This window comes from Musca domestica, unplaced genomic scaffold (genome assembly GCF_030504385.1).
Source record: "Musca domestica strain aabys unplaced genomic scaffold, Musca_domestica.polishedcontigs.V.1.1 76, whole genome shotgun sequence".
NCBI lineage: Eukaryota > Metazoa > Arthropoda > Insecta > Diptera > Muscidae > Musca > Musca domestica.
The window spans coordinates 3197893-3342071 of NW_026712396.1; the positions used below are offsets into that span (position 1 = coordinate 3197893).

The window sequence follows — 144179 nt, forward strand, 5'->3', positions numbered from 1 at the left end:
TCCACCATTTGGAAGGAACTTGAAAAATTAAAAAAAAAATCCGCCAGAAAATACCGCTCAAATGAAAACCATTATATATACGAAAACGTGGTGCTGTAGAAGTATTTTTTTGCAATAGGCTGTAGTAACGATTCCAAACTTCAAATACCAAATTCGAAACAATTCCGTTGAATAATGTCGCTAATATTTAGCTCTCTATCATTATTCATTTTGACTCGAGCGTGATTACAACAGACGGACATTGCTAAATCGTCCAAGAATTATACGCTGATCAAGAATATATATACTTTATTGGGTCTCAAACGATGAGTTACAAACGGATTGACCATACTACTACGTATGGTACAAACGACGGAAAACATGGCTTGAAAAGACCACCAATTTTCTAGTTAACAAAACACAGACGAGCTTGAAGTTTCGGTGAATATGTAGGTAGAATGTAAAGCTCTCAATATTCACCCCTACTCTGTAAGTCGTCGCCAAAGGCGTCGTCGTCTCAAAGTCGTTGTCACTCGTTGACGTCGGCATTGTCACATGAATGCAAAATTGGTACTTTGTAAGACGTCGCGGCCAGTGACGCCTGCGTATCGATAATTTACCACCAAAAAGTGTAATCCCTAACGAATAAAGAAAATTTTCTTCAATTTGTTTGGTAAAATGATTTATTTTCTTGATGAAAGTTCAAGTTCTAGTGATGAAGAACAGAAAAAAAGCCTTCGTATACAAAGAAAAATTATAAGGCAAAGGTCACCCAACATACCAAAAATATAATACAGCTTGAGAATAATATTATGAAAATAGTTTATCGTAAGAATTCTTCAACAATGCTAGAGAAAAACTTTTTTGCACAAACTTTTCTCAAATCTGTCCTTTGTTGACAAATTTGTTTTAATTTTTTTTTCTGAAAATTGTCGACAAAAAAATATTTTCTTTGGTTAAAATCAAAATCACGCGAATTTAAGACCCATTTCTGGACGAAATTCTAAGGTAATGATGAATAATAAATCTGGGAATCTATAGTGTATATTATTTCAATCTCATTTTAGAATAGAGGCGTCAAAAAGTTGCAAGAATTCAAGAGAAGTGAAGAATTAGTGGAGGAGATGCGGAAGCTCAAATAAGGGGAAAAAAAGCATCTAGGTATCAATGCAACAGGAGGCAGCGACAGCTAGGATGGCGATCAATGAATGAAATGTGTAAAATAATTAAAAAAATAAAAAATAAATATTTTATACCATTGAAAAAATAAGCTTGATATAATATTACTTTCGTAAGCTTATTCTGCAATTACAAGAATAAGCTTATGAATAAGGGTTCCCTTTCGATTTTTCTATAATTGTTAAACAAGCATTTCTCAATACATTCTCAAGATTTTCTCAAGCTTAAGGCTTATGTGTGAAAGCTTATTAAAATATTATTCTCAAGTCAATTTGGTATGTTGGGCAGATATATTTAACCTACCACATATCAAGTAAGTTTTATAATTTTTATATTTTGGGTCATGATACATGCAATTCATAAAATATATCATTTATCTACAGGTTTCAAAACCATTTTCGCATCAATAAAGCAGCATTTAAATACTTGCTTGATACTATTGAGCCGAAAATGAAGAAAAGTATTCGGTCAACTTCTGTGTCCACCACAATAAAGTTGGCTACAACTTTACGCTTTTTAGCACAGGGGTCATACCAGTTGAGTGTTGGAAATGACATGCATCTCGGTTTGGCTCAACAATCGCAAGGCTTGGGTTTTTCCCAAGTTCTTTTATTAAGCAATCAAATTACGTTCCATTTGTAATTTTCTCCATTTTCTTTTTTTTCACCAACTTATCAATCAATAAAAACACAGTTGTTTGAATCAAGGCGTCACAAGGCGTGCAGAAAAACCGTAACGCCCAAAAGTAAGTCGAGTCGACTCAACATGGTTGTATAAACGCCTTAGCGAGTACCAAGTACTCGTCGTCTGCTGTCGACACGACTTCAGGGGTGCCAAAATTAACACGGCCACACAAGGCGTCGACGTTAGCTGTCGACAACGTCTTACAGAGTAGGGGTGATTGTGTACATTTTGCTGGCTTTCGGTCCACCGCCAAGAATCAGGCGAATTGGTTTGACGCGGATTTGGGTCGAGTTGTTCAATGCTCGGTGAAGCCCCCTCTATGCCACTTCACTCGTCTGATCGCTGCTCCAGGAAGGCCCGAAAAAATGTCTGACTAAGTCGGGGTGCAATATGGTTTCCGGTCAAGGATAAAAAACGAGTACAGCATTTTCAGGCGGAAAACTTTTTTATGAAAAGACCACCAATTTCCTAGTTAGCAGAACAGGCGAGCTTTATGTTCCAGGGAATATCTAATTAGAATGTGAAGCTCTCAGTATTGTGTACATTTTTCTGGCATTCGGTCCACCGCAAAGAACCGAATTTGGGTCAAGTCGTTTAACGCTCGGAAAGGCCACCTCTATGCCACTTCACTCGTCTGATGACTGACCACTGCTCCAGTAAGGCCCCAACAAATGAATGAATGAGCCGGGGTGCAGTAGGGGTGCCGGTCAAAACTTCAGAATTACAAACACCTCTGCCGAAATTGAAAAGTTGACATTCACTTATATTTGGCATGAGCAACGAGTATGCCTTGGATAAATCAAGACTCTTTCGTATTTCCCATCAGATATTTCTTGGCGGTGAATCCTGACTGCTCACCTCACTATGTGATGATTAGACAGACGTTATGTTGCCCAACCAATTACGATTTCTACATTTCTGATCAAGCCTTGGAAAGGCAGTTATGAACAGAACAGTATTTATATTATTAAATATCCTGTGGATAACTTAAAAACTAGTCTAGTTGCGGTGTCTATAAATGAATAGAATGATTTACAATTTTCAAATAATTTATGTCCCTTTACACTTATTGAACGGAATTCTAACTTCCTATGTTTCTTCTCTTCTGCACTTCCTGTTACATCTATTTTTCGTAATGGATGTTACAAAAGGGACAACAGAGGTATTCATTGATGCAGTGAAGAGATAAGCAAGAACTGAAGACAATTAAGAATATCACAACATCAAAAGCTTGGCATAAACGTTAAACTTTGTCTCATGCATTTATTCCATACTCGTACATCAATGTATGAAAAAACTATTCAGTCTTCAAATTACTCTCTAAAAGCAACACTCCTTTGTCAATTCTATAATTAATACCAAAAACACTCGCTACCATAACATAACGATCTATTATTCTCAAAAGTAAGTAATGCAGACGAAAAATAAATATAACCCCTAAAGGTATGCCAAGAAATACAACATTTTTAATTCCTAATCAGAACAAAATGACCTTACACATTCAATCTAGAGAATATTTATTTCATTACTTACATATTACGAAGAAAAAAACGATGGTATCTGAAACAGAATAATCCTATAACTACATACATACTCCAAATATTTTCGCCAACACAAACCTTGTTTCGTTATTCATATATATATATATTTAAAAAAATGACAAGTTCATCTTACTAGTGTTTCTTAATAACTAAAATTGTCCTTACACAAAAATATTACTCTAATCATTGAACATTTGGAGGCAGTCGTTCCAGAGAAGATTAATATTTCTTAATTGTTTTTCGTATCAATGCCAAACGTTGCTTATGAGCTTCCGTAATGGCGGCACGTTTATAGGGTCTAAGTTCATCTGTACCAAAACCAGGAATCCACATGTTCCATTTACGTTCCAAATGTAATTGAACATCGCGCACTTCCACTTTGGAAACTTTACGGTGTTTGGCAAAGGCACATGTGGCCTTGACCGCATCTTCAACAAAATCATCGGCAATCTGTAGCAAAAGTTCTTCAACATCTTCGTCTAATTGGGCTGTGGTATCAACCTCTCTCACCAACTCCATGAGACGTGGTTTGGTTAGAATCTAGAAAAATGAAAAACAGTGTTTAATAACTGATATTTGTAGCTTAGACATTTTTTGTTATACCGGTTGATTTTCTGCACCTGTTGACGCCTTTGCATTTGAAGTTGTGGCATTACTGCCAGACCCTGTTGATGCATTATTGGCCGTTTGTCCAATTACTCCAGCCGAATTCGAATTTGAATTGGTTGCCATTGGACTACTTTGAGATGGTGATGCCATTATGATGTCCTGGGAATCGTCACCACCTGCACCGTTACTATCAAAACTATTAAAAATATCCGACATTTTTGTAATAATTATATTATACTCTTGAAATACCCAAAACCTTTGTTTTCGTTTACTTTGTAAAATAAAGCCCACAAAGTGGTGGGCAAATAATTATATACAGAATATAATATCAAGAAACCAAATCAAGCGGTACATAGGAATTTAGACTAGAGGAAATTAGGATTGTGTCTCTATTGTTTGGCTGTCCGTTTTATACAAATGAATGGATATAAATTGTGGGTATAGGTGGTTGTGGTTGTTGGTTGGTGGTGGTGATAGTAAAAGTTTTGATTCAGGTGATCTTTGGATTTGAGGCATATAGAACTAAGGAAAGGAGACCAGATGAGAACAGAAGATTGGCGTGTTCGTTTGTATGTAATAAAAAGCTGAAATATTATACAGGAATTTTTGGAAAAAATAAAAAAATACAAATTAAAATCATGGCCAATAGGTTGCTTACAACTAATTTCATTTTACCACTATCTATTTAAACCAATTGCATATTTTTTACAAACTTCTTACTCCTGTTGTTGTACCTTTTGTGGGGATGAGTTGAGGATAGTATTTGTTTAATATTAAATGATAATTTTCGTGGTAAAGTTAAAAAGTTTTGGTAAGAATATCAAAGCAATCCTGCAAATCACAAAAATAATAAACTATGCTTCTTCTCATCTTTACTGGTATTCACTGTTCATTGATAACACACACACTACAAGAAATGTTCTACCTAATGCAATGCCGCGTTTAAGAGGGAAATGGTAAATGACGAAGATTAAAAAAGTGTTTTATAGTCAGCGTTTACATGTGAGTTTCGTTATTCGAACTTGTTTAATAAGTTATATTTGATTAGTGATTTTATACAATTTATTTTTCCAAAGAAAATACATCTTCCAATGTATTATCAGGAGCAAGTATGTAAAATGTAAAAAACGCCTTGCGGAAACACTGCGACTTTGTAGTGTAGGTCTATCTTTGTATAGTAAAACTGGTTGAATATATCCGGATTAGGCAATAATGGGTTAAAGCGGATAACATTTTGTATCCAAATGAGCTATAACACTATATACTCTCATACAATCACACAAGGTAGGGTAATTTGATTAAATTTCAATAACACAACTTTGAGACTAGAAATGTAAATCAACTAATGCCATGTTTACGTTAGAACTTTTTGTAGGGTTAACCTACTTTGAGAGGATTTATTTGAAGTAAAAGTATTGGATATGACAATTTAAATCCAAATACAGTGGGTTAACCCTCATATATAAACGTAATGTAATAACAAATGAGACAAATTCTTTTGTTTATAAGACCCATGGTACAATTAAAAGGTAAGGTAGACTCCCAGCTGATTACAATTTTTTCTAAGTGTGCCCGACTTCTGCCAATTTTGTGTATGTATTTAAAGTTTTGAAAAATAAAAACAAAATATTGCGGGGCGCGCATTAATAATAATAATAACGAGATTGGCCATGGAATTGAAGAATTGAACACTTAGGACCGTATTTTTAAGAGAACATCCAGCCATTTCATTCACCTTTCGTTCTATTCGACTCATTTTAGAAATGAACAAAAAATATCAAATAAATTAAAACAACTCGTTGCCTATAATTTTCAATAATTCTGACAGGAAGCGTGCATAGCATCAGGGCTGTATTTTTGTAGTTTTACGAAGCTGTTCTACCTATCTATTGTACCATGGATGCATTTACCTATATTCTTCTACCATGCCCCCTTGATTCTACCATGGGTATGTACTTGAGAAATATGGTTAAAATTTCGAAAATATCAAACATCGATAGCCTTATATGAGCCTATCCCTCTCATATAAGATGAAATTAACTGTGAACTCCAAATAACAAGTTTTAAATCATTCTATTGAAAATTTGGCAGTGACCATCAAAATACTGCATATTGGGAGCTACCGTTACATGGGGGCCTATACGCAATTCTGAGGAAGTTCCAAGATTTTCAACAAAAAAGTAATATATTTACTTTGATCTCTCCATAAAATATTGTTCCACTCACTTGGGAGTTTAACAAATACACATTTTCTTTTGTGAACTTTGAGAAAATCGGTATATTTTAAATTGACTACTTGAGAATTTGAAATGAACATTTTTGTTTTTTTTTTTTCGGTCGAACTCCGAACCAAAAGCGGCGTTGAAGATGAATCAAAAGAACAAATTCCCTATTGAAAATATTTCCTCCGTGGTACCGTGAAACATTTAAAGTATGATCCTAACAAGAAAGAAATAAAAGAAAATTCCAAGTGACGTTGGGCGCGGAATTTGCAGATAATTTTGTTTTTTTTTTATTTTTTGCAATTCCAAAGTTCACAGACAACACACACATAAACAAATGAAGAGGGCAGATAACAACAATAGCAATGATGCAACAAAAATAAATACAGAAAACAGATATAAATAACCATTATTTTGGAACTCATGATAAGCCAAAACAAAAACCTGAAAATATAGGACAACTTTTATCAGACAAACACCTCGTACTGATTTCCCTACTGACGATTAAAGAAAGAAGCTAACCAACTAATTATAAATGAATTTAAAAACATGAGCTGGAGCTAATTTAATGAAGTATGACATGAAAATATTTCCTTTATAATTTTTATCCTTTATTAAAATTTTCAATTCACATTTCCGTAAAATAGGAATTGAACCCTATCGAAAGGAAATTAATATGAAAAACACAAATTAATGCGGTTTTTTTAATTTAATGATCTAAAAATGAAAGAAATTATAGAGATGGTGTTTTTCTTTCGACAACATAACAGGCCCCAAAAGAAAAATGCTGAGCGAGAAGAAAATTGAAGTTTGTATAAGAAAACTAGGATAAGGTTGGGTTATCATGAACAATATTAGGGAATGTGCCGAATAAATATTGGGTTCATTAGCACTGTACAATTTAGGCAGAATAATGAAAAAGATGTACACATTTTGGTCACTATAATATAGATTTATTTAGTCAGAATGTTAGTAAAATCACAAAATAATATGATATTCAATTAGTAAAATATAAAATAATTGTCCTCTAATATATATTGCAATTTTTTATGCAAGTTCTACTACTACATACCTTATATAACTACAAATGTTAGATTTCAACAATATATGGCAATTCAACGTTTTCCCAATTTTATAGCCAAATATATACCAACAAAAAAGACCACAACAATAGCCAATTTTTTAATATTGGCACGATTTACACCCTTAATGGAACGCACCACATCGCTGTTGTACAAAAATACATTCTTACTTTCTTCAATGAAATCGGCTTTCATTTTTTCATCGAATTTCCCATAATTATCATTGAGAACTTTACGCAGTTTACCCTTTAGCACAGCAATTTTCAACGGGAAATATGTTGCAGCACATCCCTCGGGACAAATGGAAACCTGTACTGGCATGGGTCTGGTGGTCAGATCATCTGGATCTGTGGGTTTCTCTGACTGTTCCAGCTGTTCTTCTTCGGCAGCTGTTACACCATTTGAGCCAGGCCATAATTTACGTGCTATCATACGTTTCCTCTGCAGCAACTGACCACCAGACATTAAAGCCATATACATTTGATAAGCATAGGCGAAGAGGAGCAACTTATCCTTTTTATTAACCTCTTCCAAATGATCCAAGTATTTACGTACTGCTGGACGCACTTCATAGGTATCTTTCCAGTCTGCACCATAAAAGTAGGCAAAGTCCTTCTCGAATGCCTCAGTACGACGAAGTTCAGTGGGCAACAATTCATCGGGTAAATTGTTTTCCAAGAATTTATAAATCTCATAGAAACTTAAAAGCCCATCATACCATACAGCATCATCAGATAAGGCTGGGAAAATTAAATTAAAGAAATGCAATTAAAATTGTTGCATAAACTACTTTCTGCCATCTCATACCAAATGCAAACTTCGCATTAACAAGAACATCGCTTAGTTTGTGAACTTCTTTTGTTGCAGCCCTCAGTTCTTTGGTAAAAGTCATATCTTGTTGAGTAACATCATCTTCGCCCGCTGCTGTTGTTGCTGCCATCGTTGCACTTCTTACTGGAAGAGAATTGATCTTATTTGATTCAATAATGCAAATAATATAACATCTTTTATTACTTCCGTCTTTTTTGTTTTCTTTTCTTATCAAAACAATGAAAATCCAGAAGTCGTTAACCCCCCAGCTGATATTGTTTTTATCTTGTTACGTTGTTCTATAATGAACTAGTCCAAAGGAACTGTGGGAACTAGGACCAATATTTTGGGTTCAATTAGCGCACTAGCTCCTTTAGTTCTTTTGGTAGTAATTTGTCACAAATAAAAAAACGTTCCAAATGCTACTGTATTTTTAAAAGTATAGAATATTGGGATTTGATCTTGGTAAAACTAAGAAGGCAAAGTCATGCAATCATATGTTTTTTTTTTTTTTAAATTATTCATTTGACAACATTCCATTGTCAAAGTATATATTTATAAATCCATTGTACATAGAAAATCAGAGATGGGAACCTGTTTTCCATGCAGTTAAATTTGACCAGCTAAATTACAGAAAATACAAAAATGGGTATGCCTATTTCAAATGATGTTACCTTCTTAATTTTACCATGGATTTGATGCTCGAAATAAATTATTTTAGATTGGAAAGTTCATTTCCATGAAAAAAACCAGTATGGAAAAGTCAAAAGTCGGGCGTTGCGGACCATATGATACCCTACACCACTATACGTATTTAGTACAGCTCCCGTAACATTTGAAGTAGATCATACTTATCAACATGTGGCTTTAGAAAAGTTATAATTTGGTTTCAGACGGAACTAATATATATGGGAGGCATATCCAACTCTAAACGTAAGGTCACATTAAGCAAATATTTGACGAAAAATGTCAAATATTTCTTTGTCACAATCCATGGCAGAAGAATACAGGTAGATGCATCAACGCTTGGGAGCATTGATATGTCAAAAAATTTTAAATGTTTTTTCAAATATTAGTAGATTTTTATATGTTTTCTTATACTACGTCATTCGGAGGCTATTATAATTGGCGTTTTTCAACAATTTTTACAAATTTAAATAATTTTTCGTTTAACATTTTCAATTCCAAAATTGGTTTGACAGTTCATTGTCCCAGCAGCTGTGTCGACGCGTCTACCTATATTCTTCTACCATGTCACAATCTGACCACCAAATATTATTTGACGGTAAATACAAAAACAGCTGATTTTGGGAAAACAAATTTATTTGCCAGAAAACAAAAATTTGACCAATGTGTCCATAATGTGAACACCTATGATCAATTATTTTCCTCTTTTTTGGTCAAACATTTATTTGACGGTGCAAATGTTTTGTAAGGTCAAACAAGGAAAAATATCAGTTTAAAACATTGGGCAGCATTTTGCTTTAAGAACAGGAGCATTTGTAACATGATGTTTAATGAATAGAAAAGCAAACAAATACAATAGGTGGTTTTGTTTATTTGATATTTTTGAATTAACTGAATTTGAATGTTTAGTAAAAATTTAATATATGGTCTGTTCCAGAACTGCAAGATGTAAAAGTTTTTACTACGATTACCGATTTTTCCTTTATTATATCGAAGAAAATTGACAAACTAGTAGATTCTTGCAGGTTCAGGAATAGGATATAGGTAGATGCATCAACGCTTGAAACATTGATATGTCAAACATTTTGAAATGTTTTGACAAAAATAAGAAGATTTTTCTATGTTTTCTTTTACGTAATAATATGTATTTTTCAACAATTTTTACAAATTTCAATAATATTTCATTCATTATTGTTTTGTCAGTTCATTGTCCCAGCAGCTATGTCGATGCGACTACCAGTATTCTTCTAAAGTGATACAAACATACAAAAATGCAAAAAAAAAATGTTCTGACAAGGAATTTATTCCACACCAGCTGGTCATTTGCTTCCCTTCTCCAAATAAATTATACCCGAAACTCCATTTTCTTTATGTCTCTCTTTCACTCTCTCTGTCTATTTCTCTCGGCCAAATAAATTTATGTTTCTTCACAGTTTGATCAAACAATTTATTGGGAAAATATATTTTACGAATGTGAACATGTGTCAAACATGTTTCCCCATAGCACTATTTGACGCTATTTGGTGACTGTTTGAACAAACAAAATCTGTCAAATATTTGACTGTAATGTGAACATCGAATCAACTCTGTATGAATTTCACATTTGTTCAGTCAAATATGGGAAAACAAATTTCGATCAAATATTTGCCCAGTGTGACCGTACCTTAAATCGATTTTCACTTAATTTGACGGAGACAATTTAATCTTTTATACCTAATAACATTGCTATAGAATGCATGATATGGCTTCGAGAATGATTATATAACAAAAAAATATATATCCGAGCTGAGTTACACCAAATTCACTCCATTTGTGCTGATATTAGCCATTATTTGCACAGTAAAACCGAAATCGGTTGAAGATTCAGAACCGATCTTTATACAATTTGGCAGAGGTATATCTGGGCTGTATCTGATACCTGATAACAAACATCATTGTTGTGGGGTGCATATTACAAATGTGGGGGACTAAATTATCAAATCGGATGAAACCTATTTATGGAACCTATAGCTGTATCTGAACCGATTTTCTCCGAATTTAATGTACTTGTTTCTAGACTGAATTCGGTGGGATGTACCGAAATTCAGGTCATTTGGACTTATATTGATTATTTGGTGCACAATTAACCCGAAATCGGTTGATGATATTTATGGGAGCTATATCCAAATCTGCACCGATCTTGACAAAATTGAATACACTTATTTCAGAGCTGTATCTGATACCTGGTACCAAAGGTCATTGTTGTGGAATGCCTATTACGCGTGTGAGGTACTTTAAACGCCAAATCGGATGAAACATATATATGAGAGCTCTAGCTACATCTGAACCGATTTTCACCGAACTTGATGTACTTGCTTCTAGACTAAATTCGGTGGGATGTACCAAAATTCAGGTCATTTTGACTTATATTGGCCATTTGGTGCACAATTAACCCGAAATAGATTGAAGATACATGGCAGCTATATCTAAATCTGATCCGATTATCACCAATTTCATTAGAGTTCGTCCTTGGTTCAAGCAAATATTGTTGGAAAAATTTCATCTCAATCGGATAATAAATGCTAACTTCATTTTGTTCACAAGAATACATGAACAGAGACGTTGCAATGGCCTGGAACCCAACACAGCTTAATTGAGGACTTTACTTTTTCCAGAGCATTTCTACAATCCAAAACTGCCTTTGATTTATGGTACATGAATTTAGTACTTTCAGGGCTGCTTACATATAATTAGATTAAATCTATTTATATCTGAAAGATTGTTTTTAAACCAAAGCCGTTTTTTAATCCACTCTGTATGTGCCGTCTAATAGCGTCTTTATGTTGAGTAACAGAATTGTATCCTATTCAAATGTAAACAAATACTCTGTTGAATTTCATGAAAATATAAACAATTGTGGCAATAGGTCTGTCTGTTTACATTACATTCGGGAGTATAAGCTCAGTCAACAAAAAAATTACACATGTAAACGGGTGAATTTCAAACCAAAAATTGAGAAATAATTTTCATTTTTTTGTAATTATTTATAATTAATTTAATTTATTTTAATAAAGCCATTTTTTCTATTTTCAAATTGTGAATATACTTTAAAGTTGTAAAGACTACAAAATTTCATTTAGTATGCCCCATGGTAGAAGAATGCAGGTAGTCGCATAGACACAGATGCTGGGACAATGAACTGTCAAACAAATTTTGAAATTGAAAATGTTGAATGAAAAATTATTCAAATTTGTAAATATTGTTGAGAACTATATCTACTTTTGTAAAAACTCTTCAATTTTTTCCAGTGGTAGGTATTTTTACCCTGATCCCGGAAACTATTTTTTTCTTGGGGGACGGGTCCGGGACCCCAGATTTTTGACCCGAAAGAGGAAAGTCAATATAGATATCGTTGAAAATACCTATCCAACAAGTGGTGACATAATTGGGTAAGTCAAAAAAGGGTCCTAAACAGTCAAAAAAGGGTCCATTATGGCGGGACAACAAAATTGATGCCAAATTATAGCTGACACTCTTACCTTTTCAAAATGCTACAATTTGTGCTAATACCTTTAATGAGTCCAGAGATATGGGCCTTTCCATCTGCATAAACTGATTCTAACCAGTTCATTAAAATTATGTTTTCTATAAAAAAGGGATTATTTTGCGTAGCCGTCGTTGTAATTACAAAAGTTTTCTATATTTGGCACTTTTTGTAAATAGCCGGCCTTTGGCCGGGACTTGACATTTTCTCCTCTGAGTATGTCCGACACCGGCTAACGCGAACAAAAGGTTTCTAAATTTGACACTTTTTGTAAATAGCCGGCCTTCGGCCGGGGCTTGAGATTTTCTCCTCTGGGTATGTCCCGAACACAAAAAAAATCTACTTATTTTTGAAAAAAAAAAAAATTAAAATATTGTACGTATCAGTGTTTCGAAGCGTTAATGTATCTGCCTGTATTCTTCGCCCTTTTTTACTGGGACTTTGAAAAGCCTGACAAACAACCATTAATATTTAATAAAAGTTATTTTTAAAAAATTAAACATACAGACCTATTGTTAAACAAAAATTTATTAATTAAAACAAACGGCTTAATTGCCAATACTAGAAGATTTCCCTTCCACATAGCAAAAATGGAACATGTTGAGGAGGCTTGCCGCGGCTGTTTAAAGAATTGTGTGAATGATTTGGTTAAAATATCAGACATAGCTGTATATTCCAAACCAAGGAAGAGATACATTGATGTACTGAAAGAGTTGGCGAAACTGAAGGTATAAACTGCGTACTTCAAAAAAAAGTTATTTTCATTTATTTCAACGTTTTCTTCCAATTAGACATTTGGTGATCTGGAATGTAACATACCACAAAACTTGTGCTCAGAATGCTGTAGACAAGTATATCAAATGTATTTGTTTGTGAAACAAATACAGCGCACCAATCAAGAACTATCCCATATGTTGGATCTGGTAGATACTGGTGGCGGTCTTGATGTTATGTTCGGGCCCAATAAAGTAAAAATGGATCTTGATCAGGAAATATGCTCTAGCGGTGTAGAAGAACATTTCTTAGAAATAGATGTAAAAGAGACCGCCTCAATAGAAGGGCAACTACCAGTTGAATGTGAGAATGGGATCGAGCAAATTGCGGTGCCTTATGTGGATATATTGAAATCGAACTACGATAATCATGACAACGATGAAAGTGTTATTGAGGAGGAAGAGGAAATATTAAATGAAAACCACTGTGATAATAAATATGAAACTAAGAAAAATACCGATCAACATCTTATTGAACTCCATCAAGATGAACTAATAAGGGAAACAGAGACATACAATTGTAATTCGTGTAATTATTCTGCCAGGACATTGGCGGGTTTGCATTTTCACAAACGTTCTAAGCATGGCAGTGAAACAGATAAATTCAAATGTAAATTTTGTACATATACCAGCATAAAGAAGTTTGATTTATTTTCTCATACAAAAAAATCACATCTTTCGATTATAAAAATTCTTCGAAAACAAAATGATCTGGAAACGAATGCAAAGTACGTATACATAAGTAAGGAGGGCTTTTTTTCTTGTTTATAGCGATTAAATAGTCATCCCTTCTTATAAATTTCAGTGAATCAAATCTTGACTCGGACGTTCCGTCAAACAAATGTATGGAAGACATAATTCAAAGTCTATCCGCAACTCAAAATCAAATCGAAATGAGCACTGAATTCTGCTCCACCGACGATGAACAGTTCATTAGAGACATTCTCTGCATTAAAAGGCGTTCTCGAAAATCACATAAAACTGATAAAACTATGTCAGCTAAAACCCATCCACATTGCCAGGAAATATATCACTCATCTCATGTTGATAATAATGAATTGCTGAACTTTTACGAATCACATACAGCAATCATTTCGATACCTTCGGAAGGAAATATTTCCCAAAACAAAGAGCAAATAAAACAATACACAAATGATGAAAACTCGACAAAACATCAAAGTAATCCCCATATGTTACCCACTAAAACCCAAAAAATGCTACAATGCCAACTCTGTGATTATACCACCAAAACATCTGCTGCATTACATTTTCATAAACGTTCCAAACATGGCACAGATGAGGACAAAATTAACTGTCATTTTTGTCCCTACATAGCCATTAGGAAATATGATTTGTTGCACCACATCATAAAGTGTCATTTGGCCATTGTTAAGTCGATCAAAAGGGAGATCTTGGAGAATACAAGTAGAGCTAAGTAAGTTAATTTAATAGCCTTGAGTATAAGTTTAAGATAAATAGAAGAAAAGAAATTAATTTATTTATAATTTTAGCCATTTGAAGGATACAACCACAGAACCCGACATGATCTCTGAAGATGTTATACAAAATTTAATACACAAACACAAAAATTCTGAGAGTAACGATAAAGCTATTACTGATGAAAGCTTGGAGGCATCTAGCGGCGATGAAACCACTATTCGACAAATCTTAAGAATGAAAAAAAGAGGAACCACTTCTGAGCTTACAAGTTCGCTGCCAAGGCGCTGTGAAGAATGCGGCAATATTTATAAGAATTCAAAGGCTTTACATACACACCGGCGTATGATGCATGTTGAACGTGACTATAGTCAGTGTCCTCATTGTGAGTGTAAATACAAAAGAGCCTACGATTTAAAACTACACATAAAAGCCAAGCATCTGGCAAAGAATTTAAAACCCAAAAACCGCGTTAGAAATGTGGTGCAGGATAAACGTTATATGTGCACCGAATGTTCCTATGTCTGTTCCACATTGACATGTTTAACAATTCACACATATCGTCATCATACCGGCGAAAAACCACATCAATGTGAATTTTGCCCAAAGGCATTTGTCGTAAAAGCTGATCTTAAGACGCATCGTTATATGCACACCGGTGAACGTCCATATAAGTGTCCAATTTGTGCTAAAGGTTTTCGTGATCGAAATCACATGGAAAGACATAGGCGAATACATCTTGATGTCAAGCCATATAGTTGCACTGAATGTGGAAAAGGTTTTACAAAAACATATAACCTAAAGGTACATCAACGAACGCACACAAAAGAACAGAGGCCAAGATGTCAGATTTGTAGTAAATATTTTAAGGATCAAGCGCAATTAAATGTTCATCAAATAAGTGAGGATCATCACGAAGAAGTTATATAACAGATTTAAATTGTACATAAAGTCACAAAGATATTAATAAAAAATGTAATGTGAAAATAAAAACAAAAAGGCGAATAAAGTAAAAATATTAAATAATAGAGTTCAAAATTTTAATTTTGTTAATTAACACTGTAGGTATTAATGGTACCCATCTCATTGTGAATGAGCCAGTAGAAGCCAATAGAAACAGTAAACTTTTTTTGGTTTAAAAAATAAATTCGGGGTTATTTTAATATCTGAAAAAAGCTTAAATTGTCAAATATTAAATTGTTTTCATTAGAAAAACCTCTCCAAAATAACCTACCACAATCCAATAAAGGATTTCGTAAAATAAGGAAATAGGATTTATTGCGCCACATCAAGAAGGGTAATTTGACATCTCCCTTCTAAGGTACTGGAGAAAGGGGAGTAATATGTTGTAAAGTTATATTGTTATCAATTCACTGAGAATTCAGTTTGCAAAATAAACAACTCTAAGACAATAAAGAATTGTTAATCAATGATATATGACTTGTTTTTAATTTTCGTAACTATTTACAGTTGAAGCGTACTTGTACACAATAGTCTGCCTTTTTTCTTTTTTTAATTGATCATTGACTATTACTGAACAAATTTCAAACCTTCAGTTACACAACTGTCAACATTGTTCTTTCAAGTTGCTCTCACTAGAATTTTGGGTAAAGAAACAGATTCCAGTGACAATTTGCAGAAATTATGGGGTAAACGTACAGTCCTAATTATGCTACCGTTAACATTATATTAATATTATATTTGACAACTATAAAGAACTTCGTTTGTATGTTATTAATTCACAGTGAATGTAAAGTTGACTAAATAAATACAAACAAAACAACAAGCCCCAAAAACCATGGAGGAAATTAAACTACGATGTCGTACTTGTTTAAAAAGCAATACTAAATTATGCTCACTATTCAAATTGATTCCCAAATCGAATCCTTCCCAGACATATGACCAGTTTTTAACAGAATATACACAACTCGAGGTAATAACATTAAGTAAGTCTCGCAAAGATGATACAAAATATCTTATTACAGCTCACTATGGAACAAAAAGCTAAAATGCCACAAGGACTTTGCATGATTTGTTGTGGTCAATTTCATCGCATGTACAAGTTTATTAACCAAATTAAAGAGTGCAATCACAAACTCATGGTCATGATAACTGATAATCAATTGGACTGTTTACAAGAAGATGTCATAGATATTCCAAGGGAAGATGCCGTAGAAAATATAGAACAATGTCGAGACACAATAAATACTAACAGAAATCAATGTGATAAAGGTGAAATCGACACAATAGATGAGCCTAACATATCGAAGGACCATGTTCGCACTATCCCAGAAGTAGCAATCTCAAATAATTATAAAACAACAGTTGGCCGGCTACAGTATGAAGAGCACACAGAAATTCTGAATTTAAACCAATATAAACGTAGTACTTATAAAGACAACGTAGAAGCAGATGTCAGTAATTCTCAGGCAGAATTAAATTTCCATGATTTGAACTCCGAGAAAATGTACGTTTTTATTGTAGTGTATTGTTATACAAATAAAATTTTTTCTTTCCTCTTAAAACAGGTGTGCCCGGTTTGACGGCAATTCTTTAAAATGTTTCAATTTGGATAAATCTCTGATAGACATATCTTGTCCACTCTGTGCAAAAGCATTCAAAAGACCCTACCTTCTAAAACATTTGCGCAAGCTACATGGTATAGATCAACCTAGCGCTTTTATGAGACAACACTTGGAAATCGCTACAAAAACCTCAAAGGATAGTTATAAACTTTTTGAGTGCCAGCAATGTGCTTATGTAGCCAAAAGCAAACCGGCCATTAACTACCACAATCGTACAAAACACCCTACCGAAGAGGATAAGTTCAAATGTAAATTTTGTTCCTTCGAATCACTGAAAAAATTGGATTTGGTAGAGCATATTAGGAATGAACATAGAATCGAATTTAAAGCTTTGAAACGGAATGTGAAACAGAGACAAGAAAATGGGTGAGTTTGTTGTGCATTTTTATAAAAACCCAACATTTTAAGAACATTTTTTTATAGTAAATTTTCAGCTTGTTCTGAATCAGAGGATGATGTTGCAAATCTAGAAATAGCACCCAATGAACAAAATTCTCCCTATTCAAGTGAAAATGATGATGAGTTCATAAAAGATATGATAAATATCGAAAGAAAGCATTTAAAGTCAAATGTAATAGATGGTAGACCCATCAGTACGTTGGCAAGAACATGTGATGATTGCGGTAACGTTTATAAAGATTTTCCCTCGCTGTATGCTCACAAACGTTTTGTACACATCAGCGAGGATATGTACAGTGCATGTGTGCATTGTGGCAGAAAATATAAACGTAGCAGAGATTTAAAAAATCATATATTACAAATACATCCCACTGAAACGCACATAGAAGTTATTAAAGATCATACTGCGAGATCAGAAGATACGGCTAAACGTTTTATGTGTTCGCAATGTAACTATGCATCAACAACTACAACACATTTGAAACTTCATATACGACGCCATCATACTGGTGAAAAGCCATATGTTTGTGAAATTTGTGGTAATTCATTTTTAACATCATATGATTTGAAAAAACATAGTTATTTGCATACGGGAGAAAAACCTTACAAGTGTCCAATATGCCCGAAATCGTTTCGTGTTAGTTCGAAGCTAATAAAACATAAACGGGTGCATACCGGCGAGAGACCTTTTAAGTGTAACGAATGCGGAAAAGGATTTACCCAGGAATACAATTTATCAGTACATAAACGTACCCATCTAAAACAGCAGAAGACAAATCAATGTCTTCCAACGTAATATGGAGATTTTAGTGTATTAAATTTAGATATATTTTTCTTGCAAAGAAATAAAAATAATTTTCGACTGGCTTAGATTATGAATCAGGTAAATCGATATGTAGAAGTTATGTAAATAAATGAAATCATGAATATTAAATCTGTATTTTAATAGAAAGTCCTATAATACACCCATGTAAAATATGTGTCGATCGGATCAAAATTAACCAGGATATATAAGTGTATATTAAGTAAAGGATATTTACTCTGTTGTTTAACATTTCGCTGCTAAGTGAAAGATATTAATGCGCTATCAACTTAATGTGAATGCTGGGAATGTATGGCATGGGTAGACAAAACCGATGTCAAACATGTTTTTAAGTCGGCATCAAATTACAGTCCATCACCATAAAGACAAAAGTGATGGATGTTAATAAACTTTACATCGAAATTATACATGTTTATGCATGTATGTTATCCTTACTGTAGAGATTTCTACTAATTAAAGTAGCAAATTATAGACAGATTGATTGATTGGTGGAACTAGTTTTTAAAATAACAAATTACAATTTTAAAGACGAAGTGAAAACAGTTTTTAAAAATTTTAAATTTATCAAGATTTTTTATTTTAATAATTTGATTATAAAGAAAATGTGAATAAGGTTTTAAAAAATTGGTAAGTTTTAAAGTTTTTTATTTAAATTATTTGTTTCTATATAACAGTCAGTACTTCACATATAGTATGTTTACCGGATTTTGCGGGAAAAAACTCTTTTATGGTGATTTATTTGACCTATTTGATTTGACATTTTAAATCCTAAGAGTTTACTAAATTCGGTAAACTGTCTCTGTTTTTTTGATAAATTCAGACATTCACCTCTGATTATAAACCCAGATCATCAGTATTATAATTCAATAGTATCTTAAGGATATTCTCCCTTATCCAATTATTCTGTATATCTTTTAGAAAAACATTAAATGTGATACACAGCCTTCTGTAACTTAACATTCCCCTGTTAATAATTACTCGACTATATGAAAGACATACCCAACAGGTAATTTGCAGTTGGTTATTAGAAATGAAGCTATAATTTGCATTATCATTCTTGTACATATAATCCACAAGTGCAAATTCCCTATTTTTTCTAATTTGCTACAGGTTTTTATTAAAAAACTTAATTCAAAGCGTAACAGTAACATTTGACTCTTTCTACTTAACCTGTAAATTAACATCTCTCTGTTATATGCATAGACTGGCATGCTATCAACGCAATGTGAATGCCCGAGCTAGATGACAATCTGCAATAAATAAAAAATTGTGTATTATCTGAGCTTGATGGAGACGGGAATAAAAATATTGGGCAAAAAATGAGCATAATAAATAGAAATAACAAATGTCGAACATGTTTGAAATCCGGCACCAAATTGCAGTCCATTAGCACAAAGCCGAAAATGATGAAAGTTGATAAAACCTACATGGAATTAATAAATCACATAGCACAAGTTGAGGTGAGTTGTTTGTTTGGCTGGCTGGCTAGCTAGGTAGGTGTATGTGCCAGCCAGCAGCCTGCATAGTTTCTTTGTAATACAAAATTTTATTTTTTTCCAGTTTGATACCGACGATGAACATAAAATGCCGCAAGGAATTTGTTCCATATGCAGCAAGAAGATACGTGACTCGTATACATTTATCAAGCAAGTGCGAAAATGCAATACAATATTCTTAAAGAGCACAATAAATATACCAGATGACAATCCTTTGGATAAATTGGAAGAAAGCTTTGCAACGGAAAATGTATTGCTGGACGAGTGCGATGACAAAAGTATTAAGGAAGAGGTTAATCCCTTTGATGACGAGGAAATGAATGCTCCCAAAAAGGAGGAGGTGGATTCAGATTCAAGTAGCTCCTTTTCGAATGACAATTTTGAGCCTATGCCACCAGATGGCCATGATGATGGTGATGATACCGATACACAGGAGGAATTTATTAAGATTAGCGATACAACTACAAAGGTAAATGTTGTCACGGCTGCCCCTGGACCGCTGCCTTCCTCCACAGTGCCGGATGATGATGTGGCCATCAAGACGGAGGAAAGTGAACAAAAGGATGAGCAAGCCGCAGAATTGTAAGTTGATTGTTTTTGGTTATCCAAGTTTATTTTTGATAAACATTTATTTATTCTAGATTTCCAGAATGTGTATTAAGTGAAAAAGTATTCTCCGATGATGATTCTCTTAGTGATTTGGACTCTGTTAAGGCTGAAGATGATCCAACATATGATCCTTTGGAGAGTAAGACAAGAAAACGAGCCCCTCGAAGCGAAACCCTCGATGAGGATAAAAACTTACCGGTACCATGTGAAGACTGCGATCGAGTTTTCCAAAATGCTAATCTCTTGAAAAGACACAAGAAAGACACACATTTACCGGATGAATTAAAGGTGCAATGTCCTCATTGTCCGGCCAAGTTTAGTAGACGTCACAACATGTACACACACATGAGAACGTTGCATAAAATCGAACCCGTAATAGAACAAAAAGCCAATCCGAAAAAGGAAAGGAACAGCGTTAAATGTGAGCACTGTCAAAAGAGTTATTGCAATAAGTATAAACTTATGGATCATATCAAACGTAAACATGGACCGGATAGTAATCAACCGAAAAAAGAGAAAATAAAACAACCAGCTAAACGTTTCCTATGTGCCCTGTGTGGTTTCACGTGTAACAGTCAGCCCAATTTGGATGTCCACTATCGTAGGCATACCGGTGAGCGGCCATTTAAATGTGATCATTGTGATCGTCGTTTTTATCGCATGTACGATGTGCAAATGCATAATTTGAGTCACACGGGTGAGAGACCCTTTAAATGTACCGTGTGTGAGAAGGCATTCCGGAGATCGGGTAAACTGAAAATTCACATGAGAACCCATACCAACGAAAGACCCTACAAGTGTACAGAATGTGAGAAGGCATTTAAACAATCGAAAGATTTGACGGTGCATAGACGTATTCACACCGGTGAAAGGCCTTATAAATGTAATGTATGTGAGAGTACATTTATCCAGAGTAATTCATTGCGATTACATCAAACAAAGACTAAACATTCAAACGATCCGGTAAATCCAATAAATAATAACAATTCGGCGCCAGCAACGACAAATACTCTAATGAATAATGCCATGAACAACAATAGCGTTAGCAGTAGTTTGTTAAATAACACAAGTTCAACAAATACTGGAAATTTGTCACATAACACAAATAATAATCCTGCACCTCCTCCACCCATGCCCAATACCTCGGCCATTATTCATCCCAATATTCCTACAACAAATAATGCAATAAACAACACCGGCAACATTACCCACAACACCAATAGTAATTCTGGAGACACAAAATATCCCGAAATGCTTATGAATAAAATGTTGTAAAATTTTGTCTAACAAACATACACACACAGACGACATACACATTAACATCGACATTTTATTTTATTTAATAAGATTTTTAATTTTTATTTTTAATGTTTTTAAACTTTTTTATTTAATTTGCTAAAAAATCTTTTGGCATTAGCAATGCAATTTTTATTTAGGCTCATAGTATATGTAAAATGTCATCCCATCATTTTTAATCTAATTTTTAATGACGGCAAATCATTTACTTTTAAATTAAGATCGAACACAAAAACAAAAAATTGTATTATTAGTTCGAAATATGAAAAATGCAACTCATCATAATATACACTCCAATATTTAATAAAAATTCCTTTTTTTAAATGCCACTTTTTACAAGTACTGGATGCTAAGTAAACATTTTGAAAAGTGGAAAAAAAGTATAGATGTAGATTTTTAAGGTAAAATAAAATACAATATAAAGTTTAAACAACAATATTTATTTTTTTCTCCCCGAAACTGCTTACAATTTAAGCAAACACTTGTACAAAACTGGCGATGTATTAGCCATTGATTAAATTTTTATTTAAATATCTATTTGGGTTCGATGTTTACAATTCAAAATAGGACTTTATTTTTTATTATTTATTTCGGAAAACTAAACCGAAGAACTTTCGTGATTTATTTCCTTCTCGATAACTCTTTGACATTATTTCCATAAAAGACCTTTACAGCCAACTCGACTCGACTGCAATTCTATTTTCGTTTTGGATGTTTGTATTTTTAAAAAATTGCCAAAAGAATGTGGGATGCTACCTTATGGAAACAACATAAAGTATTGTGTGCCTTACAAGTTGTTTTTTGTTATGTTTATGTTTTGATATGATCTATTTTTAAACAAGACAAGACAACACGAGGGCAAATCTGTTTTAAGTTTTTTTTTTATTTATTGGGCAGCAAATATTACAAGTTTATAAAAGAACACCCCATATACATCACGGGGGACCACCACCAAACCACTTGAAGAGCAAATAAATGAGTCAGTAAATGCGAATCTTCCCGAGCGGGTGTGTGTGCGTGTGGAAGAAGAGATAATTGTTTGTTTTTTTTCATTCCAAATAAAACATTGGCAGTTTTAAGAGATTCCATGAGGAATATGCCATCACAGTTTGTTAAGGTGTCATTTCTTGTTGTGTGTGCTCTCAATGCTGTGTGGCAGCAAAGTGTTACAATGATCAATGCCAGACCCATTAATATCAAACAAAATCCAACAAATTTAGGTGAAATACAACGTTTAATAATCCAAAAAAAGTTTGAGAATTTATATATTCTGCTGCATTTTTTTCTAGAAACTTCAAACGAAACATTTTCCGCTACTCAAAAACCAGTGACAATAGCCAACGATGATGGTGACGAGCCACCAAGTGAAATACAAAAAGCTGTGTGTACCGTAACGGCTGGCGATGTTAAAGCAAGTGCTGAAGCGGTAACAACAAAAGCCCTTAAAGGAGTTTGTGGGGCAAATGAAATGACAAAATCCTTTAAGGGGTTGGAAGAAAAAATCTTTAAAGAATTGGAATTGTTAGAAGGACGTTTGAAACAAGATTTGGAAAATATTCAAAATTTGCTTATAAGCAAACAAGATGGTTGTAATAGAACAGACGTAACGCCTAGCAAATCGATTGTATTATTGCAACCGATACCTTCGAGTAATACTGAGACGAAAACTGCAACCGCAACAACAACAACAACAGCATCTAAAATCAAAACAAAAAGTTATAGTTCTCCTTTATTCGCATCACAACACCACGCAATGCCAATGTATTCGCCAACATTGCCGCCAGAAAAAAATGGAAAAAGCTTTACCTACCTATGGAGAATTGAAAATTTTACCAAGAAAATTGAAAATAACAGTGATGTTACTATACAAACAAGTCCATCGTTTTCCATTAAGGGTAAATATATTACTAATTAACAAATGAAATATTAAAGGGTTAAATATCTAGGCGGTCCAGTGAGTTACTATGACAAAGTAAAGTAAAGAACAAAGAAAAAAGGAAAAAATAAGAAATAGGATTATAAGACATCTAAGAAGATATAAGCAGGATCTGTGCAGGGAGGTACTCAAAAAATAATTTCTAAACCATTTTCCATTTAAAATATACAAAAAGTGGCCATTTCAAAGAACCTACGTCCCCGGTCCTGTGAATGCCAGATGGAACCGCGGGAACGTGTTCTTGTATGGTTGTAGATCCAAGACAAACAAGTAGAAGAGATTACCAACGATTTTGTTGTTTCCAATTGAATGTTTCTAATAATTGAGTTATAAGAAGAGAGGTCTGGAGGGAATAAAACTCCTTTTTTCCTTATATTTATCCATTTAAGTTTGAAACGTACAAACTATACTAGATTCAAACTTTAATTTTTATTAATAAGTTATTGCATTTCTTAGTATTTCTAATTTAAAATTTAAGAATTCTATATAAATTTAAGGATTCTTTGTTATTTGTTTATAAATTGTATTCCTATTATAATACCCTTTTTTGCAGGCAAAAATCTAAAAGTAAAGGCTTCCTTTCAACATTTGCATCGTGATTTCCTTTATCTACAATTGATTGATGTTTCCGCTTCGCTACACTCGTCATCAGCTGGTAATAGTGTTATTTTGGATACCGGTGGTCTCTTTAAACAAATCACTAATGGCAATTTAAAATATAAAATGTCTATAGTTGCCCAGGTTTGTTACATTTTCCCCATTATTTACAAAAATAAATAAATATTTACTAAAATTTCATTTCAGAATTCGCAAAATGGCAAAGATCTAGTCTCGCAAGAATTTGATAGTCATGAAAGTGGATTTTTAATACCAAACAGTGCATTATTGGATAGTCCATTTATCAAAGATGATTCGTTACTAATAAAAGTTATACTTTATTTATAGAAAATTTTGAGACTTTTGGTGGCTAATTGGATAAAAGGCTGTACACATAACAAATCCATATACGTCAAATGAAAAACACTTATAGGATATTGATACTACAAGTTCACTCGATATAGTGGTGTAAACGTAATCCAAGGAAGAACACTTGAAGACAAATTGGGACAAGACGAAAACAATTATTATAGAATGCTTCTTATGTACTCATTTTTGAGGGTCTGAAATGAGTTTTGTTTTAGATATATCAATTGCTATGACATTCCACAATCAATAAAATGTATAACTCCGAATATGGTGCATATGTCACACACGTTTCACAAAGTACACATTTTTCTCAGTGTAATCAATGTAAAGTGGTTGAGGTTACCATTCACAGTGAATGAATTTATGGAATAAAATTTCAAAGTATGCAGAGGGTTATCCAATCTTTCTAAGGCTGTAAATAGTAGATTCATATTTTCTTTGGATATAAGATGGACATATGCATTTACTTTTATTCTCCATAAGAGAGCAAATATCGTTAGTTTAAAAATGAAATACAAATCGATGTAAAATGTGTGTTAATCAGTTACAGTGAATGTCTTAATGGAATAAAATATACAACTGGATAGCTATTTGTTGCGCAATTTTCAACATTGGGAAATTGGTGATCATTACATGTTCTTCATATGTACATTCTAAACAAATAGCCGACATTCACATTTGTTGAATTTTAATCTTTTTCTATCTAGAACAAGAAATCGAATAATGTAAGTCTGGACATGGTATAACCATCAATTAATCGATAAGCCAAAAGTCGATTTACTTATTCCTATAAGAAAAATAGGAGAGAGAAGAAAAACAATTTCCAACAATAAGAATATATTTAAAAAATATGAGCAAAACTAAAATAAACAACAAATGTCGCACTTGTTTAAAGTCAAATTCTAACTTAAAACTCCTGAGTACCAAACCGAAAACATCACACATCAACAAATCCTATAAGGAGTTAATAAAATTCATAGCCAATGTGGAGGTGGGATGAACATTTGTTTATGTTGTTACCAAGAGGTGCAATCTAATAATATCCTTTCTAGATTGAAGCAGATGAAGATGGCGAAGCAAATGGCAAAAAATCACAAGGCATATGCTGTAGCTGTTGCAAAAGGATACGTGAATCGTATGCCTTTATCCAGCAAGTTCGCAGGTGCAATAAATTGTTTCTCAAGGGTTCCCTAAATGCCACAAGACAAGAGAGAACTTCACAAGCGAAAAAGGAATTGGACGATGAGAAAATAAAAAAGGAAATCGATGAATTTGATGAGGGCACATGGAAAAGCTCAATAGCTGCACCCAAAGCTGAGGTACATCAAGATTCCTGTAGCCCCGTATCGGATTATAATTTTGATCCACCTGATGCAACGGATAGCGATACACAACAGTCCGAACATAAAGATGAATCGTGCAAAGATGCAGCCATCAAATCAGAATTCGAAAATACAAATGTCCCTGATGTGTTGTAAGTTCATTTTGTATTTTTCTTAAATCAAAAAATGCAATCATTCATTAGTTGGAAACACCCTGCCATTTTTTAATCTTTCATTGAATACTGAACTCTCCGAGAATTGATTCTTACTTCATATATTTTTGAATCCTTTCCTTAAGAAATAATAACGAACTACTTTTCCTTTTGCTATTTTTTAAGGCCACCGCTTTGTTTGCTAAATGAACCTGCCCTTGCCGAAGAGAAAATAATCTCCCCCAATGAAGATCCAAGCAACAATCCCGAAACAGACGATTCTGAAGAAGATCTAAGTACATTCGATCCATTGGATGACAATGAAATAAATAAAGATGGGGATGAAGATGAACAAGACAAGCCACCTGACGATGGAGAAGATGACGAGCAACCTATAGATGAAAAATTACTACCCGTACGATGTGATGAATGCGAAAAAATATTCCCCAATTCAATACAATTGAATCGTCATAAGAAAGATACCCATGTACCGGATGAATTGAAGATACAATGTCCCCATTGTCCGGTGAAATTTAGTCGTCGTTATAATATGTATGCCCATATGAGAGCATTTCATGAAGCCGAAACGGTACGAGAACATCAAATACAACCCCGGAAATTAACCAAAACCGATGTCTGTGATCAATGTAATCGAGCCTACAGTGACAAGTATAAACTAATGGCTCACATTAAAAACAAACATGGTCCGGACAGTAAACCGAAAAAAGAGAAAAAGCCTCCCAAGCAGTATTTATGCACGCTGTGTGGTTTAATTTGTAGCAGTCAATCGAATTTGGATATACATTATCGACGACATACAGGCGAAAAACCGTACAAATGTGACTTTTGCAGTCGTGCTTATGCACGACTCTATGACGTGCAGGTGCATCGCCGTGTCCATACGGGAGAGACACCATTCAAATGTACGATATGCGAAAAGGCATTCAAAAGATCGAATAAATTAAAAATACACATGCGTACGCACACCAATGAACGACCCTACAAGTGCACCCAATGCGAGAAGGCATTTAAGCAATCGAAAGATTTAAATATACACAAACGGACACACACCGGAGAAAGACCTTACAAATGTAATGTCTGCAATAGCACATTCACGCAAAGTAATTCTTTAAAACTACATCAGACTAAGACCAAGCATCTGGAAATGCTGAATAATCAAAAGAACCAGTTGACAAGTTATGATTATCCAGTAAATGAAGTTGGAACGACGACATAAGGAGGACAGAGTAAATTGCCCAGCTTGAAGCTGAAAAGAATGGCTAAAAAGCGTAATGATTAGATATGGGTATTTAAAACTACAAATGAAAAGATTCCATATAAAACTTAGCTAAGGAACAAGGAATCACTTATGTAAAAATGTCTCGATCGGCTGAAGATAGCACCCTGGAAATTTTGGAACCAGTTTTAACTATCCCGAGAAATACAAAACCTCCGGAAGAAATATGTTGTCTGGGTTTGATTTTTGTATGGCGTTCCATTCCCAATACAATAATAAAGGTTAATATTTATTAGTCCTTTATATAACCAACAATATTGGCAATAATATAATAATTTATATTTAGAATAAGATTTATTAAGATCTAATAAAATTATGATTGATCTTTTCATACACAAAGGCGTACATTTTAAATAGTGAGTTGTACTAAGTATTTTCGGTATTGCATCAAATTTCAAAAGCAACTCAAAAATACCAAAGTAGGCAATTCTTCAATACCAAAATCCAACATGAACTTTAAAATTCTGAAAAAAATATACATCCTTGGGGTGGTTTTAAACCCCTTGGTCGGCAGGCAGTCAGCAAAGTTAAGAGTGCATAAAGTACTTCGAAGAAGCTATGAGGACAATCCCATAAACTGGGAAAAATCTAAGCTGCTGCCGATGAGTCTATTAAATTTCCCAAATTATACAATAAAAGGTCAGACGAAACCTTGAACTCATTCTTACAAAACTTACTTCAAGAAGGCCAAAGTGGGTTTGAGGTTTGCTTTAGTGAGTCTGCAAAATAAGAAAATCCAAAACCAGAGAATTCATTTTGATTTTATAGACAAATATTGTGCCATAGCCCATCCCGAAAAAACGGATGGTGAAAGGTCGTGAAACAGCGATGTATTTTTTTTTAAAGTAAAGAAAATTAGTCAATTGAACTAACTGCCGACCGATTAGCCTATCTTCCATTCTGCTGAAGTCCTTGGAATGGTTACTAGACTTGGAAATTTATTATCGTTTAATATAATTTTATCAAAGAAAACTCGTTTAAAATTGTTTTTTTGGTGGTGGCTCTTTTATCGATAATATAGATAATCCTACTTACATTTAATTACATAATAAAATTTATATATATCAAATTAAAAAATTGGGGTCTAGAATTCTTGCTCACATATAACAAGAAGGTCTTCGTATTTGTAACGGACCATTTTTTAAATTCCACTATAAAAACATTAGCATTTGTGTTGTTAAATTCCATTAAAAACAAATACATACCAACTTTTCACATTCACTGTATAAAACAGCTGACTTCTGTTAACATATTCTCCCTGTTGTAAATAAACAACCCCACACCCCATTTATTTGCCCCATAAACAAACAGACTCGTTGTTTTTGTATCAAGTGTCAAATGCAAGTATCTGATATCTGACAGTTTGTTATAAAAAAAACGCAAAACAACAAAATACATTTGTTTGTTGTAAACAATATAAATATGCAAAAAATATGAATAAACAAAATAATAAAAACACCGACGACAAGTGTCGCACTTGCCTGAATAAGAATAAAACTTTATATGCATTACAAAAAATGGCCATTGAGGAGGAGTCGCCATCAAGGGAATTAAGCTATGGTGAACTCTTGAAGGAAGTTATAAATATAAGTGTAAGTAAAGGCAATACTTTATAATAGAAAGTTTAAATATTTATTTGTAACTCTAACTTCAATTGTCTTATTTTACAGATGGAGGATATCGAATGCACGGAAATGCCTCAATTTATCTGTGCCTGCTGTTCACGTAAACTCAAGTCATCCCACGCTTTCATAAGACAGGCCAAGGAGAGCCATGAAATTTTAATGTCCACGTTGAAAAAAGATGGCATGGATGAAACATCTACCCTGGATTGTCTACAGGAATCACAAATTGATATAGAAAAGTGTCTGGAAATAAAAATGGAAAGCGCTGACGACAACGAAGATGATGTGGTGAACAAGGAAATGGACAGTGTTCGATGCAACAAGACTGAAATAGACATTTGCCGAAATCCAGTTGATTCAGTCCCACCTAAAGATGAGGAAAATGTAAAAGTCCCCTCTGGCGAAATTGAAGATGAAATGTAAGAAATATCCAAGAATGAATTTTGGAAAAAGTTAGGCAATTGGATTTAGGCTGCCAATGTAGATGGGAAAAGGGCTAGATTCAAAATTCAGTAAGCATAAGTATTTGCAACAACTTATTTTTTTGTCACTTTCAGACCCATACCCAATGATGACATTGACTTTGATTCGGATTCATCGAAAATGAACGGAGCAGACTTTTCCGATAGTGACTGCAATAACGAAGACGACGAAGTAGATCCCAATTGGCTGGCAAAGACTGACACGACTTCCGCTAGTGATAACCTCACGGGGAAAAAGAAAAGAACATCAAAAATAAGAGAATCATTGGAAGAAGCCATTGCAGTGCCATGTACCCAGTGCAAAAAAATATTTACAAATGCCAAAGTATTGGCCAGACATCTAAGGAATACTCATGTACCCGAAGAACAGAAGTGTTCATGTCCCTTGTGTGGTATAAAATTTACACGTTCATGTAATATGTTCAAACATATGCGTACCCAACATGATCCGGATACAGTGAAAAATCTCCTACCGGCCAGTGAAAAAATGCATCAATGTGATAAATGTCCACAGAAATATGCCAAAAAGAAACATCTGAATAATCACATCAAGGCAAAACATAGTAATGACCAGGAGGCGGGCGAAAATTCTGATGAGGCAGATAATAAAAACAACAAAGCGGAAGATCGTTCATTGTGTTCCATATGTGGTTGTTCGTTTTCCAAAAAAGCATATCTTATTGTTCACATGAGAAAACATACGGGAGAACGACCGTTCCAGTGTGATTTATGTGAGCGGGCATTTGCCCACAACTCTGAATTGAAATGTCATCGACGCATCCATACCGGTGAGAAACCATACAAATGTAAGCTGTGCGAGAAGGCCTTTAGGGTGTATAAAAAACTTGCCACCCATATGCGTTCTCATACCGACGAACGACCCTATAAATGTAATCAATGTGAGAGAAGTTTTAAATATTCAAAAGATCTAAATATTCACAATCGAATACATACCGGCGAAAGACCGTATTGTTGTCCAGTGTGTGGCAGTACTTTCACACAAAGTAATTCTCTGAAAGCTCATCGCATGAAATTGGGTCACATGGATGATAATGTAGCAACAACAGCGCCAAGTGCCGGTGCATCGTCATCCGTAACAAGTACATCAGCACCAGCGTCATCATCAGTCCCATCATCAATAAATCATTTACTATCATAGGATATATAAACTTATATGCATGTATTGTGTAGATATGTAGTTTAAGTGTAGTTTTATTACTATTAAGAAGAAAGGTAAATTTCCCGTATTATGCATTTAAAAAATAAAACTTCAAAAAACTGATTTTTTATAAATACAATTTTAGTCATCTTCTTTTATTTTATCTTTTATTTTACCTTTCACTACACTGTGGTATAGATTAAGGATCTAGAATTACCTCTTAAGTCGACATTATGCATGTCCTCATTTCTACCTAAAAATCTTTACCCGTTTTCAAATTTATTTTACACTAAGTGTGTACTATCAGCTCAAAAGACAGAACTCAGTCCAGAAGCAAATCTGACGAATTTGGTGGAATCGTTCAGACTTAGCTGTAGTTCTGATATTCGGTACAGGTATCAGATATAGCCTCGCAATATTTATTTATTATATAATTTATAAATAAATTTACAAAGTATAGTTTCAAGGTGCCGGATAAATAGATCACTTGGATAGCCTGGAAATATATTTGCCAATTGTTGTCGAGATCGGCTCAGATTTAGATATAGCTTCCATATAGATTTTCACCATAATAATTTCAGTCAATAAGTTTGAATTTCACAACATACGATCAAGTTCTTAATGGAACAAAGTTGGTTAGTTTGTACAAAACGATTCTGACATAGTTATAGCTCCCATAAATCCAGGGTGAAATGAAAAACTGCAACCAACTTCAGACTGCTGTCATTTCTAAGCCACTCGTCCGACAACTGTTAAAATTATTCCAGTGACAGCTCATTATACTGTTTATAAGCGTACAAAAGCATTTTGGTAAGAAAAAAAGTTATTCGTGATAGAATTCAAGCGTAATAGTGAGAGAAAATCACAAGTGGCTATCGTTAGAGCACTCCAGCATTTAAATGTGAATAAATCTTTTGTGTCTCGTACCATTGCTCGTAACGTAGCCCGACGTCAAGGAAGTGGACGGAAGAAAACAGCAACATCAGTAGAAATGGTTCGAAAAGTAAAGAAGCGACTTTATCGAAACCCGTGTCGCAGTGGCCGAAAAATGGCTCTTGAGCTGAACAAATCGCAATATTCCATTCGGCAAATATTAAAAAATGAGCTCGGGGTAAAGCCATTGAAATTCCAAAAAGTGCAAGAACTGACACCGCAACAGAAAGAAAATAGACTCGGACTCAAAAGAGCTAAAGAGTTGCTTCGCTTGGCCGAAAGTGTTGAACTGCCGAATTGGTTTTCTCCGATGAGGAAACATTCATTGTCCAGCAGTCCAGTCCAGTCCAGCAAACAAAATGATCGTGTTTACTTGCCAAAGAGGTCAGCTGAAAATGTACAACTTCGGTTGGCCACCAGAACTCAAGCGCCGGCCGTGGTGATTGTGTGAGCCGCCATAACACCCGATGGTCGCTCTCAGCTCGTATTAATCGACAGTGGCATCAGAATAAAGGCCGAATATTAGCGCGAAAATATTCTGGAAGGTGTATTAAAGCCTTGGGCACGCAAACATTTTGGTCGCAGACCTTGAATATTCTAACAGAACTCAGCACCATCGCACTCAACACGCGCCACCTAAGAATGGTTACAAAATTCTTCGCTTCATTTCCAGCGCAGAATGGCCACCAAAATCTCCGGATACCAATCCGATGGACTATTGTGTGTGGAGTATTTTGGAAAGCAAGGTTGGCACTAAAAAATACCAGTGTCGATCACCTCAAGCAAGCGCTTCGCCGTGAATAGCCAAAATACCGCAGAGCAACATTCAGACAGGGTGGGACGGCCATTATTCGTGCCAAATGCGACCAATTCGAACAAATCTAAACTTATTCTAAAATTTTATGCTATTTCCGACAAAATTATTTGCATTTATTCAATAAAATTAAAAAAAGAAAAAAATTATGGCGTTGTTGCAGTTTTTTATCTCACCCTGTATTTTTATACAAGACAAGTCAGACATGTAGGAAAATATTAATTGGTCGTATATAGGCCAGTAAGACCCACTAAAAACATCTTAGTTTATTTATTTTCTTATTGGAATCCAATTGTTCTACTGATAAAGGACAAGTAGTCCTCCTTATCAAAAAACACTGTGTATTTTTATAAAAGGCCAATAGATCGTGGCGTAGGATGTTAATACGTCCCTTTCCACAATACCATCTTACATCCTTAAGAATTTCAACTTCAAGACCTATCCTACCCTTTGTTTAAGTCTCCCCCTTTTAACAGGTTTTGTTATGGATGAGAAGTAGACAACAACAAAACATATGTTATTGCTAAATGTAAAGAAGAAGCATTTCAAAAGAAAACAAGATTATACCAACAAAAAGCAAGTTTCGCTGCCAAAAGGAAATAACGTTTAAATAGTTTACTTCTAATTTAAATAATTTAATAAGGTATTGGATATTGAAATGAATAGAAATAAATGTCGAACATGCCTTTGCCTGGCAGATGATTTAGAATCCCTTGAAGAAATTGTTGTTATTGACCAATCCCTGTCGCTATCATATGCCCAACTATTGAAGGATGTAACAAGTATTAATGTAAGCATGATTGATGTCCATAAACTACAGCTTTAAATGAATATTGTGTCTCCTTAGGTGTTGGCCGATGCAGATTCAGCCATAATGCCAAAATCTATTTGCCAATCTTGCTCGGAGAAACTCAAACAATCCCATGGATTTATAAAACAAGCCTGGTCGGCCAATGAACAATTACAGAGCTTACTAAAGAGCTCTGAAACATTAGATTGCTTACAAGAGTCTGAAATTGATATAAATAGCTGTTTGGAAATAAAACTAGAAAATAATGAAGACCTGGTGAACGACAAGAAGGTAACGCCCGGAAAAGATGATAAAGGGTGCAATTTGGCAGATAATTTAAATACCATTGAGGACAGCAATAGAGATGAGTAAGTGGCACATAAAATCTTCTTATATTAAGTTTTTAATAACAATAATAATTTGGTTTCCAGCTCAATCTTCAGCCCAGAGATGGAGGATAGTTTAGCAAAAACCGAATCTGATATTTCGGAAAATACGAATGCTAATGAGGAGCTGTTAACATCTGATGCCATTAAGGAAAAATCGAAACCAAAATCAAATACAAAAAATAAAAAACCCTCCACCAAGAGATTAGAAAGCAAAGATATCAAGGATGAAGACATTGCAGTGCCATGTTTACAGTGCAATAAGATTTTTAATAATTCCAAAGAATTGACAAGACATCTGCGCAACACCCACCTGCCGGAGGATCAAAAATGTGCTTGTCCCTTGTGTGGCATAAAGTTTACACGTTCCTGTAACATGTACAAACACATGCGTAAGCTACACGATCCAGAATCGGTCAAGTCTTTGTTGCCCACTAAAGAGAAACCCTTTGAATGTGATAAATGTCATCGTCGATATACACAACAGCGTCAATTGAACTTCCACATTAAAGAGAAACATTCAAATGACCCAGATAATACCCAGGACTCCAACTCGAGCAATTGCAATGATAAGAAGAAAAAGCCGGATGTACGACCCCTGTGTTTTGTATGTGGCAGCTCATTTTCTAATAAAGCCCATCTAATTGTCCACATGGCAAGACACACGGGTGAAAAACCCTTCAAATGTGATCTTTGTGATAGAGCCTTTCCTCGTACATCCGATTTGACGTCACATCGTCGCATACATACGGGTGAAAAACCATTTAAGTGCAAATTGTGTGAAAAGGCTTTTCGTGTCTCAACAAAATTAGCAACACACATGCGTTCCCATACCAATGAACGACCCTTTAAATGTAAACAATGCGAAAGAAGTTTTAAATATTCCAAAGATTTGAATATACACAAACGGGTGCATACCGGAGAACGACCTTATTGTTGTACTGTCTGCGGCAGTACATTTACACAGAGTAATTCGTTAAAAGCCCATCGTATGAAATTGGGTCACATGGGGGTGCAGGAGGAGCCAACGTCACAAATAATGCATTTTATTAGTTGAATAAAATAGATTTTAAAATCAAACGAAACAGTGCATTTTATGACTTTGAAAAAGCTTAAATATAAAATCATATCAAAAATATACTTGGGGGCATAGCTATATCTGAATCGAAATGGTCCAAATTTCCCAGACTTTACTATAGTCAAAACTTGATCGTATATTAGATAATTATATGTAAATGATTCACCAACAAATGTGAATCATTTACATATAATTAAATAACTTGTATAAGAAGACCCGGTGCTGGTCTTCAGTAAGAGACTTTCTGGTCTTTTATATGAAGACCTTCTAGGCTTCTATATGAAGAACTTCTGGTCTATATAAATAAGATCATTCTTGTCTATCTGAAGATTTCCTGGTCTTCAATAAGAAAATATTAGGGTCTTCTATAAGAACAACTTTGGGGTTTCTATTACAAGAAATAATGATCTTCTATAAGAAGACCCTCTCGTTTTCTATATGAAGATTTTCTGGACTTCTATAAGACCTTCTGGTCTTCTATAGGAAGTCCTTCAAATTGACCAGTATCATATAACAAACATGAAAGAACTTCTCGTCGTGAAAAACATATTCCGCTAAAATTAAGAACCATTGATGAGTTAGATGTAGTGGAAATATCTTTGCTTGTGGCATGTAATTTGAATGGAGTTTTGGCAATTCGGAATGGCTGAATGAGACTGAATGCAGGGTCTGAAAGACAGGGGTTCTATTGATATCGCAGACGACTTTCAGTTAAAATGATTCTACAAAACACCATGCGACAGCTCTTACAGCTTCTTTGCAAAGTAAAGATCCTACACTCAGTTATGCAAATGATCGTTGACTGTTGGTCGGTTGTCTTGTAGCGTAGGAGATCGTTGGCTCAGTAAACGCCTTCCTGTTTATACATTTTCCTTAGAGCTATAGATTAAAGGATCGTAATCGACCATGCTCCAGACGTTTCGTTATTTTCTTATAACAACCGAAAATACTTTTTGGATCAATCCTATTTATAAGGTCGGCCGGGGGAAGTGATGTGTTCCGACGTCAAGAAATATCTTAACTATGGGTGATTCTTCTCGACTCTACGTATTTCCCTTAAGACCATCGGTTTCATTATCTTATCCGCTATGTTTGAGGATACCACATCGGTTAATTTGATGATTTCATATTCATATAATATTGCTGAACACTTTCCCTTCAAGATTAGTATTGGTAATGGCACCGGTTGTCTGCACTAGACTATGAATGAAAAACTATTCAAATTAGTTAAAATTATTTAAAAATACTTCTTTTTTATTTGATTTTTTTTCCAGAGGTATTTATTTTTACCCTGATTCCGGGAAACTATTTTTTTGTTTTTTTTTTTTTTATTTTTGGGACGGAGCCGGGACTTCAGATTTTTGCCCCGAACGTCCGAGTTCAAGACTCCGGCTAGACAGGCATCGATTTACCTATCCAACAGGTGGTCACATAATGGTTATTAAAAGCGGTTCGTAAGTTATAGTCAAATTATCAATTTTTTATACCCGTATTTTTTTTTACAACCCCCAAAAGATCGAAAAATTGGCCCATGATGTGGGTCGACTAAATTGATGCCAAATTATAGACGACACTCTTTCCATAATGCTGCAATTCACGGGTCCAGAGATATTACTAGTATAACTAAAACTTGTTTTTTATTAAAAATCCCCACCCCAAAAAGTTTCAAAAAAAAAAAAAAAACGAAGAGTTTTTACTAAAATTGAGTTGTTTCAAAACACATATTATAACCACATCGCGTTGTGTAAGAAAACAGTTAAAAAATAAACATATTATGCACAAATTTTATAATTTTCGTTTTTGACACATCAGTGCTCTCAAGCGCTCATACATCCACCCATGGTACAATGATATCAAGGTAGGGCAGAACTACCATATGATTTTAATTTGTTTATTTTCTTGGCTTAATATGTCATCTTTATTAGTTTATGTATGTGTTTTCTTTTCAATAACAAAAAATTGTTCAGAAAACATTCAAATTCGGTTGTTTTCAAAATGTTTATTTCAACGTATGCATCGACAAAATCTAGAGTTTTTGTAGGGAAATAATCCTTTAGAGATATATAGTACATGAATTTGAAAAGAAGTGTTGACCTTTCATACAATTATCGCGGTTTTCAATGATTTATTCAAAATAAATGCAACAAGTTGTTTGATTTTTTATTGTTTTGATACTAATTCTGACATTACAAGCCAAACAGGTAGACCTCTATACTTGCAATTTTTTCAAAGTTGACCTACCTTCTCTTCATTGTACCATGCATCCACCTGTATTCGGCTTAAGTTGACTTTAGGGGCTATGCTCGGGTTGACTTAAAATTTTTACCACGTGTAGATCTTTTTAAACTGATTACAGCAAATTATTATTATATATTATTTGAAAGCTTATGGAAATACCTTTCTAACAAGTGGTCATATGACAGGTTGGTTTTAATCGGTTCTTGAGTAATATAAAAAAAATGGAATTTTTGTATCGGAACTTTTTGAAAACCACATAAAAAGTCGAAAATGGGCCCATTATGGGATATTATATCAGGTTAAAAATACCCACCTGCGTTAAAAATTTGAAACTTGATCCGAGCAGGACCCCGAAACTCAACATGCTCCCTTTTTCGATTTGTAGATCCCTATTTAACGAAATTTCCTTCAATTGTTTTGCTAAACAAAATAATTTGCTCCTTTCGACCTCTTTCCGGAATACACAGTTTTCTTAAAATCGAAACTATATAATAAATATAATATAGGATGGCAGTGGCAATATCGGAAGAGAATTTGTATCAAAGATGTCGAGCTTGTTTCAATCAAACAGAAGGTTTACAGCCACTATGCAAAAAGATTCATTATGTTTATGGTGGAGAGAAAATTCACACGACATACTGTGACCTATTGCAGGAACTATTAAATATAGATGTAAGGATCAACAAATTGTAAATAATCCTAATTATTGCACAAATCTCTGAATTTTTAGATAAAATCTGATAATGAAACTACTATAAGCCAATTTATTTGTTCCCAATGCATACGAAAGTTGATGTCTTCACATTCCTTTATAAAACAAGTACAAGCAATTAATGGGAAATATTTACAATTCATAAAGGATATCATGTACAAGCAGTCTGAGGACAAAACTGAAGGTGAAATAAAAATGGAAAATGAGGAAGATGATGTAGAAGGTGAACTGTATGATTATAGCAATTTGGAATCCATTATGGAAGTATCGTTAAAAATAGAACCAATTGAAAATCCATTGAGTGTTGTATCAAAGGAATGTGATAGTGAGTCCGAGTATCAGGATTATGAGGCCAACATAATGTAAATTTAATTTCAAAAGTTTAAAACAATTTCTCACCATACTTCTATTTTACAGCCCTTCTATTATAAGTACTGAAGATGGAGAAAAGTCCAAGAACTATCCATATGATTGTGCTGATGTCGCAGTAGCATGTCCACAATGCAAAAAAGTTTTTAAAAACACTAAAGATTTAAACTTCCACCTGGGAAATGCACATGTCCCGGAAGATAAAAAATCAGTCTGTCCCATTTGTGGTAGTAAATTTTCACGTTCTTATAGTATGTACTATCATATGCGTACCCAACATAGTTCAGAGACAGTGAGCGGATTTTTACCATCTAGAGACAGACGTTTTCAATGTCAACGATGTCCCCGCAAATATTCCAAGCAGAAATATTTAAATTGGCACATTGCAGCAAAGCATAGGGGCAGTGAAAATGAATCCCTCAAACAGAAAATAAGCCAAGAAACGCAAGCTACCAAAGATGAGAGCACAAATACTGCCACCACATCAACAACTCGCCTCCTTTGCTGCATTTGTGCCAGTTCATTTGTAAACAAAACCCAACTGACCATACACATGCGGAGACACACCGGTGATATGCCGTTTAAATGTAATATGTGCGACAAAGCATTCCCACGCAGAGCTGAATTGACATATCATCAACGTTTGCACACGGGCGAAAAGCCATATAAATGTAAACTATGCGAAAAAACTTTTCGGGTATCGACTAAATTGAAGGATCATATGCGATCGCATACCAATGAACGACCGTATAAGTGTAAAGAATGTGAAAAAAGTTTTAAATATTCAAAGGATTTGAATATTCACAGACGCAGACATACTGGGGAACGACCATATTGTTGTAACGTTTGTGGTAGCACTTTTACACAAAGTAATTCACTGAAAACTCATCGTGTGAAATTTGGTCATGTGGCGGAGGCAATGCCGCAAACATGAAAGTCATCTCAAATATCCTGTCCCGGAGGAGAAATAAATGAAGAGGATAAATAATGTTGGTATATTTAAAAGGAAAACAGCAAGAGACACATGGCCACAATTATTTTTACAGGTGTTTCCAATAGGATCTTTAAACGAATAATGGATCTGTAGTTAGTGTACTTCAAGTACATATTCGTACTTGAACCAATTACAACTATATGAGATTGATGGGCCAGAAAATTTTTCTATGTCAAAGCGTAAGCTATTTCTTGTGGTCTATGTCAGATCTTTTTCATGTCTCTTGCATCAATCCATTGAAGCGAGTAGAGAGGCAGGCTGACTCTCCTTGAAATGTTTTCGGTGCATTACATTTAGGCATAAAAAATGTACATTCGGAATCTGAAATATACTTATAATAAATACAGAAATAAAAATTCCAATTGGATTACTCAATGCCTTTATTCGAAAATGAATGCAGCAAAAGTTTTAGAATTATTTTCGTCCCTGAGAAAGGACTACCAGCTTGCTGTCCAAAAAATAACACCTTTGCAAAAATTGCAACTACAATAAGGAAAGTCATTAATTGGTAGATACTGCCAGAACGAATACTTTTTACATCTCATGATCTGCAATCCGTTGCAATTATAATATAATTTGCTGGGTGTATCTACATCTAAATCGATTTCAATTGAAGTTAGATGACTTTGTTGTTGAGGTAGAGACTTGGAAGAATAACATGGCAGAGCGATAAAAGTGTTATCTTGATTGAAAAGAATGGTCGTGTATGGGGCAAACTTTTATGAGCTACATCTGAGCCAATTTGCACAAAAATCTAGCAACAATTCGCAGATTTTTAATTTTTTTTTTATTTGGAGTACTTTATTTTTCTAGGGTAAGATAGTTCTTTTTTAAATAGTAATGATTTACAAATGGGTCTTACGCCTAAAATTACATGTAAAATAAAATACTGAAAAGTAACGGCAGTGGGTTCACAAAATATTACCTAGTTTAATGCTGACACTCTAACGTTTCCAAAAAGATTATGCGTGTATTATCTTTCTTGAACTCAGTGACAAGAGTCTATCAGTCTTAGAACCCGAACAAATTAAAACCAGTTAAGAAAGGTCAAAAGTCGGGACCCGACTATATATAATACCTTACACCACTATGCATATTAAGTAGAACTTACAAATAAACATTTATATTGGGAATTTATGTGAAGAATTATTGCTTTACATGCAAACATGGGCTGATATTTAATATTTGGTGGACAATAACCGTGAAATCGGATTGAGATAAATATCCAATTCTGTACAGATCTCCATAGAATTTGGCAGAGGCATTTCTAAGCTGTGTCTTTTATTTAGTGTCAAATGTCAGATTTCGTGAGGGATTTTAATCGGATGCAACATATATGTGGAGTTATACCCATATATTAACCGATTTTCTGAATTCGGTAGTATATGCCAAAATCCACTCGATTCGCGCTGATATTAACCATTTGGAGCACAATAAACCTGAAATCGGAAAAAGATATATAATGGAGCTATATCCAATTCTTAACCGGTATTAATGAAATTTGAGAGATGTAGTTATATTCGAACCGATTTCCGAAATACTTTGGCCAAACAAATGAAAATACATGAGCTGATGGACGGACATGAATAAAACAACTCAGAATGTGATTCTATGAAGATCATGAACATGAACTATGGGTCTATTTCGTTTCCTTTTGCATGTTACGAAGGCTTAGCTCTAGTTTAGTAAAAACTCGCGTATATTTTTGAGTTTTTTTCCTGAGGTAGGTATTTTCACCCTTTTCCCGGAAAGTATTTCTTGGGGGACGTACCCGGATACTCGTATATTTGACCCAAAAGTCCTGGACCAAGGCCCGGATTTCCTGATTCAAGAAAGATAACAACACCTAGTGTAGCATTTTGTAAAGGTTAAATATTATGCAACTTCGAAACGGTTTAAATATCCCCCTCTTATTTGAAAGGTATTTTCATTAGCTTTAGAATGATACATGTATTGTCAATATCGATTTACCAGGTCTTGGTCTAACCCGGGTCTTTGTGCCGGACTTTTGGGTCAAATATCCGGGTCCGTTCTCAAAGAAAAAATGCTTTCCTGAAATCAGGGTAAAAATATCTACCTGTGGAAAAATTTAAAAGAACCGGAAGGTTTTTAATAGTTCCCACTACAAATCCACCAAAGTATAAAAACGAAATATGGTCCGCATAATCATTTTTGGACATAAATATTGAGGGGGAAAATCACAAGACATTTAAAAAAGTTTGTAAAATTAATAAACATTACAAAAACTTACCAACATTTACCAGAAGAAAAAAAGAGAATCAAACCGATTGACTTGGTTGAGCATTATTTCACAGAAGTTATAGCAATTTCCAACACATTGGATTGATTCGTCAGGATACAATCTTTCTCAGCTGTGGATAAATACATTATAACTCTTTCAATTTTTTTTTATTAAATAATAATAAAATTGCCTTTAGTCAATTTTTGAACGGTATTTCAAAGCTGTTAGTAGAGATGCCAGCTTTCAACTGATAATCACAATGTTGCCAGATTCATTGTTTAACCTATATTATAATTAGGTCTGTTCGTTTACTTTTCCATGCAGAAAATAAAGATTGGATATGTTTATACCGACCTACACAATCGCAATTATTTCATTCATTCATTTCATTTATTTCATACAATTCAATATAAATAAGACAACATGGCCAAAATCTTATATTAACATACAACAGCATAAAAACAGCCTATAACTAAATTAATCTAAAAAAAAACTAAATAAATAACAAAAATTATCAACGAATAGTAAAATATATACAAAAATAATAATAATAATAATTTAAATTTAGTAGCAATTTAGTAATTAGACCCTCAGACACAACTCCTCTACCAAGCTGAACAACAGTTTAGCAAGGTAGAGAAGAAAAAGGCAAGAGGCATCAATACACTTAAGCGCTAATCATCACTTGTTTCCAACCGAGCGAATGTAGCTACTACATTGATATTATTATTGATATTATTGATATATTGACGCTTATTTTTATACATTTTACGTAAAGTAAATCGTGATAAATAACGTTTCTGTTATAATGGCCAAACTTGTAAGCTGGGGTCAACAAAAGACAAATTGATTGAATTTATTCCATTGTAAAATTAAGAAGGTAAAGTCATTTCAAATAAGCATGACCATCTCCGCATTTGCCGGTAAATTAATGAAGAAAATAAAGCAGTCGCTAAGACCTTCCTATAAAAGTAATTTTATTTTTACATTTAAAGTTTGCAGTTCGAGCTGCCAATTTTGTAGTAGCATCGACACAGCTGCTGAGACAATGAACTGTCAAACCAAATATTGAATGAAAAATTATTTAAATTTGTAAACATTGTTGAAAACGCCAATTATAACAACCCCCGAATGACGTCGTATAAGAAAACATATAAAAATCTAAAAAACAAAGCAAATACATAGAAGCCTAAAGATAGGACAAGACAGAGCCAAAATATGGCAAACCTGTCAAAATATTTCTTTTGTTACATGGTACAATAAGGAGATAGAACAGCTTCGTTAAACTACAGAAATACAACACTGAGGCTATGCCCGATTCCTGTCAGACTTATTCAAAATTATATGCAACAAATTGTTTTTATTTATTTTCATACTTTTCCTCATTTTTAAAATGAGTTATATAGCGCGACAAACGAATGAAATGGCTGGACCCGCGCTCAAAAATATGATCCAAACTGTTCAATCTTTCAATTTTCTGACTAATCTGGTTAATAGCTTTAATGAACGAGCCGCAATCTACGTGTCTTTTAATCATTGGCTTTGAAAATATTTGGTTTTCATTTTTCAAAACAATAAATAAATACACAAAATTGGCAGAAGTCGGGCACACTTAGAAAAAAAATGTAATCAGCTGGTAACTCTACCTTACCTGACCTCTTTGGCAAGTAAACACGATCATTTTGTTTGCTTACAAACTGCTGGACAACGAATGTTTTTTCATCGGAGAATGTATTTTCGAAACAAAACACACATCTAAATTGTCCTTTTTTAATGCACATAAACATTGATATTTATTTAAATTATATTAAAAATATTTATGTCGTGTATTTTTAAATATTTTGTTTTTGTTTGCGTGTTTACATATAAGTAAGTATTATATATAACATCTAATTTAGTTTACAAATAAATCTATAAATTTTGTTTATTTTAATATTAGGCATATATTTTATATAAATTAATTTAAAGAAAAACAAAACAACTACACCTTACACATTAATAGTTCTCGGTTGAGGGATAATAGCTCAACATAGATTTGGTATGTTTAAATTGTATATTTTCTGTGGCTGCCAGAACTTCGTCAATAAAACTTTTCGAATTGTGTATATATGTACCGCCGAGTATGACCCGGTAACCGGCATTGTTGAGTTGGTGTACAGCTAAAGCTTCTTCATATGTGGTACCACCAATCATAAAGACTACAACTTCCTGGGGTGGTCTACGGAATGGTACCAATTCGGAGTTGATTGTTGGATACATTGGATCCAAATCGCGGCCCTTGAAAACATCTTCCAATGTTTCCTTTAGCAATGGAGTGTGCTGGGTAAAAACGTTTTCAACTCCCTTCAAACCTTTTATAAGATTTCTGGTTAGTTTCACAGCATCGGTTATGCGTACCAAATTAAAGAGTTCACCCTGACGCATATGGGTGCCGGCATATTCTATGAGACTGGGTATAACATGGGTCTGGCCTCCGCGTGTTTTGATCATTTTCAATAGCCCCGAAGTATCGCAATTGGCATGGCGTTCATAACGCAATGCATACAAAGCCACCAATTTGACAACATCATCCAGGGAAGTACGTTCATCGGAAATGATTTTCTTAATACGTTGCAGTTGTTGGGAATGTTCGGCCTTGCAGGCAATTTCCTGCTCCAATTCGGATACCTCAAAGAGATTACGTTTCGTTGTTAGCGATGACAGCTCACCCATTATGCACAAATGCTTTTGGACCGTACCGGACATTTTCTTAAATTGTGGATACGTTTCTATGAAATTTTTCATATCTGCAATACTTTCCACTTTCTTCTGATCCTTGGCCTTGCGTTGAAATTCTTCCATAAGATTTTTAATCGTTGAACCAATTTCGCCGAAGTTTGCATACATATTTCTGCCATAGAAATCATCTTGATCACCGGATAGAACAAGCTCCTTATAGTCCTTGGGAATGCCCTGCACACCAGAAAGATCAACACGATTGTTGCGTATATTCAAGAGTTCGTGGACCATGGCCTGATAGGTCCATTGATGAAGCAATGGTGTGACGGGATCATCACGTCGATCCAAAATTAAAAGCAATGGTGGTGCTGCACCATTTTCTGGATTACGAAAATCAAATAATGATGACTCTTTGGTAATTTGTTCATAAATTTGTTTGGCTAAAGCCTGGGCCATGACGGAACCGCCACGATAACGTATAACTGGGTTCAGTTTCAGGGAAAGCAAAACGGATATGACGCCTTGAACGGAACGACTTAGTGCATCAGGTAACCAATTCAAGCGATGCATGCACTTGGGTATGTTTAGGGAAAATAAATTTGGATTGACTGCCAGGAAATCGGCATACAGTTCCTTGACTTCTCTAACCGATTCGCTTTCATCACATTCTGCCAGATATTTGATGTCCGTTCGTGGTATAATGTTGCTGAAATCTGAAATTTAGATAAGTGTTGTTAGTTGAATGTTATAAATATAAAATAAAAGTGGGTCACATTTAAAAATAATAGTTAGAACTGTTCTGATTATAGATTTTCTGAACATAGATTTGAGATTAAATGTATGAATCAATAAAAAAAAATAAACGCGAAATGCCCTTCGGAGGTGGAAGTTCTATTTGAGGTTTTTCATCTATGCATGGTCTTTTAGGCCTTCTATCTATAAAAAAAATATATATTGAAGTCTTTTATTTATGGAAGGCAAGAATTTCTATCTTTAACGGATTTCTTTTCTATCTAAGGAAGACCTATGAACCCTTCCTGTATTGGTAAACCTCAAAAAGTTATTTAATTTATCGTGGTCTATTTATGAGAAACCTGTTAAAGGTCACTTATCCATAGACCTATCAAACGTTTCTATCCATAGAAGGCCTAATAGGCCCGAAAAGTTGTTTGGCCAGTATAAATAATATAAACGCATATTGTTCTATAGAAGACCCGTAAAAGATATTCATAGAACTCTTTTAAAAGGGTTTTCCGGTATAATGTTTATCTTTCATAGAAGGGTCGAAAACAAAAAAAAAACAAAACCGTCAATCTCTAGATTCCTGTTCCCTTCATTTCGTCACAACATATACGGATATCCTAATATGATAACATATGGTAGACCGACAGTTTACCCAGTCCATTATTCAAATCGCTGCAATACAAAATACTCTATCAACAGTATGGGCTAACAACAACGATATAAAATTCAAAGTATCTACCAATAATTTGACCTCTTACATCAAAACTTACACAGAAAATACGATCCATATTTGGGGCTTCTTAGTTCTTGGGCCAGCAATTGTATATTCTGTTTTGTCGGACGTATAAATACAATGCACTTCAGATATTTCATACGTTCATTTGAACGTCCCGAATCGATACGTTCAAAAAGGAAGACCTCTCGTTGCAACATATCGGACTGGGCAAATGCCATCGAAATAATACTTGTCTGCAAGGGAAAAGAAAACATAAAATAAAAGCATCAATTGTGTATGTTAACATATTTTTGTTTTTATTAATTGCATTAATCACCACCAACACCTCCCCCCGAGAAACAACAAATTCCGATTGTAATTCCACCCACCGTTTCCTTGTCCAGTAGCATAGTTTTCATCCCCGGTCCAGATTCTGTACACATTTTTTCAATGTATAATTTAATGCTAGTAATTACATTCATTTTGTTTCGTTTTTATCGCAAAATTTAACAATCGTCTAGAATTTATTTTTTTTTTCGTGACGGACAGACATAAATTCTGTTTCTTCTTCTTCTTTTTTGAATAGTTTAATGGGAAGTGATAGCATTATATAGGGATGTGTAAGTCGACTTTCGATTAATACTGTGTTTACAAAACAAAAAACAAGGCAACTGTGTTAACTACTTTTAACAGCAATGGGAAACCTATTTTTTAAAGAGCACATACAGGGTTGCCCATATTCGACGGACCTTTGGGCCCATTCCAATCGACGAGGCTTGTCCGCAGGCAACATTCTTTGCGTCAATTGAATTTTGTACGGTAACAAATGCAAATCAATGCGAATTATCCGTTGTAAAGTGGACCGAGCCATGCCCAACTGCTGAGAACGGCGTTTTTGGGATGTTCTTGGGGACCTCTCAACACTGGCTCGTACGGCAGCGATATTCTTGGCCGATCGCCTTTGTCGACTTTTATATGGCCTCTTCGGATTAGAAAGAGCCTTACCAGTCAAACATTTTTCGTATAAACGCTTAATGGTGTTCTTAGAAGGCGCACTTCTCACATTTTTTAAAAGCACGTTGAGATTTCACAATTGACTTCTTCTGTTGAATGTAAATTTCAACTATTTCAGAGCGCTCGCGTGGCATGTATTGGTTCATGGTAAAAATCTGCTTTGACTGACGCTTCAAACGCGGTATGTCATTAAGCGATGTGACATCTCTGTCAAAAGTTATGGCGTTGTCAGATGGGTCCGTCGAATATGGGCAATTCTGTACAATTCAGAAAAATATATAAAAGTGAGAATACATAAAACGCTTTTTTGACTGGCTTAAGTCATTGGAACAAAGCAAATACATAGAAGCATAAAGATAAGACAAGACAAAGCCAAATATGGCAAACCTGTCAAAATATCTCTTTTGTTACATGGTACAATAAGGAGATAGAACAGCTTCGTTAAAATACAGAAATACAGCCATGAGGCTATGCCCGCTTCCTGTCAGACTCATTCAAAATTATATGCAACAAATTGTTTTCATTTATTTTCATACTTTTCCTCATTTTTAAAACGAGTTGAATAGCACGAAAAACGAATGAAATGGCTGGACTCACGCTCAAAAATATGATCCAAACTGTTTAATTTTTCAATTTTCTGACTAAACTGGGTAATAGCTTTAATGAACAAGCCGCAATCTACGTGTCTTCCAATCATTCATTGGCTTTGAAAATATTTGGTTTTCATTTTTCAAAACAATAAATACATATACAAAATTAGCAGAAGTCGGGCACACTTAGAAAAAAATTGTAGTAAGCTGGTAGCTCTACCTTACCTGACCTCTTTGGCAAGTAAACACGATCATTTTGTTTGTTTACAAACTGCTGGACAACGAATGTTTTCTCATCGGAGAAAACCAAATTCGCCAGTTCACCACTTTCGGCCAAGCGAACCAACAATTTCGCTCTTTTGAGTTTGAGTTTATTTTCTTTCAGTTGCGGTGTAGGTTCTTGCACTTTTTGGAATTTCAATGGTTTTACACCGAGCTCATTTTTCAGTATTTGCCGAATGGAATATTCCGATATGTTCAGCTCGCGAGCCATTTTTCGGCCACTGCGACGCGGGTTTCAATCAAGTCGCTTTTCTTACTTTTCGAACCATTTCTGCTGATGTTGCTGTTTTCTTCCGTCCATTGTCTTGACGTCGGGCTACGCTACCAGTATCACGGTAACGAGCGATGGTACGAGACACAAAAGATAAAAATTAAATGCTGGAGTGCTCTAACGATAGCCACTTGTGGTTTTCCAGCCAAATATAAAGAAATCACACAATCACGCTTGAATTCCATCACGAACAACTTTTTTCTGGAAAATTCTCACCAAAATGCTTTTGTATGCTTGTAAACAATATAATGAGCTGTCACTGGAATAATTTTAACAGACATCGGACGAGTGGCTTAGAAATGACAGCAGTCTGAATTTGGTTGCAATTTTTTCATCTCACCCTGTAGATTCCGCACCGGATTTAAAAATAAAATTAAATAGCATTTACACGGTTTTGTATTTGTAGATTTTATTTGTTAAAAAATGTATAACTCTCTAAAGTTTTAGGAAATTTTTTATATCATTGAATTGATGATGCATTTTAAAATTAGTAACAAAACTTGACTAAATAAATATATACAGAAATATATATAAAATCGTATAATGTTGTTTTTTAATAAAATACAAACATAAACTTAAAAAAAGAAATAATAATAAACAAACATAATATGGATGCATACGATCAGTATATGTGTATCTATGCATGTGTGTCTTAGGATTAATCTGAGTTATTAGCACCCCAATTTGAGGGTTTTGTTGGTAAAACCTTTGGTTTTGGTGGTAAAGGTGGGGGTCCTTTACAAGCTGCACTACTAGTTTCATTAGCATCGGAATGATTTGAAGATCCCTCCCCATCGTCGGCGGCATTGCTCAGCAGGGAGTTACGTTTTAACGGCATACTCTTTTTTGCTGTCAAATGGGATGGTTTTTCCACCGGCAGTGGGGGAGGGGAAGTGGGTAGTTCGATTGTTTGAGATATAATTGGATTGATGGTCTTATTCACAGGACTTAAATTGGAACGTATTTGGCGTAATGTTAAAGCTGTTTCGTTTTGATTCTCCTTATTGTTGCGCGTATGATCCAAAGGCAACAGATTAGTGATCTGAGCAGTGCTCATCATGGGTTGACTATCAAAACGGGATTTAAGGCTTATCAGTAATTCATCTGTAATGGTGGTGAATATTGGAATTAGTTTTTTTTGTTTTAATTTAAGTTTATGTCACCTGTTTACCTTGCTTCTCGGCCACTCTTTCAGTCACTTGCAGTTTTGCACCCGCTTTTAGTTTGGCTATAATTGGTTTATTCAATTCACTTGCAGTACTTTGTACTTCACTGGAATGTTGCCGCATGAGTATGGGAATTTTTCCTCTAGATCTGAAATTGAACGATCCAGCCTTTTTGCCATTCAAAGTGTCAAAAAATAGAGATGTTTCGGAACCGCTTTCGTTGGACTAAAAAAACAAAAGAAAAAAATTATTAAAAAATTGTTTGCTATCGCTACATTTGTTATAGGCAAATTATCTACAGGTTGTGATTTCGAAGAATTTTGCATGGACACAATTTGTCGAAAATATTTCCACTGACGATTTCAACGAATTTCATCACAAAAAAATGTTAACGATACATTTCTCACAAAATAGTTTAAAAAATGTTCGACTCATTGTCCATATTAAATTCGATTTATCGACCCATTTTCTATAGAAAATTCGAGTTATCGACAAAATTGCTATAGAAAATTCGAGTTATCGGCAACAATTTTCTATAAAAAATCTGTCGATAACAACGATTTTCTATAGAAAATTGTTATCGACAAATTTTCTGTAGGAAAATTCGAGTTATCGACAAATTTCCTATAGGAAAATTCGAGTTATCGACAAATTTTCTATAGGAAAATTCGAGTTATCGACAAATTTTCTATGGGAAAATTCGAGTTATCGACAAATTTTCTATAGGAAAATTCGAGTTATCGACAAATTTTCTATAGGAAAATTCGAGTTATCGACAAATTTTCTATAGGAAAATTCGAGTTATCGACAAATTTGCTATAGGAAAATTCGAGTTATCGACAAATTTGCTTTAGGAAAATTCGAGTTATCGACAAATTTGCTATAGGAAAATTCGAGTTATCGACAAATTTGCTATATGAAAATTCGAGTTATCGACAAATTTTCTATAGGAAAATTCGAGTTATCGGAGATTTTTCTATAGAACATTCGAGTTATCGACAAAATTGCTATAGAAAATTTTAGTTATCGACAGATTTTTTATAGAAAATTGTTATCGACAGATTTTCTATAGAAAATTGTTGTTATCGACAGATTTTCTATAGAAAATTGTTGTTATCGACAGATTTTCTATAGAAAATTGTTGTTATCGACAGATTTTCTATAGAAAATTGTTGTTATCGACATATTTTCTATAAAAAATTGTTGTTATCGACAGATTTTCTACATAAAATTGTTGTTATCGACAGATTTTCTATAGAAATTTATTGTTATCGACAGATTTTCTATAAAAATTATTGTTATTGACAGATTTTCTAGAAAAAATATTGTTATCGACAAATTTTCTAGATAAAATTAGTGTTATCGACAAATTTTCTAGAGAAAATTTATCTTATCGCCAAATTTCTATAGAGAATTTACGAAAACGACAAATTTTCTATAAATTTGTTATTGACAATTTTTCGAAAGATGTTTATCGATAACAATTCCAAAACAGAGAGTTGTTATCGATATATTTTTAATATGAAAACATAAACTTCAAACACCAAGGATTCTAATTAATAAACTCACCTTCAATTCGCCCAACTCTCTCGGATGATTCGATGACATCTTCTCCTTGGAACTTAAAACATTCAGATTATTCTCGGAACTACTAATACAGTTGCTTTTAGCACTGCGTGCTATAAATTCGTTAGCCAGTTCTTTTGATTTCAAATAGTTTAAGGATATATTATCATTTTGATAATCAGCACCGTTTTTGGGAGACGGCGAGCTGATGGAATTCGTCTCCTTTAGGACGACATGCAGACGTTGACCATCAACTTTCGTTACCGATTGCATAAGATCCAGACTCTCCATTGTGTCACGCAGTAAAATATCCACTGCTGCCATGTCGTAGTGGTATTTTTGTAAAATTGACGAGATTATTTCGTGCAGTTGTTTCTTTGGTTTACTCTTGACCGATATGACTTTGGGATCGGGCAGATAGAGCTTGAAGGTTATCGTTTGTTCGACTTCCACATCTTCGCCGGCCATTACTTGTGAGCTGGCCTGCAGATCAATGGCGGTGTTTTGGGATTTGAGTTGGACCTCGTAGAGGCGATAGTGTAGACCACGTTTTTCCAGCAAACGTTCGATCAGCTGGCCCACTGTCTCGTGGGGTTTTATTTGCACAATTGTGGTGGCCTCGTCGGAGAATTTGACGCGGCACAGCAAACACGTGGCTGTATTAAGGGATTTCAGTGAGGTGGGCAAAGAGGAACGCAAGGTTTCAGCCGATTTCGATTGGGTCATTTTGGCGCCCGATGGCATGGTGAGAGTATTTAAAGCTTTGTTATCTGATCCAGCTACCTGCGAGTTGTTGTCTGTGGCATGCGATTCCGTGTCGGCATCCATGCGATCACGTGATTTACTGCGAGTCTTCCGATGCCATGGTAGCAGTATTTTACGACGACGATCTTCCGCGTTGCTGTCCGATTTTTTTAACTAGATTCGTGAAAAAAGACGAAGAGGATATCTTTGAGCATTAAGTTAGCAAACTGTAAAACTAGCCGGCATTTTTACTTACTTTTGGCGAGGCATTTTGTGAAAAATTTATCTTCAGCAGGACATCTAGGTTCTCCACACCATAGGGCAGGGGTTGATTTTTGTCCTCGGCATTTTGACAGTTCTTGTATAGATCGGAACGTATGAATCTTTGGTAGCTATCGAATTTCATCAGATGGAAAATTTGTTTTTGGGCCTTTGAGAAGAGTTCCCGGTCCGCTAACTCCAAAGCTTCGGGACTTATATTGCGGGTTTGAGAATCCAGATTTACCGGTTCGCCGCAAGTGCTGGCCAAATGTTTGTTGAAGATTTGTTTGGCCTGGGTTTGTCGCTCCGCCAGGTTCTCATTGTTGCGGTAACGTTCACAGGCTGTCCAAAAGTAAATATTCTCTGCAGAGAATTCGAGCTTAAGGAATTCAGCAAAGGTGGCCAGTCCGGCGGGATCTTCTAGCAATTGCTCAAATGAATTGGCCCATAATCCAACACGAGTTGTTTTTGTCGGCTGTGAGTTATTGGTGGTGGGGGTCATCTTTTCGGAAAATGTTCGAGCCATTGTCTGTAATTGGTGGCGTTTGACATCTTTGACAGGAACAGTACCGGCCAGAAAGACATCATCGTCGGCCGTAATCATGGAGGTGGAGGAACGAAGCTCTGGATTACAACTTTTGCTTGGACTTAGCGTATATCGATCCGAGCGTGGTGAACGCAGCGATGAATGTTCCCATACACGGCGAAAGGGTGATATACTACCGCTGCTGGGGAAAAGACGACTCTGAAAGATACAAAGGCGAGAGAGACAGAGAAAAACATTAGCGTTTTTTTCCAAACACACAAAACAAATTCATAACAATAACCTTTATACGATACACGACCACCGCTGAGGTCTTCAAACAAGACAAAACAAAAAATGTTTGCCACTGCCGGCAAATGGAAGAAGTCAATTTGAAATCACGTTTATTTTACTTTCTAACCTGTTGACAGCAAACGATCGTCTGTCTGTCTGTCCGTCCGTCCGTCTGTTTCTAAGCTATAGTATTATAAGTGACCGCATTTTCGCTGTTATTCATTAAATGTGGAACATTTGAGGCACATTTGAACTACTGCTTCAATGTTTTGCATTTTCCATTATGGCTAGTTGCCACACACACACGCACATACACACAACCATGAGCGCGAAAAAATGCATACAGGAAACAGTAATTTTCTTTCTTTTTAACTGTACATAATTTCAAACAATCTGTGAATATAATGCGTATATATGTTATTTGTTTTCCCGCAAATCACGGTGAAAATGTAAAGACTTCGGAAATGGGATTAATGGAGGAGATGTGAAACGGTTTTCAAATTCCAACCATGTTAGATTATGTCTGACTCAATTGCGTGTATTGGACAGGAGGAAGAGATATTCAGTGAGCATTTACTGTTGGGCGCCAGATTGCTAGGACTAATTTGCAGAGCCAAATTAACCATCCTTCTACACAACAACTCTCGGTCTGTTCCACAACTGCAAAAATGTAAAAAAAATTTACTTTGATAACCGATTTTCCCTTTTGAAATCGAAGAAATTGGCAAAAATAGTAGATTCTTGCTGGTTTCCAGAACGATCTCTTTGAAAATCTATTATAAGCCCTGTTTCTTTACAAAAAGCAGCAGTACAACACAAAGAAGAGCCTTGTTTACACAGTACAACTTCTACCAGTTTAAAAATTAAAGAAACAAAGCCATTTTTTATAAAGGTGAGAATACATAAAACGCTTTTTGAGCGGCTTAAGTCGTCGGCTGGCTTCTTCGGAAATGAACAAAGGAGCGTAGGGTCAAATTCGAACTAAGTCAACCTGAAATTCCTTAGTTCCTCTACGAAGAAACCAGCCAATGACTTAAGCCACTCAAAAAAACGTTTTATCTATTCTCACCTTAAGGGGTTTCACTGGACATTTCTATTTGGGCGCCAATTTGTACGTTAGAAAATAAGAGTTATCGAAAAATTTTCTGGAGAAATTTCGTGTTATCAAAAAAATTTCTGGAGAAAATTTGTGTTATCGACAAATTTTCTATAGAAGATTCGAGTTATCGACAAATTTTCTATAGAAGATTTGAGTTATCGACAAATTTTCTATAGAAGATTTGAGTTATCGACAAATTTTCTATAGAAAATTTGAGTTATTGACAAATTTTCTATAGAAGATTTGAGTTATCGACAAATTTTCTATAGAAGATTTGAGTTATCGACAAATTTTCTATAGAAGATTTGAGTTACCGACAAATTTTCTATAGAAGATTTGAGTTATCGACAAATTTTCTATAGAAGATTTGAGTTATCGACAAATTTTCTATAGAAGATTTGAGTTATCGACAAATTTTCTATAGAAGATTTGAGTTATCGCCAAATTTTCTATAGAAAATTCGAGTTATCGACAAACTGTCTATAGAAAATAGGTTTTATCGACAAATTTTCTGTAGAAATTAGATAAATTTTGTGTAGAAAATTAGAGTTATCGATTAATTTTCTAGATTTTCTAGTGTTATCCACAACTTTTCTAGACAAAATTAGCGTTATCGACAAATTTTCTATGGGAAAATTCGAGTTATCAACAAATTTTCTATAGGAAAATTCGAGTTATCGACAAATTTTCTATAGGAAAATTTGAGTTATGACAAATTTTCTATAGGAAAATTCGAGTTATCGACAAATTTTCTATAGAAAATTCGAGTTATCGACAAATATTCTATAGAAAATTCGAGTTATCGACAAGTTTTCTATAGAAAATTCGAGTTATCGACAAGTTTTCTATAGAAAATTCGAGTTATCGACAAATTTTCTAGAGAAATTTCGTGTTATCAAAAAAATTTCTATAGAAAATTTGTGTTATCGACAAATTTTACAGAGAAAATTTGAGTTTTCGACAAATTTTCTATAGAAAATTCTAGTTATCGATTAATTTTCTAGAGAAAATTATTTTTATCGATTAATTTTCTAGAGAAAATTATTTTTATCGATTAATTTTCTAGAGAAAATTAGTTTTATCGATTAATTTTCTAGAGAAAATTAGTTTTATCGACAAATTCTCTTGAGAAAATTGGTTTTATCGACAAATTTTCTATGGGAAAATTCGAGTTATCGACAAATTTTCTATAGGAAAATTCGAGTTATCAACAAATTTCTATACGAAAATTCGATTTATCGACAAATTTTTTTACTCCACAGAGAGAAAAAGGATAACCCGATTTTGCTCCAACTTACAAATCCTAGTCAAGTACCTCCGCCCCAAAAGATCAAAATTTTGAATAATTATAACTCTTATAGAATGTGATATAAGTGTCCGATTATCTAATTACACATCACAATATTCTTATTAACCCAAGGTCTGGTGTGACGATGATGGATATCGCTCCACTTCTTCTGGTACTTCCCCCATAAAGGGTCAAAAATTTAAATATTTATGAAGCCCATAAAACGCGATTCCATTTAGACTTGGTACGTTTCAATATTTCTATTAAAACTAGGTCTGTTATAAATGTGGTACAGATCGGACCATTCCTTCTGGTCCTCCCCCACAGGTGTTCACGATTTTGAAAAACAAAACTCTTGAAGAAATCGAAATAAGCATCCAATCCTCTTCAAAGTTCACACATACAAACATTTTTGCTAACACAAGATCTGCTGTGAAGATGGGATATATAGGTCCACTCCTTCTGGTACCTCTACCACATAGGGTTAAAGATTTTGAAAAACAAATCGCCTACATAGTCGCAACATTTATATCACATTTATTTAGGTCCAATACGAAATGGACAATATTGGCCCATTCTTTCGGAACCTACTACATAGAGGGTCCATAATTTGAATAATCATAACAGAATTCAATATATATTTAAATAATCTTATATTGGCTGAGGGTATACATGTGTCGGCAAAATCGACTGATACTTTTTAACTTGTTTTACCATTAAATAATAATGAATTCAATGAGCTCCCCCCGCTTGCACTCTCTTTCGTTGTTCCATATTTTTATAACAACTCTTTAATGGGCAACATTCTTCTTTCCCATTTTCCACTGTATCTTTTATATATATCTATGATTGCACATCCTTCAGCCCCACCAACACCTTTGTATTAAGCCATTAAATATATTTACACAATCAACAAATTTGTTCAATTCAATTAAAGGTAGACACAATTTGATGTGTTGCCAAGTGGCTTTACATCATTCAAATGCAAACATCCTGTGGGAACATTGCATAATCTCTCCTTTGGGTGAGAGTTTGTAGAGAGAGAGAGTACGTTTAACATAATTTCCGTTTCCTTTGTTTGTTTTTCTCTTTCTCAGTAAAACCGGTGTAAATTGGAGTGCCAATTTAAAAACAAACCTTAAATTCCCTTAGCATTTCCGTTTCCTTGTCTGTTGCGTTGCGTTTTGTTGGGCAGGGTTGACAAGCCTTGATAAGATAGCATTTGTATGAAACTAATTCCCAGGAATATTTTTAATTGATTAATAACAGATCACTTGGTGGCATACCAAAGGTATTACGCACCCTCAAACACACACGGACAGTGAGAGGGATATGAATTGCAAGCCACGAAAAATGAAACTAATTATCGCAACTACTAATTGCCAATGTTTGAAAGAAACTAATGCCTATTTTTTTTGGACACAGACTATCGTTGTGTCCAGTATTGCAAAAAAAAGTGAAAAGTCAAAACGTGATCAATTGATCGATATTATTTTGACAGTCACAATACTAAAAATTTCTTCTATTAGAAATTAAAATGTATTAATCAAGTCATAGATAATAATGATGGTTGATGACGACGACGGTGGTGGTCTTACATTTTTATTGTTATTATTACTTGCTGTTGTTGTCGCCTTTGTTGTTATATTCCAAGAGTTGTTACTGTGTTGTGAATGAAGGTGAACTTTGATTATGATTTGTAATAGTCTTTTTTTTGAATAATTTCTTCAATTGATTTTTTTATTTATGATTTTTTGCCACTTTTCACATTTTTTTATTTTTGACATTTGGGCATTGAGACAATTTTTGTGTCGTCTGTTGTTGTTGTTTTTTTTTGGTTGTCATTGCCTGACTTATTTGTTTGATTGCGAAATTTCTTTTTTAATTCGTTAGCGCACCGACGACTGCCACAATAGTATCTTCACTTGCCGACGCCATATTAGTAATATCACCAAACTTCAACGCTCACAATACAACTGAAAATGTTTTTTTTTTCGCAAAAGTCAAGAAAGAAAAATAGATTTTTTTGTTGTTCGTTTGTCAGTCGAACGGTCGGTCGGTAGGCCGGTCGGTTGGTTGTCGTTTCATATACGCCACATCTTTCATTCATACGCCCTGCCCTGAGATACCCCCCCCATCTGTATCGGTCGGTCGGACGGTCACTACGTATTGCCGGGCGGTGGGGCATGCATATGCGTCCATTATACTTACGCTGGTATTTGTTTGGTATTTACGACAGACAAACAACAACTACGACGGCGACAACGTCCGCAGCAATGATGAACAACAACAACAACGAACAGCAGTAACAACAATTCATTGTGTATTCTCCACAAGCCATCATCTACTTACTATCCATCCATCGATTCACCAGGGCACCACGACACCACCATTACTACCACCACTACCAACAATCGCCGACCGCCACAGCAGGCAGTTGTTATTCTGATGAGTTGTAGTGACGGTGGAAAGTGAAGTGTGTGTACTTTAATTGACCGACCCACCAGCCGAACAAACACACAGCGAGCGGTTAGAGAAAGAGAAGAAAATGCTAGGTTTTCACATTAATTTGATGGGATCGAGGAGTTGCCATCCGAGGCATCTTTTCGGGATTGTGGGAGGGACATGCTGATGGACAAAATATCCTCAAGAAACAACATTTATATGTTGCAAGCATTTCCAACCACTGAGAAAATAGTTTACCCAAAATAGGGAGAACAAGTTAAGTTCGGCCCGGCCGAACTTTGAATACCCTCCACAATTTGCAACGAATTTGGAAATTTTCAAAAAATAAAATGCGTTAAAAATGCTGTTAAAATCTTAAAAATACCGAATATAGCCGTCATATTGGGGTCTCTACGATGTGAACCTACATAGGCTTTGTTTGTCATAAGCCATTACCATATTCAAATTCGAAACTTGAAATAAACGTTGAATAATGTAGCTGAAATCATCAAAATACCATATATAGGGAGGTATCGTTATATCGGACCTATACGAAGACCTAGACCTGCATAGACAATTTTCTGGTAATTTGAAACTACCCCGGTGAATAATGACGCTAAAATCATCAAAACACCGAACATTGAGAGGTACGGTTATATGGGGGCTGTATGAAGACGTGGACCTGCACAGACAATTTTCTGTCACAGGATGTAGTATCCATTACGAACTTCAAAAACTAAATTTGAAACAATTCCGGTGAATAATGAAGCTAAAATCATTAAAATACCGAATATTGGGAGATACTGTTATATGGAGGCTATACGAAGACGTGGACCTGTACAGACAATTTTCTGTCGTAGGCGGTAGTATCTATTTTGAACTTCAAATACCAAATTTGAAACACTTCCGGTGAATAATGTCACCAAAATCATCAAAATACCGAATATCCGGAGGTACCGTTATATGGGGGCTATACGAAGACGTTTACCTGTACAGACAATTTTCTGTCACAGGCTGTAGCTCCCATTATGAACTCTAAATACGTAATTTGAAACTACGCCGGTGAATAATAACGCTAAAACCATCAAAACACCGAATATCGGGAGGTACGGTTATATGGGGGCTATATGAAGACGTGGACCTGCATAGACAATTTTCTGTCACAGGCTGTAGTATCCATTTAAAACTTCAAATACCAAATTTAAAACAATTCCGGCGAATAATGTCGCTAAAATAATCAAAACACCGAATATTGAGAGGTACGGTTATATGGGGGCTATATGAAGACGTGGGCCTGCACAGACAATTTTCTGTCACAGCCTGTAGTATCCATTACGAACTTCAAAAACCAAATTTGAAACAATTCCGGTGAATAATGAAGCTAAAATCATTAAAATACCGAATATTGGGAGATACTGTTATATGGAGGCTATACGAAGACGTGGACCTGTACAGACAATTTTCTGTCGTAGGCGGTAGTATCTATTTTGAACTTCAAATACCAAATATGGGGGCTATATGAAAACATGCACCGAACTTAACCTCCCTTCTGGAAAAACACACGTGTGTGCAAAATTTTAGCCTATATCTCAATTCGATCGAAAGACAGCGTGATTACAACTGACAGCCATACAGACTGACAGACATGGCTAAGTCGACTTAGAATTTTACGCTGATCCAGAAGATGTATACTTTGTTACAAACGAAATGACAAAGTTAAGTTGAGAGTACAAAAAACTCTTTTTTGAATGGCTAGCTTCTTCGGAAAAGAATAGGGGAACGAAGGGCCTAAATCGAATTAAGTCAACCTAAAACTCTTTTGTTTCTCTACGAAGAAGCCAGTCGATGACATAAACCAGTCAGAAAAGCTTTTATGTACTCTCACCTTTGATATGTTCTCCATAGAATGGTGGAGGGTATAAAAACACCCATATTCTGAATCAGGACTTATTATAATATCTTATACGCCAAAGAGTGTTCAGCGCCATGAATCGGGTTTAAAAACTCTTTATTAGTCCCAATTGTGCCATTGCGCTTTTAATCACTTAAAAAAGTCCCTATTTGAAGGAGAATTTTCTCCAAACTTAGATATCTAGTTGGGCCTTTAAAATATTCCACCTAAAAGCTTGGATATTAACTCTTTCTAAACTTATTTTCATACAGCGAAGAGGTAACTTATTCATTAAAAAAATAATAAATCCATTAAAAGAAACTCCCACAAGATCAACCCAATCCAAAAGCAATATGGCAACCCACCATTAATCAATGAGAGTAATTACAACTGAATGGGAGAAACACAAGAAGAGTAAGAATGTCTGTCGGCCTGTGGGAAAGAGTACACAAATTAACTATGATGTATGCATGCATAGTAAATGATGACAATGGCATTCTAGTTGGATTCGTTCGTGTATGTTTGTCAGGCAGGCAGACAAGCAAGCTGGCTCACAGACCGACAGACAGCCAGTAAATATGTAAGTTATGCGGCATGTTGGTATGTCGGTATGAATACATATATATTTTGTGCGAGCCCCATTTAAGTCTCAGATCATCATCGTGAAGATCTCTATTTGGGGTTTACAGATTATTTCTATGTACATATGTGTGTGTGTGTCTGTTTGTGTGCGCAACATGAGTGTTTGATTGACATATTATTAGTAGTAAATATGTAAGTAAGTATTCTCAGTATATACATATATACCCGTATTGCACATAACTTCATTCATTTGTATAGACACAGATGAACGTTGAAGTGACAGTGGAACAAAGAGAAAACAAAACCGTATAGAATTTCATTTTGTTTTTCATTGCTTGTTGTTGTTGCTGATAAGATAAAGCTTTAAAAATATACCCGTGCGAATGTATGTATAGTATAAGATATGAATGTTTGTTTTTATTTTCAGATGCAATGAAGGCGATTTAATTGGTTTTGTTATTATTGCTGCTGCTGTTGTTGTTGTTGTGTTTTCTCCCAGGCAGATATTGTTTTAGGAGGAAGAAAAGATAACACAGGGCGATAGAAATCTTGTTTTTCAGATTGAGGAGAGAGTAATTAAAAGATATCAAAATAAAAGTTTGTGAAGGAAAAAATATGAAGAAATCCGGAAAGATGTTAAAATTGAATTATGACCGGTACCGGGTGTTTTCATACTGAAGATGATGCAAGTCCATTGGGGGTATGAAGTTGTCTGTTATGTTTTGGAAACTTGTTATCAGAAATAAGGTAAAACATTGTTGGCAAATACAAGTTGAAATTGGTGAGGAGCTATGAATGGCGTTGCCCCTATCTCGCGAAGCTTGCCGCATACTTCCACGCGAGGAATATGAAAATATCCGCCACGAAATCAACGGCCACACTCTATACCACATGGTCTGCCGAAGAACGCAGATGAATGTGCAGTTTGAGGGAAATATAATACAGACAAGGAACCATCCCAAGATCCTACGGATCACATTCGATAGCATGTTCGAGTCGACCGTGCAAGCAACAGAAGAGCTTCAGAAGGTCTTCTCTTCATAGAAGAGCTTCAGAAGGTCTTTTCTACATAGAAGAGCTTCAGAAAGTCTTCTCTACATAGAAGAGCTTCAGAAGGTCTTCTCTACATAGAAGAGCTTCAGAAGGTCTTCTCTACATAGAAGAGCTACAGAAGGTCTTCTCTACATAGAAGAGCTTCAGACGGTCTTCTCTTCATAGAAGAGCTTCAGACGGTCTTCTCTTCATAGAAGAGCTTCAGACGGTCTTCTCTTCATAGAAGAGCTTCAGACGGTCTTCTCTTCATAGAAGAGCTTCAGACGGTCTTCTCTTCATAGAAGAGCTTCAGACGGTCTTCTCTTCATAGAAGAGCTTCAGACGGTCTTCTCTTCATAGAAGAGCTTCAGACGGTCTTCTCTTCATAGAAGAGCTTCAGACGGTCTTCTCTTCATAGAAGAGCTTCAGACGGTCTTCTCTTCATAGAAGAGCTTCAGACGGTCTTCTCTTCATAGAAGAGCTTCAGACGGTCTTCTCTTCATAGAAGAGCTTCAGACGGTCTTCTCTTCATAGAAGAGCTTCAGACGGTCTTCTCTTCATAGAAGAGCTTCAGACGGTCTTCTCTTCATAGAAGAGCTTCAGACGGTCTTCTCTTCATAGAAGAGCTTCAGACGGTCTTCTCTTCATAGAAGAGCTTCAGACGGTCTTCTCTTCATAGAAGAGCTTCAGACGGTCTTCTCTTCATAGAAGAGCTTCAGACGGTCTTCTCTTCATAGAAGAGCTTCAGACGGTCTTCTCTTCATAGAAGAGCTTCAGACGGTCTTCTCTTCATAGAAGAGCTTCAGACGGTCTTCTCTTCATAGAAGAGCTTCTGACGGTCTTCTCTTCATAGAAGAGCTTCAGACGGTCTTCTCTTCATAGAAGAGCTTCAGACGGTCTTCTCTTCATAGAAGAGCTTCAGACGGTCTTCTCTTCATAGAAGAGCTTCAGACGGTCTTCTCTTCATAGAAGAGCTTCAGACGGTCTTCTCTTCATAGAAGAGCTTCAGACGGTCTTCTCTTCATAGAAGAGCTTCAGACGGTCTTCGCATCATAGAAGAGCTTCAGACGGTCTTCGCATCATAGAAGAGCTTCAGACGGTCTTCTCTTCATAGAAGAGCTTCAGACGGTCTTCTCTTCATAGAAGAGCTTCAGACGGTCTTCTCTTTATAGAAGAGCTTCAGACGGTCTTCTCTTCATAGAAGAGCTTCAGAAGGTTTGCTCTTCATAGAAGAGCTTCAGCACTTGGGGTGCGGACAAGGAACCCTTGTTGACCTCTTATGACACAATATGTGGGTCTGTGGTCAGCTATGTGGCTCCTGTCTGGTCTGCGAATACTAGTGCTACGCTGTGGAAGCATAATTGCACCGCCACACCTACCCAACTCACTCCAGAAGATCTATGGTTACAGCCCATTAAGGTAGCCGAATGTTTAAACCTGGAGCTCGAACCAGATTAGCAGAACCCAAACATCTGCATGTATTGTACGTCTTATTCGGACAAATTTGCATTTTTTCAGTATTTCAATTGGGCGCCATATTTTTTTTTAATTTTTTTTGTTGACAGCTATCATGGCAAAAATAGTAGATTTCAAAAAGAAATTAATAAAAAAATACGAAAAAAGCCTGAACCACGTTTCCTTTCTTTCTAGAAAATCTATGAAATGTCTTTACATTGTGCTTCCACTGCCTTTAAAGATCTCTCATTAAAGGCAGGTTGTACGTTCGAATGGACTTTTAGGCCGTGGGTCTTAAGTTGGTCGCCAGGATGATGTTCGACATCCTGGAAATAATAGAAAGTTTTTTTCTTATTTTTGCTAAGAAAGATAACTGTAACCATTCTAGATTTTATGTTGGGCGCCACCATCTTTTATTTTTAATTATCTATCATTTTGACCATGACGACGAGGTGGACAATTTCAAAATGAAAAACAAATATTTAAACCCAAATCTTGATTTTTTTTTAAATTATATTTTTAAACTAAATAAATTAAAAAAAAAATAAAAAACTCTACTTACCGACAGTGAGCTCCTTTCATTTTTATTTGTTGTATCCTCCAGGATCTTCTTTTTCGCCTTGACATTTGTACGCGGATCAGCCAAACAGGAATCGGCACTGACACTTATGGAACGCTGCAATGGTGTGATTTTGGCACGTTTCACACGAAATGAACACCGCAAAAATCTGGCCAAATCATTGCCTGCATTGTTGTTGTCTGATTTTGTTGGAGTTATTTTAAAGCTAGGCACCAAAGGCGGTTGTAACTCCATGGATGATGTGGTGGAATCACATGAAGTGTTAAGGTGTGCCGTCATCAGCTCAATACCCTCTTCGCTGGGTTCTTCGTGAGGGCATTCACAAGAGGTTAACGATTTACAACCCATATTTGTAAATAATGGAGAATTTGGGCGACTGGAATTTTCACTGCAATTGTGTGGAAAATACGGGAAATCACACTCCTCCTCTGAGGGCCATAGATTTTTAATGTGATTTCTTAAAATGGGTGTCGGCGGTGAGCCTATTTGGCTTTTTGAACCCGAAATATTACCGGAAATGATGAGGTCGTCTGTCACAAAACTTATGTTGTTATATTCTGGAAAATGTGTTGACTTTTTCGGCGTTGATTTATTACTCCTGTCATAGATTTGTAGAGCTTCAAATTCTTCCACAAATCTTATCAAAGCTTCACGTTCACTCGCAGTAATAACCTGTTGATTCCTTAAGTCTCCACTGGCAGTCACTGTTGTCGGTATATATTTCACCTCAAAACTCGATTCAAAATTACTGGAATCATTGAGATGGGCAATAGATGGATGAAACGGATTTAGCAACATTTTTCTTGTTGTTTATTTGTTACGACTTGATGGGTTTTTATATAAATGCGGTATGAATTTTTATAATGATATGATGTGATTGATATCTATGGGTTTGTGGTAGTGAACTAGAAAACAAAAGAATGATAATAATGATATTATTAGTTATGTATGAGTAATTATGACAATGAGACATTTTAGTAAAATGTTGTTGAATTCCAAAAAAAAAAAATAATAATAATACTAATAATTAAATAAATATTTCAAAATGTGTTTTTAGTCAAAAAATGCACCATTGAAATTATTGTATTTGGGCGCCAGAACGCCTACTATGCTAAAAAAGCCAGTAGGTTATCATTCGTTTTAAAAGAAGTTTTAAAATGTAGATAAAGACAATACAATACTTGGCGAGACATAAAATGCACCTGGGAAAGTGGTAACTCATTTTGCCAAATTCGATTTATAAACCCCTATATGAATGAAATGGTAAAGACTGGACAAAATGCATAATGGAAAAGTAGTTAATGTGAAAAATATATAGAGGCGCTGCTCACAACAGTGACATGTTAGCATAAAAATTTTATTTACAGATCAATTTTAAGAATAAAATTTTCTGTAAACCAAAAATTTTGAACTAAAAATTGCATTTCACTGACGTTTGAATATTGCATTTGCTGTTAAAACAACTTAACATTGGTGATTATGTTGTTATGATATCGTAACAACAGAGGTATTTACACCTGGTGACAATATTTTGACTCTGTCTTGTCCCATCTTTATACTTCTATGTCTTTGTGAAATTGGCCGCACAACGAAGTTATTCCTCACAACATAAGATCTGTTGGCTAAAATAGAAAAGACAATACAATACTTGTCAATTACTTTATTTTTATTTATCGACATTTTTCCGATTTCCCATAGGTCCGAATTTCGAGACTAAAGTTAAATTAATGATAATATCAGTTAGAGCACGTTTAGACTACTAAATTCAGTCGATTTCAAATGTTAATTCCATAGCGTATACGTCACGGAAATTGTATTCATAAATCTTGTGAATATTATTTGACGTATACTCCATTGAATTGTCATTTGAGATCAGGGGGATTTTTTAAATCTAAACGTACTTTTGAATAGAGAGGAATTCCAAATAAGATATAAAATGTGCCATATGAAAATGGTAACTCATTTTTCCAAATTCGATTTATAAATCCCTATATGGATGAAGTTGGCTGCACAATGTTCACATTATTCCTCACAACATAAGATCTGTTGGATAAAACAGAAAAGACAATACAATTCCCATAGGTCCGAATTTCGAGGCTAAAGTTAAATTAAAGATAATATCAGTTAGAGCACGTTTAGACTACTGAATCCAGACGATTTCAAATGCCAAATTCATTGCGTATGACGTATAAATCCAGTGGATATTATTTGATATATACTTTATGGAATTGACATTTTTTAAATCTAAACGTAATTTTGACAGGAGAGATAGTCCAAACATGAAATTAAATGTGCCATAGAAAAATGGTAAATCATTATGTCAAATTCGATTTATGAATCCCTATATGAATGAAGTTGGCGGCACAATGTTCTCATTGTTCTTCACAACTTAAGATCTGTTTGGGTACTTTTTCTGCAGACATTATCCAGCAACTTCTTTATAAAAGAGAGTAATGGGTGAGATAAAAAAACTGCAACAAAGTCAAACGCTATAATTTTTTTTTTAAATTTTATTGAATGAAAGCAAAAAATGTCGGAAATAGCATAAAATTTTCGAAATCTAAAGATTTATTTGAATTGGTCACCTTTGGCATGAATTATGGCCTTGAGAAGGCCAATGAAACCGTCACACGCTGCCCGAATGTTGCTCTACGGTATTTTGGGCCCAATTCCCGGCGAAGCGCTTGCTTGAGGTGATCGACACTTTGGTATTTTTTAGTGCCAACCTTGCTTTCAAAAATACTCCAGACACAATAGTCCAACGGATTGGTATGTGCAGATTTTGGTGGATATTGTGCGCTGGAAATGAAGCGAGGAACCTCATTTTGTAACCATTCATAGCTGAGTGCCATGGTGCTGAGCCCTGTTGGAATGTCCAAGGTCTGCGCCCAAAGCTCATTTTACAATATTTGCCGAATGGAATATTGCGATATGTTCAGCTCACGAGCCATTTTTCGGCCACTGCAGACACGATCAAGTCGTTTGTTTACTTTTCGAACCATTTCTGCTGATATTGCTGTTTTCTTCAAGACACAAAAGATTTATTCACATTTATATGCTGGAGTGCTCTAACGATAGCCACTTGTGGTTTTCCAGCCAAATATAAAGAAATCACACTATCACGCTTGAATTCCATAACGAATAACATTTTTTCTGGAAAATTCTCACCAAAATGCTTTTGTACCCTTGTAAACAATATAATGAGCAGTCACTGGAATAATTTTAACAGCTAACGGACGAGTGGCTTAGAAATGACAGCAGTCTGAAGTTGGTTGCAGTTTTTTCATCTCTCCCTGTAGTTCTTAATAATGAAATTTGTTTGTTGTAGAAATTTCCACACCACAAATGCCATTAAAAATAATCTCAGTTCACATTGTGTTGTTTTGTTGATGACGCAAAGAAAAATGTTTGCTGTGTTTGGTACTTAAATATAAAATACATCATTTAAGTAAATCGATCTATAAATCCCTATATGAATGAAGTTAGTCGCACAATAGGTATTTCCTTTTATGGTTATTTCTAAAGGCACATGGAAAAGCCACAAAGTTTTTTTTACATTTTTAATTAACGTTTTTATTCATAGTGACGATGCTGATGCATGATGAAATTTATTGACAAGGGTTACGTGACCAATGTATCGCAAGACATTATTAATTAATAATATAAAAGGGTTTTCCCAATGTGCCGGCACATCGGAATTTTTCTATTGAATTCCATTCTAATTTTTTTTTATGATTTTCTGCTGTAACAGATGATTGTTGACCACAGATCTGTAATTGTCGCTGACGTAAAATAGGTTTGAAAATTTCCATTTTCGATTTGTTGCAGCTTATAGTGTGTGTTAGCTGTATTTTTTATTGATTTGTTGGTGCTACTCAAAACGAATCGATGAGCTTTTTTTTAATAAATAGAAACCCCATTAGGGGAGTATCCAGTTTTGGAATACATATTTAAATAACTACATAGTCTTCTCATACAAATATAACAATTTTTCAGGGTCAAAATTTGGAATATTCTTGGAGCTTATAAAACGCTAAATTAAAATCCGATTCCATTCAGACTTGGCACACATCAATATTACAATGAACACAAGATATGTTATAAAGATGGTAGAGATCGGAACATTCCTTCCGGTACCTCTCCCACAAAGGGTCAACGTTTTGAATAACAAAAACGATCATAAAATCCGTAATAAGTATTCGGTTCTCTTCAAATTATATACATCACCATATTTTTATTAACCCACGGTCTGTTGTGAAATTGGGATATATCGGTCCACTCTTTCTGGTACCTCCCCCACAAAGGGTTAAAATTTTGAGTACCCATGAAGCTCATAACAAGCTAAATTAATATTCGATTCAATATTTCTATCAACAAAATATCTGTTATAGAGATGGCATAGATCCGATCATTTCTTCTGGTACCTCCCCCACATAAGGTTCAAGATTTTTGAAAAAGAAAACGCTCAAAGAAAGCGAAAAAAGCATCCAGTTCTCTTCAAATTTCACACATACAAATATTTTTGCTAAGATGATAGATATCTGTCAAACCCTTTTGGTATTTCACCCACAAAGTGTCACAATCTGTCATAATTTGCGAAACAAGTCGACGATTCTTTACAACTTGCTTTATCTTAATTTTTCTCTTAAACAGAAATCTGATATGAATATGTAATTTATCGAAATTTATGATTTCGCATAAAATTGGATATAAATGTTCGATTTCCTTCAAACCGGCTGATACTATTTTACTTGTTATAATACAGACCATGACTAAAAGTATAGAACATCTCTTATCAATTAATCCACATTTTTGCTATTTTGTATTAAAATGCAAAAATTCCAACGATTTTCCCAAAAAATTACCAAAAAATCCCAAAATAAACAAATCAATATCCTTCCGTTATCATTACGTTACAAATACGTTATTACGTATTACCCCCAATCACCTGCCCAATTGATTTTGACATTTTCTCTAGAGTCTAGCACAGGACTCTCTGTGTGAGAGAGCACCATAGAGATGGATTGATAATAATTTTTTGGCTACAATAATAAAACATTTCTCACCAATTTATCAATATTTTTGCTTCTTTTTCATTAAAATGCAAAAATTCCAACCATTTTCTATTACTTTTCACTTGCTTCCCCACCAAGAAATCCCAAAATAAACAAATCAACCCCCTTCCGTTATCTTTACGTTACAAATACGTTACATTACCCCTAACTCCCAAATTTATATGGACATTTTCTCTTGAGTCTAGCAGACTCTGCATGTGAGAGAGAACCATAGAGAGGTAAGGGTAATTTTTTTTGGCTACAATAATGAAACATGTCTTACCAATTTATTAATGTTTTTGCCTTTTTTTCATTAAAATGCTAAAATTCCAACCATTTTCCATTAATTTTCATTTGTTTCCCACCAAAAAAACCATAAAATAAACAAAGCAACATCCTTCCGTTATCTTTACGTTACAAATACGTTACATTACTCCCTAACTCCCTAACTTGATATTGACATTTTCTCTTGAGTGTAGCGGTGAGAGAGAGCACCATAGAGAAGCATTGAACACACGATATTCTGTTGCGGTGATTTTTTTTGTACAAACATTTGATGTATTCGTTTGTTTATTTCAAAGTTTAACAATAAAAAAAAAAAGAATTAATGAATATTTAACATAAGTAATTTGGAATTCACATTAAATGAGTCATGATATATGAATGAACGAATGAATGGATGGACAGACAGAGACGTGTGAATAACAAATAAAACCAATGGACGATGACAATTCAATGGAATCTCACCTGAAACATTGGCATTTAGCTGTCGGCTAGCTGAATAGAATTGAAGACAGCAAATATGGCTTTCGTTGAATTGAAGTGCGTTTTTATGGCTGTTGAACTATGTTGTTGTCGTTGTAGATTTGAAATTGATTACAGTTACAATTATTTTATTCGGTAGGTAAGTATTTATTTACGTTGTTTCTTATGAACACACACGCACTTGTTGACACTATTGTTTTGAAATACGATTTACAGATAAGGTTGGATTTTGCCGGAGGCCAAGGGATGGGGTGGGGTGTTGTTCGATGTTCACTGGCCAAACTGATTACTGTATCAATAGCAATGTTATTCTTCGATAAGATAGTATTATGCTAACAAGACGAGGCGTTGTTGTGACCACGACAAGACGGTATAAAATAATCGCGTTTATATCTGTCAGCTCAGGGCTAATATGCGGATGTCGTATTAAATATCGAAAGGATGACCTTATCTCTTAGAATGCATACGTCAATGAAAACCACACCACAAGCAACAACAATAAATGATCTTTGGTTTTTGTAAGCTATTTTTAATTTGCAACACTTAAACACTGTCAGTAAAAAAAACAACAAAAAAAAAAAAACAATAACAACAACTAATCACTTGTGGCTTTATCGCAATGTAAGAATGGGAATAATAATAGCAAACACACACAATGTACAATAATACTTCTTTAAATATTTTATTTATCACAATGCGTTTTTTTTTTGCAGAAGAAGACGATCTCAGCAACTTTTCAAAAAAAAAAAAAGTACCCGGCGAGCGTTGCAAACACTTTAACCGTTGGAAGTTTGTTTCAAGACTGACTCAATGAAATGAATTCAGTTTTAAATGAAAAAATTCAAAACGAAAAAAAACCCCAAGCGAACATCAGAGTAAAAAAGAGCAACACGTACCCCTTACAAGCAACCACCAATTTGCACTGGCTGACTGACTAACTGGCTGGCGGGTTGGCTGGATCGTCTAATAGACATCGCAGCTGATCAATACCAAATGGCATAGACTGTTGAGCGGTGGTTGGTTCGCCTTAACTGAGTCATTCATGTGTTCACAAAACTATTAGAACACAGAGCATACCGGGCATATTCGACCCGGACGACACACAACCACACACACACGCTCATATCACATTCATACAGCAATGAATTTTTCGTTTTTGGGAATGTCAGGTGTTTTCGGTAACAACAATTGAAAACAATATGCTCATAACACGAGTCGAGTTATAATACAACAACTACTAAGGCAAGCAGCCAAGATAGCCAGCCAGGGCAGCCACAATAAATGTAAGCCACACATCTTTCTTTAGAGCAGTCGGGGGGAAAGGGGAAGAAGACAGTTGCTGTTTTGACGTTACATCGAGTGCTACATAAATTCTTCGGTTTATGAAGAAACTGAAAATAAAATGTGTGCGCGCGCATGCTCATCAACCGGAACAGGTGTACCGATCAGTTATTAACAATTAAAAATAATGGTTTCGGATGCTGATTGTAAGTCAACTGTTACGTATGAAATGTTTATTTTTTCTTTTTTCTCCTCCTGCGCAGCCATCAACTGCACAAAGGTGTTTTGGTCTAATCAGTGATATGGAAATGCATTTGCTTTTTAATGAGACACCTATGACGGAGACAGATGTCGTCATGTAATGGACCAAATGGCTGAAAGTGATAGTTATTATCATTTTACATCGTTTCGTAAGAACGTGTCATTTTAAAGAAGATGTTTTCTTAAAAAAAAACAAGTTAAAAAGTATCAGCCGGTTTGCCGAGAGATGTATATCCTCAGCCAAAGTTCGATTATTTAAATATATTCCGACTTCTGCTATGATTATTTAAATTGTTGACCCTCTATGGAGTAGCTTCCAAAGTAATGAGCCAATATTGTCCATTTCGTATCGGTCCTAAGTAAATATGATATAAATATTGCGACGTGCCTGGTTTGGACTATACCGCCTACTTCCTTCACTTTATATGAGACATTTGATAATTGAAATTGTGCGTGAGTTACCACATATAGGCGTTCGAAGTATTTCATTTGCATACTTCATCTAATACAGGTAAAAATATTGGTATGAGAAAAATTACAGCAAAATCGGACATTTATATCCAATTTCATGCGGAATTATAGATCCCAGATTTCTGGTTGAGAGAAATATTTAGTTGTAAAGAATCGCTTACTTATTTTGCAAGTTATGACATATTAAAGTATTGCAAATTGTGACCCATTGTGGGTGAGGTACCAGAAGGGGTTCGCAGATATATATATCATTTTCACAACCGATCTTGTGTTAGCAAAAATGTTTGTATATGTGAACTTTGAAGAGAGTTGAATGCTTATTTCGCTTTCTTTGAGCATTTTGTTTTTTAAAATCTTGAACCCTATGTGGGGGAGGTACCGAAAAATGGTCCGATCTCTAGTATCTTTATAGGAAAATTGTGATGATGGGAAAATTGAGATGTACCAACTTTGAATGGAATCGGATGTTAATTTCGCATTTTATAAGCTTCATGGATATTCAAAATGTTGACTCTTTGTGGGGGGATGTACCAGAAGGAATTGTCCGATCTCTACCATCTTTCTAACAGATCTTGTGTTGATGGAAATATTTAGATGTACCAAGTCTGAGTGGAATCGGATGTTAATTTCGTATTTTATGAGCTTAATTGATATTCAAATTTTTGACCCTTTGTGGGTATTAATAAAAATATTGTGACGTGTGTAATTTGAAAATAATCGGATGCTTATTTTAGATTTTATGATCGTTTTGGTTTTTCACAACTTTGACCCTTTGTGGGGGAGGTACCAGAAGAAATGGTCCGATCTCTACCATCTTTATAACAGACTTTGTCTTGATGGAAATATTGAGATGTGTCAAGTTTGAATAGAATCGAGTGTAAATTTCGCGTTTTATGAGCTTCGTGGGTATTCAAAATTTTGATCTTTGTGGGGGAGGTACCAAAAGGAATGGACCGATATATCCCATATTCACAGCAGACCTTGTGTTAGTAAAAATAATGTGATGTGTGAAATATGAAGAGAACCGTATGCTTATTTTGGATTTTATGATCGTTTTGGTTATTCAAAACTGTGACCCTTTGTGGGGGAGGTACCAGAAGGAATGGTCCGATCTCTATCATTTTTATAACAGATATGGTGTTGATACAAATATTAAGATGTGCCAAGTCTGAATGGAATCGGATATTAATTTGGCGTTTTATGGGCCTCATTAATATTCAAAAAATTTGACCCTTTGTGGCGGGAGTTACCAAAAGAAGTCGACCGATATATTCCATTGTCACACCATACCTTGGGTTAATAAAAATATTGTGATGTGTGTTATATGAAGACAATCAGACTCTTACATCACATTTTATAAGAGTTATAATTATTCAAAATGTTGACCCTCCCCCACAAGGAGGTACTTGATGGAGTGGACCGATACTGTCCATTTTCACACCTGATCTAGCACTGATGCAAATATTATAATTTGCAAAGTTGGAGCAAAACCGGATCATGCTTTCTCTTTCTGTGCAGTGATTTTTTTTTTGTGGGGAAGCTACCAGATGGAGAGGACCAATATTTCCCATCTCCGAACTCGATCTAAGTTTGATAATAATATTACGATGTACTAAGTTTGAATCAAATTGGATACTCCTTTCGAGAGTTATCGTGCACACCAGCCAGACAGTCAGACATACGGGCCGATATTAACCATTATTTGCACTATGAACCTGAAATCGCTATATCCAAATCTTAGCCGTTCTGATACAAAATATCATTGTTGTCGAATTCATATTACGAATGTGAAGGATTTAAACACCAAATCAGATGAAACATATACATGGGATCTATAGCTGTATCTGGACCGATTTTCTCCAAATTTGATGTACCTGCTTCAGGACTTTTTGACAGATATTAGCCATTTGGGGCACAATTAACCCGAAATCGGTTGAAGATATATATGGGACCAATATGCAAACCTGATCCGATCTCGATAAAATTTAATAGAGGTATTTCTGGGCTGTATCTGATATCTGGTATCAAAGATCATTGTTGTAGGGTGCATATTACGAATGTGAGGGACTTAAAACACCAAATCGGTTGAAACATATATGTGGGAGCTATAGCTATATCTGAACTGATTTTCACCAAATTTGATGTATTTACTTCTAGACGAATGTGCCAAAATTCAGGTAATTACTTATATTGGCCATTTGGTGTACAATTAACCCGAAATCGGTTGAAGATATATATGGGAGCTATATCTAAATTTGAACAGATTCTCACTAATTTCAATGGCGTTCGTCCTTGGGCCAAACAAATATTGTTTGGAAAATTTCATCTTAATCGGATAATGAATTCGACCTGCATTTTGTTCACAAAAATACATGAACAGATGGACGGACGGACTGACATGCATAAATCGACTCAGAAAGTGATTCTATAAAGCTTCTCAAAAGTAACTTCCTTCTTTATGTTACAAACAAATGCACAAAGACATAATAACCTTACCACTATGTGGGGTAGAGTATAAAAAGTACTCCATTAACAATGTATATAATGTTTATCCTTTCTTGTCAGACTACTAAATATAGCATTTAAAGGCCATAAGCAAATGTCCTTGAAAAAGGTCCCTTTTTAGTGTTAACGAACTTGTATTTTTTTTGTAGTAGTTGTACACTTACCCCCACTACGGAATCAATTTTCTTGCACACGATTTTCGTCATAACAGCGGTATTTGGTCAGACATTAATAAAAGTCGCTGCTATGCTCCGTCGCAAAACATGAACAACGCCTTTCTGTGAAAATGTCAATGGTGTTGCCATATCCCCGAAGATGTTACACAACATAAATATTCATTATCATTCTCACAGGTCAAATTAGTTATTTTCCCATGCGATGGACTTATTAGGAGGGGGATAAATGCTAAACACATACGTACGTACGGCCATGTAGTAGCTATGCAAAAGCCCTATTAAGCAGCAACAAGTTAAATATTTCAAATTTTGTAACTCACCCCTGAGTGGTGCACCTGTTCTGGAGTTTTGTTTGCGCCATTTTTTAAGTCTTTCCTTAGAGTCAGCCAAACCACTTGTTGTGACGATGAATATATAATTCTTGACTACGTTTTTGTGGTGGTTTGTTGGAATTATTTCCAACCCCAGAAAAATCGTTACTTTGTTGTGAACAAATACATTGGGTCTGTCTGGGCGCACAAAAATTGGTAAGAAATTGTTACTGGAAGTGGGCTCTTAATACAAAAAGTCTGGCAAAGAGAACAAACGAGTAAGAAAATCTAAGGGTTTTGCAAATTTTTGCATAAACGTTTCCAAAAATATGAGACAGAGAGGGGGAGAGTTCATGGGAGAGCAGTGTCGCCTTGTTAAACAAAGGCTGATAAAAGCAAAGGGCAATAATGTTTGGTTTGTTATTATTTGGCTACGTTCATAGGTGAATATGGAAGTTCTTGAGAGAGAGAAATTTCATGGGAGAGCAATGTCCCCTTGTTAAACAAAGGCTGATAAAAACAAAGGGCAAAAAAGTTTGGTTTGTTATTATTTGGCTACGTTCATAGATGAATATGGAAGTTCTTGAGAGGGAGAGAGAGAGAAAAAAAGTTCATGGGAGAGAAATGTCCCCTTGTTAAACAAAGGCTGACAAAAACAAAGGGCAAGAAAGTTTGGTTTATTATTATTTGGCTACGTTCATGCATGAATATGAAAGTTCTTGCCGAACCAATTCTAAAAGTTCTTGCAATAAAAATAAGCAGACATACCTAATTTTGTGTGCAGAACTGTCCATGATGTGGCGGAGGGAGAAAACCACATATTAATGACTTTAGGATGATGTGTAAATCTTATGAGTAGTGCATACATACATACAGGGTGAGATGAAAAAACTGCAACCAACTTCAGACTGCTGTCACTTTTAAGCCACTCGACCGACAGCCGTTAAAATTATTCCAGTGACAGCTCATTATATTGTTTACAAGCGTACAAAAGCATTTTGGTGAGAATTTTCCAGAAAAAAAGTTATTCGTGATGGAATTCAAGCGTGATTGTGTGATATCTTCATATTTGGCTGGAAAATCACAAGTGGCTGTCGTTAGAGCACTCCAGAATTTAAATGTGTATAAATTTTTTGTGTCTCGTACTATCGCGTGCTACCGTGATACTGGTAGCGTAGCGCGACGTCAAGGCGACGGACGTAAGAAAACAGCAACATCAGCAGAAATGGTTCGAAAAGTAAAGAAGCGACTTGATCGCAGTGGACTAAAAATAGCTCGTGAGCTGAAAATATCGCAAATATTGAAAAATGAGCTCGGGGTAAAGCCATTGAAATTCCAAAATGTTCAAGAACTTACACCGCAACAGAAAGAAAATAGACCCAGACTCAAAAGAGCTTAAGAGTTGCTTCGCTTGGCCGAAAGTGGTGAACTGCCGAATTAGGTTTTCACCGATGAGAAAACATTAGTTGTCCAGCAGTTTGTAAACAAACACAATTATTATATTTACATGCCAAAGAGGTCAGCTGAAAGCTTAATATGTGCACCTCTGATTGGCCACGAGAACTCAAGCGACGGCCATGGTGATGGTGCAGGCCGCCATAACAGTCGATGGTTGCTCTCCTCTCGTATTAATGGACCGTGGCATCAGAATAAATGCCGAATATTATCGCGAAAATATTCTCGAGGGTATATTAAAGGCTTGGGCACGCAAGCATTGTGACCGCAGACCTTGGACATTCCAACTGGACTCAGCACGCGCCACCCATGAATGGTTACAATGAGGTTCCTCGCTTCATTTCCAGCGCACAATGGCCACCAAAATCTCCGGATACTAATCCGTTGGACTATTGTGTCTGGAGTATTTTGGAGAGCAAGGTTGCCACTAAAAAATACCAAAGTGTCGATCACCTCAAGTAAGGGCTTTGTCGGGAATGGGCCAAAATACCGCATAGCAAAATTTGGGCAGCGTGTGATGGTTTCATTGACCGTTTGAAGGCCATAATTCGTGACAAAGGTGACGAATTCGAACAAGTCTAAACTTATTCTAAAACTTGATGATTTCCGACATTTTTACTTTCATTCAATAAAATTAAAAAAAAATGTAAAAATTATGGCGTTTGACTTGGTGCAGATTTTTATCTCACCCTGTATATATTGATAGAATGGAATCACCAAATAAACAATTGTATTTAGGATGTTGCTCTATTCCACCTATTGTTATTGTACTATGTGTAAATCTATTGAAACATTTTCAGATTTTTAAGCAATAAATCACTTTTCCCTCGAGGATTAAAAAATAATAACTCAAGTGTTTTTCATAATCCCTACTTCATCTAAAGCGATTATTAAGTGCTCAAAGTATGTATAGCCATTAGGAAATAAACAATTTCAATTCAATAAATCTTTTTAGATTGGCTTAAGTGGATATCCCGTGCCTGCGTAAAGAGAAAAGCTCACTTCCATTCAATTTACTTTTTATACCCTACCCTACCACATAGTGGTAAGGGTCTTTGTGTATTTCTTTATAGCATGGAGATGGAAGCGAGATAGACCCATAGTCGATTTATGCATGTCAGTCCGTCCGTCTGTCCATGTATTTTTGTGAACAAAATGCAGATCGCATCTTCAAGCGATTTGAGGTTAATTGTGCACCAAATGGCCAATAATAGTTCAAATAACCTGCACATCCAACCGAATTCAGTCCAGAAGCAAATACATAAAATTTGGTGAAAATCGGTTCAGATATAGCTATAGCTTCCATATATACGTGTTTCACCCGACTTAGTGTTGATGTTCCTCACAAGCGTAATATGCACTCCACAACAATGGTCATTGGTACCAGATATCAAAAACAGCTCAGTAATAAGTGCTTAAAATTTTGTCAAGATCGGTACCGACTTGGATATAGCTCCCATATATATCTTTGGCACATCCGACGGAACTCAGCCCAGAAGCAAATGCTTTAAATTTTGGTGAAAATCGGTTTATATATTGCTATAGCTCCCATGTATATGTTTAATCCGATTTGGGGTTTTAAGTTCTTCACATGCGTAATATACAATCTACAACAAGGATATTTGATACCGGACATCAGATACAGATAGTTCCCAAATTAAAGCCATGATACGCATTGAAATAAGGTTCATAGTTGGTATGATCTACTTCACATATATTCCCAAAATAAACTATTTTTGTTACGGGAGCTTTACTAAATAGGCATAGTGGTGTAGGGTATCATATAGTCGGCCTCGCCTGACTTTTGACCTTTCCTTACTGGTTTAGTATATCCCTAGAGTCAGTCAAACTACTTGTTTTGACAATGAATTTATAATTTTAAACTGCATATTTATGGTGGCTTGTTGGAATTTTTTCTAACCCCTGAATAATCGTTACTTTGTTGTGAATGTTTACATTCGGTCTGTTTGTTTCTTCAAAAATTTTTGTAAAAATTGTGGCAAATTTTTGCTCAATGCCATGGTAGAAGAATATAGGTAGACGCATCGACACAGCTGCTGGGACAATGAACTATCAAACTAGTTTTGGAATTGAAAATATTGAATGAAAAATGATTTATATTTGTAAAAATAGTTGAAAATGCATATTATAATAACCTCCGAATGACGTCATATAAGAAAACATATAAAAATCTACTTATATTTGAAAAAACATTTAAAAAGTTTTGACATGTCAATGTACCCAAGCGTTCATGCATCTACCTGTATTTTTCTACCATGCTCAATGCCTATTTTTTTTTTTTTTTTTTTTTTTTTTTTGAGAAAAATTTGCCGAATGTAAGTTCTTCTGTTATTGGTTCAATAGCTTTGTTATTTCTAAAGAAATACAAAATCCTGGCTAGCTTTGCCGCTTTTAATTGATTTGTTTTGACAAATCAGCTGATTGCTTAAAGGGATGCTGTCCGTTCCATGAAAAGTAAGTAGATAGACCTAATATGACGTTATATATTTATTTATTTCTAGCAGGCCTTCTGTATTAAATTATGGGCCGAATTTGAAAGATGTCAATCTACATGACTTTGTTCTTTTACTTTAAAATCCGTAAACAAAAACATTGTTATGTATTTAGTTCTTTGAAACTATTTCTAGTTGTTTAATTTTAATACAGTTTGAGAGTCTTCTCATTTCATTGCTAACAGTTTGAAAATCCTACAATTTGAGCTAACGGACATTTGAAAAAGAATTGCTTCTTTTTAGTTCCCACAGTTGTTTATTTCTGCACTTATCTTGTCTTGTTGTGGTGTGTGGCTTAGCTATGTTATCATTGCCATGGTCACTGTTGCTATGGTGCAAATAAGAAGAAGCAGCATTTCATAGTCACCTGTCATCCAAAAGAGTAAACACAAACAAAATTGAATTTTTTAACTTCGTTTGAAAAATATTTTTTGCCAATTGAACGCTGTTTACAATTGAAAATAAAAACCCAAAAAATTGTTTTATAACTTTTCGCGAGTGTGTGTATGTGATTAACATGTCTGTGATTTTATTCAAGTGATTCCTGATTCTTTGTTTGAAAACATTTCACAAAAAAGGATAAGAAGTTTCAAATTCAGAGACAAGGTAAGAATTAAATTCTTAAAATGTATTTTATTTTTTATTATTAAAAAACAATTCAATTTGTTGTTAAGGATATTGTGTGTATTGTATTATAATTTATTATTATATAGCGTGTAACTGTGTGTGTTGTGTGAACGTGTGGTGTTTCTTGTGGTGGAGTGGGGAGGACATTTAAAAACCTAAATCGGCTAAAACAGCATCCAGTTCGCTTTGTAAATTGGATGCCTTGGAACGGACTTGATGGATTTCATCTTGTAGATTATCAACGTTGGCCTGCAACAGAACATTACATTTCTTCATGGCATTCAAACGGCTTTCGTGTTTCTTGAGACGCGGTTCCAAATTGTCCTTCTTGGCCTGGTTGGTGGCATCCTATTACATTGGGGAAAGTAGAAAGATTGGATTATTCAAATGATTTTGTAATTAAAATTTGTGTTTTTGTTCTACCTCTGCTTCTGATTCACTTTCTGTTTCATTTTCACTTTCCTCCGACTCGGATTCCTCAGATTCTTCCTCGGTCTCGTCTTCGGATTCTTCTTCGCTTTCTTCATTCTCTTCGGCCTCATCCTTTTCTTCGTCATCGTCAAGATCCATGTCTTCTTTCATGGATGAAGCCATTTTGTGTACTTCCTTTTCCAGTTTCTTGAACTTTTTCTTTTCTTCTCTGGAAAGAAATCGCAGCGCAAACGATTTTTAAAAAGGAACAAATTTAAATTGGTTTCCTTGATCTTACTTGAGTACGACATGATTCTTCTTCATGATCTCCTTCAATGCCGCTTTTTCTTTGCGTGCCGCTTCCTGTTTCGCCTTGACCTTGGTGAGTTTACTACGCAAAGCCTTAACCTCCTTATTGAGACGTCGTTCACGTCTGGCAATCTTCTTCTCTTCGGGCTCGTCAGGATCACTTTCGCTTTCTGGCTCAAATTCAGGTGGACTATCCATGCCATTGAGGGCATCGCTAGGCCGTCTAGAGTCATAGCCTCCCTGTTGCAGACGAAGAGCAAAATTTGTTTCAAAATTTTAAGTTGAAAATATGAAATTATTTTGGGAACAAACGGATATGAACCGAGGTAAGTGTTATTGAATATGAGCAATGAAAATTAATAGTAATATATTATTATTTTTTAGTTGTTTTTAAGCACACAATCAGTCGTACTCTAAGAAAATAATATATATTCAAGCAAGATGGAGTCGTGTTAAGTTGGGTGATATCCTTGGCCGTATTGAACTGACTGCAGTGTAGTGAATTGATTTAATTTAATAGTCTGTCTGAGGAATGAAATGGATATTATTTGTGGTTGAAACTTATGGACATATTTGCGTAAATTGCACTGGGCAACATATAAAATAATTACGGAAAAAATCCAGCAAATTATGTAAGTAGAGCTAAACCAGAAAGAAAAGGTCAAAAGTCAGGCGGGGTCGACTATATGATATCCTACACCTTCATGCGTGTGTAGTAGAACTCTCGTAAAAAAGTTTATATAGAAAATTTATGTGAAGTATCAATTATCCAAATCTGCATCAAAAAATTTCTGCACCTTCTGCAGCAGTAAAGCTTGTGATATATGCTGCTGATGACTGCATCATCATGACAACAGCCGTGGACATCACCGTCCTGGAGGGAAAACTGAAAGGGTATCTCCACTTTCTGAGTCGCTGCAGTATAGACATTTAACTGTATATCTGACCAAATCATATGCGACGCTAAAACCGTTTCCAGACAACACTATAGTCGAAGATTGGATAATTCCAATAATCCAAAATCCGAGAATTTTCGAAGTCATATTCGATACCTTACTCACTTACAAGCAACAAACAGCAATTCAGATTAGAGGAGAAGCAAATACTGAAAGCTATCTTCTGTACTTTTTGGGTTAAGGACAAATAAGTTCTGCTGACTTCTAATAAAGCAGTCAGTGGCACAGTAATCAATTATTATCATTCAGATGAGCTACAAACGGAATGAAGAACTTAATATACCCTCCATACTATGTATGAGGGATGGTATAAAAAAGAACTAGTAATGTTAGCGTTTGCCTAGCAGTGATATGATTTTAATAATCATCATAAAATTGCTACAAAGTACAAAATCTTTATCAGCGTAAAATTCTAAGACGATTTAGCCCTGTCCGTCCGCCTATTGTAATCACGCTAGAGTCAAACCGAATTAAAATAGGAAGCTATTTGAAGCTCGTATTGGGTACTTCAACCTATGACGAAAATTTTCTATACGGGTCCACGTCTTCGCATAGCCCCCATATAACGATAACTCCCGATATTCGGTATTTTGATGATTATATCGACAGTATTCATCGGAATTGTTTTGAGTTTCGTATTTTGGGTACTATTAATGGGTACTACAACCGGTATGATGATTACCTATGCAGGCCCACATCTTTCATTGAGCGGTATTCTTCGACGATTTTTTTTTCGAAATTTTTGAAGTTTAATCCAAATGGTATCTTCCAATGGGTTCGGCCCGTCCAAATCTTAGCTGCTTTTTTACTTGTTCTATATCTTTCCTATCACCACTAATACTCTCCCTGAGATGAACTCGATAGACCAATGTAGCTGCGCATCCTGTAACCTAATCTATATGTACTCTGCTCCAACCTTGATTTTATTCTTAAGCGATACTCAGTGGAGAGCCCTGAAGACTACACTAAACAATGCTAGCGAAAGTTTCAAGATCACGGCATGTCATCAGACACTGAAAATCAATTTAAATCCTGAAAGACAGCCGGAAATAAAACCCCGGCGTCCAGGATGTCATGCCAACGGAAATTGACGACTTTCTCTGGCTGCATCGCTGATTTATGCTCGAGCAATTGAGAAAGCCATAGAAGATTATGAACCTAATCCTTAAAAAAGGCTTTCCAATTGGCAAAAAACCACATGGGCCCAACTAAGGTTTGGCCGGTCAATCAAGCCATAATTATTGTCTTTCAGAAAGCCATAGAACCTAAGTATGTCCTACAACAAATCCTTACCAGTGACAAAAAAAAAAAACAACATTGGTCTCAACAAAGGTCTGGTCGGCCTATCATCCTTAACACAAAGCAAGCCATAATACACCCTCTATACGGAAGAGATCTCACGGTAACATACGTATAACAGACCTTCTCCAGCCTGGACATTTTTCTTAAGGGATACTCGGTTGATAGTCCTGCAGACAAGATGTCGGCATGTAATCTGAAACTACAAGCCAATGGTTCAAAATCCATTCCCAAGGCACATCCGGAAGGAAATCCAGCGATACTGCCTTGATATACCGCATGTTATATCTACGGGCTGACCGACTTTCAAAGTCTCCATCGTGCTCGAGAAGTTCAGAAAACCAAAGAAGATTTTGAGCCTAATTATGTCCTATAACAACATCCATCAGAGGTATTGCTAAGAAACCCTTACCAAACCTCACAAAAACAGTTAAGAGCTGGTTGCTCCATAATTATTCATGAGATAATATTGGACTTAGAAAACATGGCCTTCATATTCATTCTCAACCAGATGGACCTATGAATAATGGTCTGCATATTCGTTCTTAAGTCTGTTGAAATTTTTGAAGGGCAATGGAACATATTGCCGGCTTTGGATCGACGTTCTATAAGAGGAGTCAACATCTTAACATTATGACATATATAAACTTCCACAAAAGTGTATAACATTTTATTTCAATATTTTAAATATTCTAATGTATTTAAGAGGCTCTTGTAAGAATCCCTTGGTAAAAATCAGTTTCCTTTCTGTGTTCAATACTGTTTTCATCATCATTATATGTATGCCATGCAGATTACACAGTGTGTCCATCAATCTAAAATGGAGGAGGGAGGAAGGTGTAGATGCATAAGTGTACTTAGTGTTTCAATGCATGTGAGATGACATGATAATCCAAAGCTAGGGGTTTGATTCAAATCAAGAGTTTTCAATTGTTTTACCACATGTTTTATATTGGGATTTAGAGTGTAGAGGTCCACCAAGGAGTAATGTGTTCAAGCTTTCGACAAGCTCGAAAAGACCACGAATTTTAAAACGATTATTTATGAATGTCTCAATTTTAGAAGGATATTTTTGTAATTGCAATCGCGAAGCCAATTTATCCCACATTACTTCTTTATTTTCCCATTATCCACGATTTTGTTGAATAGTTTTTTTTTTGTATGAAAAGTACCTTATGTATACCATTATGATTGTAATATGAATGCGTTTCATAATCATTTTCATCATAAGCATAATAGTAATCATTTTGGGCTGTAATATTATAATGGCAGCGGGGGCATGTACCCTATGGCGTAAGGCAAAAGCATTTTCGGGGGGTTATTTGCAGTAAGCGGCAGCAGGAAAAAAGCAAAAAGAAGTAAGAGTTTTATTTTATAGCAAATTTTCAAATTTTGCAAATGTATTGCATAACCAATACACCCTCTTACCTGCAATGCTTGAGCCAACTTTCTTTCGAGCGCCTGTATCTGGCGTTTCTGTTCTTCTATCTCGCTCTTGGCCTGGTCCAACATTTCACTCGTCTCCAAATACTTACTTTCCAAATCTTTTGAGGTTTTCTTTGATTCTTCGGCCTCCTTTTTCAGTGAATTAACATAGGCCTCTTCGGAGGCCGGTGTGGTTTCCATTGTGGCCACAATAATTCTTGAGCCATATTCCAAAGTTTTCTCTCTTGACTTTTCACGTTCCAATTCAGCCTCAAGGGTGGCAATTTTGGCTAACAACTTCTTGTTTTCTCTCTCTTGAGCCTCACGATTACGTAGCTCAAGGGCCAACATTTGCTTCGTACTCTGCAGATCATCACGAATCTTGTCAATGTCATCCAATTCATCGCCGCTGGAACCATCCAATAGGGCAGAGACAATACTACCGGCTCGTGACAGACTGCTGGCAGTAACTGAGGCCGCACCATCGGTGGCCTTTACAAACCAAATACAAAAAATAAAAATGTTAAATTTGTTACCAATCCAATTGGCTTTTTTTCGCAAACTTACATCCCCAGCCAATGCCGCACCACTGGCAGCATTTGCCAACATATTTATTTTAGACTGGGACTTTTGCAACTGTTCCTCAATTGTCATTTGACGCCGGAATTTGCGCAGACCCTCAATGAATGGCTTACTACGATCATTGGTCTGGGTTGGCTTTAACCGTACACCCGACTGGATTTGTTGCAACAACTTGTTGTGGGAATTTTCCTTTTCTGTTTCATAGATGAACTTGTTGTCCACCTTGGTCATGGATTTGCATGTAAGTATGGGTTGAGATCTACAAATTTGGTGTTTTATTTTAAAATCAATTTGTGTGTTTAATTTCAGATTTGCCATACCTATCATTGCATTCCACATGACGCAGTTTTTTGCCGCTTTCTACTTCCTTCATCATTTCGGACCAATCGGGGCGATGTCGCGGCCGTTTTCTGTTGGCGAAAAAATTAAAAGTAAACAAGAGAACAATAAAGAAAACTTTGTATGGGATTTTGAAATTTTCTATGGTAGTTAGAAAACAGAGACCCTTTTCCGAGTCTTTTGAATAACATGGATGCATAAGCCGAGGCATTTGCGGCGTGATTTCTAAGTCACTTTGATAGCGAAGAGATATCCACGTTATTTGGATAACATAGATTCGGCCATTTGGATAACCATATATGTATTATTCGAGTCAATTGGACAACATGAAAGCATAATCCGAGACACTTGCAAAGAATTAACCCATTATCCGAGTCATTTGAATAACATTCCTGTATTATCCGAGTCTTTTTGTTAATTCAGATACATTATCCACTTTATTTGGATATGTTATTCGCGCCATTAGATAACATATACATATTCTCCATGTTGTTTGGATAACGTAGTAAAGTATAAAGTAGATAAATTATCCACGCCTTTGGGACAACGAAAATACATTTATAATGGGATAACGGAAATATATTATCCACCACTTTCGGATAATTTGGATACTATATCTTCGCCTTTCCGATAAAGTAGATACATTATCTACGCCCTTCAAATAATGTAGATACATTATCTACGCCTTTCAAATAACGTAGATATATTATCCATGCATTTTAGACAACGTAGATACCTTATCCACGCCTGTGGAATAACAGAAATACCCTATCCACCCCTTTCGGATAAAATAGATACATTATCCACACCTTTCGAATTATGTAGATACATTATCCAATCATTTCGGATAACGTAGATACATTCTCCGCGCCTTTCGCATAACGTAGATACATTATCCATGCTTTTAGGATGAGGTAGATACATTGTATACAGCTTTCGGATTATGTAGATACATCATCCACCCCTTTAGGATAAAGAAGATAGATGTATATACATTATCCATGCCTTTTGGATAACGTAGATACATTATCCGGGCATTTCGGATAAAGTAGATACATTTTCCACGCTCTTCGGATTCTGCAGATACATTGTCCACACCTTTCGGATAACGTTGATACATTGTCCACACCTTTCGGATTATGTAGATACATTGTTCATGCATTTAGGATAACGTAGATACATTATCCATGCCTTTAGGATAACGTAGATACATTATATACAGCTTTCGGATTATGTAGATACATTATCCACGCCTTTAGAATAAAGTAAATAGATGTATATACATTATCGATGCCTTTAGGATAAAGTACATACATTATCCATGCATTTTGGATAACGTAGATACATTATTCACGCTCTTCGGATAAAGTAGATACATTATCCACGTTTTTCGGATTGTCTAGATATGTTGTCCATCCCTTTGGGATATCGTAGAAACATTATCCGCGCATTTCGGATAACGTAAATACATTATTCACGCCTTTCGGATTATGTAGATACATTATCCATGCATTTCTATTAACGTAGATACTTTTTCTACGCCTTTCGGATATCGTAGATACATTATTCGCGCCTCATAGTTGTGTAAATGCATTATCCATGCTTTTCGGATTATGTTGATGTATTAACCACGCCTTTTGGATAATGTAGATACATTATGTCCGACTCGTAAAATCTTCATCCGGCTCGTTTATAAAGACTACCTCCGTCTTATCTAAAAATACTCCCTCCGACTGGTTTAAAAGACTCTTCTCTTACTCGTATATAAAAGCTCTCTCTCTCTCTCTCTCTCTCTGGCTCGTCTACAAAGACTCCCTTCAGATCGTCTACAAAGACTCCCTTCAGATCGTCTACAAAGACTCCCTTCAGATCGTCTACAAAGACTCCCTTTCGATCGTCTATAAAGAATAGTATATAAAGACTATCTTTCGATCGTTCAGACTCCCTCCCTACTCAACCATAAAAACTCTCTTCCCGCTCGTATATAAAGCTGGTCTATAAGGACTCTCTCCTCTTTTATAAAAATTCCCTCCAGCTCGTATATAAAGGCTCTCTCCGGATCGTATACAAAGACACCCTTTCGATCGCCTATAAAGACTCTCTTCCTACTCGTCCATAAAAACTCTCTTTCCGGTCGTATATAGAGCTGGTCTATAAAGACTCCCTCAAGCTCGTATGTAAAGGCTCTCTCCAGCTCGTATATAAAGGCTCTCTCTGGTTCGTCTACAAAGACTCCCTTTCGATTGCCTATAAAGACTCTCTTCCTACTCGTCCATAAAAACTCTCTTCCCGCTCGTATATAAAGACTCTCTACAGCTCGTATATAAAGGCTCTCTCCGGATCGTCTACAAAGACTCCCTTTCGATCGCCTATAAAGACACCCTTTCGATCGTCTATAAAGACTCCCTACGGTTCGTTTATAAAGACTTCCTTTCGATCGTTTCCTCAACTCATCTGTAAGGACTCTCCTTAGCACGTCAGTAAAGACCCCCTCCAGATCGTCCATAAATACTTCCCTCTGCTCTTCTATTAAGCTGCTAGCTTGCACATAGACTTCCCCCAGCTCGTCTATGATGACTCCCTCCAGCCCGTTTATTAAGACTCATCTCAGCTCTTCTATTAAATCTCCCTCCCTGACGCCCCTCTGTAGTGGTAAGGTTTATGCAATTTTATACTTACTTCAGTTTCTCCAATGCCTGTTTCTGGGCTTCCGTTAACTTCTTATCCCCAGCGGCTCCCAATGGTGGCGGTGGTGGTGGTGGAGCCTTGGGCACCAGCGAGGGCAATGGTGGAGGTGCAGGAACTGTTTTTTTAAATCAAAAAAATATAAAAAAAAATTAATTTTTGAAAATCAATCAATCGACGACGACGATGATGATGGCGGTGGGTGGTGGTAGGATATCAATCAATGCGTTTCGATTATGATGTCGATAAAAATATACAAGTCGGTGAGCCGTTTGTCTATTCGAACACCATTGAAATGGATGAAATTGTTGTGATTGACAAAATTTGAAGACGTTCACTCGCTTATTATATACATTTATAGGAATTGTTTATATATTATATGTATATCGAAAATATATATAGCCATTATATTTTTGCTGCTTATATACATACATACATTCATTCAGCGTTAATTGGAGGTAGAATAAATATTTTCATAATCAGCGAAGAAAGAAAAAAAAAAGGAAAAAATAAAAACAGTATACCAAAAATGCCAAAATAACCAAAACAAGAAACGGAAAAATGTTCTTCTTTTTGTATTTGTCATCATCGGCGGCAAACGGCAGCAGCAGCAACAGCATCATCATCGCCGAATTTCTTATTTTGCATCGATATTTGCTGCGTAGTTGCATTAACAAAATATTGCAATATTTTACAAAGCTTTTAAAATGGTAGAATTTTATTTATTTTATTATGGATTAATGGAAATGTTATTGTTTTTTTTTTGTTAATTTATTTCGTAAGGAAGTGTTTTGAGAGAAATGTTAATGTTAATGGCGAAAAAAAGGTGTTAGGTTATGTTGCCAAGTCGAATTCGAAAATACAAAACAAAGTCATAATTCAGACAAATTTTTTTGTGTCCAGACTGTTCAATACGGCTATAACAGGTTACAAAATTAGAAAAAAATGTTTGTTTTTTTTTAATCCATTGAATCAGTATATACAGGGTGAGATGAAAAAACTGGAACCAACTTCAGACTGCTGTCAATTCTAAGCCACTCGTCCGAAAGCTGTTAAAATTATTCCAGAGACTGCAACAAACCTCAGACTGCTGTCATTTCTAAGCCACTCGTCCGATAGCTGTTACAATTATTCCAGTGACAGCTTATTATAAGCGTACAAAAGCATTTTGGTGAGAATTTTCCAGAAAAAAATTAATTCGTAATGGAATTCAAGCGTGACAGTGTGATTTCTTTATATTTGGCTGGAAAACCAAAAGTGGCCATCGTTAGAGCACTCCAGCATTTAAATGTGAATAAATCGTTTGTGTTTCGTACCATCGCTCGTTACCGTGATACTGGTAACGTAGCCCGACGTCAAGGAAGTGGACGAAAGAAAATAGCAACATCAGCGGAAATGGTTCGAAAAGTAAAGAAGCGTCTTGATCGAAGCCCGCATCGCAGTGGCCGAAAAATGGCTCGTGAGCTGAACGTATCGCAATATTCCATTCGGAAAATATTGAGAAATGAGCTAGGGATAAAGCCATTGGCAAATTCCAAATAGACTCAAAAGAGTTAAAGAGTTGCTTCGCTTGGCCGAAAGTGGTAAAGTGCCGAATTTGGTTTTCTCCGATGAGAAAACATTTGTTGTCCAGCATTTTGTAAACAAACATAATGATCGTGTTTACTTGCCAAAGAGGTCAGCGGAAAATGTGCACCTTCGGTTGGCCACCAGAACTCAAGCAACGGCCATGGTGATGGTGTGGACCGCCATGACAGCCGACGGTCGCTCTCCGCTCGTATTAATCTACCATGGCATCAGAATTAATGTCGAATATTATAGCGAAAATATTCTGCAGGGTGTATTAAAGCCTTTGGCACGCAAACATTTTGGCCGCAGGCCTTCGACATGCTAGCAGGACTCAGCACGCACCACCCAAGAATGGTTACAAAATGACGTTCCTCGCTTAATTTCCAACGCATAATGGCCACCAAAATCTCCGGATACCAATCCGTTGGACTATTGTGTCTGGAGTATTTTTCGGAAAGCAAGGTTGGCACTAAAAAATACCAAAGTGTCGATCACTCAGCAAGCGCTTCGTAGGGAATGAGCCAAAATACCGTAGAGCAACATTCGGGTAGTGTGTGACGGTTTCATTGGCCCTTTGAAGGCCATAATTCATGCCAAATGTGACCAATTCGAACAAATCTAAACTTTTTCTAAAATTTGATGCTATTTCCGAGATTTTTTGCTTTCATTCAATAAAATTAAAAAAAAATGTAAACATTATGGAGTTTGACTTTATTGCAGTTTTTTATCTCACCCGGGATTTAGATATCCAGAAGTATTAATATTTAAAACAAAAACCCTTGGAAATTGAGAAACACAGAATTAGCCCTACTAGATGGATAGATGGAGCCCTACTTAAACAAGGAGCTACTCTCATTGTGGATTCCTTTTATTTTGAAGGTAACTGACTTTAAGAGTGTCTTTTTTTTGAATCGCCAATGACTCATTTGTTTTTATTTTCAGATAACAAAACAGGGAATCTAATTCAGATACGCTATCTGCATTTTCATTACGAATTATATTGGTCTGGTTAGATGCCAAAAGAAACTCCCACCGAGCTGTTTTGTCATTCGACGACGCATTATTTCCCAAGCAGAATGTATTCCGATCACTCTGTTAATAGACATCTGGGAGGAAAAAAAAAAACAAGTAAAAATGACGCTAAGGTCGACTGAGCAAAACTTTTTTTTAAATGAAATAAGGAGGTACACTTATATTTTGAATTCCACACACACCCATTAGGAATAATATCAGTCGCTGTGGAAAATTTATATTATATAAAATAGGACGAGCTCAATTTCAACAGTGGAACGGTCAGATTTCCAGACATGGACACAGAATTTTACGCCAATCAATAATCGCAACAAGTTCGAAATAAATACTACTTTCCTTGTAAGCCATCATCCACACAAAATATGCCTGATGAGCCGCTTAACCAACGGCGAAACGTGTCGCATAGTGGTGTATGTGTATGATAGTGTCTATCTGGCTTTCCTTTTCACTGCAAAAATTTCAGATCATTAAGCTCGACTCGTAAGAGAAATAAACACATAAATCATTTATATATTTAGTTTATGGGTTCTACGTTTAATTGTAGAAGCTAAAGTATATATCTCTCCCTTCAAAGACATATTGAAGGAATAAGTTCCGTAGAGTAGGAGAAGTTTATGTAGGTTCTTCTCTAAAGGTGTAGTAATTTATGGTACTTAGATTCAGAATTAACTACCACAGAGAGCAGTGTTTTATCGTTACCGCTTCTCATAATGCTCCCCAGAATCAGGCTCACTGTATCTGTATATGATTGTAAACTCCATATGGAAAGAGATTAAATTCTTATATCCATTAAATCTCCCTGATTATACCCTACACCACATAGTGGTAAGGGTATTATGTCTTTGTGCATTTGTTTGTAACATGGAGAAGGAAGCGAGATAGACCCATAGTTACTTTTAAGGATTTCCATAGAATCACTTTCTGAGTTGATTTATGCATGTCAGTCCGTCCGTCCGTCTGTCCATGTATTCCTGCGATTGAGATGAAATTTTCCAAACAACATTTGATTGGCCCAAGGACGAACCCTATTGAAATTGGAGATAATCGGTAAAAATTTAGATATAGCTCCCATATATATCTTCGTCCGATTTGCCTTTTATTGTGCACCAAACGTGTAATATCAGCCCGAATAGTGTGGAATTTTGTACATACAACCAAATTAGGCCTTAAAATAAGTATGCCAAATTTGAGCGAAATCGGTTCAGATATAGCTATAGCTCCCATATATATATTGTTCATCCGATTTGTTATTTATTTGTCCTCCGCAGCCGTAGCAGCACTCCGTAAAAACAATATTTGGGGAAATATATCAAATGCAGCTCAGAAATACCTTTGATAAATTTTTTCGATATCGGTTCAGATTTGGATATAGCTCCCATATATAACTTCGTCCGATTTACCTTTTATTGTGCACAAAACGCCCAAATGGGATGGAATTTGGCACATACGATGGAATTGAGTCTAGAAGCTAGTATGCCAAATTTGGTGAAGATCGGTTCTGATATAGCTATAGCTCCCATATATATTGTTCATCCGATTTGTTGTATTTGTTAGCCACAGCCGTAATATGCACTCCGTAACAACGATATTCAGGGAAAATATATCAAATACAGCTCAGAAATATCTTTGCCAAATTTTATCGAGATCGGTTCAGATTTGGATATAGCTCCCATATACATCTTTTACTGATTTCAAATTAATTTTGCACCAAATGGGCAATACAAGTCCGAATGTAAAAGATACACATGCTTCGGCATATTTAGTCCTTTGAAATTTAAATTATAATTATAATCGTAGCATGTATGATTGAATTCTCCCATAAAAACTTCTAATTGTTATGCGGAGCTCTACTAAATTAGCAAAGTGGTGTAGGGTATCATAAAGTCGGCCCCGCCCGACTTAAGGACTTTCTTTACTGGTTTTATAATAACAACTGGGATTCAAAAATTTTCAGTTCTTGATACCGAAATATCGGAAGAATTTTTTACTAGGACGAATACAAAGCAGCGTGGCCCCAAGTGAAGAGAGCCACGGTGAAGTTTCAATGAAATTAAGTTTGGTTTTGGACTTTATATCTAGTCCAAAATAACAAAGGATTGACAGCGTAATACGGCGATGAACCCGTACATTGTTACAATCATATTATACTGTTAAATTTGTTAATTATTTGACTTTGTTTTGTATTTAGTATATTAATTAGTAGTAGTTCATAGATTTTGGTTGTAATCAATTTAAATTTAATAATTTATCGATTTTCTGTTGGCTGTTGAAAATATGGTTAACAAAAAATATGGTTACCTTTGAAAATTTTTGTTATCTGCTGCGACTATGTTTTCTTTTAACATAAAACACCTACATTATAAAAATCCAATAGCCAGAAACGTACTTAGGGTGCAAGACCTGAGGTCTGATATTTTTTTGTCACTGTCCAAATCATAATTTTCGATGGCGAAAGTATTGAATTTACATTTATTTTTATCATTGTAATCGCGGAGATTTTTTTTTTTAGCTACGAAAAAACCAGAGCATATCTTAAAAAAAATGCGAACATTGAGTCAAAACCTTACATAGTGGATTTTTCAAAACGATTTACTAAAAAAACTTTATCATTGCGGATTTTTTACAAAATATTTTTGAGAATAACCTGTGCTACAGTGCCAAAAAATCCAGCCAGAGTTATATTTTTGAGAATTACCTTTACAACGTGATCATAAAATCCGGCTAGAGTTATAATTAAATTTGGTCCCTCCAAGGTGGAATTGCTTTGGGCCCACTGTGGGGAAAAATGGTCAAGGATACAACTTTGTGCTGTCCATTTTTAGAAAGAGCATTGCAAATGCTTCTAGTTCACTTATTTTAACACATCAAATCCATCTAGAAATCCCGCAGTTTGCCAGACTTTAACTTCAGTTGGCCATTCCAAGGAGGAATTCACTTGGTCGCACTGTTGAAAAATGGTCAGGTTAGGTTAGGTTAAAGGACGCGCAGTTATCATATGGTAACCGCTCCACTTGGGGACCTATATGTCCATTGTGTTCATCGTAGAAGAATAGTAAGAAAAAAGGAAGGAGTGGTTGATAGAAGGGGTTGAAGATAGGAGATAGAGTTATAGAGTGTGATCTACGGCTGGGGAATTTGCCGTGTCTTCTTTAGCCACTTGAATCTTCTGGCTAATTGAAAGATTACTAAAGGGTCAGTGTTAGAAAAAGAAGACAGATCATGTGACCCTAGTTCCTCCACCAGCCTGTATCTCACATTAATGAGTGCTGGGCAGTGTTCGACTGTCTCGATTTCTTCTTCATCTTGACAGATCCTACAGTAGTCAATGTCGTCGCTGTCCCATTTCGAGGTCATTGCTCTCACCTTACAGTGACCTGTGATGATACCCACCACAAGCTGTAGATCAGGTTTCGACAACGACAGTAGCGACTTTGTTCTCTTCTCTGAGAGTGTGGGCCAGAATCTTTTGGAGATGGTGCAACCCATTACGTCTAACCATTTTTTTGGATTCTCTCAGAGTAATGTCTGTGAATGACCTGTAGGAAGTAGCACAGTGGTGGTTTAACCGAGTTATCTACTTCAATTGTAGTTGGATCCTAGCCTGGCCAATTGATCTGCAGTCTCGTTATCAGGGATGTTATAATGACAGCAGAGCTTGATGGACAACCCAGTGTTTTCCAAGGCTTTCCTGCAGTTCAAAAAATGGTCCAGTATACAACTTTGTGGTGTACATGCGTGAAATGAGCATCGGATGTTTCGAATAATTTTTGGAAACCCTATCTAGACTTAAATACCTTGATATACCCTACACCACATAGTGTTAGGGGTGTTATGTCTTTGTGCCTTTGTTTGTAACATGGAGAGGAAGCGTGATAGACACATAGATACTTTTGCGGATCTTTAGAGAATCACTTTCTGAGTCGATGTATGCATGTCGGTCCGTCCGTCCAGGTATTTTTGTGAATAGAATGCAGGTCGCATTTATTTGTATTTGTTTGACCCAAAAGCGAAACCTATTGAAATGGATGAGAATCGGTTCAAATTTAGATATAGCTCCCACATAAATCTTCAACCGATTTTCCGGTTAATTGTGCACCAAATGGCCAACGTCAGTCCAAATGACCTGAATTTTGGCAGGTAGAATTCCTCCTAGAAACAAGTACTTTAAATTTGGTGATATAGCTCCCATATATCTTTATCTGTTTGAATGGTCAATGGCCAAAATCAGTCCAAATTTCCTGAATTTTGGCACTTCCGACTGAATTCATCCTAGAAACAAGTACTTACATTTTTTGAAAATCGGTCCAGATATATCTAAAGCTCCCATATATATGTTTTATCCGATTTGGGGTTTTAATTCTCTCACATGCGTAATACGCACTCAAAAAAATGATTTTTGGTACCGGACATGAGATACAGTTTGAAAATACCTATGCCGAATTTTATCGAGATAGGTTCTGATTTATATATATACACCATCAGCCGATTTTACGGTTATTGTCCACCATATATGTAATATCAACTCAAATTGGATAGATTTTTTCATATTCAACCGAATTTTTCCATTTGGTGGAACTCAGTCCCGTATATCTATTGCTTCAATAAATATTTTTATACCCTCCACCATACTATGGAGGGTACATTAATTTTGTTATTCCGTTTGTAACTCCTTGAAATACTCATGTCATCTCTGTCTGTGTGTCTGTCTGTCTGTACGTCCGTCTGTCTGTCGTAATAACGCTATATTTCGAACGAATTGAGAGAGAAGGCTAACATTTTACAGTAGGCAGGTTAAGTTCGTAAATGGGGTCCACCTTTTCTTATAGCCCCCATATAACGGTACCTCCCGATATTCGGTATTTTGATGATTTTAGCGACATTATTCATCGGAATTGTTTCAAATTTAATATTTGAAATTCGAAATGGATACTACAGCCTAAGACAGAAAATTGTCTGTGCAGGTCCACGTCTTTGTATAGCCCCCATATAACGGTACCTCCCGATATTCGGTATTTTGATGATTTTAGCGACATTATTTACCGGAATTGTTTCAAATTTGGTATTTGATATTCTTAATGGATACTACAGTCTAAGACAGAACATTGTCTATGCAGGTCCACGTCTTCGTATAGCCCCCATATAACAGTACCTCCCAATATTCGGTATTTTGACGATTATAGGTACAATACTCGCCGAAATTGTTTGAGATGTCGTATTTGAAGTTCGTAATGTATGCTACAGCCTGCGACAGAAAATTGTCTATGTTCAGGTTTTCGTATAGCTCTGATATAACGGTACCTCCCTATATACGGTATTTTGATGAATTTAGCTACATTGTTTACCGTTGATTTCTAGTTTTGAATTTTAATATGGTAACGGCTTGTGACAAACAATGCGTATGTAGGTTCACGTCGTATAGACCCCAATATAACGGCTACATTCGCAATTTTTACGATTTTAACAGAATTTTTTACGGATTTTATTTTTTGAAAATTTCTAAATTCGTTCCAAATGGTGGAGAGAATTCAAAGTTTGGCCACCGAACTTACTGCTTTTTAACTTGTTTATTATAATCCCTATCGAAGTCCTAACATGCACTATACAGCAATGTTGTTTTGGTACAAGAGGTACAAAAGCCTCCGCCAATTTTGTCGAAAATCGTCTCAGAGTTGGATATAGTTTCCAAATTGTGACTATTCTAAATCCATAAGGTTGGAATGATCTACTTCACATACATTCCCAATATAAACTTTTTTTTTTGTTACGGGAGCTCTACTAAATACGCATGGTGGTGTAGGGTATCATATAGTCGTCCCCACCCAACTTTTGACCTTTCCTTACTGGTTTAATTATTATTTTAACTTATTTAACTTTGAATACAGGGGTCATTGAGCCCAATTCGTTGATTTTAAAAATGGCCTTTGAATTCCACCAAAAAAAAAAAAAAAAAAAACAAACAAACAATGTAAATATTTAAAATAAAATTTAATTCCTTTTTGGTGGTTTTTGTTTAGCATTTTTAACCACCCGGCCGCTATAAAACTCCAAAAACTATGAATACCCGGAGAATGGATGTGAGAATATTTCTATCCATTTTTTGTTGTTGTTGTGCGTTTTATATTTGTTTTTTGTTCGTTGTTGCAAAGAATTTAAATGAAGTGTGAATTTAAATGGGGCAATATTGAATGTGAGAAAGGATGAATTTGTTCTGTTGCTGATCTCTGTTTTTTCAGGAATTTTCTATGCATGAAAAAAAGGTGAGGGGGAAAATTGTAATAGTATATGTAGATATAACACTTTATATGCAGCTACAAAAAAATACAAAAACAAAACAAAAAAACGGCAACAAGAGATTTGCATGACCCAATTATGTACGGCATATAGTTGGTATTCTGCCTTTTTTTTGCTGTTGTACGTTTGAACCATTTTGTTTGGCTGGTGGCAGATCAATAATTGATAACATCTGTTGGTGTTTTTTTTTACACGGAGGTCACAAAAAACTATGCGATTTCTTTGGAAAATAGAGAGAGAGGGGGGGGGGTGTGCATCCCCTACCTCCCCCTTTTTCCAGGCGAAGCTGTAGGAGGTAGGCGTAGACTAACTAAAAACCGTATATAAGGTAACAATCAACAAATCGTAGATGTTTCATATTTCTTTTAATATTTCTTACAGATGAGGTCAAAACATTGCGGAGTTTAATTTGTAATTTTACATTTTAGAGGAAAAAGTTCAATGGCTCTGGAAAATTTAAAACAAAAATTTTGAAAGATTATGTGAATTTTTTGATGGCGCGCAGATTTTTAAAAATATTTGCTTAAATATTTATTTAGACGAGGATTTTAAAATATGTGATTTTATCTAAAATTTTTTTTTCTTGTCAACTTTTTAAAAGTAGATATTTGATGTATTTTTATACCCTCCACTATCCTATGGAGGGTATATTAATTTTGTCATTCCGTTTGTAACTTCTCGAAATACTCATGTCAGACTCAACAAAGTATATATATTCTTGATCAGCGTAAAATTATAAAACTATGTAGCCATGTCCGTCTGTCTATCTGTTTGTCTGTCTGTATGTCTGTCCGTCCGTCTGTCTGTTGTAATCACGCTATCATTCGAACAGATTGAGATAGAAGGCTAAAATTTTGCACACATGTTTATTTTTCCAGTAGGCTGGTTAAGTTCGTAAATGGGCCATGTAGGTCCACGTTTTCATATAGCCCCCATATAACGGTACCTCCCGATATTTGGTATTTTGATGATTTTAGCGACATTATTCACCGGAATTGTTTCAAATTTGGTATTTGAAGTCCGTAATGGATACTACACCTTAAGACAGTAAATTATCTGTGCAGGTCCACGTCTTCATATAGCCGCCATATAACGGTACCTCCCGATATTCGGTATTTTGATGATTTTAGCGTCATTACTCGCCGGAATTGTTTCAAATTTGGTATTTGAAGTTCGAAATGGATACTACAGCCTGAGACAGAAAATTGTCTGTACAGGTCCACGTCTTCGTATAGCCCCCATATAACGGTACCTCCCGATATTCGGTAATTTGATGATTTTATCGTCATTATTTACCGGAATTGTTTTAAATTACGTATTTAGAGTTCGTTATGGATACTACAGCCTGAGACAGAAAATTGTCTGTACAGGTCCACGTCTTCGTATAGCCCCCATATAACGGTACCTCCCGATATTCGGTATTTCGATAATTTTAGCGACATTATTCACCGGAATTGTTTCAAATTTGGTATTTGAAGTCCGTAATGGATACTACACCTTAAGACAGTAAATTATCTGTGCAGGTCCACGTCTTCATATAGCCGCCATATAACGGTACCTCCCGATATTCGGTATTTTGATGATTTTAGCGTCATTACTCGCCGGAATTGTTTCAAATTTGGTATTGGAAGTTCGTAATGGATACTAAAGCCGGTGACAGAAAATTATCTGTGCAGGTCCCCGTCTTCGTATAGCCCCCATATAACGCTGCCCAATATATTCGATATTTTTATGATTTTAGCGTCATTATTTACCGGAATTGTTTGAAATTACGTATTTAGAGTTCGTTATGGGAACAACAGGCTGTGACAGAAAATTGTCTGTGCGGATCCACGTCATCGTATAGCTCCCATATTACGGTACCCCCGATATTCGGTATTTTGATGATTTTAGCGACATTATTCACCGGAATTGTTTCAAATTTGGCATTTGAAGTTCGAAATGGATACTACAGCCTAAGACAGAAAATTATCTATGCAGGTTCACGTCTTCGTATAGCCCCCATATAACGCTGCCTCAATATATTTTAGCGACATTATTGTTTCAAATTTGGTATTTGAAGTTCGTAATGGATACTACAGCCTAAGACAGAAAATTATCTGTGCAGGTCCACGTCTTCATATAGCCCCCATATAACGGTACCTCCCGATATTCGGTATTTTGATGATTTTAGCGACATTATTCACCGAAATTGTTTCAAATTTGGCATTTGAAGTTCGAAATGGATACTACAGCCTAAGACAAAATTATCAATGCAGGTCCACGTCTTCGTATAGCCCCCATATAACGCTGCCTTAATATATTCTATATTTTGATGATTTTAGCGTCATTATTTACCGGAATTGTTTCAAATTACGTATTTAGAGTTCGTTATGGGAACTACAGGCTGTGACAGAAAATTGTCTATGCTGGTCCAGGCCTTCATATAGCCCCATGTAACGGAACCTATTATATATATTCCGTATTTTGATGATTTTAGCGACATTATTCACCAGAATTGTTTCAAATTTAGTATTTAGAGTTCGTTATGGATACTACAGCCTATGACAGAAAATTGTCTGTGCAGGTCCCCGTCTTCATATAGTCCCCATATAACGGTACCTCCCGATATTCGGTATTTTGATGATTTTAGCGACATTATTCCCGGGAATTGTTTCAAATTTGGTATTTGAAGTTCGTAATGAATACTACAGCCTGTGACAGAAAATTATCTGTGCAAGTCCCCGTCTTCGTATAGCTCCCATATAACGCTGCCTCAATATATTCTATATTTTGATGATTTTAGCGTCATTATTTACCGGAATTGTTTCAAATTACGTATTTAGAGTTCGTTATGGGAACTACAGGCTGTGACAGAAAATTGTCTATGCTGTTCCAGGCCTTCATATAGCCCCCATGTAACGGCACTTCCCGATATTCCGTATTTTGATGATTTTAGCGACATTATTCACCGGAATTGTTTCAAATTTGGTATTTGAAGTTCGTAATGAGGTTTCTACAACCTGTGACAGAAATTGTCTATGCTGGTCCAGGTCTACGCACAGCTCCGATATGACGGTACCTCCCTATATACGGTAATTTGACGATTTTAGCTACATTATTCACAGTTTATTTCAAGTTTCGAATTTGAATATAGTAATGGCTTATGACAAACAAAGCCTATGTACGTCCATGTCGTATAGATGGGATTTGAGGTGCATATTTTTAAATATTTTTGTACTTCTCCGAAATGTTTTGACCATCACTGTATAATTGTTATTTTTTCGGTTGTTTCTTTTAGCTGAGGATTTAAAGCCTTTTAAAATACAAAAAAAAAAACTCGAATGTTGGAACGTAGATTAAAGCCAAAAATTAGATTAACCAGTTTTAGAAAGCATTTCCAAAAGAAAAAAAGGGGTAAAGAACGTAACGTAACAAAACCAAAGAGAAGAAAAAATGTTATTGTTGTTGGAATCGCTTGTTTTTAAAAAGAGAGCCATTTGCTGAGTAAGAGCTTAGAGAGGTGGGTAGTAGTAGTAGTAGTTAGGCCTTTCGGAACCTATGCGCACTTACCATTCTTGATGCTGGGCTCACGTTTTATGGAGGGCGTTTTACGCAATGTTTTCGTTTTGAATTCGGGTTTGGGCTCTTCTTTCGGTTCCTTGAGTATTTCATCGACCTTGGGCACTTTCTTGAGCACCGGTCGTATTTTGAGAACATTCTCACTGCTCTTACTGGGCAAGGGTTTCTCTTCGCGCTTGACATGCCTAAGTTTGGGTTTCTCTAATTTGAAACGTAATCTACGTTCGCGATCCTCTTCGGTTTCACCTTCGACGGCTTCGTCGTCGTCATCGATTTTTTTCATCGACTTATCACGTTTGATGACAACGGGGCGAAGTTTGGGTTTTTCAATGGAAAAGCGGCGTTTTAACTCACTTTCTTCTTCGTTGTCCTTTTTGGTGGTGGGGGCGGGAGTTTTGCTGGCAGGGGTGGCGGGTTTCTTGACGGCCGTTGAGGGAGTGGAGTTGGGTTTGTTGTTGTTTGTTGTGGGTGTGGGTTTTTTGTTTTTGGAGGTGTCCTCTTCTTCGGATTCTTCTTCCTCGGATTCCTCTTCCTCGGATTCCTCTTCTTCGGACTCTTCTTCTTCCTCGGATCCCTCTTCTTCGGTTTCCTCTTCCTCAGTTTCTTCCTCCTCCTCCTCTTCTTCTTCTTCCTCCTCGGAAGAAGATGAGGGAGGTGTGGGTTCCTTTTTTCTGTTCAATGTGGAAACTTTGGAATTTGTGCTTGTGGCTGAGGGTTTCTTGAGCGCGGAAACGGGTTCTTTCTTGATGGCATTGACACCAAGTTTCTTGGCCGGCTCGCTGACCTTATTATTGGTTTCCAAGGGCTTTTTGGGTTCAGCATTGTTTGTGGAGGTCTTCAAATTTGTGGGTGTTTTCTTCAAAATACTGTTGCTAGTCGTCGTTGTGGTTTTGTCGTTGTTGGTGTCCTTGGCCGAGGAGGCCGCTGCCAGTTCGCTGGGCTTTTTGGCCCAGGGCACTGAGGTCTTGTTAACTGGCTTCAGCACAGAGCCACCATCCTCCTTGACCCATGGTGGTCGAAATGAGCTTCTGGTGGAGGATGGTGTCGTCGTTGTTGTCTTGGGGGCAACAAAGGGCATAATGTTGTCTTGTCGTAGTAGTAACTTGTCGATTCGGTGGCGGTCTTTGGTTTCTGGTTCGTCTCTCTATTTTACTCGTTTAGACTTCGTTTTCTGGGCAAAAAAATTGTTTTTCTTTGGTTTTTTGAACTCACTTATGAAACATATTTTCACTTCACTTATTTTTCGAGATTCGTTGCAGAATTTTTTTTTTCGTTATCTATTTTTTGGTTCAAAATTTTATTTTTCATTCACTATTTCGAGAGACTACAAAAAATTTTATTTATAAAAATATATTTATTTTTTATTTATTTTTTTATTGCTAATTTATGTTCGTTTCGTTGGCGTAAAAAAATTGTGATTTGTCGTGGATGGAAAAGAAAAAAAGAAGAAAATGAAAATCTGTGGCTAGGAATTTTTCTTCAACACTAATTTCATGAATTGCTGTGAATAGCCTCATAAGTGAAATTTTCCCTGTATTTCCTTTGGCTAAGACTTGATGTTGGTGTTGTTGCTGTTGTTTTTGTCATTTCATTCCATTGTGGTATTTTTAGACGGGTGAATATGAACAAAATATTAGCATCAAATATTTAGCCCACAAACACATTTCTTGGCAGCCATTCGAAAGACAGACGGACACGTCCAACAGACAACGACGAATTTGTTTACGAATAGCCCCAAAAATGATCACCAGAAACAAAAACAGAATTACACATATGTACGTACATATGTATATATTTTAAATATATATTTATTATATATATAGAATTTATCTTATTTATGTACATATATATATGGCTAAGTGTTTCCTTTTTGTTTTATTATTGATCGCAGAGGCTTCGCCGTCATGACGTTGGCACATATCTAAATATATATTTTTATATTTTTCAATATAGAGGTAAGGAACAATTTCAATACGACGACATACATGCACATCATCTATACATTGTACAAATACTAGAAATGCAAACAATTGCTCATCATTTTATATTTATACATGTTATTTTTTTTTGGGGGGATATACGAAGATATTTTATTTGCAAGGAAAGGGGCTTTCTCACAATTTTTTTCCGTTATCAAAATTTTGATTCAATAGATCCAAATTTAAAATTTGATTATGCCAATGGACTTATGTCGTTTGGACAATTGGGAAAAGTTCATCGACTTGTCTAGGTGAGGAAAATACAAACGTTTTATTTCAAAAACAATTTGATCGGAGATTGAAAAAAAATTGGAAAAAATTAAAAAAAATATATATATTTTTTTCTAGGATTACAAAAATACATTTTTCAAGGACTATTTGAACATGAATTTAAACATTGTGACTAGCTTTTCAGTTGAGGGCTTATAAGTCTCTTTCTATTTTGTTAAGGGATTTTCAGAGGTCATTGTTTAAAAATTGTTTTATTCAGGATTTTTAAAACATTCCAGGCGTGGATGTTTTCGGAGTACTCTGCTCTTGTGACTTTGTTTTCCAATATTTTTTTTTTAAGGACGCGGATTTTTTATCGTTTGATTTGGAAGAAATCGATTTCAGAACATTTGAAGTCGTCAAAAAATTCACAGAAAATGAAGGATCATCCAGCTTTGCTCCAACTTTGCAAATCCCATTATTTTTGTCAGTGCTTGGTTATGTGCGAAAATGGACAATAACCTAGCATTGACAAAAATATTGGGATTTGCAAAATTGGAGCAAAAATACCACAATGGAATGAAATGACACCTCCTATTACCTCCCTCACAAAGGGTAATTATAGCAACGCATATGCAACGCATAGCATGCGAAGAAAGAGTCCGATTGCCTTAAATTTTCGCATATTCCAATATTTCTAGCAACCCTAGGTCTGATATGAAGATGGGTTAGATCGGACCACCTCTTCTGGTACCTCCCCCACTGAGGGTTAAAAATTTTAAATAATCGCAACGCAAATTTATTGTGAAAGAAGAGCCCGATTGCCTTAAATTTTCGCATACTCCAATATTTCTAGCAAGCCTATGTCTGATATAAAGGTGGAGAGATCGGACTACATCTTCTGGTATCTGCCCCACAAAGCGTCGACATTTTGAATTACAATCAACCACAAAAATGTAATATATTTTTATCACTACAAGAGCTGTTGTGAATGTGGGATTTTGTGGCCCATTGCTTCTGATACCTCGGATACAAGGGGTCAACATTTTTAATACTTAAATGTCTTATTACATTCGAAACTGGTCAGCGATTTCCTTCAAACTTCGTGCATCTTAATATTTCTATCTACCATCAATTTTAGGAAAATATGGGATATGTCGGTTCACTCTTTTTGGTTCCTCACCTAAAAAAGGTCGACGTTTTCAAAAAAAAAAAAAATGTTCCAATATTTCTACTGATCTAAGATCTGGTGTGAAGATGATGGAAATCGGCCCACACCTTCTTTTTTAATTTTGAATATCTACGAAGCTCATAAAAAGCGAAATTAACGTCCGATTCCATTCCATACTTGGTACATCTCAATATTCTAGCAACCCTATGTCTGATATAAAGGTGGGGTGATCGGACTACATATATTCTGGTATCTGCCCCACAAAACGTCGACATTTTGTATAACAATCAACGACAAAAATTGTAAAATAAACAATCAATTTTATTTTTCAAATTTGGCACACCCTAATATTTTTATCAACACAAGATCTGTTCCGAATGTGGAATTTTGTGGCCCGCCCATTGCTTCTGATACCTCGGATACAAGGGGTCAACATTTTTAATACTTATATGTCTCATTACATTCGAAACTGGTCAGCGATTTTCTTCAAACTTCGCGCATATTAATATTTCTATCTACCATAAATTTTAGGAAAATATGGGATATGTCGGTTCACTCTTTTTTGTTCCTCTTTTTTTTTTTTTTTTCAAAAAAAAAAAATGTTCCAATATTGCAACGGATACAAGATCTGGTGTGAGATGATGGAAATCGGCCCTCACTTTCTCTTACCTCCCCACCAAGGTTCAAAATTTTGAATATCCACGAAGCTCATAAAAAGTGACTCTGGCATCCGATTCCATTCCATACTTGGTATATCTCAATAATTCCATCAAAACAAGATCTGTTATAAATATGGTAGAGATCGGAAAATTTCTTCTGGTACCTTCCCCACATAGGGTTCAAGATTTTGCAAAGCAAAACGCTCAAAGAAAGCGAAATAAGCCTCCAACTCTCCTCAAATTTCGCATATACAAACATTTTTGCTAATACATGATCTGTTGGAAAGCTGATATATATCTGCGAATTCCTTCTGGCACCCCACCCACAAAGGGCCACAAATTTCAATACTTTTATCTGTCATAACTTGCGAAACAAGTCAGCGATTCTTTACAACTAAATATTTCTCTCAACCAGAAACCTAAGATGAATACGGAATTTCGCATAAAATTGGATATATGATAGTACTCGTTGTGGATTTGATAGTACTCGTTTGTGGATAAAAACCTCAAAGGAGAACCCGAACTTAGGCCAAACATTGCTAAGGCCTTTATATAATTTTGACATTTTATAAAGGTATTCTCAGTTTGAGATATATTTCGCAACAGAAAATGGGTCATATCCGTTCTATTGGAACGGGAACGTCGAATATCTTTGTAAAACATTAAATGTACCTTTAATCTGGCATATTTTCTTTGGTAAGATACCAGATTTCACGGCACTGGTAAATTCCTCGTTCTTAGTAAAAAATACCCAGTCAACATTTGTATACCCTACACCACAAGGTGGTCAGGGTATTATGTCTTTGTGCATTGGTTTGTAACAGTCAAAAGGAAACGAGATAGACCCATAGTTCCTTTTAATGATCTGCATAGAATCACATTCTGAGTCGATTAATGCATGTCCGTCTGTCCATGTATTTTTGTAAACAAAGTACAGTTCGCATTTATTGCCCGATCCAGATGAAATTTTGCACAAATCATTTTTTGGCCCAAGGACGAACCCTATTGGAATTGGAGATAATCGGTAAAAATTTAGATATAGCTCCCATAGATATCTTCGTCCGATTTGCCTTTTATTGTGCACCAAACGTGTAATATCAGCCCGAATAGTATGGAATTTTGCACATACGACCAAATTAGGCCTGAAAATAAGTATGCCAAATTTGATGGAAATCGGTTTAGATATAGCTATAGCTCATATATATTGTTCATCCGATTTGTTATTTTTGTCGTTCGCAGCTGTAATATGCATTCTGTAACAACAATATTTGGGGAAATATATCAATGGCAGCTCAGAAATACCTTTACTAAATTTTATCTAGATCGGTTCAGATTTGGATATAGCTCCCATAGATAACTTCGTCCGATTTACTTTCTATTATGCACCAAACGTCTAATATTTGCCCAAATAGGATGAAATTTGGCACTTACGACCGAATTGAGTCTAGAAGCTAGTATGTCAAATTTGGTGAAGATCGGTTCAGATATAGCTATAGCTCCCATATATATATATTGTTAATCCGATTTGTTGTATTTGTTACCCATAGCCGCAATATGCACTCCGTAACAACGATATTCAGGGAAATATATCAAATACAGCTTAGAAATATCTTTGCCAAATTTTATCGAGATCGGTTCGGATTTGGATATAGCTCCCATATATATCTTTATCTGATTTCAAATTAATTTTGCACCAAATGGGCAATACAAAAGCATGTTTACGTTAGAAGTTTTTTCCGGGTTAACCTTGTTTATCAAGATTTATTTGAGGTATATTCAATGGAATTGACAATTTAAACCGACAGGGTTTTCTAAATCCTCTACAACGTAAACGTACTACAAGTCCGAATTTAAAATATACAAATGCTTCGGCATATTTAGTCCTTTGAACTTGAAATTAGAATTATAATCATAGCGTGTATGATTGAATTCTCCCATAAAACTTTTAATGGTTATGTGGAGCTCTACTAAATTAGCAAAGTGGTGTAGGGTATCATAAAGTCGGCCCCGCCCGACTTTAGGACTTTCTTCAGTGTTTTTTTTTGGAAAAACAACCACACACATAACCATAACCACACACGTTGATACTCGAGGACATTTGACCCAACAAATAGTAGGCGATCTTGATTTACAGATTTTTTTTCATTTGTTGGTCTGGCACGTGAAAATGAACCCAAATGTTATTAAAATCAAATGGAAAACAACCCTTCTTTTCAGTACTTTCAAAATATATCCGAGAATAATGATTTTTTCCCTTGAAGCTTCCTTCTATCGAAAAATGTCTACAGCATTATCCTGCGAACTGATAACGAAATTCATTTCATCGAAATTGTTTTTTTCTTTTTATTTTATATTATTAAATGTTGGCATGTGTTTCTGCAGCAATTAAGTCAAAATTTGTCGCAAAAAAAAAAAAAAAAAAAAAAAAAAAACATTTTGTTTTATTGACCTCTCATTTCACCAGATGTGGGTGTATCTCGAGTACATCTCTTTAAAACATTGTCACATACATCATTGATATATTTTTTTGTTAATGTCCCCCAATTACTGTCCATTGTCAAGAACATTTTTCATTAACACTTCAAACGAAAGAAAGAACATTCATTATTAATTGTCCTTTGTTTGCGTTTTCTCCAATGCCTCATTGATGTTGTGGTGGTGGATGGTTATGATGATGATGAGGATAAATAATTGACGTAAAATAAGGTCGATTGGAAATGTCCTTTTGGATAAAAAAATTCAATGTTTGTGGGCATTTTTCTAAAAATTTGTTTTGAATTCGGAAAATTCAAAATTTAATTAAAGATGCTCTCCTGATCTTTATAGATTACCAAGGGAGAACATGTGCAGGCGAGCTGAATGGAGTTATTATAGAAAAGCTAAAGAAAGTCTTTGTAGAAGATCTTTGGAATGCCAAAATATACAATTTGAGGGGAATATTTACAAATGATCTTGGATACGAGTCGAACGGGGTCTTTAGAGACCGAGCCGAGGACGTTTTTATAGACCAACGAAAAACGTCTTTATAGATGAGTTAAAGGTAATTTTTATGGAAAAGCCGTAAGTCTTTATAGACAACCTGAAGGGAGAGAGGGGTAGTATTTATAGACGATCTACGGGGGAATCTCAGGGACAATACAAAATACGAGCAGAAGAGTATATTTTTAGTCGAAGCGAAGGACATTTTTGTTTACGAGCGAAAGAGAGTGCTTCTAGACGACCCGGAGGGAGTCTTTGAAGGCGAGCTGAGGGGAATTTTTCATTTCAGACGAGCCAGAGGGAGTTTTTGAAGACGACTGAAAGGGAGTATTTTTAGGCAAGCCAAAGAAAGAGGGTCGAGTGTAGTCTTTAAAAGGTCCGACGGGAGTTTTTTTTTTAGATGAGCCAGAGAGAAGAATTTAAAGAAGAGCTGATTTTTAGACGACGCTCAGCGAATCTTTATAGTCCAGCTTACTATAGGCGAAGATTTCCAGCTGACGGCCGGTCGCACTTTATAGACCAGCTGATGGAGACGTTATGGACCATTAAAGGACAGAGAGGCTTTAAAGACCTGCTGACGAGTCAGCGAGTTTTCATAGACCATCCGATGGTCATGGAGGCTTTATAGACCTGCAGATGACCAGGGATTTTTAATAAAACACCTGACGGTCAAGAAGTTTTAATAGATCAGCTGTCGAGTCAGTGAGGCTTTATAGGCGAGCTTGCGGCCAGGGAGTCTCCATAGACAAGCGGGCGGCCAGAGAGTCTCGTCAGCGAGGCTTTATAGGCCATCCGATGGTCATGTAGGCTTTATAGACCTGCTGATGACCAGGGAGGTTTAATAAATCACCTGACGGTCAAGAAGTTTTAATAGATCAGCTATCGAATCATTGATGCTTTATAGGCGAGCTTGCGGCCAGGGAGTCTCCATAGTCAAGCGGGCGGCCAGAGAGTCTCTATGGAAGAGCCTGGCGGCCAGAGAGTCTCTGTTGGCGAGCTTGCGGCCAGAGAGTCTCTATAGACTAGCCTGGGGGTCAGAGAGTCTCTATGGAAGAGCCTGGCGCCCAGAGCTTTGGGGCCCAGAGAAAGTATTTTTAGACGAGCCAAAGGATGAGGGACGAGAGAAGGCTTTAGAACATCCGATGGAGTTTTTTTTTCAGACGAGCCAGGGGGAAAAAGCATAGGGAAGTTTTAAAGCGAACGCTCAGCGACTTTTGTAGACCAGCTGACTGTCAGGTAAACTTTTGAGTCCAGCTAACGGCCAGTGGGCCTTAATAGCTGATGTCTAGGCTGGTATAAAAGACCAGGCAAGGGCCTGTTATAAAGTCTTATAGAAGATAAGAAAGGCTTTATAGACGAGCTGAAGGCCAGAGAGTCTCCATAGACGAGCTGGCGGCCAGAGAACCTCCATATACGAGCCGGCGGCCAGAGAACCTCAATAGACAAGCTGGCGGCCAGAGAGGCTCCATAGGCGAGCTGGCGGCCGGAGAACCTCCAGAGACAAGCTGGCGGCAAGAGAGTCTCCATAGACGAGCTGGCGGCCAAAGAGGCTCCATAGACGAGCTGGCGGCCAGAGAGGCTCCATAGACGAGATGGAGGCTCCATAGACGAGCTGGAGGCCAGAGAGGCTCCATAGACGAGATGGAGGCTCCATAGACGAGCTGGAGGCCAGAGAGGCTCCATAGACGAGCTGGAGGCCAGAGAGTCTCCAGAGACAAGCTGGCGGCCAGATAGCCTCCAGAGACAAGCTGGCGGCAAGAGAGTCTCCATAGACGACCTGGCGGCCAGAGAGGCTCCATAGACGAGCTGGTGGCCAGGGAATCGCTATAGACGAGCCTGGCTGCCAGATAGTTGTAAAAGATGAACTAGCGCCCAGATGGTCTTAAAAGATAAACTGACGCCCAGATAGTCTCTATAGACAAACTGGTGCCAAGATAGTCTCTATAGAGTAGCTGGCGCCCGGAGAGTCTATTTAGACGAGCTGATGCCCAGAGAGTCTCTTTAGACGAGCTGGATTCTTTATAGTGGAGCTGACGACCAGGGCGTGTCTAAGGAATTCTTGTAAGGTCCTCAATTTATAAAACACCTGTCGAGATCTCCAATTTTTGGAAGACTACTTTCATATTCCTCCATATATAAGACACCTGTGGCAGGTCTCTCATTTTTGGGAGATAATTGGAACATCATTCGTCGATTTTTTGTCTATGGAAAACTTCTGAAAGATTTCCAGTCTGGAAGAGCTTCCATCTACATATTATATATATAGAATTCTGAAGGAACTTCTATATTAAGAAGACCTCCGACACGTTTTCCATTTCTGGAAGGCCTCTGGGGAATATATATATAGACTTCTGAGGGGTCCCCTCATAAAAGACTTCAGGAATGCCTTCCATGTATAAAGTAGCTTTAGAAAATTTTCCATTTTTAGGAGATCTATTAAAAATCGTCCATTTCTAGACGTTCTCTGGATGACGATTCATTTAAAGAGGAAGTTTGGGAAGTGTTACATTTCTAGAAGATCTTTGGATAGTCCCTAAAGTCCATTCAATGGCCTATTTCTAGAAGACTTCTTGAAATTTTCTATTTAGAAAAGACCTCTAGAAAGTTTGTCATTTGTAAAAAGCTTTTTGATGGTCCCCGTTTATAGAAAGTCTCTAGATGGTCCCTTATTTTTGGGAGACCCCTGGAAGGCTTTTTCCTATGAAAATCTTGTGAAAGGTATTCCTTCTATACTTCTCGACTTGTAGTTTTTATTTCCCAGTGAAAAATACTTTTTGGAGGTCATTCTTCTGGGGAAGTCTGGTAGGTTTTCCAAATTTTGAAGACCACTGGAAGGTCTTTCAATTACGCAAGATCTTTGGAGGTTCTCCTAAATATGAAGTAAGCTCTAGAAGGTCTACTATCCATAGAATCCTGGATGGTCTCCCCAAACCCATCTATACCTAGAAGACCTTTTGGACGTTTTTTAAAAAAAACATTATTTTTTACAACAAATGCGAGGTACCACTCTGCCTTCCCCGTCACCCATTCTTCATGCATTCCATATGTTTACATTATAAGCATTTTATTTATTCTTCGTCTTTAAATTCCCAATAATTTTATTTTTATTTATTTTTCCTTTTTTTGCGGGGAATGCATTTCTGTCACATTTCCTTCACTTTCACATGCCGTATCGAGACAACGAAATTGTTCCCCATTGAATTAAATGTTCGCCCCATTCTCTCCCCTTACCATCCTGGTCCTCAGTTAGCTGGTGGCATGTGTTCGTCGTTCTGCCTTAATATGAAATATATTCCACAGATTGCCTCTTTGTATCGATCATTAAATATTCACTGGCGAAAGTTTTCCTTTGTCGCGACTTAATGGTCGGAATGGTGGGAGGTAGTGGTAATGGTAGTGGTGTGGTGTCGATGATGGTGTGTGGTGGAGGTGGCCGGTTGTTGTGGCGGAGGTCGCAGTGATGGGGGTGAGGGGTGTTGGACATATTTGTTTTTCCGCTTCTTCTGTGTGGGTATGCTTTGCTCTTTTTTTGGCAACAGTTTTTCCCATGTCACACACGTTGTCATAAGAAAGAAGCCTGTTGCAGTTGTGTGAGCCATGGTTCTTTGTAACAGTGCCCGCATTATTTTATGGCATTTTGTTTCTGTTTTGCTGGGATTTTAAAATTTTTTGATGGCTAGGGAGGTAGGGAGGGATGGATGTAGAGTATGGCCGCCTGCAGAACATTATAAAAATTTGTCGTTTTTCGTTTTGTGGCTTTTTTTCAGTTTTGTGTTAAATTTTTATTTAGGTAAAAATTGTGAAAAATCATCATCGCGCTTTAAGTTGTTGGCGTTGCTGTTGTTTGGTGTTTTTCATTTCATTTGGTTTGTTTCATTTCTGTGTTTTTTTTTTTCATTTTTTTTTTTTTTGAATTTTCGTTTTGAATGTTTATAGAACTCATTGGGAATACACAAAGTGGCACGTAAACGACGACGTCGACTACGATGGTGTGGGTAGCAGTTGAAATGTTGAACGTGTGTGACGGAAGCCAAAAAGCTTGCATACAAATTTATGTCGGTTCGTATGTTTGTCAGTAGTAGTCATATGCTTAATTTGCGCTATGTGTGAACGTACGAGGTCACGCGGGAAAGTGTGTAAACAAATAGATAGAAGGATTTTCTTCAATATTTTACTAATTTTTAATGTTTAAATAATAAACAATATCATTGAAGAATATTTCTGGAATGATTTTAAGAAAAAAACAAGTAAGCAAAGGCTACAGTCGAGCGGGGCCGACCGTTGAATACCCTACAACACTATAATAAACGATACAGTTTATGTAGGCGAGATACTCGAAAGAATTCCACAAGATATTGTGACAAATTATAAAAGAAAACCATCAGGTTTCCTTCTCTAATTTTCGAATAACAACAACTTAAACTAATTTGCTCATTTCCAATTTATTGGTAGATGTTGCACGTAAATGGTCTTCCTAGATCTGGAACCAATATTTCCCAAAGACCCATAATCTCTCAGAAGTGGCAAAAGATTAACATTTATTATTGGTTTTTGACTGTAACGCATCTATATGAGATACAGACATTTGACTATATTCTTCCACGAAATCAGCGTTATCGAAATAGTCAGAAGTGCGTCTTTCCTGTATTTGTGAATTCTCCAAAGAGTCACTGGAATAAACATTTTCGTATTTTGTCTACAAAAGTTGGCAAACTATTTCGCACATTGAATATTTTTGGATGGCTATCCAAAACTGCTTGGGTTTTGCAATGTCCGGTAACCCTTATTCAAATGTGCGTGAGGATCGGGCAACAAGTACGACCTGCTGACAATTTTGCAGTTTTTTGGACCATTTCAACCCCTAAATATATTGCGATCATCTCCAAAAAAATAGGCTTCTATTCTGACCCTCATCTTATACCCATGCAAAATTTCGTAAGGATCGGGCCATAAATGCGATCTGTATATGATATCCTGATATCCTAACTACTTAGTTTTGTTAGCTGTAGAAATATTACCAAATGTTTAATTCAAAATGAAAATATGCCAAAAATATGAGAAAATTGAAAAAATATGAGAAAATTTTACAAAATCAATATTTTCATCTTTAGAGAGATATTTTTATGCGCTTTTTTTAAACGTTTTTTGTTTCCAGCCAAGAGGATATTCTGAATTAATGAGAACTGTCGAAATCAGTTCAGCCGTTCTCGACATATAAGAGATCTTTCAAGCATATCTCCTTTGATCGACATGTATATCTCACATATTTTGCTATATATCCGATTTTTTGGATGCTAACATCAATGTAAAGGTCAGAAGTAACCTTGTCATGGCTTCGTGATTTCGCCGGGATTTAAAATATTCGCGGTTTAATGAAAAATGTTGAATTTTTTCAACACAAAATATATGGTCTATTTTACCCGCTAAATATTATCCGATGACCACCCTAATTGGTAGGATTTTTCCCAGCCCTAAACTCTAGCTACATACGAAATTCCGCGTCGATTGGTCTATAATTGCGACCTGTATAGTTACTGCAAAATCCGATATTTTTTCAGTATTTGGTCCATTTCGACCCCTAAATATTATGCGATCATCTCCAAAAGAAATAGGGTTCTATTCCGACCCTAGCCCCACCTCCATTTTAAATTTCGTAAAGATCGGACAATAATTGCGACCTGTAGAGTGATTACAAATTAACATGGACAGACGGACGGACGGACATACATAGCTAGATCGACTCAGTTCGGCGAGCTAGGAAGATCCATATATACTTTCCTATATGGGAAACCATTATTTCGAGGTGTTACATAATTTCTGGCCCAATCAAACTTATAATACCCCCAACACATAGTGTTGTAGGGTATAAATATTCCATTAGTATTCCATTCCATAGTATTCCATTTTTATACCCTCCACCTTAAAAAGGAGGGTATATTAACTTTGTCATTCCGTTTGCAACACCCATAAATATTCGTCGTAGACCCCATAAAGAATATATATTCATGATCGGCATAAAATTCTCCTCTGTCTGCCTGTCTGTTGAAATCACGATACAGCCCATATTATTTGATGTATAGCATTAACATTTGGCAGATCAATTTGTATTATGCTTAGGATGGTTGGTATTGAAAATGAAATATATCAGTCTATGTTTTCGTATAGCCGCCACATAACGGTACCTCCCGACATTCGGTATTTTGATGATTTAGTGACATTATTCACCGGAATTGTTTTAAATTTGGTATTTGAAGTTCGAAATGGATACTACAGCCTAAGACAGAAAATTATCTGTGCAGGTCCTCGTCTTCGTATAGCCCCCATATAACGGTACCTCCTGATACTCGGCATTTTGATGATTTTAGCGACATATTCAGCGGAATTGTTTCAAACTTGGTATTTGAATTTCGTTATGGATACTACATCCTATGACGGAAAATTGTTTATGCAGGTCCACGTTTTGGCATGGCCCCTCATATAATGGTACCTCCCTATATCCGGTAGTTGGATGATTTTAGCTATATTATCCACCGATTTCTTTTTTCAAGTTTCGCATTCGAATATTATGATAAAAGTTGCCTATGCAGGTCCACGTCGTCGTGTTTTTAACGGTTTTTATTTGTTGAAAATTGCCAAATTCGTTCCATATGGTGGAGGGTATTCAAGGTTCGACCTGGCGGAATTTACAGATTTTTACTTGTCATGTTTCATCTAACATAGATAAAAATATTGGTTTGGGCAAAATTACAAGAACATCGGACATTTATATCTAATTTTAGGTAATCATCGCCAAATCGACTCTAAATGTCCTGAAACGGATTAGGTCCAAAGAAACCTAAAGAGATTTGGAGTCGAACCCGTTTTTTCGATGAGGCACGTTTTGGCAGTATTTGGGTATACAAAGTGGACCGATATTTTCCATTTTCGTACTTGTTGTGTCAAAGTCTAGATATTTTCCGTTTTCTCCTCTGACCTTAGTTTAATAAAATTTTACCACATATCAAATTTACACTTTGCATTACGGATTTGTTTATATAAGATATATCGATTTCTCAGGAAGTTGATTTTTAGACGATAACTTAAAATGTGAGTATTTCTAAAATGCATTTTTGGAGGTGTGAGTGTTAAGTGTTTGATTTTGTTTTATGTCGAAATATTTCTATTAGACATAGATCGAATTCGAATTCTATAGAAGCCCTTGCACAAATTTAATACTTCACTATGAAATTTTATATATGTTCAGGAGAACCTTGACAAAGAACCTTCGGGAAAACCTTGCCAATGTTGGTGGCAGCCTTTGGTTTTTGAAAGGCGTCAAGCGCACTGTTTGAGGATTTCGGTGGAACTATCATCCGGTTTAAAAGTTGGATAATCAACAACAGGGTGAGATAAAAAAACTGCAACCAACTTCAGACTGCTGTCATTCCTAAGCGACTCGTCCGACAGGTGTTAAAATTATTCCAGTGACAGCTCATTATATTGTTTACAAGCGTACAAAAGCATTTTGGTGAAAATTTTCTAGAAAAAAAGTTGTGATGGAATTCAAGCGTGGTAGTGTGATTTCTTTATATTTGGCTATAAAACACAAGTGGCTATCGTTAGAGCACTCCAGCATTTAAATGTGAATAAATCTTTTGTGTCTCGTACCATCGCTCGTTACCGTGATACTGGTAGCGTAGCCCGACGTCAAGGAAGTGGACGGAAGAAAACAGCAACATCAGCAGAAATGGTTCAAAAAGTAAAGAAGCGACTTGATCGCAACGAAGCGACCGCGTCGCAGTGGCCGAAAAATGGCTCGTAAGCTGAACATATCGCAATATTTGATTCGGAAAATAGTAAAAATGAGCTTGGGGTGAAGCCATTGAAATTCCAAAAAGTGCAAGAACTTACACCGCAACGCAAAGGAAATAAACTCAGACTCAAAAGAGCTAAAGAGTTGCTTCGCTTGACCGAAAGTGGTGAACTGCCGAATTTGGTTTCCTCCGGTGAGAAAACTTTCGTTGTCCAGCAGTTTGCAAAAAAAAAAAAAAAAAAATGTGAAAATGTGCACCTTTGGTTGGCCAACAGAACTCAAGCGAATGCTATGGTGGCCGCCATAACATCCGATGGTCGCTCTCCGCTCGTATTAATCGACCATGGCAACAGAATAAATGCCGAATAATATCGCGAAAATATTCTGGAGGTCCTTGGTCACGCAAAAATTCTGGCCGCAGACCTTGGACATTCCAACAGGACTCAGCACCATCACACTCAGCACGCGCCACCCAAGAATGGTTACAAAATGAGGTTCCTCGCTTCATTTCCAGCGCACAATGGCCATCAAAATCTCCGGATACCAATCCGTTGGACTATTGTGTCTGGAGTATTTTGGAAAGCAAGGTTGGCACTAAAAAATACAAAAGTGTCGATCACCTCAAGCAAGCGCTTCGCCGGAAATGAGCCAAAAAACTTTCGGGCAGCGTGTGACGGTTTCATTGGCCGTTTAAAGGCCATAATTCGTGCCAAAGGTGACCAATTCGAACATAACTAAACTTATTCTAAAATTTGATGTAATTTCCGACATTTTTTGCTTTCATTCAATAAAATTAAAAAATAAAAAATTACGACGTTTGACTTCATTGCAGTTTTTTTTTATTATTAGGTATTTTGATGATTTTAGCGAATTTGGTATTTGAAGTTCGTAATAGATTCTACAGCCTATGACAGGAAATTTTCTGTGCGGATTCACGTTTTGTTATAGCCCTCATATAACGATACCTCCCGATATTCGCATTTGAATCTGACAACAGTTGCCTATGCAGGTCCACGTTGTCGTATAGACACTAATATAACGGCTACATTCGGTATATTTTAGATTTTAACAGAATTTTTTAAGGAATTTTTTTTTGAAAATTGCCAAATTCGTTTCACACCGTGGAGGGTATTAAAAGTTCGGCCCGGCCGAACTTACTATTTTTTTAGTTGTTTATTACTATGTGGAGATGTTTTTCAGCGTTGTTCTTTAGACATAAGTAATTTTATAGGTCCCCTATAGGTGAAATATCTCCTTAAAAGTCTTCTGTAGATATAACTCTTGCTCTAAATAACTTTCAGAAAACTCCACCAGAAAGCAGACAATCCATAGACTTTTTTTAAATATGGAACTTATATAAACCATATATAATATACAGAGATTCCATATATAATATACTCTCATCTTTTTAAAAGAACTGCCCAAGATTTTTATACCCTACACCACAAGGTGGTGAGGGTATTGTGTCTTTGTGCATTGGTTTGTAACAGGCAAAAGGAAACGAGATCCTTTTGATGATCTGCATAGAATCACATTCTGAGTCGATTCATGCATGTCCGTCCGTCCGTCTGTCCATGTATTTTTGTAAACAAAGTACAGGTCGCATTTATTGTTCGATGCAGATGAAATTTTGCACAAATCATTTGCTTGACCTAAATATGAACCCTATTGCAATTGGATATAATCGGTCAAAATTTAGTCATAGCTTTCATATATATCTTCAACCGATTTCGGGTTAATTGTGTAACAAATGGCCAATATCAGTCAAAATGACCAGAATTTCGGCACCTCCGACCAAATTCAGTCTATAAGCAAACCTTTTGAAATTCGTGAGAATCGGTTCAAATTGACATATAGCTCCAATATATTCATCCGATTTGCCCTTTATTGTGCACCAAACGTCTTATATCAGGCCAAATAGTATGGAATTTTGTACACATGACCAAATTAGGCCTGAAAATAATATAACAATTTGATCGAAATCGATTCAGATATTGCTGTAGCTCCCATATATATTGTTCATCTGATTTGTTATTTTTGTCATCCGCAGCCGTAACATGTACTCTGTAACAACGATATGCCGGGAAATATATCAAATACATCTTAGAAATAATTTTTTTATCGAGATAGGTTCAGTTTTGGATATAGCTCCCATTATCCGATTTCAAGTTAATGGTGTACCAAATGGGTAATACAAGTCCGATTTGAAAAGGCACAAATGTATCTGCAAATTTAGAAGAAATCAATAATTCTCACAAATTCGCCATTAAAACTTTTATTTGTTATGTGAAGCTCTACTAAATGTGCAAAGTGGTGTAGGGTATCATAAAGTTGGCCCCGCCCGACTTTAAGTCTTTCTTTACTGCATTATGGATAAAAGAGGCTGTAACCATATTTATTCAAAATCATTTTTTTTATACTATTCCGAAATTTTCTTCGTGTTTTTTTTCGCCGCTGATGCATAACTTACATCCAGTCCTTATTGAAGATTTCGGCCTTTTGTGGGGGAGATAACAAAACGAATGGTCCGATCTCTACCATCTTTATAACAGATCTTAATGGAACAAATTCGGATCATCTTTCTCTTTCTGTGCAGTAAAATATTTTTTTAAAATGTCTAACTTTTGTGGGGGAGATACCAGAAAGGCTGGACCGAAATTGCCCATCTTCAAACTTTATCTAAGTTTGACAATAATATTATGATGTATCTAGTTTGGATCAAATCGGATACTCCCTTCGAAAGCTATCGTGCGCACCAGCCTGTCAGACAAACATACTGACAGACGGACGGACGGACATCGCTAGATCGACTCAAAATTTCTTGAAACGGATTTGGCTCAAAGAGACCTAGGGTCTAAAACCGTTATTTCGATGAAACACGTTTTGGCCGTTTCAAATGATATATACCGTCTGTAGCCATATCGGTGAGGGTACAAAAATAACAAATATAAAACATATATCTCATATTAAACGAATCGAATACCCGATTAAAAATCACTTAAAGTTGTGAATCCATGTCCGATCTTCAAATTTTTCTCGTCCCAATACTTTTGTCTATATTAGCGCAAGTAAGAAAATGAAACATATAGGCCCACTCTTTCTGCATCTCTTGCCTCTCTTTTTCTAAGAGAGATAGAGAGATAGATTGTGTGTGACAACATACTGTTCGACATGCCATTTGATTTGCAGCAATCATGCATTCCCCCTTAAAATTAATGTGATTTATCGATCCGCCCTCGTAGAGCTTTGTATGCAAATAATCGAACAAGTTCTCAATATGTGAGGATGAGTGTGTTTGTTTTTCGTTGCTGTGGAAATGAGAGAATTTTCGTCTGCAACATCTGCTGTAGAAAAATCTTTTTTGTCTGTTCTGCAGATCTGTTGCTGCCTATATCTTTGGCAAATGGAAAATAAATACAAAAAAATGGCTTGGTGGAAAAGTGATAGGGAAAGAGGTGGCGGGGAGCGAAGAGAGTTAATAAAATTGTTCTTTTTCTTGAAGAAGAAGAAAAAAAAAAAAAACAACAACGAAAACAAAAATAATTTCGTTTATTTTCAAATACAAAGCCAGCGAAGAAGAAATTTATAGACAAAAATAAATTTATGGAGGCGTTTTGCTGATGCTATAACGCAATACAGACAAGGAGAAAAAGAAAAAAAAACAACAGAATTTTGAAAATTCTTTTTAAACTTTTCCCCAAAAACAAAAAAAAAAACAATAAATAAAGAAGCGAACTATTAGAGGAAAGAGTTTGGGTGACCACATTGACTGACCATTGGGTGTTGGGTTTTTTATTTAAATAAATTTTCTCCGATTGGAATTTTCGAAATCTGATTGGTAGAGATTTTTATACCCTACACCACATAGTGGTAAGGGTATTATATCTTTGTGCATTTGTTTGTGACAGGTAGAAGGAAGCGAGATAGACCCATAGTTACTTTTGAGGATTTTCACTGAATCACTTTTTGAGTCGATTTATGCATGTCAGTCCGTCCGTCCATGTATTCTTGTGAAGAAAATGCAGGTCGCATTTATTATCCGATTGAGATTAAATCTTGCAAACAATATATGTTTGGCCCAAGGACGAACCCCATTGAAATTGGTGATAATCGTATCAGATTTAGATATAGCTCCCATATATATTCAACCGATTTCGGGTTAATTGTGCACCAAATGCCCAATATCAGTCCAAAAGACCTGAATTTTGGTACATCCAACCGAATTCAGTCTAGATGCAAGTACTTCAAATTTTTGTGAAAATCGGTTCAGGTATAGCTATAGCTCCAATATATATGACGTTTAAGTCCCTCACATTCCAAGATCGGTTCAGATTTGTATATAGCTCCCATGTATATCTTCATCCGAATTCGGTTTAATTGGGCACCAAATGGTCAATATCAGTCCAATTGACATTAATTTTTGTACATCCGACCGAATTCAGTCTAGAAGCAAATATATTTAAATTGGTGAAAATCGGTTCAGATATAGCTATAGCTCCCATGTATATGTTTCATCCGATTTGGTGTTTAAGTCCCTCATATTCCAAACATGCACTCCACAAGAATGATATTTGGTACCAGATATTAGATACAGCCTAAACATACCTCTGCCAAATTTTATAAAGATCGGTTTAAATTTGGATATAGCTCGCATATATATCTTCATCCGAATTCGGGTTAAGTGTGCACCAAATGGCCAATATCAGTCCAAATGACCTGAATTTTGGTACATCCGACCGAATTTTGTCTAGAAGCGAGTACATCAAATTTGGTGAAAATCGGTTCAGATATAGCTATAGCTCCCATATATATGTTTCATCCGATTTGGCGTTTAAGTCCATAACATTCCAAATATGCACTCCACAAGAATGATATTTGGTACCAGATTTCAGGTACAGCCTAGAAATACCTCTGGTCAACTTTATCAAGATCGGTTTAGATTTGGATATAGCTCCCATATATATCTTCATCCGAATTCGGGTTAATTGTGCACCAATGGTCAATATTAGTCCAAATGCCCTAAATTTTGGTATATCCTACCGAATTCAGTTTAGAAGCAAATACAACAAATTTGGTGAAAATCGGTTCAGATATAGCTATAGCTTCCATACATATTTTCATCCGATTTGGTGTTTAAGTCCCCCACATTCGTAATATGCATTCGACAACAATATTATTTGGTATCAGATATCTTATTGATCTCGGAAATACATTTTCCGAATTTCATCGAGATCGGCTAAGATTTATATTGAAATATTTGATGTTTTGAAATATTTGAATTAAATTTATCGAAAGACAAGAAAATGGCAATGTCTTATTTTGCTAAACTCTTATTTTTGCCTTGAGAAGAACCTTGATATTCCATCAATTCATGATTTGCCAAAATTTATTTTTTGTTTTGAATATATTTTTCAAAGACCCCATATTTCAAATAATTTTTCTTTGTCAATTATTTAAAAAAAAAAAAAAAAACATTTTCCTTGATTTTTGTAATTTTTATTTCGTCTGGTGTTTTATCATAGCCATGGCATTCTAGCCACGATATCTTTTCACGACAATTTTTCCTTTAGAGATTTTCATTTTCTTTCTTAAAACTTTTTCAATTGTAATTTTCATTTTTTTTTCAATAAATTATTGTTGCTGTTTTATTAAGTTTTCCTTCACTGATTTCTTTTTCCTTCGATTTTTTCTTCCACACAATTTGTTTCTATTTTTCCTGAAAAATTTTCTTCGTTTTTTTCACTGTTCACACACACACACTTTATTTTTATTTTATTTCGAAATTTTTCTTTGTTTTGTTGCTGTTATTTTTGGTATATTTTGGATTATTTTCGATTTTCTTCGCTATTGTTGTTGTTGTTTTGCTTGCTATGTGGTTGTTGTTGCCGTTTTCGACCTTACGCACTACAAAAACTATTTATTCAAACAAAAAAAAAAACCAAAATTAAAAAAAAAGATTTTCTTCAGATTTACTTTTCTTCAGACACAAATTCGTTCCACGATCTAAACTGAACTGATTTTGAAAAATTGACCAACCTCATCAGTCAGCCACTGAATAATTTTCATGTGAGTTTTCATTTGTAGAATTTTCTCAGTTGCATATTTCTATATTTCCTTGGCAGAGATTTTCCGGAATCGAACTTTTTGTCGAACATTTGTTGCGCTCTTTGGTTTTGCAGGCCTTGATCTCTTGGCTTCTCTTCGGTTCTCTGTGAGTGTGGTGTTTGGAAATTCTACAACAAATGTTGGAAACGAAACGATTTATTGCTCCCCAATGCAAAATACTTAGTCATTGTAAGCATTTAAAATGGGGATGGTGATCACATCCCTGAAAATTAACATTTGTGAATTTTTATAAGAAAATCGTTTGGGGTTCTGATTTGATTTTTGGAATATCTTTTTTTGGGAAGGCATATTGAGCTTTTTTTCAAAGGTTCGATCTGTTTACAACAGCCAACCGAAGTTCTTACGGAGTCACCTTCAAAATGGCAGAATGGACCTCGTTGAGAAGGCTTAATTGTAAAATTTATAATTATTTAAGAATCCATCCTAAATAGCCACAAAGTTCCGCAAATTGGTACCTCAAAACCCACTGCAAAAGTATGTATCTATATCTACCTAAGGACAAGTTCAAGACGGCCAATTTTTTTTAAACAAAACGAAAATTCATGAAACAAAGGATTAGATGAGCAGTTTTGTTTTTCAAAATCTGCCTTAGGCAACAAAAAGGCACAGATGGCCCTTCTTAAGAGTACTGTCCGTCTTCATTTTTAAATTCACATGTTCTATAAATTACGAGAACCTTAAGGGTTTTATTTTTGACAAAAACCAAAATAAAACCCAAGGGTAACCTTCAAAATTCCAAAGGTCGTCATTAGGTAGACCAAGGAAGATTGTAGGTCCTGTAAGACTAAAGGGCCTATTAAAAAACAATAGATTTTCATAGAGAGACCCAAAAATTCTTTTTAGAAGTTCATAGGTGCAACTAAAAAAATATCTAAGGTCCTCTTTGAGAAAATCAAAAGCCCCCATTATATGGAAAAAGAGGATTATAGGTCCTTAATGATTTAAAGGTCCAAGTATTGTCTTTGAGAAGATCAAAAGCTATCTTTGACAAGTCCAAAAGTAGGTAAGTTCGACTGGACTGAAAAAAGGGAGATACCTTTGTATGTGAGGTATACGAAGACGTTGACCTGCATGTAAAATTTTCTGTCGTAGGTTGAAGCATCCATTACAAACTTCAAGTACGAATTTTGAAACAGATCCGGTGAATAATGTTTCTAATATCATCAAATTAACGAATATCGGGAGGTATCGTCATATGGTGGCCATACGAAGGCGAAGACCTTCATACGCACATATTTGTCATAGGCTGTAGTACCCATTATCATCTTCAAATACGAAATTTGAAATGATTGCGGTCTATAATGTTATCGGCCCACTCCTTGTAGAACCTTCCATATGAAAAGTCAAAGCATCAATCGATTTTGCCGACAGATGTGTGCCCTCAGTCAATGTTCGATTATTTTAATATATTTGTATTTTGACTTCTATTGTGATTATCCAAATTGTTGACCCTCTATGGTGTAGGTTCCGAAAGAATGGGCCAATATTGTCCATTTCGTATCGGACCTAAATATATTATATAAATATTGTATGTGATAATTTTTAGAAAACCTTAAAATGTGCGTGATGTACCAGATATAGTCGACCGAAGTATTCCATTTTCATACCTCATCTAATACAGATGCAAATTTCGCAGGTTTCTGGTTGAAAGACATATTTAGATATAGGAAGTTGTAACGAAAGCTGACTTATTTCGAAACTTATGACAGACAAATGCTGAGGTACCTGAAGTGATTCGCAGATATACAGGGTGAGATGAAAAAACTGCAAACAAATTCAGTCATTTCCAAGCCACTCGTCCGACTTCAGTCCTTTCCAAGCCACTCGACCGACAGCTGTTAAAATTATTCCAGTGAGAGCTCATTATATTGTTTACAAGCGTACAATAGCATTTTGGTGAGAATTTTCTAGAAAAAAAGTTATTCGTGATGGAATTCAAGCGTGATAGTGTGATTTCTTTATATTTGGCTGGAAAATCACAAGGGGCTATCGTTAGAGCACTCCAGCATTTAAATGTAAATAAATCTTTTGTGTCTCGTACCATCGCTCGTTACCGTGATACTGGTAACGTAGCCCGACGACAAAGAATTGGACGGAAGAAATCAACGACATCAGCAGAAATGGTTCGAAAAGTAATGAAGCGACTTGATCGAAACCCGCGTTGCAATGGCCGAAAAATTGCTCGTGAGCTGAACATATCGTAATATTCCATTCAGCAAATATTGAAAAATGAGCTCGGGGTAAAGCCATTGAAATTTCAAAAAAGTGCAAGAACTTACATCGCAACAGAAAGAAAATAGACTCAGACTCAAAAGGGCTAAAAAGTTGATTCGCTTGGCCGAAAGTGGTAAACTGCCAAATTTGGTTTTCCCCGATGAGAAAACATTCGCTGTCTAGCAGTTTGTAAATAAACAAAATGATCCTATTTATTTGCCAAAGAGGTCAGCTGAGAATGTGCACCTTCGGTTGGCCACTAGAACTCAAGCGCCGGCTATGGCGGTGGTGTGGACCGCCATAACAGCCGATGGTCGCTCTCCGCTCGTATTAATCGACCGTGGCATCAGAATAAATGCCGAGTATTATCCCGAAAATATTCTGGAGGCTGTTTTAAAACCTTGGGCACGCAAATATTTTGGCCGTAGGCCTTGGACATTCCAACCGGACTCAGCACCATCGCACTCGCCACCCAAGAATGGTTACAAAATGAGGTTCCTCGCTTCATTTCCAACGCACAATGGCCACCAAAATCTCCGGATATCAATCCGTTGGCCTATTGTGTCTGTCTGGAGTATTTTGGAAAGCAAGGTTGGAAAGCAATGAGGATCACCTCAAGCAACACTTCACTGGGAATGGGCCAAAGTACCGCAGAGCAACATTCGGGAAGCGTTTGTCGGTTTTATTGGCCCTTTGAAGGCTATAATTCGTGCCAAAGGTGACCAAATCGAACAAATCTAAACTTATTCTAAAATTTGATGCTATTTCCGACATTTTTTGCACTTTCATTTCGATGTATCTCGAATGTTGACAAATGTCTATGTCGTACGATTTACATAGTTATGTCTTGTAAACTTTTGGATCGACACCAAAGTCATAATAGATTTTATAATAAATCTCATAACAACATTTACAAAAAAACTAACAAATTTAAACATTTAATTATTCTCATCGTTTATCTAATAAAAATTAGTTTAATGACATCATTTGTTTGCCAAAACCAAAAAAAAAAAAAATTGAAACTGAAACTAAAAAGAAAAATATTAAAGCGATCTATAAGAGATTCATTCCACCGACTATTTTGCTTTTGAGAATTGGGTCACTGTCAACACCTGCTGCCAGCAGAATACATTTCATAGAAAAACACACACACTCACAATTGTGTTTGCTGTGTGTTCCAAAAGCTGTGGTGTGTACAATCTTTTTTTTTTGTTTTTGAAGAATTTAAAGGAACAGTGGTTGGAGGTTAAAAATACATTTAGTTGTAGAACAAATAATAGATAACACTGTGCGACAAAATTAATTTTTTCTCAATAAAAATGTGATGTAAGAGCCTGATTGTCTTTAAATTTCACACATCCCAATAGTTTTTCTAACTCATGTCTTGGTGTGAATATGGAATACATCGGTCCACTCCTTGTGGTACCTCCTCACAAAAGGTCGAAATTTTCAAAAAAAAAAAAAAAAAAAACCAAAAAAATATTTTCTACACAGAAAGAGCAATAATCCGATTTTGTTCCAACTTTGCAAATCCTAATATCTGCGTCAGTTCTAGGTCAGGTGCAAAAATGGATAATATTGGTCCACTCCGTCAAGGGCCTTCCCCACAAAGGGTAAAAATTTTGAATAATCATGACTTTTATAAAATGTGATGTAAGAATCCACACATCCCAACATTTTTTAAACCCAATATTTGGTGATAAGATGAAATATAATGGTCCACTCCTTCCTGTACCACCCTCACAAAATGTTGAAATTTGGAATATCCATTGAGCTCATAAAACGCAAAATTAATATCCAATTCCATTTAGACTTGGCACCTATGAATATTTCTATCAACACACATCTGTTATAAAAACGGTAGAAATCGGACCATTTCTTCTGGTACCTCCCCCACAAAGGGTCAATATTTGGATAACCAAAACGTTTATTAAATCCGAAATAAACCTCAGAATCTCTCTATATTTCATACATCCCATTATTTCTGCTAATACAAAAACTGTTGTGAAGATGGGATATATCGGTCCACTCCTTCTGGTACTTCCCTCACAGAGGTTCATAATTTTGAATATCCATCAAGATTTTAAAAAACAAAACGCTCCGAGAAAGTGAAATAAGCATCCAACTCTCTTAAAATTTCACACATACAAACATTTTTGCTAACACAAGATCTGTTGTGAAGATGATATATATCTGCGAACTCCTTCTGGCACCTAACCCACAAAGGGTCAATCAATACTATTATCTGTCATAACTTGCGAAACAAGTGAGCAATTTTTCTAAAAAAATATAATATATCTCATATATGGTGTAGGAAGTAACCAATATAGTCCGAACCTGGCAGGTCGCAATATTTATATCATATTTATATAGGTCCGATACGAAATGGACAATATGGGCCTAATCCATCGGAGCCTACTCTCTAGAGGGTCAACAATTTGAATAATCATAACAGAAGTCAAAATATATTTAAATAATCGAACATTGGCCGAGGTAATACATCTGTCGGCAAAACCTGACTGACTGATACAATTTAATTTGTTTTGATCAATTTTTCCTCGGACTTTTTTTGAGTTGACGCCTGAATTGTGGAAAATGCCAAGTGGACTTGATAGTACTCGCATATAGATCAAAACACCATAGGAGTTCTGGGTTCGTGGGCTAAATGTTGTTAAGACCCTATTGTTGACCATGTAAAAAGGGACCCCTATAAAGGGTGATATGAATAAACTGCTACCAACTTCAGACTGCTGTCATTTCGTAGCCACTCGTCCGGCAACTCTTAAAATTATTCCAGTGACATTATTTTTTTACAAGCATACAAAAGCATTTTGGTGAAAATTTTCCCGAAAAAAATTTATTCGTGATGGAATTCAAGCGTGATAGTGTGATTTCTTTATATTTGGCTGGAAAACCAGAAGTGGTTATCGTTAGAGCATTCCAGCATTTAAATGTAAATAAATCCTTTGTGTCTCATATCATCGCTCGTTACCGTGATACTGGTAGCGTAGCCCGACGTTAAGGAAGTGGACGGAAAAAAACAGCAACATCAGCAAGAATGGTTTGAAAAGTAAAGAAGCGACTTGATCGAAACCCGCGTCGCAGTGGCCGAAAAATGGCTCGTGTGCTGAAGATATCGCAATATTCCATAGGGCAAATATTGAAAAATGAGCTCGGCGTAAAGCCATTGAAATTCAAAAAAGAGCAAGAACTTACACCCCTACAGAAAGAAAATAGACTCAGAGAAAGAAAATAGCCAAAGAGTTGCTTCGCTTGCCCGAAAGTGGTGAACTGCCGAATTTGGTTTTCTCCGATGAGAAAACATTCGTTGTCCAGCAGTTTGTAAACAAACAAAATGATCGGGTTTACTTGCCAAAGAGGTCAGCTGAAAATGTGCACCTTCGGTTGGCCACCAGAACTCAAGCGCCGGACATGGTGATGGTGAGGGCGGCCATAACAGCGGATGGTCGCTCTCCGCTCGTATTAATCGACCGTGGCATCAGAATAAATGCCAAATATTATCGTGAAAATATTCTGGAGGATGTATTAGAGCCTTGGCCACGCAAACATTTTGGCTGGGACATTCCAACAGGACTCATCACGCGCCAAATGAGGTTCCTCGCTTCATTTCCTGCGCACAATGTCCACCAAAATCTGCAGATACCAATCCGTTGGACTATTGTGTCTGGAGTATTTTGGAAAGCAAGGTTGACACTAAAAAATACCAAAGTGTCGATCACCTCAAGCAAGCGCTTCGCCGGGAATGGACCAAAATACCGCAGAGCAACATTCGGACAGCATGTGACTTTTTCATTGGCCGTTTGAAGGCCATAATTCGTGCCAAAGTTGACCAATTCGAACAAATCTAAACTTATTCTAAAATTGTATGCTATTTCCGACATTTTTTGCTTTCATTCAATAAAATTAAAAACAAGTTAAAAAGCAGTAAGTTCGGCCGGGCCGAACTTTTAATACCCTCCACCATTTGCAACGAATTTGGAAATTTTCAAAAAATAAAATCCTTAAAAAATTCTGTTAAAATTTTAAAAATACCGAATATAGCCGTTATTTTGGGGTCTATACGACGTGGACATACATAGGCATTGTTTGTCATAAGCCATTACCATATTCAAATTCGAAACTTGAAATAAACGGTGAATAATGTAGCTAAAATCATCAAAATACCGAATATAGGGAGGTACCGTTATATGGGGGCTATCCGAAGACCTGGACCCGCACAGACAATTTTCTGTCACAGACTGTAGTTCCCATAACGAACTTCAAATACCAATTTTAAAACAATTCCGGTGAATAATGTCGCTAAAATCATCAAAATACCGAATATAGGGAGGTACCGTTATATGGGGGCTATATGAAGACGTGGACCTGTACAGACAATTTTCTGTCTTAGGGTGTAGTATCCATTTTGAACTTCAAATACCAAATTTGAAACAATTCCCGTGAATAATGTCGCTAAAATCATCAAAATACCGAATATAGGGAGGTACCGTTATATGGTGGCTATATGAAAACGTGGACCTACATGGCCCATTTACGAACTTAACCTGCCTACTGGAAAAATAAACATGTGTGCAAAATTTTAGCCACCTATCTCAATTCATTCGAAAGATAGCGTGATTACAACAGACAGACAGACAGACGGACAGACAGACAGACAGACGGACATCGCTAAATCGACTTAGAATTTTACGCTGATCAAGAATATATATACTTTGTTGGGTCTGATATGAGTATTTCGAGGAGTTACAAACGGAATGACAAAGTTAATATACCCTCCATAGTATGGTGGAGGGTATAAAAATGTAAAAATTATGGCGTTTGACTTTATTGCAGTTTTTTTTACCTCCCCCTGTACTGTTGACCATTTCTCAATATTTATGATATAGTTCTGAAATTTAGTAGTGACATACAGAATAATTGGAACAGAAAATGGGTCATATCGATCCACTTTTGGAATGGTCTCCTTGTAAGGATAACTCCCATTTCAAGTATTTTTTACGTTAATTAGGGGGATTGCTTTCATTTCGATTACATCTTCTTAGATCTTTTAAAAATTGGTGATAGTTCAGAGTTTCGTACCTAAATTCAATAATTTCCTCTAATTTCTGCCTGTCTAAAATATATTAAAAAAATATTTTCAAATTATTTCAAATGTTTTTTTTTTAACTCAAAACACTGTCTACTCTTTGCTTTCATTTGCAGCTGTTTTGAATTTTTTGACTGTGGTTGCGTCTTAGTGTGTGTGTGTGTGCATTTTCATTTGAGGCGAGAGAAGGGCCAAGTGGGAAGTGTAAATTTCCTCCTTGTTAATGAAATTTCTTTTTTTATTTTAATTTTTCCTTTCACCCTCCCCCTCTCTCCCTCTCGCAGAAAAAAAACCGAAATAATTAAAAGAAAACAAATGTGTTTCTAACAAATAAACAACAGCATTTTTGGCCAGTTTTGAAAACTAAAAGGCAACAATACAAGTCTTTTTGCTCCAAAAGTATGAGTTGCAATAACAATAACAACAACAGCAAATACAATCACATCTACAACAAATCCATGCAGATTTATCAATCTCTTCATACATATGGTTGTTTATCAAGAATACATCATCAATAAACAACACATTTTGAGGAGGGGGAGAGAGAGAGGAACCCCATGTGGAGGAATGAGGGATATCGTTAGAGGAATTTTGTAATTTTTCGGGAAAGTTATGTAGCATTGTTGCAAAAATTGCAATATTCAGTGGGAAAATGTATATTTTTGGCAAAACATTTTATAAACAATCAAGGCATTTAAAGTCACTTGTTCTGCGGTGATTTGAAAAAATATTTTTGCAACAAGTTTTATCCATTCTTGTTGAAGATGAATTAAAATTCTTTTACAACCATTCCGATAGAGATCAAAGGGAGCATCAAAAATGTATGATTCGGGAGAATAAAGAAAATAACATTTTTAATTAATTAAAAAGGAAAACCAGCTAGAAAGTCTCAATCAGTTCGGCGACAAATATATATCCTCATCATATATGGTTTGACCAGAGATGAGCAAAGTTTGGTCTAAATCGTGGATTCCTCTTTGTAGGAGAAGAAGTTGATCAATATGTGTCATCTTTACTCTAGATAAAATATCAGCAGACAAAAGTATCAGTCGGTTTTGCCGACAGATGATACCCTCGGCCAATGTTCGATTATTTAAATATATGTTGACTTCTGTTATGATTATTCGAATTTTTGACCCTCTATGGAGTAGTTTCCCAAGGAAAGGGCCAATATTGTCCATTTCATATTGGACCTAAATAATTATGATATGAATATTGCGACGTGTCCACTTAATATGAGATATTTGATAATTTTTAGAAAATGTTGAAATGAGCGTTTTGTTTTTTCAATATCTTGAACACTATGTGGGGGAGGTGCCAAAAGAAATGGTCCGATCTCCACCATATTTATAACAGATCTTGAATTAATAGAAATATTAGGATGTGTCAAGTCTGAATGGATTTGGATGTTAACTTCGCGTTTTATGAGTTTCATGGATACTAAAAATTTTGAGCCTTTGTGGGGGAGGTACCAGCAGGGGTTGGCAGATATATATCATTTTCAAAATCTTGATCCCTATATGGGGGGAGGTACCAGAATGAATCTTCCGATCTCTACCATCTTTAAAACAGATTATGAGTTGATAGACATTTTGGGACGTGTCGAGTTTAAATGGAATCCGATGTTATTTTCACGTTTTATGAGCTACATGGATATTTTATGGGGAGGAACCAATATTAACACAAGATCAGGTCCCATCTTTACACCTGATTTTGTGTTAATAAAAATATTGTGATGCGTGAAATTTGAAGAGAATCGGACATTTACATTTACAATACATTTTATAAGACCGATATTGTCAATTTTCGCACCTAACCTAGAACTAAAATATTCGGATTTGCCAAATTGGTTCCTTCTCTTTCGGTGTAGTACAATATTTTCTTTGAAAATTTCGACTTTTATGGGGGAGGTACCAGAAGAAGTGGACCGATATTACCCATCTTCGAACTCGATCTAAGTTTGATAATAATATTACGATGTACCAAGTTTAGACCTAATCGGACACTCCCTCGAAAGTTATCGTGCGCACCAGTCAGACAGACAGGGTACCAAAAACAGTAGAAATGATATTTGTACCAAAAGGTTTTTTTTGGAAATTCGCACTATTAAGTGTACGAGAAGTACTAAAATGTACTACATTTGGTACCATTTTGAATCATGTGAACGGTTAAAGCTAAAAACTTGATAAAGTAGGAATGCGGTCGATTTAAGGAGGTAATTTTGGAAATGTGTACTCAAGTATACGAAAAGTACTAAACGATACTAAATTTAGTACAATTTGAATTTGGAGAAACGTATGGAGCTGGAATCCTGAAATTTGAAATTAACATTACTGATGGAGTGGAGGAAGTTTTCCTACTTAATTTTAATTTAAATTTTGGGTGAACCGTCGGAGTTGGAATCCTTAAAATTGAAAATACGATTTCAATTGGGCTGTAGGATGTAGGAGTAACGAAAATTTGTACTTAGGTACGAAAATGGTACTTAATTTGGTGCAATTTGGATTTAGGCGAACCGATAGGGATGTAATACGGAAATTTAGTTTTGGAAATTTGTACTCATATGGACTACAATGTACTAAATTTGGTACATTTTGTATTTAGGCGAACCGATAAAGATGAAATGCTAAACTTTGGAATAAGTATTGCTGTGGAAATTCGTACTATATGGTATTAAATTTGGTACAGTTTGCGTTTATGCAAACCGATCCTGAAATTTAGAGTTGAGGTTACTGTGGGAGTGTAGGCTTGTGTGGTAAGTAGGAAGCTATTTAGTACTTATGTGTACTAAATAGTACTAAATTTGAACAATTAGGATTGGGGTGAAACTTTTTGGGCTGGAATCCTGATATTGGGAAATATGATTTCTATTGGATTGTATGATGCAGGTTGTTATGGAAATGTGTACTAAATGGTACTAATCAACATTTGGCTTTAGAGCAGTTATAGTTTGCTATAGAGTGCATGATATCAATTGGAAGGGGATTGTATTGAAAAAATATATATGGGAGCCGAGTTGCACAAAATGGAAACGTACGTCCTGAAATTCACTCCATTTTTGCTGATATTAGCCATTATTTGCATAATAAACCTGAAATCGGATTAAGAATATATATGGTAGATATATCAAAATCTTAAACTTTCTCGATAACATTTGGCAAAGGTATTTCCGAGCTTTATAAAATATTTGGTACCAAATATCATTGTTGTCGAATGCATATTACGGATGTGAGGGACTTAAACACCAAATCAAATGAAACATATATATGATAGCTGGGAGCATTCTCCGAATTTAATGTACTTGCTTCTAGTTCGAATTCGATCGGATATGCCAAAATTCAGGTCATTTGGACTGATATTGGCCATTTGGTGCACAATTAACCCGAAATCGGTTGAGGGTATATGTGGGACCTATATGCAAATCTGAACCGATCTTAATCAAATTTGGGGAAGGTATTTCTGGGCTGTATCTGATAACTGGTAGCATATATCATTGTTGTCGAATGCATATTACGGATGTGAGGGACTTAAACACCAAATCAAATGATACATATATATGGGAGCTAAGGCTATATCTGAAGATTTTCTCCGAATTTAATGTACCTGCTTCTAGTCTGAATTCGGTCGGATATGCCAAAATTCAGGTCATTTGGACTGATATTGCCCATTTGGTGCATAATTAACCCGAAATCGGTTGAGGATATATGTGGGACCTATATGCAAATCTGAACCGATCTTAATCAAATTTGGGGAAGGTATTTCTGGGCTGTATCTGATAACTGGTACCATATATCATTGTTGTCGAAGGAATATTACGAATGTGAGGTATTTAAACACCAAATCGGATGAAACATGTACATGGGTGCTATAGCTATATCTGAATTGATTTTCTTCGAATTTAATGTACTTGCTTCTAGTCTGAATTCGGTCGGATATGCCAAAACTTAGGTCATTTGGACTGATATTGCTCATTTGGTGGACACTTAACCCGAAATCGAATGAGGCTATATATGGGAGCTATATCTAAATCTTAACCAAACTTACCAAAATTTGATACACTTATTTCGGAGCTGCATCTGGTGTTTGGTATCAAAGGTCATTGTCGTGGAATGCATATTACGCTTGTGAAGGACTTTAAACCCCAAATCGGATAAAACATATATATGGAAGCTATAGCCACATTTGAAATAATGGTTTATTGGATGAATTCAGTCGTAATCGCCAAAATTAGGCCCATTTGGGCTGATATTAGCCATTTGGTGCACAATAAACCTGATATCGGACAAAGATGTATATGGGAGCTATATAATCTAATCTGAACCGATCTCGACAAAATTTGACGGAGGTATTTTCAAGCAGTGTCTGCTGTCCGATAGCAAATATCACTCCTCTGGAGTGCATATTACTCATTTGAGGGACTTAAAACTCCAAATCGGATGAAACATATATATGGGAGCTATAGATATATCCGAACCGATTTTCTTCAAATTTGATTTACTTGCTTCTAGACTGGGATGTGCCGGTGGGGTGTACCAAAAAAAAACAGGTCGTTTCGACTTATATTAACCTTTTGGTGCGCAATTTTCCCGAAATCGAATGTAGATATATGGGAGCTATATCTAAATTTGAACCAATTCTCACCAATTTCATTAGGGATCGTCCTTGTTTGGAAAATTTCATCTCAATCAGATAATAAATGCGATCTGCATATTCTTCACAAGAATACGTGGACAGACGGACTGACATGCATAAATCGACTCAAAAAATGATTCTATGAAGATCCTCAAAAGTATGTATGGGTCTATCTTCCTACCCTTACCACTATTTGGTGTAGTTATACCTAGTTATATTTTACTCAGCACCGCTACCTCACTTTAAATCATGTACAAAGTATTTGTACAGCTTTCAATTTTGTCCTTAACAAATTCTCTAAGTATTATTAATATTTTACAGCTTTGAGAATTCATCAAAAGTTCCCACCATAATATTGCACGTAAACGAAATAAAATCGAATTGAAACAAATATACTTAGATTTAAAATTCTTCGAACATCTGCAAATCATAGAAAACATGGGTACCCAATGGGTTAAAATTATTTTTTTGCTACGCAATTCAAATCAAATGCAACATTTTTTCAAATGGCGCCCAATCTGTACCAAATGCTACTTACATAAAAACTCAATGTGATACTGAGGATCGATGTTCATGGTGGATATGCATTTTTTACGAAATTCCACATAGAAATTATCCATTTTTTAATTTGCCGAACAAATTCTTTAAACGTTTTCACTTTAAATCGATTTTTATCCTCTTTTTCTGTTTGACAACGGCGGGTGATAGAAATCTTCTTCCCTATCTGATCTCTTAGACTAAATAAATTAATTACCTTATTTGCAACAAAAAATAGATTGTATTGATCCGCCAACCGAAATTTCTCTCGGCCCTTATCTGCTGTTGTTGTTGTTGCTGCTGCTATTACTTGTTTGCTTGTTGTTGCTATTGTTTTTGTTTATTTGTAAATCAAAAGGTGTTGTTATCAGCTATAGATAATGACAGGTGCCTGCCACCTCTAGTCAGCCCGCCTATACACCTCGGCAACCGGCCCACCAAAAGCCAATTTGTTGTAGACAAACAAGACGACAAACACACCTCCTAATTTTGTCAGGGTGTTTCTCTATTTTTTTTTGATTTTTTTTTTGCTGTGCTGCCACCACCCTGCCAGCCAAGAGGAATGACTGGCAATTACTGCAGAAATTTCAAATTCAATTTCAATTACGCAAGCGGATTTATTTTCATTTCAATTTTCTTTTCTGTTCGCTCTTTTTTTTACAGCATTGAACCCACAATCGTATCGTATCGAAAACATAAATAATTGGCGACAAAAACAACAACAATAACTGGGTGGAAAGGAGGAGGAGTAGGAGAGTCTCACACACACACAGACATATACAGAGTAAGTCGTCTTCGTCTTCGACATCGTCACACAAATTATACGCATTAAAATTTATCAGAAAATAATAATTCAGTCTCCCTAGAGATACCATGGCCCATACCGACCCCATGACATTTCATGGAGGGATTATAAAGATATGTCATCTTCTTTTGGCTGGCATCAAAGTATGTCGTGGGTGACAGCAACAGTTTTGACATGTTCATTTGGGGTGCCCCAAACTACTGACTGCTTCTCAGGGACTTACCTTGCGATAGAAACCATTCATCCAAAAAATCCATTCCCATTTTCGTAAAAGAAGAGCTGCTTTAAATCTCTTTCGTTTTATTAACTTTTCTCCGGCAAATTTGTTGTTTTTCTAAATATTTAAATTTATTATTTATTTTCCGAGCGATTTTTTGTCTTTAAACGAGATTTTTTGTCGCGTGGGTGTTGGTGATAGGAGTATCGCAGCCGCCGTATTAGAATTTTCAATTTCATTCGATTTGTATTTGCCGTTTTACCCACCTTGCCACTTGCCACCCACCACTCACACTTTCCTTCTTTTCGGGGTGTTGTGCATATTGAATATCTTCGTTTTCTGTCTTCTTGACGTTGCCATGACAATCAGCCATTGTTGGGCTCTGTCCATTCATTCATCGAATCGCTTGATCTGTTTTCTGTTTTTTCTCTTCGTCTTCATCTCGTGTAAGTGATTCTACTTATTTTGCATTTGACATTTTTATACGCAACGGACAGTGAGAAGCAGATGCTGAAGGGTAAATAAAATTCAGAGGAAAACAGAGAGTTGAGATGGTCCGAAACGAATATTGTTTTCCCTTCAATATATTAGAGGCTTCAATACTAAAGGGTATCACAACTAGAATACAAGTTTTAAATTGGGCGCCATTCGAAGTATCATTATTTAACATATCAAGGTACGAGGTTACTAAAAATGGAGCGCTGCACGAACCATGAACCACGAATTCTTATTGTGAAATTGTTTTGCGAAAATGGTGAAAGTTCTGCGGGAATTGCGAACAATTTGGGGTCACAATAATGCTCCAAAAGCCTCTACTGGTTAACTTGCCGAAATTATATCTGGTAAAGACAACAATACGTCTTGGTAAAGACAACAATGCGTCTTTGACCAATTCGATCGACCAAAAACGTCGCAGCTGTACTTGATGATGTCGCTCAAACTTCATCCACCTTAATTTGACATCGAGCTGAGCACATTGGTTTCTCCAAAGCGAATTTTTGCGAAAGATTTGCATCTTTGCATGCAAGGTCATAGTTCCCTGACATAAATCCCATTATGGAGTAGGTATTTTTAACCAGATTAAGACTAAGTTTTTTTTTCCTGAAGAAATGCCCCGAAATGCCCGGTTGTTCGATCCAAAAGTTCGGATACAAAATTCGGCTTTCATCCGGTTTTACAACTGATATGTACAAAATTGTTATCATTCCAAAGCTAATGGAAATACCTCTCCAACAAGTGGTTATATGATTTGTTTGAACCGGCTTTGACAGAAAATTGTCCGTGCAGGTACACGTCATCGTATAGCCCCCATATAACGGTATCCCCGATATACGGTATTTTGACGATTTTAGCAACATTATTTACCGGAATTATTTCAAATTTCGCATTTGAAGCTCCGGAGCAGTTTTTGAAAAACCCATTAAAATTTCGAAAATGGACCCATTATGGGGGGATGACATCTACGTACTACATTGTAGCCTGTGCTCTTGCCTTTCTAAAATGGTGCCAAATGTGCTAATAACTATAGTGGTTCCGAAAATATTAGTGATAACTAGAAAAAAAAACATTGAGTATATGAAATCAAACGTGCTCCACTTTAAACTACAAATACCTATAAATACTATATTCCGCCACCGGAGTTGGAACCCATTATGACGTACAACTAACAATTTTTGGGCAAATCCGTGGAAAAATGTGGCAAAAATCATGAAAATACCGAATATTGGGAGGTACCGTTATATGGAGACTATACAAGAACGTGGACCTAAAATACAATGTTTCGCCAGCTAGAACCCATTATGACCTACAAATAACAATTTTTCGAAAAAATCCCTGGAAAAATGTGGCAAAAATCATCAAAATACCGAATATCGGGAGGTACCGTTATATGGCGGCTATCCCAAAAAGTGGATCGATATATCTCATTTTCATTACCAACCATCTTAGATACAATACAAATTGTTCTGCCAAATTTTGAAGCTATACGTCAAATAATTTGGACTGTATCGTGATTTCTACAGAAAGACAGACAATCAGACGGACTTCGTTAAATCGACTTAAAATGTTATGCTGATCATGAACATATATTCTTCATGGGGTCTACCACGAATATATAGAGATGTTACAAACGGAATGACAAAGTTAATATACCCTTCTTTTCAAGGTACCATCCACCTCGATTTCTCATGAAATTGAGATTTTTCTCTTTGGCCGCATCTTGATATTTTCTTCTCTGGGGTATGTCCTACACCAGCTACACGATTCATAGTTTTCTAAACTTTATAACTTTTGTAAATAGACGGCTTTCGATTTTTAAGTCAATATATTTGGAACCACAAAAGATATCAGCACATCTGACACCAGCCGTTTTAGGGGGTCTTCAAAAAGTTTCAGTACACAAATACGAAATTGTTTATATTGCTCTGGAACCAGTTCAAACAAACACATCATATGACAACTTGTTGAATAGACATTTCCATTAGCTTTCAAATTATACCCTTTTGGCATATCAATTCTGTTGAACCGAGTAAAAGCCGGTTTTTGCATCCGAACTTTCGAGTCGAATAACCGGGAATTTCACCCACGAGAAAATTACTTTGCCGTTATCAGGTTACAAATACCTACCTGTGGTAAGAATATCAGGTCGAAAATTTTCTGGACATAAGTCCCACAGCAATCGATTATGCGAAAGGGATTATGTCCGTTTTGGAAGCGCCCATAATCCCCACTTTATTATGGGGGTTATGAAAAAAAAATGCGGACATTATCCTCCTCATTACAATGGTACTATGTTTGGGGCATCCTTCATGCATACCAAGTTCAATTGACTCAAGATCTAAAGCCAGCGAAGGGAGTTCGTTAATTGGGTATTGGAGAGACAACATGAAAATGCTGATTTTGTTAAAAAATAGTCTTCAGTGACGAGATGGTGGTCCCTTTGAACTAAATACGTTTCAGAACATTTGGAGTCGATCTAGTTCCGTCCTTTCGTCTATCTGTCTCGTTCGCACGATGATTCTCGAAATGTGTAACCGATCTGGTCCAAACTGTGTGCACCGTCATATTATTTTCAAACTTAGATCAATTTCGGAAATGGCCGACATCGGTCCACTTCTTCTGGCAACTCTCCTGCAAAAGGACAACATTTTGAAAGAAAATAATTTACTTCAGAAAGCGAAAGGATCATTCGATTTTGTGCAAACTTTGCTAATACCAATATTCGTATCAGTGCTAGGTCAGGTGGAAAAATGAACAACGCTTATAAAATGTGAAATAATAGTCCGACTGTTTTCAAATTTCAAATATCCTAGTATATTTATTAACAAAAGATCTGGTGTAAATATGGAATATATCGAACCACTTCTTCTGGTACCTCTATCCCCCCCACGGGTCAAAATTTTGAATAACCAATATTTCTACCTAATCGTATACTTACCCCATAAAGAGTTAATACCATGTATAATTATAACGCCCGCAACTTCGTCAGCGAAAATTCCACCCTAAAATGTTAGATTTTTTAATGTTTGAGTTTGAAAAATTTGTCAATCTAACTTCATACATCGTACTAAATCTTCAGATTTTCTAGGTTTAATATATTATTTCAGTATTTCCTTTTTCGGAAAATGTTTACTTTTTACACCAACAAGTCTTGAAAATCTTTTATTTTGAAGTTTACCGAGGAGGATATTAGTAGAACTTTGGCACAATGGACCCACAACCAATTTTTCTGTCAATGTCTCCATATGTAAGCCCTAGAAACCAAAGTGACCTCAATATCAAATTTAAGTTCTATCGTTTCACCCAATATTAAATTAATTAAAATTTAATACGCACATCCAAAACAATCTACAGCTCTTCATCCTAGACACCAACAGTGATCTAAACTTTTCGAACAATTATAGTACGCATTTGCAAAATTACCAAAACATCTCAACATTAGATACCAACAGGGACTTCAATATCAAATTTCAGAATGTCAGCTTTATCCTAAGACCTGGCCCCAAATTTATTACCATACTTTTCGTACAGTTATACAACGCATGTCCAAACCGATCTCCTTCTCTCCACACTAGACACAAACAGTGACTTCGATACAGAATTTCAGAATTCTATTCCTATTTCAACGGCTCATTTTGTGGCATTTTGCACTTTTCCTACGTTCATAGTACACATTTCCAGAACCACCTCTGAACTACTGACAGCAACAATAACGTCCATATCAAATTTCGGGATTTCAGCTATATTCCTTCTCCCAATACCAAATTTAGTACCATTAAGTTCTTCTGGAACACTTAAGGTACGCATTTTCGAAATAATCTCCACATCTCAACCTCAGTTACCAACTGTGAACTTAATATCAAATTTCAGCTCTGAAACTTCCCCTATTTCAAAATTTTGTACTATTAAGTAGATTTATAGTACGCATATTCAAAACCAGCTACTTCTTTAACATCAAACACCAACAGTGACATTCATATCAATTTTCCAGATTTTATCTCTATTCCTTTACTCAATGCGAAATTTAGTACTGTTTAGTACTATTCGTACAATTACAGTACACATTTCCAAAACCACCTCCATATCTAAATTCCAGACACCCACAGAGACCTCACTATCAAAGTTGAGGATTCCAGCCATACCCCCTCACTCAACATCAAATTCAGTACCATTTAGTACTTTTCGTACAAATATGGGACATATTTCCAAAACTCCGCAATATCCCAAACAGTAAATTCAATCTAAATATCAAATTTCCGAATTTTATCTCAATCCCTTTGCCCAATACAAAAATAGTACCAATCAGTACATTTCGTAAAATTGTAGTACATATTTCCAAAACCACTTTCATATCTCAATTGTAGACAGCGACCTCAATATCAAATTTAAAAACTCCAGCCATATCCTATCACTCAATATCAAATTTAGTACTATTTAGTGCTTTTAGTACAATTATAAAACGCATTTCCAAAGCACCGCTAAATCTCAAAGAGTAATCTCAATGTAAATATCAAATTTCAGAATTTTATCTCTACCCCTTACCCAATACCAAAAGTCCTTTTCGTACAATTAATTATTCCCAAAAGCACATCCATATGTCAATGTGTAGCCTGAACAGCGATCCTAATATCATTCGATATCAAATTGTACCAAATATCACAAACCAACCACCAACAGTGACCCTAATACAAAATTTCAAAATTACAGTTTCATCCGTTTACCCTAAACCAGACTGTTCGGTACCATTTAGTACAATTCGCACACTTAGTACACATTTCCAAAACTACCTTCACATATAAATCGTACTTTTCAAACTTAATTCGCATATTAAATTTCAGGAGCTGTATCCGTTTCAGAAGTTTAGTACCATTTTCGAACATTCTGTAACCTTAAAGTTCGATTTTCCAAAAAACACTTTGGTACATCTAAATCTCAATTTAAATTTAAATTTCAAAGTTCTAGCTCATTTATCCAATATAAAGTATTCAATCTTTAGTACATTTTAGTACTTTTCGTTCACTTTTAGTACGAATTTCCGAACATTTCTCCTAGATATTTCGCTAGATCCAGCACCAGAGGTCGATTATTAGCTCATTCTAAAGTCCTCTTTCAAATCCCAAATATAATAAAAGTCTGTGTCCCTTTGATCTACGTCATTTCTGCATTTTAAAAATAGCAATTTCTTCATTGCTTGTTACTAAAGTAATAGCCTACTAACTATACCATCCCCTAATCAACCCCAAAGGAGGATAAAGTATTTTATTTAAATATCAATCTTTTATTTCAATTCAGTTGTTGTTTTTTGTTTTGTCAAATATAAATTTGAGAATATGTAAATATGACCGACAAAACAATATCTCGCGCAAATTCTTCATCATCCGCCTTTGGTGTTTATACACCAGTTATTGTTTACATTTCAAATTATTTAAATTACAAATCGTTTTTTGATATACAAACAACAACAACGGCGGCAGCAGCAACTACAAGCAGCAACAACACATTTAATAACAACAAATTGATTTTAAATCGCAACTGTTAATTTGTTGATTCGTTCATTCATTTCCACCACTGCTGCCGATGTTTATTTTTCGTGTTGAATTTGAATGGATAAACAATTGAGATAGAGGATGGTCAGACAAAATCATAGCATACTTTTAGGCAGTAAGTTAAATATGTGTTTAAAAATGTTTTGAGGTAAATAGGTATTGGGAGATTTTAAACACAATCAAAGCGTTAGCGATGTTTGTAAATGTGGACTTTAATTAAACGTAAATATTTTAATTAAATGAAAAATAAGTTGGTGATAACGAAACACAAAATAAAAAAATCAACTTTGACTATTCGAACTATCAATATCAAATGTCGACTACACTGGGCAACAAAATTCAAATTTGAATCATCTTTTTTCAATAATTACAGGAAAAATTCACTTGATTATGAAAGTGAAGTGAACAGACCGCGATTTAAAAGATTTAATCGGAAAGTAATCCGAATAGAGAGGACAAGTTCTCCCATCTTTAAAATTTTGGGAAATTTTAGGAATAAGATTTCTTGGAAACCGGGCTTTTAGGGTATATAGTGTCTTTGGCAATATTGTGAGCATTATTTCGGTTGTGAATTATAACCTTCAACCGAGTCCCCAAACGGTTTTTGGTCCTTTTTTTGTAAATATGGCTGAAAACTCCTATTAAAGGGGGTCGCATCACATCAAAATATTCTACAAAACTATTGGTCATAAAATTCTACTATAGGTTTCGGAATACATCAAAAGTCTAAATCTTACCTAAACGGCAGGATATCAAAAATATTAAAAACATATATCAGGGTTAAGGCCGCATTTTATGTGATATTATGCACAAATCTTCAATCACAAGTCATCGTTTTAAAAGGATACCATTAATACAAAATTATTCCTCATCAAATTTCACTTTGAAAGTGAAGAAAATATTCGTATCACTGTTGCCTATAAAAACGCTAGAATATTTTCTATTTTTTTTTATAAATTTTCCTCAACCTTTTTTCCAATTGATGCATGAAAGACATATAAAATTTCATTTTTGGCAAAAAGTGTCAAAAGATGAAATATTCTATGCAACATTTCACCATAGATCTCAAAATACACTTTATTTGTGGGTTTTATAGTTTTTAAGAAAATTGCATTTGAAATTTATGTATCACAAGTGAAAATTATAAGTCTATAGACTCTATAGTTCATTTCTTAGAGAAAGTGTCACAGGAAGAAACATAAAAACCCATAAAAAACATCATCAATTTTGATTTATAATTAATCTTGAGAAAATGGAAAACTTTCTCCCTAGGAAGAAACCAAATACAAATTTTCAGCAAATTGTTCGAAAAATATAGCCAAAATCTTTACAATAACTAAAATCAGGGGCTATTTTCAAATTATTACTAGAGCATAACTTGGACCCATAATATAATTTTTGTTATTTACCAAAATTTGGTAAAAAAAACTGCCATAATTTGTACATTTTTTTAAAATTTTATTGAATAAAAGCAAAAAATGTCGGAAATAACATTAAATTTTAGAATAAGTTTAGATTTGTTCGAATTGGTCACCTTTGGCACTAATTATGGCCTTCAAACGGCTGAAACCGTCACAGGCTCCCCAAATGTTGCTCTGCTGTATTTTGACCCATTCCCGGCGAAGCGCTTGCTTGAGGTGATCGACACTTTGGTATTTTTAATGCCAACCTTGCTTTCCAAAATACTCCAGACACAATAGTCCAAAGGACTGGTATCCATATATTTTGGTGGCCATTGTGCACTGGAAATGAAGCGAGGAACTTAATTTTGTAACCATTCTTGGGTGGCGCGTGCTGAGTGCGATGGTGCTGAGTCCAGTTGGAATGTCCAAGGACTAATACACCTCCAAGGCTTTAATACACCCTCCAGAATATTTTCGCGAGAATATTTGGCATTTATTCTGATGTCACTGTCGATTAATACGAGCGACCAACGGCTGTTATGGCGGCCCACACCATTACCATAACCGGCGCTTGAGTTCTGGTGGCCAACCAAAGGTGCACATTTTCAGCTGACCTCTTTGGCAAGTAAACACGATCATTTTGTTTGTTTCCAAACTGCTGGACAACGAATATTTTCTCATCGGAGAAAACTAAATTCGGCAGTTCACCACTTTTGGCAAAGGTTATAAATTCTTGCACTTTTTGGAATTTCAAATGGCTTTTGGAATTTCAATGGCTCATTTTTCAATATTTGCCGAATGCCGAATGGAATATTGCGATATGTTATTCATATTTAAATGATGGAGTGCTCTAACGATAGCCACTTGTGATTTTCCAGCCAAATATAAAGAAATCACATTAGCACGCTTGAACTCCATCACGAATAACTTCTTTTCTGAAAATTCTCACCAAAATGCTTTTGTACGCTTTTAAACAATATAATGAGCTGTCAGTGGAATAGTTTTAACAGCTGTCGGACGAGTGGCTTAGAAATGACAGCAGTCTGAAGTTGCTGGCAGTTTTTTCATTTCACCCTGTAGGTATTTTGTTTATTCTGAGATCTATAGCGAAATTTTGTGAAGAATATTTCTGCTTTTGGCACTTTCTACCTAAAAAGAGATATTATGTTACTTCCATGCCTCAACTCAAAAAAGGGCGAGGAAAAAAGTTGATCAAAAAAATTAGAAAATATTTTCGGTTTTTTGGTCACATTGATGTAATTATTTCCTAGATATATAATAGAAATAGAGATTCCTTTTCTTTGGTGACTTGGAGGAAAATTTAATGAAGAATTTCCGTGCCTTTAACGGTATCCTTCAAAAGTGATGCTTTGTGAGAGTATTTTACATAAACTCACATAAAAAAACTTTTCAACCCTAAAATGTGTTTTTAATTTTTGTGAATTCCTGATGTCTTCTGCGACCTACCGTAGAATTTTATGAAAAATATTATCGTATTATATTTTGACTTGCTCCGATCCTGTCTAAGGGAGTTTCTAGCCGTATTTTGAAACCAGTAAGGAAAAGTCAGAAATCGGGCGGGGCCGACTATATGATACCCTACACCACTATGCCTATTTAGTAGACCTTCCGTAAAAAAAGAATTTATTTGAAGCAGATCATACCACCTACCAATTCTGAATCGATTCTCACTAAATTTAATCTTTTATACCAAATAACATTGCTATAGATTGCATGAGAAGGATTATATTAAAAAATATATATCGGAGGCGAGTTCCACAAAATGAAAACGTACGTCCGGAAATTCGTTCCATCTGGGCTGATGTTAGCCATTATTTTAACAATAAACCTGAAATCGGATTAAGGATATATATGGGACCCATATCCAAATCTGAACCGATCTTGATAAAATTTTGCAGAGGTATTTCTATAAGATATGTGGTACCATATATCTTTGTTGTCGAATGGATATTACAAATGTGAGGGACTTGAACACAAAATCGGATAAAACATATATATGGGAGCTATAGCTATATCTGAATCGATTTTTACTAAATTTAATGTACTTGCTTCTAGACTGAATTCGGTTGGATGTGCCAAAATTCAGGTCATTTTTACTTATATTGCCCATTTGGTGCACAATTAACCCGAAATCGGTTGAAGATATATGGGAGCTATATATATATGTGATTCGAATATCACCAATTTCGGGTTCGAAAGGGTTCGTCTTTTGGAAAATTTCATCTCAATCGAATAAAAAATGCGACCTGCATTTTATTCATAAGTATACATGGACAGACAGACGGATGGACTGACATGCCTAAATCGATACAGAATATGATTCTATAAAGATCCTCAAAAGTAACTATGGGTCTATCTCGCTTCCTTCTCCCTGTTACAAACAAATGCACAAGTACATATTACCCTTACCACTATGTGGTGTGGGGTATAAAAAGGACCTAAGAGGTTTTAGGTGACTCGCTTAAGGGTTAAACGTTTGTACCACAATAATCCTCGGAATGTTATCTGTAGTATTGCCGAAGACACTATAGACCTAAAATTTATGGGTTCCTAGGAATCTTATTTCGAAAATTTCAAAAAAATGCGGAAGATGTGTAAACTTGTCCCCTTTATGTGCGTTACTTTGCGATGTAAACTTTCAAAACGCCAATACACATGTCTTCTATTTTTATACCCTCCACCATACTATGGAGGGTATATTCATTTTGTCATTCCGTTTGTAACTCATCAAAATAATGATCTTAGACCCAACACAGTATATATAATCTTTGATCAGCGTAAGACGATTTAGCAATGTCCGTCTGTCTGTCTGTGTGTCTGTCTGTCTGTGTGTCTGTCTGTCTGTCTGTCCGTCTGTTGTAACCACGCTATCTTTCGAACGAATTGAGATAGAAGGCTAAAATTTTGCACACATGTTTATATTTCCAGTAGGCAGGTTAAGTTCGTAAATGGGCCATGTAGGTCCAGGTTTTCATATAGCCCCCATATAAAGGTACCTCCCGATATTCGGTATTTTGATGATTTTAGCGACATTATTCACCGGAATTCTTTCAAATTAGGTATTTTAAGTTTGTAATGGATACTACAGCCTAAGACAGAAAATTGTCTGTGCAGGTCCACGTCTTCGTATAACCCCCATATTACTGTACCTCCCGATATTCGGTATTTTGATGATTTTAGCGACATTATTCACCGGAATTGCTTCAAATTTGATATTTGAAGTTCCAAAAGGATGGTACAGCCTAAGACAGAAAAATTACTGTGCAGTTCCACGTCTTCGTATAGTCTCCATATAACGGTACCTCCCTATATTCGGTATTTTGATGATTTTAGCGACATTATTCACCGGAATTGTTTCAAATTTGGTGTTTGAAGTTCGAAATGGATACTACAGCCTAAGGCACAAAATTTTCTATGCAGGTCCAGGTCTTCGCATAGGCCCCATATATCAGTACATCCCGATATTCGGTATTTGGAGGATTTTAGCGACATTATTCACCGGAATTGTTTCAAATTAGGTATTTGAAGTTCGTCATGGAAGCTACAGCCTGTGACAGAAAATTGTCTATGCTGGTCCAGGTCTTCGTATAGTTTCTATATAACGGTACCTCCCTATGTACGGTATTTTGATGATTTTGGCTACATTATTCACCGTTTATTTCAAGTTTCGAATTTGAATATGGTAATGGCTTGTGACAAACAATGCCTATGTAGGTGCATATTCGGTATTTTTAAAATATTAACAGAATTTTTGCTATCTTTTTCGAAAATTTTCAAATTCGTTCTAAATGGTGGAGGGAATTCAAAGTTTACTTGTTAGCACTACTTTAATAATCTGCTGGATTTTTCCAGGTTTTCACCAAAATTATTCGATGTGAATTCTCTTTCATTTAAATCATTTACTGTGCCCATTAGC

General features: G+C 35.8%; 10 protein-coding genes and 1 long non-coding RNA gene across 26 annotated transcripts; 6 read left to right on the top strand and 5 right to left on the bottom strand.

Annotated features, from left to right (window-relative positions):
- The first annotated feature begins 746 nt into the window (after nt 1–746).
- LOC105261654 (uncharacterized) lies at nt 747–1249 on the top strand. Its single transcript, XR_891458.3, has 2 exons — nt 747–987; nt 1047–1249. It is a non-coding gene; the product is annotated as an uncharacterized LOC105261654 (long non-coding RNA).
- A 2213-nt stretch (nt 1250–3462) lies between these two features.
- Nucleotides 3463–4882, bottom strand: LOC101893855 (transcription initiation factor TFIID subunit 12). 5 transcript variants are annotated; one of them, XM_011293095.3, is made up of 3 exons: nt 4727–4882; nt 3987–4188; nt 3463–3923 (listed from the first exon to the last, which is right to left on the bottom strand). In XM_011293095.3, the coding sequence occupies exons 2-3, from the start codon at nt 4140–4142 to the stop codon at nt 3603–3605; spliced, it is 477 nt and encodes a 158-aa protein (XP_011291397.1). In that variant the 5' UTR covers nt 4143–4188; nt 4727–4882; the 3' UTR covers nt 3463–3602. The 5 variants fall into 5 exon arrangements, with proteins under 5 accessions (XP_011291397.1, XP_005180880.1, XP_058986530.1 ...); XM_005180823.4 differs by having other exon boundaries at nt 3987–4576; nt 4727–4881; XM_059130547.1 differs by having other exon boundaries at nt 3987–4179; nt 4727–4880.
- Nucleotides 4883–7145: 2263 nt separating this feature from the next.
- Nucleotides 7146–8461, bottom strand: LOC101894027 (uncharacterized). 2 transcript variants are annotated; one of them, XM_011293096.3, is made up of 3 exons: nt 8311–8461; nt 8104–8250; nt 7146–8036 (listed from the first exon to the last, which is right to left on the bottom strand). In XM_011293096.3, exons 2-3 carry the CDS (start codon nt 8234–8236, stop codon nt 7330–7332), a joined length of 840 nt encoding a protein of 279 aa, XP_011291398.2. In that variant the 5' UTR covers nt 8237–8250; nt 8311–8461; the 3' UTR covers nt 7146–7329. The 2 variants fall into 2 exon arrangements, with proteins under 2 accessions (XP_011291398.2, XP_019891374.1); XM_020035815.2 differs by having other exon boundaries at nt 8104–8266; nt 8311–8406.
- A 4396-nt stretch (nt 8462–12857) lies between these two features.
- On the top strand, nt 12858–39760 carry LOC101896219 (uncharacterized). The gene is made up of 27 exons (XM_059130525.1): nt 12858–13044; nt 13108–13817; nt 13895–14524; nt 14601–15453; nt 16512–16993; nt 17055–17477; nt 17535–18302; nt 19670–19793; nt 19894–20411; nt 20471–21660; nt 22808–22954; nt 23024–23629; nt 24224–24411; nt 24475–24597; nt 25344–25361; nt 25439–25627; nt 25689–26110; nt 26297–27341; nt 28760–28999; nt 29078–29451; nt 29590–30662; nt 33119–33210; nt 33268–33578; nt 33642–34625; nt 37419–37584; nt 37643–37986; nt 38042–39760. Exons 1-27 carry the CDS (start codon nt 12907–12909, stop codon nt 38925–38927), a joined length of 13044 nt encoding a protein of 4347 aa, XP_058986508.1. The 5' UTR covers nt 12858–12906; the 3' UTR covers nt 38928–39760.
- On the top strand, nt 16277–18743 carry LOC109612090 (zinc finger protein 708-like). Its single transcript, XM_020035814.2, has 4 exons — nt 16277–16459; nt 16512–16993; nt 17055–17477; nt 17535–18743. Exons 1-4 carry the CDS (start codon nt 16325–16327, stop codon nt 18304–18306), a joined length of 1812 nt encoding a protein of 603 aa, XP_019891373.1. The 5' UTR covers nt 16277–16324; the 3' UTR covers nt 18307–18743.
- On the top strand, nt 19564–22170 carry LOC101895718 (zinc finger protein 79). Its single transcript, XM_020035808.2, has 3 exons — nt 19564–19793; nt 19894–20411; nt 20471–22170. Exons 1-3 carry the CDS (start codon nt 19653–19655, stop codon nt 21711–21713), a joined length of 1902 nt encoding a protein of 633 aa, XP_019891367.2. The 5' UTR covers nt 19564–19652; the 3' UTR covers nt 21714–22170.
- On the top strand, nt 22395–24656 carry LOC101896059 (uncharacterized). The gene is made up of 4 exons (XM_005180838.3): nt 22395–22954; nt 23024–23629; nt 24224–24411; nt 24475–24656. The coding sequence occupies exons 1-4, from the start codon at nt 22822–22824 to the stop codon at nt 24613–24615; spliced, it is 1068 nt and encodes a 355-aa protein (XP_005180895.2). The 5' UTR covers nt 22395–22821; the 3' UTR covers nt 24616–24656.
- LOC101896390 (zinc finger protein 271) lies at nt 32977–34740 on the top strand. Its single transcript, XM_020035809.2, has 3 exons — nt 32977–33210; nt 33268–33578; nt 33642–34740. Exons 1-3 carry the CDS (start codon nt 33079–33081, stop codon nt 34651–34653), a joined length of 1455 nt encoding a protein of 484 aa, XP_019891368.2. The 5' UTR covers nt 32977–33078; the 3' UTR covers nt 34654–34740.
- A 3271-nt stretch (nt 39761–43031) lies between the features above and the next one.
- Nucleotides 43032–45986, bottom strand: LOC101896751 (vacuolar protein sorting-associated protein 45). Its single transcript, XM_005180842.4, has 3 exons — nt 45796–45986; nt 45462–45660; nt 43032–44660 (listed from the first exon to the last, which is right to left on the bottom strand). Exons 1-3 carry the CDS (start codon nt 45886–45888, stop codon nt 43225–43227), a joined length of 1728 nt encoding a protein of 575 aa, XP_005180899.1. The 5' UTR covers nt 45889–45986; the 3' UTR covers nt 43032–43224.
- A 1967-nt stretch (nt 45987–47953) lies between these two features.
- LOC101894203 (regulator of G-protein signaling loco) lies at nt 47954–68432 on the bottom strand. Of its 6 annotated transcripts, XM_059130509.1 has the most exons (6): nt 68291–68432; nt 62472–63237; nt 51296–52045; nt 50299–51213; nt 48735–48954; nt 47955–48667 (listed from the first exon to the last, which is right to left on the bottom strand). In XM_059130509.1, the coding sequence occupies exons 2-6, from the start codon at nt 62835–62837 to the stop codon at nt 48222–48224; spliced, it is 2697 nt and encodes an 898-aa protein (XP_058986492.1). In that variant the 5' UTR covers nt 62838–63237; nt 68291–68432; the 3' UTR covers nt 47955–48221. The 6 variants fall into 6 exon arrangements, with proteins under 6 accessions (XP_011291401.3, XP_058986492.1, XP_058986495.1 ...); XM_011293099.3 differs by lacking the exon at nt 68291–68432 and having other exon boundaries at nt 47954–48667; XM_059130512.1 differs by lacking the exons at nt 62472–63237; nt 68291–68432 and adding an exon at nt 56857–57006 and having other exon boundaries at nt 47958–48667.
- A 9443-nt stretch (nt 68433–77875) lies between these two features.
- Nucleotides 77876–132951, bottom strand: LOC101894587 (FK506-binding protein 5). 6 transcript variants are annotated; one of them, XM_011293107.2, is made up of 10 exons: nt 119131–119241; nt 98722–99691; nt 85909–86032; nt 83211–83300; nt 82876–83149; nt 82312–82800; nt 82056–82169; nt 78618–78868; nt 78332–78548; nt 77876–78256 (listed from the first exon to the last, which is right to left on the bottom strand). In XM_011293107.2, the coding sequence occupies exons 2-10, from the start codon at nt 99443–99445 to the stop codon at nt 78056–78058; spliced, it is 2484 nt and encodes an 827-aa protein (XP_011291409.1). In that variant the 5' UTR covers nt 99446–99691; nt 119131–119241; the 3' UTR covers nt 77876–78055. The 6 variants fall into 6 exon arrangements, with proteins under 6 accessions (XP_011291409.1, XP_058986478.1, XP_019891370.2 ...); XM_059130495.1 differs by having other exon boundaries at nt 98359–99691; XM_020035811.2 differs by lacking the exons at nt 98722–99691; nt 119131–119241 and adding an exon at nt 132802–132951.
- Between the last annotated feature and the right edge of the window lie 11228 nt (nt 132952–144179).

Bases quoted from the DNA above. Each gene is read 5' to 3' on its own strand.
- LOC101893855 (XM_005180823.4), bottom strand. From the start codon at position 4,208: ATGTCGGATATTTTTAATAGTTTTGATAGTAACGGTGCAGGTGGTGAC. The intron at 3,924-3,986 runs GTATAACAAAAA...TCATTTTTCTAG, and splicing joins CAGGTGCAGAAAATCAACCG to ATTCTAACCAAACCACGTCT.
- LOC101894027 (XM_011293096.3), bottom strand. From the start codon at position 8,236: ATGGCAGCAACAACAGCAGCGGGCGAAGATGATGTTACTCAACAAGAT. The intron at 8,037-8,103 runs GTATGAGATGGC...TAATTTTCCCAG, and splicing joins TAATGCGAAGTTTGCATTTG to CCTTATCTGATGATGCTGTA.
- LOC101896219 (XM_059130525.1), top strand. From the start codon at position 12,907: ATGGAACATGTTGAGGAGGCTTGCCGCGGCTGTTTAAAGAATTGTGTG. The intron at 17,478-17,534 runs GTGAGTTTGTTG...ATTTTTTTATAG, and splicing joins AAACAGAGACAAGAAAATGG to TAAATTTTCAGCTTGTTCTG. The intron at 23,630-24,223 runs GTAAATATATTA...CCTTTTTTGCAG, and splicing joins TCCATCGTTTTCCATTAAGG to GCAAAAATCTAAAAGTAAAG.
- LOC109612090 (XM_020035814.2), top strand. From the start codon at position 16,325: ATGGAGGAAATTAAACTACGATGTCGTACTTGTTTAAAAAGCAATACT. The intron at 16,994-17,054 runs GTACGTTTTTAT...CTCTTAAAACAG, and splicing joins GATTTGAACTCCGAGAAAAT to GTGTGCCCGGTTTGACGGCA. The intron at 17,478-17,534 runs GTGAGTTTGTTG...ATTTTTTTATAG, and splicing joins AAACAGAGACAAGAAAATGG to TAAATTTTCAGCTTGTTCTG.
- LOC101895718 (XM_020035808.2), top strand. From the start codon at position 19,653: ATGAGCATAATAAATAGAAATAACAAATGTCGAACATGTTTGAAATCC. The intron at 19,794-19,893 runs GTGAGTTGTTTG...ATTTTTTTCCAG, and splicing joins ATCACATAGCACAAGTTGAG to TTTGATACCGACGATGAACA. The intron at 20,412-20,470 runs GTAAGTTGATTG...TATTTATTCTAG, and splicing joins GATGAGCAAGCCGCAGAATT to ATTTCCAGAATGTGTATTAA.
- LOC101896059 (XM_005180838.3), top strand. From the start codon at position 22,822: ATGAGGAATATGCCATCACAGTTTGTTAAGGTGTCATTTCTTGTTGTG. The intron at 23,630-24,223 runs GTAAATATATTA...CCTTTTTTGCAG, and splicing joins TCCATCGTTTTCCATTAAGG to GCAAAAATCTAAAAGTAAAG. The intron at 24,412-24,474 runs GTTTGTTACATT...ATTTCATTTCAG, and splicing joins AAATGTCTATAGTTGCCCAG to AATTCGCAAAATGGCAAAGA.
- LOC101896390 (XM_020035809.2), top strand. From the start codon at position 33,079: ATGAATAGAAATAAATGTCGAACATGCCTTTGCCTGGCAGATGATTTA. The intron at 33,211-33,267 runs GTAAGCATGATT...GTGTCTCCTTAG, and splicing joins AGGATGTAACAAGTATTAAT to GTGTTGGCCGATGCAGATTC. The intron at 33,579-33,641 runs GTAAGTGGCACA...TTTGGTTTCCAG, and splicing joins GAGGACAGCAATAGAGATGA to CTCAATCTTCAGCCCAGAGA.
- LOC101896751 (XM_005180842.4), bottom strand. From the start codon at position 45,888: ATGAATGTAATTACTAGCATTAAATTATACATTGAAAAAATGTGTACA. The intron at 45,661-45,795 runs GTGGGTGGAATT...TTTCCCTTGCAG, and splicing joins TGCTACTGGACAAGGAAACG to ACAAGTATTATTTCGATGGC. The intron at 44,661-45,461 runs GTAAGTTTTGAT...TCTAAATTTCAG, and splicing joins ATATGGATCGTATTTTCTGT to ATTTCAGCAACATTATACCA.
- LOC101894203 (XM_011293099.3), bottom strand. From the start codon at position 62,837: ATGGGTTGTAAATCGTTAACCTCTTGTGAATGCCCTCACGAAGAACCC. The intron at 48,955-50,298 runs GTGAGTTTATTA...TTGTTTTTTTAG, and splicing joins GAGAGTTGGGCGAATTGAAG to TCCAACGAAAGCGGTTCCGA. The intron at 48,668-48,734 runs GTAAACAGGTGA...CCACCATTACAG, and splicing joins AAGAGTGGCCGAGAAGCAAG to ATGAATTACTGATAAGCCTT.
- LOC101894587 (XM_059130495.1), bottom strand. From the start codon at position 99,445: ATGCCCTTTGTTGCCCCCAAGACAACAACGACGACACCATCCTCCACC. The intron at 83,301-85,908 runs GTAAGTATAAAA...TTTCGCCAACAG, and splicing joins CAGGCATTGGAGAAACTGAA to AAAACGGCCGCGACATCGCC. The intron at 78,869-82,055 runs GTACTTTTCATA...CGTCTGCAACAG, and splicing joins ATCATAATGGTATACATAAG to GGAGGCTATGACTCTAGACG.